General features: G+C 39.7%; 4 protein-coding genes and 1 long non-coding RNA gene across 10 annotated transcripts; 2 read left to right on the top strand and 3 right to left on the bottom strand.

Moving 5' to 3' along the window:
- Positions 1 to 2,840: 2,840 nt before the first annotated feature.
- Positions 2,841 to 68,183, bottom strand: KIAA0319 (KIAA0319 ortholog). 5 transcript variants are annotated; one of them, XM_015234622.3, is made up of 21 exons: positions 68,051 to 68,123; positions 51,441 to 51,588; positions 46,818 to 47,608; positions 42,679 to 42,871; positions 39,962 to 40,060; positions 38,678 to 38,775; positions 37,738 to 37,825; positions 36,588 to 36,680; positions 35,072 to 35,204; positions 29,377 to 29,605; positions 25,672 to 25,795; positions 24,901 to 25,033; positions 23,724 to 23,872; positions 21,345 to 21,496; positions 19,265 to 19,403; positions 17,627 to 17,786; positions 13,743 to 13,885; positions 11,866 to 11,988; positions 10,527 to 10,617; positions 8,613 to 8,704; positions 2,841 to 5,922 (listed from the first exon to the last, which is right to left on the bottom strand). In XM_015234622.3, exons 2-21 carry the CDS (start codon positions 51,493 to 51,495, stop codon positions 5,744 to 5,746), a joined length of 3,264 nt encoding a protein of 1,087 aa, XP_015090108.2. In that variant the 5' UTR covers positions 51,496 to 51,588; positions 68,051 to 68,123; the 3' UTR covers positions 2,841 to 5,743. The 5 variants fall into 5 exon arrangements, 4 of the variants coding, with proteins under 4 accessions (XP_015090108.2, XP_015090110.2, XP_072801685.1 ...); XM_015234624.3 differs by lacking the exon at positions 51,441 to 51,588 and having other exon boundaries at positions 68,051 to 68,183; XM_072945584.1 differs by lacking the exons at positions 51,441 to 51,588; positions 68,051 to 68,123 and adding an exon at positions 49,934 to 49,949.
- A 3,302-nt stretch (positions 68,184 to 71,485) lies between these two features.
- On the bottom strand, positions 71,486 to 80,148 carry TDP2 (tyrosyl-DNA phosphodiesterase 2). Its single transcript, XM_015234618.3, has 7 exons — positions 79,854 to 80,148; positions 79,648 to 79,769; positions 78,035 to 78,208; positions 77,224 to 77,315; positions 75,219 to 75,337; positions 73,719 to 73,889; positions 71,486 to 71,801 (listed from the first exon to the last, which is right to left on the bottom strand). The coding sequence occupies exons 1-7, from the start codon at positions 80,016 to 80,018 to the stop codon at positions 71,520 to 71,522; spliced, it is 1,125 nt and encodes a 374-aa protein (XP_015090104.2). The 5' UTR covers positions 80,019 to 80,148; the 3' UTR covers positions 71,486 to 71,519.
- A 40-nt stretch (positions 80,149 to 80,188) lies between these two features.
- ACOT13 (acyl-CoA thioesterase 13) lies at positions 80,189 to 90,033 on the top strand. Its single transcript, XM_006198676.4, has 3 exons — positions 80,189 to 80,518; positions 87,968 to 88,152; positions 89,785 to 90,033. Exons 1-3 carry the CDS (start codon positions 80,252 to 80,254, stop codon positions 89,939 to 89,941), a joined length of 609 nt encoding a protein of 202 aa, XP_006198738.3. The 5' UTR covers positions 80,189 to 80,251; the 3' UTR covers positions 89,942 to 90,033.
- A 2,309-nt stretch (positions 90,034 to 92,342) lies between these two features.
- Positions 92,343 to 105,787, bottom strand: C20H6orf62 (chromosome 20 C6orf62 homolog). 2 transcript variants are annotated; one of them, XM_015234621.3, is made up of 5 exons: positions 104,742 to 105,787; positions 101,395 to 101,571; positions 100,013 to 100,135; positions 98,292 to 98,426; positions 92,343 to 93,756 (listed from the first exon to the last, which is right to left on the bottom strand). In XM_015234621.3, exons 1-5 carry the CDS (start codon positions 104,781 to 104,783, stop codon positions 93,631 to 93,633), a joined length of 603 nt encoding a protein of 200 aa, XP_015090107.1. In that variant the 5' UTR covers positions 104,784 to 105,787; the 3' UTR covers positions 92,343 to 93,630. The 2 variants fall into 2 exon arrangements, with proteins under 2 accessions (XP_015090107.1, XP_006198664.1); XM_006198602.3 differs by having other exon boundaries at positions 103,402 to 105,783.
- A 324-nt stretch (positions 105,788 to 106,111) lies between these two features.
- Positions 106,112 to 107,030, top strand: LOC140687782 (uncharacterized). The gene is made up of 2 exons (XR_012062310.1): positions 106,112 to 106,270; positions 106,377 to 107,030. It is a non-coding gene; the product is annotated as an uncharacterized lncRNA (long non-coding RNA).
- The last annotated feature ends 8,150 nt before the right edge of the window (positions 107,031 to 115,180 follow it).

Here is a 115,180-nt window from a genome sequence, read left to right as displayed (position 1 = left end):
AATTGCTTTCCTCTGTCTCACCATTTTTCCAGATCTATTACTCTTTTGTTGAAGATGCTATGTAAGCTGGAGTTTTAAGCCATCTCTTTGAGTTACTCATTTTTCCCTGAGTATTTCCTGTGTACACATGAGGTATACATGTTAATAAACTTCTGTTTTTCTCTCGCTAACCTTTATTACAGCGGTCTTAGCCAAGAACTCAGAAAGGTAAAGGGAACATTATTTTTCCTCTCCTGCATGTGGAAATGGTGCTCCCTTCCCTAATAACGGCTAGTTGTGGCTCCCCTGGAGCCTGTGAAGTTTTGGACCCTCGCACCTCCAAACAGAAGGACCTGTCCCCTAGTTCGTGCTCATTACATGTTTGCTGAACTAAACTGAGAATTGACCTGGTTTGCAGGTGTTGCTACCCGAGAAAAGTATACACCAGCATTCTCAAATTCACCAGTCTCTCTTTTCTACGTCTGCCATCGTTATCCATTGTGGACTTTTTTCAAAGTTTGGGGGGTTTTGATACAGAAATATATGAGGGAGGAATTTTCTGAAACCCTGCTATTCAGATATAGTCACTGTTAATTATTTTTTAAAAAACATGTCATACTTTCATCCAGTGTTCATTTATTTTAAGAAATTTCATGTGGCCTCACTGAATCTGAATTGCCTCAGTGGGCCTTGAACAAAGGTAAGATTTTCTTTGGAAGAAAAATAGTGTCACAGGATACACATCTCCCTTTGTCATTCCATTTATTCCATGCATTTCTCTTAACCTGCTTCTGATTTTAAAAATTGTTTGTTACCAGGAGAAATGATCCACTTACCTCTTGTTGACCTGAAATATATAGGCTGCCAGGTGTTTCTCCAGCAAAGATGGGTTTATTCAGGAAGAACAGAGAACTGCAGTTTGGAGTCTGCAACCATGTCAAGCCACATGCAAGTCCCTACACAGCAAGGGAAGAAGAATACTTTAAAGGAAAGAAAAGGAAGTTGGGGGAGCGGGCGGGGTTGGGGGTGCTGTAATCAACAAAGAGTCCATGGCTTTTCCTGGACTGAGTCTTTGCCAGGAAAGAAGAGTCTTCCTCCTTTTGGACTCAGCTATCACCATGGGTATGAGAGCGCCCCCTTCTGGTCTCCCGACACCATTTAATCGAGGTTTCTGTTTATTTTTCACACTCATATTTTGTGGGTTTGTTACACCCTTGGCCTAGGCCTCTGCTTATAAGCAAGTGTATTTTCATCTTCTTACTATTTCTTTCTGTCACTAAATTTTCACCTGTTTCAGATGCTTCGTCTCTGATTTAGCTGGCATCAAATTAAAACGCAAATTAGTGTGGTTTTTTATTTATCCAATGCGGGGAACCTGTCTGGAATAAGAGCAGGTCTGTCTCAGTCTGAGGGCTGAGATGCTATGGGCATATTCCATTTGTGTGCTATTTATAACTGAGTGGAAATGGGTTTGGAAATCGATGCTCTATAAATCTACCCATAATGCATCCATTTTATCAGCTAACCAGGACAGAGCAGCCACAGTTTAGATCACAGACAACACTGCTGTCCCGGTGGTTTAGTGGCCGTGGACGTTTTTTCGGGCGTTCTGTCAGATGATGTAAGGCTGTGTGCTTTCTTCCTGTCGGGCTGACAGCCCTGCAACTCTGGGCTCATCTTCAGGAGCACAGAGGTAATAATACTTACCACGGAGGCTTCAAATAAAACAAATTTGGCCATTTGCTAAACTCATCTCTAAAAGGGAGGCTTCAGTAGGAGGAATGGTGGTTTTCCTTTTTTAAAAAACTTGTTCCTGACTTTAATGGAAATGCTTCTAGGATTTCGCGGTTAGTCATGAACCTTAACATTGTCTGATTTTTTATTTTGAAATACAGCCATCCCTCAGTATCCACAGAACATTGGGTCCACTACCCCCGAGGATGGAAAAAAATGCTCAAGTGCCTGATATAAAATAGTGCAGTTGGCCCTCTGAATCCACGGTTCTGCGTCTGCGGGTACAGCGGGGGAGTGTCGTTACAAGTCCATAGGAAGTTGCAGAAGTAAGAGAGTCCCATGTACCCTTCACCGAGCTTCCTCCAGTGCTTAGCATCTTACATAACTAACACAATATCAAAACCAAGAAGTACATACTGTAAGTAGAGGCTTTAGGCCAATTTCACAAGTTTTTCCATGCAAGAGTTACACAGATGGAAAACATGACGTCAGCTTTATTATTGATAGAAACTAGATTAGGGGATGCAGTTTAAGTACACACTCCCCTTAATTTAATTTGCAACTCTCACAACTGTAGGCATTTTCCAGCAGGAGGTAGACTGCCCATGAACGTCAGAGAGGCCAGGGGAATGTGCCCTTTTGGTAGCTGGCAGGCAGCCAGTCTAAGCAGGGGGGACAGGACAGGCGGAGCTAAGCTCAGTGCCTTCTCAAATCCTCTCCCATTGGAGGAGGAATCCACGGGTGTTACTCTAGACTCCAGCAATTTTTTTCTGTAAAGGGCCAGGTAGTTAATATTTTAGGCTTGGGACACAGTCTCTGTAGAAACTACTCACCTGTTGTTGTAGCACAAACAAGTGTGCGTTTGTTCCAAGAAGGCTTTATTTACGGACACTGACATCTGAATTTCATGTAAGTTTCAGGTGTCACAAATAAGATTTTTTTTCAACCATTTGAAAATGTGAAAACCACTTTTAGCTCATCAGCTGCACAAAAACAGGCGGTGGACCAGTCTGCTGCCTTCTGCTCCAGGGAAGTCCCTCTACACAGAAGCATAAAGAATAAGAGTCCCCCACCCCACCCCATCCCACAACAGCAAGGAGACATTCCAGAAAACACAGACACCTTCATGTAGGTCAGCACATAGGTTTAATAGTGTTATGCTAGAAATGATCCCTTGTCAATACATGGGGGAAAGATAACATTAAAAAAATGAGACCAAGACTCAAGCCAAAATCCATGATGGTTCGGCCTCACACACACAAAGAACAGGACTCACCCTCCTCCCCGCCCACACAGGTGGCAGCAGTGGCAGGACGCCTGGTACGTCTTCTTACCAACTGCGTGTTGGTCAGCAGGTTCTTCAGTCATAAAGGTGCTTGGCCTCTTCGTACCATGGTTTGAATGCTCCTTCGAGTCTTAACCAGCAACTAAGAGTTTTATTAACCTGTAGGTCCTACCAACACCCTCTCCCAGCCCTGCTTTTCTTATCTATCCAAAGCTCCTGGAGAGCTTCCTCTTCCCAAAGCCCTTAATGGAAAATGCACAAGAGAAGAATACTGGTGAGCTGTCCCCGCCTTGGTCCGCAGAAGATCTCTGTTTGGAGCCGGCCATTATTTGTCTTTTCTACCAGCGCCAAATAGTTTCTTCATTCCAAAAAAAAAAAAAAAGAATACTGGCCTCTGGTCGACCTCATGCTCTGGTGGTAAGTAGGGTAACAGGAGAGGCCCCACTTTCTGATCACTGGAATGGTGTTATTTTTGACCACCCTAGGTTCAAGGTCTAGCTGTGGTGGAAGGATTAGATCGGCCGGGCTGGGGGACAAAGGCAGAAGCAACACTTGGCAACCTAGAGGGTGGCCTGGGAGTGACCCAGCAGGGGAGGTGAGGGAGGCTCCTCTGCCTTGGTCTTTTGCCCTCTTCACAAAGGGAATCCTTGATCCTAGGAACAGAACTTCCAAGTGGTCTGAAAAGTCCACCAGAATTTTTCATCCAACAGATGAGGGTGGAGGTTATTTGTGTAGGTAGGGGAGGAGAGTGGAAAGCCTGGACTTTGTAGCTTCAAAAATGTACATTTGATTCCTAAATGCCCTGCTAATTGGCTGTAACTGTGAGCAAGTTACTTATACTCTGGGCCTTCAGATCATCACATGCCACATAAGAATAATAATATCTACTTTTCAAGGTTGACTATATGGATCAATTGAGTATGTAAAATATATATGTACATAGTACTTAACACATGATCACCCCCCCTTCTCCATCACTGTTCTCTGCTGACTTCATATGTGGGCTGCCATCCTTTATGCCAGAAATTTCCAGTTGTACACAAAAATAACAACCCTGGCCACTGGAAAGGGCAAACTGTAAGTCTATGAAGTTAAATATTGGTGAAAAAAGCATCGTATTTTCCTCCCAACACCATCGATAGTATTGCACTCCTAGGCTTTTTACTTCTGCCATTCCCCACAAAGTAGAATTATTAAAAGTAAGACGGTCTCATCAGGATGAATTATTAGCAGCGAGAACAAAAGCACCTAAAAGCTTAATTCTTTTTCAGTGGCCCATGGGAACTATTTTCTCTCTTGTCCTGTCCTGAGGATTTAAACCTGATGGTTCAACCTCCTTGCTTCTCCACCTAATCACAACAAAGCGATCCTAGTCTTCTCCTCGTGTGACAGAAGCTTGTGCAACAGAATATTGCTTAGGTGTGGTCCTGCTTGATGTCACAACACTGGCTCTGTCTGTGATGAGCCCCACCTCTCATTCTAAGCTCCCCACAAAGCATGCCAAGGGCCCCCAGCCTCAGGCTTGTCAGGCTGTAATTAACTCCAGTTCATCGCTGTTGGATGCTGCTTTGCGGTTGGGGATTTTTTCCTGTATATGTAAAATAAGATATTTAGTAGAAAAATGATTTAATAAGCATATTTTTAAACATCTGAAGTGAATGTCTATGTCTATGTCAAGTTATTAGGGAATGTAGGGGCCGAGTATCATAAGCATACCATCCTCATTAAGACTGATGGCATTTCCAAGTTTGGGAATACAGTCTATCTGCCCCTACCTCCCCATCTCTGCATCCACGGGCCCCACATCCCTGCAGGTCCCCCATCTACGGATACGGAGGGCCGACTGTATAGATGACAAAGTTGCTAAGTCCTTATTTTCCTGTTGATGGAGGTCCAAATGCATGGCCTGTAGCACATAATAAATGTCTAAGAATTAAGAATCAGTTTTCTTGTGTTTCATGAAAACTGGGGCTGAGAGAGGCCTCTGTGAAGTCTACTTTTCTTGAAGCAAGAAAAAGTAAAATATGTTAAACTGCTACCTTCAACTTTCCACTTATAAGTCATGACATCCCATCTCCCTTTCTATTGCCTCTGGTCCTCAGAATACAATTCTTATTTAGCTCTTAAACTTACAAGAGCTGCTCTCTGCAGAGAGCACAGATGGTTGGCAGTAGCAAAGTAGTGAGAACAGGACAGCTTGGCTCTGTACAGGTGTCTTTTCAGTACAGAAAAGACTGGATAGAGGACAAATCATACCTCATATAAATGATCTTAATACACACAGCCCTCGGACTCAAAGGGTCCTAGGACAGAAACCACACTTGGCAAGTCGTCTTTAAAGGCAATCACAGCTCCTAAGAGAAATCAGCCCTCTTTACATCCACATCTAACTCCCCTTCCCTGAGGGTCTGCAGATAGAAGCAGGCATTAATTTTTACCCTAACAGAGGAATATAACACTGCACCAGCTGCAAAAACACAGAACTCCTTTACGTGTATACCTAGCGTCTTACCTAACCTTTATTCCTATTAATGAGTATCTCAGTGAAAAGAGCAATGTTTTAGTTTTGTTCTGTGTCTCGAAAACTCCAAGAAGACAGGCGTTTTAAAATACCGCACACACCTCCAGCCCAGTGTGAAGGGACATGAACGCGCTATTCTAACAAGAGTTAGTTTTGGATTTTGAACTCCCGTTGACTGTCCTGAAGGATTCCTGTGGGTGTCCTTCTGTTTCACCACCGCTCCATTATCTGTCCTTTGAGCAATAGCTGAAGGAAGCTCCATTTCTGATGGAGCCATTCATGGAAACCTTTGAATTCCCTCGCTCCATCCTGTCTCGGCTGAAGATTGTGTCCTGATCACTGTCAAACTCAGACTCGGACACCATCAGGCTGGAGTTGTGTTCTGTGCTTCGGTGCTTAATACCTAGGGAGAAGCAGACAGATGTATCTTGTGGGTAATGGCATTTTCCCTCCCAGCTGTCCATCATTCTGGTCCCATGCACAATGTCACGTGCTCTGCACCTGCAAAGGTATCACTCCCAAAGCAGCAGGCGGTTAGAGTTTCCTCAAGAGCATTAACAGGGGCTGTGGAATCACTCCTAAGCTTGAGCCCAAGCTTTGTCACCTACCAGCTGTGTGACCCCGGTGGAGGTACCTAAATTCTCTGGGCTTTCAGTCCCCTCATCTATTAAATTAGGAGATAACAACGCATCTACTCTACAGGTTTATGGTGAGGATTAAGGGAACTCATACACGCAAAGCTCTTGTCCAGCATTTAGCACTCAATAAATGAAAACTGTTATGATTTTATCATTTGGGCCAACTGAACATTTTCAGTAGAATAATTGATTGCTGAGGGTTAAAATAAGAGAAGGGGCATATATAAAATATAATCCCTGCTCTCAAAGAATTTATAGTGTCTAGCTAAGAATGTAAGACAAAGACTCACAAGGAGATGGTTCATGACAGGCAAGAGATTTTTAAAAACAAAGTTTACATGGATCAAGAAGAGATAAGGACACATTTATAAGCTTCCATGATGTTTCACATAGGATAGGATTTGAAGAGTGAGGGATTTGGACGGAGGAGAAGAGGGGCATGAGGTATCAGAGGTATCCAAAAACAGCCTGGAGCAAATGATTCATGGAGGAAATAATAAAGGAAAGGCTGGAGAGAGGGGCTGGGACTTCACAGAAAAGCACATGAATCCAAGGTGAGCCAAGAAGTTCGCATTTTATCCTATCAGCAAAGGAGGGACACAATTAAAATGCTGTTTCAAGATAAACTAAGTTCAGTGTATAGGGCAGAAGGAAGAGAGAGAGAGAGGCGACTGGGGAGCCGGCTGCACACCTGGAGTGGGACAGTGTGGATGGAGCCCAGGCTCGGGGGCAGATGGCCTGTCCCATCGCCTTTGGCACCCAGCAGCTCTGTCACTAACCTTTTGTGTGACTCAGTTTCCCCTTCTTTAAAATGGGGGTGATGCTGTACATCTCTCATAGAGCTGCTGGTAGGATGGGAATTACACGGGTAGAGTACACGTACCTAGTAGATATTAAACATCTGTTAACTATTACTCTGAATGTTACTGTTGGTCCAGAGGTGAGACTGTAAGGATCTGAGCTAGGGCAGTGCTCGTGAGAACAATGAGGAAAGAGGGCAAGAGACTAGGCAGGATGGGTGGTGGAAGTGGGGACAAGGCACCCCGACCAAGCACCAGTGTCTGGGGTTTAGAGCCTGGTAATGGGGAGCACGGGGGTCCAGTGAGTGGGAACAGTACTGTCAGAAGGGCACATATATTTTAGGAGGCAGGTGGGTGAGATAATGCAATGAAAAGCACTTTGAGCTCTTAGGTATGAAGTTGCTTTTTAATACCTCTGCTCTTAACTACAGGCGCCGAGCACTCAGTAAATGTACGCTGTTAGGCGTATCTCCTGAGAAGCTTTCCCTGCCAAGCCCCGGACTACACTCTCCACACACAGCCAGTCACTCTGGCCCCTGGGTTCCTACAGGGCATCATCCCTGCTTCTGTAGGACCCCAAACTCCGGTGTAAGTATCCTCCCCTGGGCTCTGGGCGACTGTAAAGGCAGGTCCTGTGCTTCATTCTTCCCCTGTCCCTAGGGCCTCACCCGGGTCTGTGCAGAGGGGGGACGCTCAACATTGACTATGGACAGTGTTTCGCATCTCACAGCTCTGAAAGTGATTACAGTCCTCCATAACAATTAGTTTATTCCAGCTTTGTTTTTCGGGTTTTTTTGGGGTGGGGGTGGGAGGAGGTAATTAGGTCAGTCGGTCTGTCTGTCTGTCTGTCTGTCTATTTTAATGCAGGCACTGGGGATTGCACCCAGGACCTTGCACATGTATAGCACACCCTCTACTGCTGAGCTATGCCTTCCCCCCTCTGTAAGAGTTTAGTCATAAATCTAGAACTATGACAAATCCAGAGGATCAGTGCTAAGCAGCCTCAGAGGGCGAGAGAGGGTTCAGAGAGTCTCCCAGAGTTAATAAGTGAGAATTCAGAAAGGTAACCGGGTGAGGGGGAGTTCTAAGCATAGGGGTCCATTCACATGGTGAAGCAAGTCAATTTGCTATGAAAGTTTTTGTGTCCATTTCTGTATGTGGCGAATTAGCTAACGCAGCTGCTGGAAAATCTTTGAAGTCCAAATGTTAGTTTGCAGCATTTTGTGTGCGGCAGACCTAAAGGGAACAGCGTTCAGCGGTGAGCTGGGTGACACAGTTTCCCAGGCCCACATCCACCAACCACGGGGAGAGAAAAGCCAGGCACTGGGGACACCTGTTTGAAAAGCAGTCTGATTTCTGGGGTCATTTGGTACGTGTCCGACCGGTAAGATGTATTTCCTAACCCTCCACTCATTCACGCCTCAAAGCCCTTTGCCAAAATTTCATTAAATGCGTAACACCGCTATCGCCTCCTAGTTAGCATATCCCCGGCACTAACGTAAGTTGATTTGCTTCACGGAATCCCAGCCCCACTCTTCTTTCCCAGTTAAAGCACCGCCTCCAGCTCGCTGTTCTCCCATCTCTCAAGGTGACTCTCAGTCACCTGGATCACTTCCTGTAAAGGCACCAGGAAACCATCCTGGAGGCTGCCTTACCATATTTGGGCCTCAGCTCCATTCTTTCCTGATCATCCATGTTATCCAGGATGGTGTACTTTGTTTTTTTCCTTATTTTAGTCCTTTTTCGTCTGAAAAGAACAAAGAAAAAAATCCACTCAGATTCTCAGAAAGGTAACTGGGATCCAAGGTTTAAAACTCAGGGAGGACACTACAGGAAATGTTTTGCCTTCAGGATGTTATTACGTTCTCTTCTTTTATTCACAGTAAGTGTGCACAGCCAGGTCTGAGTTCACTGTGTCCAAGATACATCACGCATCACACGTCAGAGTGAGAACGGCCACACTGTCATCACCCACCTAACTGCAGGCCTTCCGCTAAGCCCCAGGCGAGGTGCCAGAAGCCTCTCCAGCAACTCTCAATTCCTGTGTGTTGGCCCTGCAAGCTCTTCTTCACGAGTAATTCCTTCCTGAGAAAAACCTGGATAAGCAAGTTTTCCCCTGAACTTATCCTACCCTGGGACGTCCAGAGATGCAGTAATGAAGAGATAACATAACTAGCCATCAGAAAGAAAACCAACAGAGATTATAATAAATTCCCCAGATGAATTAGCAACAACCCAGGCTTTCATCTTTTCACAACACAATCCTATGTACCTCATCCTAGGCGTCAGAGGATCATTTGAAAAATACACATCAGAACTATGGTAAGATGTGTGGAGAACAAACAAAGGCATTTTTCTGATAGCTTGGTGATTAAGAGCAGGGGCGTCTAACCTTGGGTTTACTAGCTGGATGACTTGGAGGTCATTTTTTTGTGACCTTGGTGACTCCATGTTCCCAGCTGTAAAATGGGAGTAAGAATAGTCCCTTTCCCATATGGTTGCTAGGAGGACTAAACACAACAAACACAACAATACATGGAAAGCACTTCAAGCCATTCATCACAATGGCAAATACTTAACAGGTGTTCACAGCCAGTAACTCCCCCTCCCGTTATCAACCTGATACATGTGTCCCAAAGCTGCAGAACTTCTGAAGCCAAGCACAGCAGGGTGGCTGTCATCCCAGATGCTTCTGGGAAATCTTAATGGAAGGTGGGCCTCTAAGTGCCTGTGCCGGGACTCTCTTTCCCCAGGCCTACCTTTGTAAAAGTAACCACAAAAAAACCTAAAATCCTTTATGAGTGGTCTCTGAAAAATAACTATTATTATGGTATACTACTATTTTTTTTAATCATGTCTTCTTTGGAGAGCATTCACAGAGTTTCACATATGAAAGTGGGCCCAATGCTGTCTTCTGAAGGCTTGCAGAATCACTGTCCCTACAAATCTCCTCACAGAGGGTCAGGCATGGGGTTCTGGAAGGTTCAAACAATTAGGCAGCTCTGGAGTTTCTCAGAGGTCAGCTCCATGGCGGGGGGCGGGGCAGGGGCAGGGAGGAAAACAAAGGAAAAACTTAAAGCAAAACTTCTCTTTGGTGATGGTATCACTTCACTTAAAGTTTTGCGTTTATAAACTAGAATTCGGGGAGATTAGATTGTTGCTGCACATAAGTAAAATATGCAAACCTACCATTTGTATCAGTATACTTCTAGAACTCCTTTGTCTACGGAAGGCAGGTTAGTCAGGCCCCTTAGGTGGTGTGCTAGTGACCGTATGTGAGACTGACAGAAAAGAACGTTAGATTTGAGACAGAATCACTGAAACTTCTAGAAGCTATGAGAGCTGCAAGGAGAAAAAGCTGCCTCTAGTGTTATTCCATTTCTCCAGGCACATATGTCTTGTGAGGGAGAAGGCATTTTAAAGTGCTTTTAAAGTCAAGTTGGTCTTCATAAAAAGGAGTGTCAAACAGTCTGGCAGGTGAACAACCCTGAGCAAAAGCCGCTAAAATGGTCATATCATATTTAATGCTGCATCTTTATTGCAAACAAATAAATAAGCATGCCAGGTACCTCCTGCAGCAGCGGACGCAAAGCCAGGTTAAACCCCCTGTTAGCACCACGAGAGTGAGCGCCAGGATCGTCACATAGAACACGCTCCACTCTGAAACGCAAGGAAACAGGAGCAGACGGGTTACATACCGCTTGCAAAACAGCTTTATTTCAGTGACTCACAGTGAGTATTTCTGAGTCCTTCCAAGCAAAGGCCATCTGTGGTGTTGCCACCACCTCGCCAGGCTGGTCTCAGAGCCTAAGCAAGGTGAAGTACAAATAAACCCACAAGGACTTAAAACCAGCCTACTTTCCACCCAGCTGGTTCAGGGGCCTCATGGAACACGTACTTCACGCTGATGTGAGAACAGAAAGAATAATCTGAAAAAAAACTAAAAGATTCATCAATTAAGAAGGGAGGCCTCTTAAACAGCCATGTAAGGCCCATCAAAATATTCATTCCAGAATCACAGAACCTGGAAAATAGTTCTGGCCTGGTCTGAACAAAGCAAATGAAGTAATTGTATGGCATTTATGACAGGAAGATACTTCACAGAGCCAGGCAGCCACTCAGAAACGACCTGATCTTCATTCCTTCCACATCCCTGCAGAATTCCAGTGTAATAAGCTTTGCAACAGCAACTCAGAAACAAAACAAAAACAAGGCAGCAAAGACACAAGGCTTAACTCTACTAAATGTCACACATACTCCTTAAAATGATGATCTGAGGGCTGGCTATTTTCAAATTTTTTTATGCAGTAGAGAGTAGGAACATAATTTGGCAGTCAACTCTTCCAAATTTTTTTGCCAATTATGTCCATCTGGAGGCCCAAGACAACAAAATTACTCTTAGAAAAAGACTGGCATTAAAATACAGTTTCCTCCTCAGAAGAGACCCAAGGGCGCCAGCTTGGCCGGCTGAGGCAACAGCTCCAAATTTTGGCACCTGCTTGGGCAGACAGCCTGCAAGAGTGGGCCAGTTCTCTTGCAACCTGATTTCGGCAGGTCCTCACCAGGGGCCACTTCCCCAGAAAGTCACACTCAGCTCCACCAAGGCAGGAGCCATCCGGAAAGGGGGACCATGTAACCCAGAGCAACCTTCTCAGCAAATGCCAGCGATGGTGAGCAAAGCTGCTCCGCCAAAGTGAGCTTCCTCATCAGGAAGTCTCACGGAAGAGCCTTAACCACACCCCCAAGGTGAACTCTGGGAGGATCTTAACCCTGCACCACGTGAGCTGGTTCACTTGCCTTTGGGTGAGAAAAGTTTTGGATTTCTGCATAGCTCGGCAGATCTTTCTGACATTTCAGAAAGAGATGTCTTAAGGCTCCTGCCCAAGGCCACCCCACGCCAGGACTCACCGCAGTTGCTCTCCCCATCTCGGATGTAACGCTGGATGAGGTTCTCCATCCACAACTGAGAGCAAATGCAACGCTTTGTGATGGGGTCACAGTGACCATGCCCGGAACACTTCAAAAGGCACCCTGCAAAGAGGCAAGAGGGGCAGAGGTCACCACAGAGAAAAGGTGGGTCCCTAGCTTCAACCCGTGTCCCTTCATAGCATGAGCCCTGAATAGGGCATCTGGTTGAATCAAGAGTCTCTGTTAACAATCTCATCGGGAAGCAAATGGCAGGAATAAGCCAATACCTGTGCTGTGTAACAAAAGCCCTAGAAACGTAGCACCCTCTGGCTTAAAAAAGATAAATTTTAATATATAAATGTATAACTGAATCACCAGAAACTAACACAACATTGTAAATCAACAATGCTTCAATAAAAAATTAAATAAATAAAAAAAGAAAGATAAATTCTAAAAATTTATCCAATGAAAATGATTGTGGCTATGCACTAAGATTTATCTACACTGTAGCGTTATTTAAATCAATTTGAATGTCTGTGAGTAGAGGGTCAGTTGCATAAATTGCGGAACACATCCAGGATGTACCACTACGTGGCCGTGAATAGCTTATTGAGGGATAAATTTTAAAAGATTTGGGAAAATGACCATAATATGATTTTAAGTTAAAAAGCATACACACACACACACACACACACACACACAATTATCCTGATTGTATTAAATGTTCCTAGAAACGGGGGAAGAAGGAAAAAATCAAAATATTTAAAAAGTTCTCTTTAGGGGGTGGGAAATCTAGATTCTAGAATCAAGAGGATTATTTAAAATGTTTCATCTTTCTGGATATTCCAAATTTCCTACAATAAATAAATATTACTTTTAAAGCTAGAAAAAAATGAATTATTAAAAAATTAGTTTATTCCATATTACAAAGAAAGTCAATTGTGGACAGATGATCTGAAAGAAATTAAATTTTACTACCCAAATATTATCATGTCCCTGGTAACTCTCACAGTCCTCGGAGTCTACTGAAACGACCACTTTAATGTAAGGGATTCATGTTCCTCATAAGGTAGGGACAGAGACCTGGGATAAAGACTACATTTCCATCCACATATGTTTGGTGCCAGGAAGAGGTGACAAGCAAGGGGCTAAGAGGTGCAGCTGGAAGGCACTTGCATGCGCTCTTAAATTTCAACAGTCTACATAACACCATCATCACAGCCTAAGGCATGATGTCCCAGGCCAATAAATTATATAAACCTGGCTTTTCCAGCCAACACTTACTTGTCTTTAACAGTGTTCTGACCATTTAAATATGATATTTCTGACAATGACCAGCATGTGAGACTATAGTTTTAAAAACTGACCATGACTGTTGTTTCTATCCGATTTCCCTCAAAGATAAAGCGTAGTTGGCAAACATGTGTTGCAGGAAACTGACTGGAGAAATAGATGCAAAACAAATCTCTGGCTGCTAAAGGGAAGATGTCCCCATGTCCTCTTTCTGTGCCAGTAAAACTAGCAAATCTGATTCTTTTAGAATGTTCTTGTAGGGGCTGACATGGAGAAATTAGAAAAATAATTAAATATTGAAATTTATTCCCACTTAAATTAAAATGCAAAAACAAAAAACAACCATGAGTCCTGGCCGCTGTCCTGCCACATTGGAACCAAACCATATTTCACCTCCTCCGAGAAATCTTTCACTGTAACCTGGGCAGTTACTTAATGTTTCTATAAGGCTCTTGTTGCATTCAATTGGCTAGGATGTCCAGCTCAGTGGTATCCAGTTCCAAACATAATCAGATATTTACATTACTTGAACTATAAAAAATTAAAATTAAAGTTTAAAAAGAATACTTCTGGAGGGGACATACCAACTGTGTCAATCCTCAAGACTTTGAAAAGCAAAAAATCAGCCTTTTCCTTTGAGAGCCGCCTGTGCAGATTTCGGGTCACTTCGGCAGCTTTGAGGACCTTGAAAGGTGGCCCACTCTGCACATAAAACACGACCACGGTGCTGCAGAGGAGACAGAGAGGACAGCCACACGGTCAGATAGTGACTAACATGATGCGTCCACTCCCGTCAGCTGACCTGTGGAGCTCGAAGACAGACTGTCACAGCTCTGTGACTTGGCAAGGACAGAGGGGCGTATTCTGTGGACCAAGGAACAAATCTGTTCCTACTCCCAAATAAAGGCTCTTTGGCCCCAGAGCTCAGCGATGACAGATCTTCAGACAAAAGGAGCAATGTGTACGTGTGGACCAACAGAAACAACCAGAAACCGAATGAGAACTTTCACACACAATTTTATTTTTACCTTTTTTTATGATATAATTTATTAAATTCACCCTTCTAACATGTACAATTCAGTGGCCTTTTGTATACTCACGAAGTTGTGCCACCATCACCACCATCCAGCTTCAGAACATTTTCACAGAAAGAAACTCCATCCCCATGAGCACCCAGCCCCCATGGTCCACAGCTCCTGAAAACCACTGATCTCCTTTCTGTCTCTATGGGTTTGACTCTTTTGGACTTTTGATATAAATGGAATACACAGGAGGCATTTTGTGTCTGGCTTCATTCTCTTAGCATAATGTTTTCAAAGTTCATCCAAGTTGTAGCATATATCAATACTGCCTTCCTTTTAATTGCCAAATAATATTCCATTGTATAAATATATCTCATTTTATTTATCCACTCATCAATTGATAACATTTGGATGTACCTACTTTTTGGCCGTATGAATAATGCCACTGTGAGCATTCATATGCAAGATTTTATATGGACATATGTTTATCACTTTTCTTGGGTGTATATATATATATATACATACACATATCTAGGAGTGGAATTACTGGGTCATATGGTAACTTTATGTTTAGCATTTTCAGGAAATGACAAACTGTCTTCCACAGTGGCTGCACCATTTACATTCCCACCAGCAATGTAGGAGTGTTCCAATTTTTCCCCACATACTGGCCAACAATTGTGACAGCCTGTCTTTCAGATTATAGCAATCCTAGTGGATGTTAAGTGGGTATCTCAATGTGATTTTGATTCACATTTCCCTAATAGCTAATGATGTTAAGCATCTTTTCATGTGCTTGTTGGCCATTTGTATAACTTCTTTGGATAGATTCCTATTCAAATCTGTATTAGTTTCCAAATGTTGCCATAAAAAAGTACCACAAACTAGGTGGCTTCACACAACAGAAATATATTCTCCCACAGTACTAGAGCCTAGAATTCCAAAATCAAGGTGTTGGCAGGACCATCCTCTCTCTGAAGGCTCTGGGGAGCCCATGCCTTTAGCTTCTGGTGTTGCTGGCAACCGTTCGTGTTCTGTGGCTTGGACATATATCACTCCATCTCTGTCTCCATTATCACATGGTGTTCTCCCCATGTGTCTGTCTCTGTGTCTCTTCTCTTCTTAAAAGGACACAGTCATATCGGATTAAGGGTCTACCCTACCCCAGTATGACCTAATCTTAACTAATTCCATCTGTAACAACTCTATTTCCAAATAAGGTCACATTCACAGGTACTAGGGGTTAGGGCTTGAACATATCTTTTGGGGAGGCACAATTCAACCTACAAGTTTTTACCATGAAAATTTTGTCAAATCTGTTTCTGTGTCTATTAAGATGATCACATTGCTTTTGTCCTTTATTAATGTGATTTACTATATTTATTGATTTTCATGTGTTGACTCACCCTGCCTTTCTGGGATAAATCCCACTTGGCCATGGTGTCTAATCCTTTCAACATGTTGATGGATGGAGCCAGCAAGCCTATGCCTGGGCATATAGCCAAAGGAGATGAGAATAGGATATCAATGAGATATCTGTACTCCCATGTTTACTGCAGCATTATTCATAATAGCCAAGATATGGAGACAACCTAAGTGTCCATCAACAGATGAATGGATAAAGAAAATGTCATATATATACACACACACACACACACACACATACACACAATGGAATGTTATTCAGCCATGATAAAGAAGGAAATCCTGCTATTCGAGACAAAGTGGATGGTCCTTGGGGGCATTTTGCTAAGTGAGATAAGTCACACAGAGAAACACAAATACTGTACAGTATCACTCATATGTGGAATCTTAAAAAGCCAACTCATAAAAACAGAAGGTAGAGTGGTGGTTCTTAGGTGAAATGTTGTTTAAGGGTATAAACTTGCCAGCAGATAAATAAGTCCTGGAGATTTAATGTACAACATACTGATTATAGTCAATAATATTCTATTATAAACTTCAAAGTTACTAAGAGGCGAGATGTTAATTTTTCCCACCACAAAAAAAGAAATAATTATGTGATGTGAGAGAGCTGTTAGCTAACTCTACAGTGGTAATCATATTGTAATATATAAATATACAAAATCAACATGTTGTATGCCTTAAATTTACACAATGTATATCAATTATAGCTCAATAAAATACATACACAAATAAAAATGCAAGTTGTTGAATGCATTTTTTATAGTATTTTGTTGAATATTTTTGCTTCTATATTCATAAGGTATATATATTGGTCTGCAATTTTCTTTTTGTGCTATCTTTGTCTAGTTTTGGTATCAGAGTAAAACTGGACTCATAGAATAAATTGGGAAGTGTTCCTTCCTCTTCTATTTTTTGGAAGAGTTTGTGAAAGTGGTGTTAAATCTTTAAACATTTTGTAGAATTCACCAGTGAAGCCATTTGGTCCTGGGTTTGTGGGAAGTTTTTTGATGACTGACTCAATCTCTTCACTTGTTATAGGCCTATTAAAATTTTTTATTTCTTCTTGAGTCAGTTTTTATAAGTTGTGTCTTTCTAGGATTTTGTCCATTTCAACTAGGTTAACTAATTTGCTGACATATAGTTGTTCATAGTATAATCCTTTTCATTTCTATAAGGTCAGTGGTGATATCCCCTTTCATTCCAGATTTTAGCAATTTGAGTCTTCTCTTTTTCTCTTGGTCAGTCTAACTAAAAGTTTATCAATTTTGTTGATATTTCAAAGAAACAACTTTTGGTTCTATTGAGTTTCAGACATGTGTTTGGTTCAGTGTTAGAGATTTTGTAAGTAAGAGAAATGTATGATTCACTTTAGAAAGACTTCTTTTAAAATAATTATTCTTAATTTAGTATTTTTCTATGTAAATTTCAGTTATCTGAAAAACAACAGAATAGCTGAAATAACTGGCAAATAGATTTACTATGAATAGTAGTTTTTCATTTCCATATGCTTTCTCTCTCTCTCTCTCTTTCCATCCCACTCTACTGTTCAAAGGTTGGATAAGAGTTTATTTTTACTGTTCAAAGGTTGGATAAGAGTTTATTTTAAAAAGTTAATTAAAATTATAAATCTTATAAGAAATCAAGGCAGAGGTTGAACCTCATAGACTCCCAGAATCCATGATCCTCTCACACTGAGAGAAGTCTCAGCCCCGTGAACATGGGACAGGGATGAAGTCTAGCTGTGAGACATGCCCTGTGTATACCCCAGACCATTTGCACACCCTATGATGATACTAGAACTAAAACCCAGCTTCCTCTGATGTTCCCTTAACATCTTCATTCAGAACATTCTCAATCAGCAAACATTAACTGAGACTCGTGGGAAGGACCTGCAATGATGTTGCCCTTACTGCTGCCCTTTGAGGGAAAAAAAGATAGGAATGGGATAAATATGTGGAAAAATACAGAACAAGAGAGGAAACAAATAGCTTCAGGTGACACTGGTGTGCAGCTCATACCTGAGATCTGAGTGGGCCTGGATCTTCTGAACCTTAATGTCCGAGTCCAGCACATTTAGCAGCACTGCCAGCTGCCTCACGAGGGTGTCCTTCTGCTGCTCTGTCAGCTGCCCAACGCTGACCTGCAGGATCAGCTCCACCAGGCCGCTCTTCCTAGGGTCTGGGAGAGAGAGGACATGGCTTTCCACTTGGAAACCACAGGCTTGATTTGAAATATAAGGAGCAAGGCCTATGTAAGAGTTAGTTTAAGTGATCCCTGCTGTGGAGAAAAGGGAACCCTCCTACACTGTTGGTCAGAATGTAGTTTGGCCCAGTACCTATGGAAAACAGTATGGAGATTCCTTGAAAAAATAAAAATAGAGTTACCATATGATCCAGCAATCCCACTCCTGGGCATATATCTGGAGGGAACTTTAATTTGGAAAGATACATGCACCCCAGTGTTCATAGCAGCATAATATACAATAGACAAGACATGGAAGCAACCTAAATGTCCACTGACAAATGACTGGATAAAGATGTGATATATTTATACAATGGAATATTACTCGGCCATTAAAAAAGAATGAAATAATGTCATTTCCAGCAAAATGTCATTTCTAGAGATTATCATACTAAGTGAAGTAAGCCAGAAAAAGAAAGACAAATACCATATGATATCACTTATATGTGGAATCAAAAAAAAAAAAACCCCACACAAATGAACTTACTTAGAAAACAGAAACACTCACAGACATAGAAAACAAACTTATAGTTACTAGTGGAGTAATGGAGGGGATGGAGGGATAAACTGAGAGTTCAGGATTTGCAGATACTAACTATTATATATAGAATAAACAAGGTCCTATTGTAAAGCACAGGGAACTATATATTCAATATCTTATAATGGCTTATAATGAAAAAGAATATGAAAAGGAACATATATATATATTTTATAAAACTGAATCATTATGCTATGTACCAGGAATTAATACAACATTGTAAACCAACTATATTTCAAAAAAAATAAAATAAAATATTTTTTAAATATTTAAAAAAGAGATAATCCATGAGTAACTTCTACATTTGGGTTTTAGGGCTTAGATAAATTTTATAAATGCCACAGAGACCACTGTCTGTGAGTACTTCTTCCTTATTTTATATCAGCTTACTGTCTATTAATTTTTCTCCAGATGATAAACAGATGTGCCTAATCAGCCTCTGGGCTCACTTGAAATTTCGGCCCCTCACACCCTTCCCCAGGCCTGGAAAGAGAATTTAGTCTCCAAGCAGCGTGGGCACTGCCCAGTTTACACTGGGGGTCAGTAGGGCCACCTCCCTGGACCTGCCCTCCCTCTTGCTCCCAGGAATGAAGCCCTTGTGTCCGCTTCTCATTAGGACATTGTCTTCTGGCAGGAAAACCAAACTGACAAGGGATTCTTGCTGCCAGATCCAATTTTCCTTAACGAGTGATGAGGCTGGCTCTGTCTGGGGAGAGAGAACCAAGTGTAGAGAAAGCCTCAAAGTGGGACCCGTGGAACTGAAGCCATGGGGGTCTCCCACACCATTTCCACTGTCAACCCCAAAGAGACCCAAAAGGCTGACACCTGGATCAGAGACCAGCCCCGCAAACCCAGACACAGAAACCCGGGAGCTTACCTGGCCGCACTTCCACCGTGGCGGTGTCCGTGTCCGAGGCCCCCTGACCGTCAGTGACCCGCAGGCGGAAAGTGTAGACCCCCTCCACCAGGTTGGTGAGCTGCAGCGCTGCGCTGCGGTCAGAGCCATCAATGACATCCTGTGAAAGAACCCGGTTCACAACTCAACACTCAGTTCCCAATGTCTGGGCCTTGGGGGATCTCAACTTCAGTGTCCTGTCTTTGTCATACACGCATGCCTCTAAGGGGCAGGCACAAGAGGAAGCAGGGAGGTGGGTTAGCTGAAGATCTGGAGAATCCTCAGCATCTCTTCCACCTCTAAAGCACCAGGAGGCACAGTCCTCAGACACTACTTCCTGAGCTGAGCATCCTAAGGACTCTCTCAGAATTACCAAATTCCATCCCACAGAGGGGGAAACCACTGAAATTAGGGCAAAGATGTGGAGGATGAAGCACCCTCTCTAAAGGGTTTTCTGGGTCTTATTTTCAAACATAGTTTTACAACACTCTCATCTTGGGTGTCCTCAGTGTGTATCATGTTCACCTTCTCAAATGACCCAAGAACCTTTACTAAAAAATTTATAGGAGAGATTTATTTGAAGAAACATTACAACATATACAAACTACATAAAGTTTAATTTCCACTCATACAGTGGTAAATTTGATATTATGCAAAGAAAAAAACTGCTAAAATCCCAGAATACACAAAGTACTGCACAGTTTGATCCCTAAGGCAAATTAGTTGGTAAGCAAACCTCACAGAACAGCTTCATGTCAGCCAAGGCTCCAAACACCGTGGACAACACATCTCTGCTCAGAGAATTTGAGAAGAATCTCCCAGACCCCTGCTCAGAACTTGCTAACAGAAGAGGGTGGTAACCAAAGGTAACAAGTAACAAGCGCTCTGATCAGGGAGTTGTTATAATTACACTTAGAAGCTAATCTATCACCTTGTTGAACAGTATTTATTCTAGAGGTACTTAGAAAGTGTAAAGCATTCTCAGTTTTTTCCCTGTGACCACTCCTTTGGTACATCTCCAGGAGTAAACTTGCGTCTCTCAAGTCCTTAGCAACAGCAGGGATGGAGATGTACCTAAATTTACAGCCTAAGAGGCAGAGTCATCCAATGGGGAAAAATACATGCCAGGAGCTAGAAACCTGGGTCTATTTGGTTTGCATAAGGAGGAGTTAGTTGACCTTTGCCTAGTCACTTTCCATCTCTGCATCTCAATTTCCATACTTATGAAATGGGAATAGCAATCCTTGATCTGTTGGCATTTTTGATACAATGTTGAGGGACAGGAAAGAATCCTTGGACCAAAATAGGAACAATGGGAAAGCTGAGGAGCAGGATGAGTCCCAGGAGAAGACGTGGCCTCTAAGTCCCTCCAGGCTATGGTTTAAGACCCTGTCCAAAGTCTGGGCAGGGAAACAGTCAGGAAGGACTTCAGATGTTTCAGGTGTGTTCAAATCGAACAGCAGGCTCCTGCCTCTAGCCCCCAGAGGAAACCTAGAAGCATAACCTTAGCAGGGAATATGGAAAGGGAGATGGGGTCATAACAGTGACACTGGTATGGACTTAAATGTGTCGCCTCATGCATTAAAGCCCTAACCTCCAATGTTACTCTACTTGAGACAGGGTCTGTTAAGAGGTAGGAAGCGAAATAGCTCAGTGGTAGAGTACATGCTTGGCATGCATGAGGTCCTGGATTCAAATCCTCAGTACCTCCATTAAAAAAGAAAAGAGGTACTTAAGGCTAAATGAGGTCATAAGGGTGGGATCCTGATCCCAAACGATTAGTGTCCTTGTAAGAAGAGATACCAAAGAGCTTTCTCTCTCCCCTTCTCTCTCTCCCATGTGAGGACACAGCAAGAAGGACACAAGCCAGGAAGAGAGAGTCCTCACCAGGAACCAAACAGGCTGGCACCTTGAACTTGGGCTTCCCAGCCTCCAGAACGGGAGAACACAAATGCCTGTGATTTAAGCCACCCAGTCTGGGGTATTTTGCCCTGGCAGCCCTAGCAAACCAACACAGACGTAATGGTAAGTGGCCCAGGAGCAGTTCTCTTCAAGTACTCACTCCAGCGGCTGGACTCTGGCCATCCCGGATCCACAGATAGGACACAACTCCTTGGTCATCAGCAGACCTTGAACCATCCAAAGTAATGGAGTTATTGGGAAGCACAAGAACATGTCTGCCACCAGCCTGGGCTCTGGGAGGACTATTATTTTCTAAGTCAAATACAGCAAAAACGAAAGCAAAGAAATTGATTTAAAACACTGGTGATAGAAGTGCGTCATAAAACACCTATGCCTGTTCTATCGTGCAGACACGTAGGCTTAAAATGTCCAGAAAGCATTATTTTCTGCTGAAATACCCAGAAGATAATATATAGACTTTTTTTAAATTAATATATAGACTTTCTCAAAGCTCTCTTCGCACTTAGCTAGTTGTACTTTTGGGCCATTTTGTATGATCATTACAGTGTTTCTCTTCTTAAAAAAGAGAAATAATGACCTTACTTATGTCCAGGGTCTGGAAAGTGAAAAATACCTTGGTTTAAAATACATCCTGGATCATTTTGTACTGGTCCACACTATCTGGACCCAGAAATATTTTTGTTTCTAGTAGTGCCAAATCTTGCTTGTCTAAGTAAAATAAAGAACTTGTGTCAAAAAATAATTAGATTTCACCACTCTGACTGCATGTCAAATATAATGAACAGTATAAGAGCCATTTCTATGTTACAGCCTCAGGAGAGAGGGGCTGGAGAGAATCTAGCCAGACTGGGGTGTGATGGGGAGACCATAATAAGACATAGTCCCAATTTGGGGATGAGGATGCTACAAGTCAGATGGGGTTCCGATGGAGTTCTGGGACTCAATTTGACCCCTTGCCAATGCCTCCTAAAAATAAGTCAAGCAATAGAAAATGGGTGAGGACAACCAAATATTGACCCAAGGGAGTAATTAACATCCCATAGGTCACCAGCCACTTTCAACCTGAGAAAAGACACCATAGATTGGCGCAGAGACAATTGGTGCCTTTTCTAGTTTGTCCATTTTGTCCATTCCACCCCCTTTTGGGGAAGACTCAGGACAACAGGGGAGCATCTGATGTTGAGAAGGCTTTATTCCATTGCTGTTATGGGGAAAGGCTAGAAAGATTAGAAATAGTCAGGCAATAAATTGAGTAAGCTCCAAAGTCCCTCTGTAAAAAAAAAAACAACAACAACACAATACCTAAACCCCATCTAGCTTCAAAACCAGAAATTAAGACAATCAGTTCCTTTTATGCACACATCCCCAGACTCTTGAGCTCTGGTCACCACGCTCCCCTAGGCAGCTCAGATACTCCACCACCACCGACTCAAAAGATCCAAATCTGAGTGTAACCCTTCCCCTACACCTACCGCTGCTCTCCCATGAACCTTAGTTCAGATAACTGTGCCAGCATCCACCCATATGCTGAAGTCAGAATTTTACCAAGTCCTGAGAATTTAGGCTCTAAAATGTCTTTCCCATTCCTCTTTTTTTCCCCTCTTCTCCCTGTATTTTGGCCTCAAACAGGGCTTGTACCATCCCTCATTTAGACTCTTGCAAGTCCCTGCTATTCTCCTGCTTTGGTCTTTCTTCCTATTAATCATTATCTTTTTAAAAATCCAAATCTTTCAGGTGACATGATCCTAGGGTTTGCTTTAAAATGCTTCAACCAAGATAAAAAGAAAACACAACTTGATAGATGAAATAAGACCGGTAAATGTTGATAACTGCTGAAGCTGGGTGATGAGTTTATGATGGTGCATTAAGGCTGCCCACTGTACTTTTATATATGGCTGAAAACTTCCATAATAAAGTGTTTGAAAAAACTCAAACCAATGTCACTTCGCTGATAAAATTCATAGGTGTATATATTTGCCAAAATTCAAATTGTACATCTAAAATATGTGTAGTTTACAATACAGAAATTATACCACAAGAAAATTGTTTAAAAAAAAATTGCTTCAGCCTCTCGCAAAGGACCAGCAAAGACATCAGTACCTAAACCAAGATGGCAAAAGACTAGACCCTACATTTCACATTAAGAAACAACACAGAACTTGAAAACATCTCTGCTCTGAGATTTCCAAGGAAGAGAGAAAGCAAAGCATCATGGTGTCACTTGGACATGGGGCTTGAGTTGCCAGTGGTCAAAGGAGAATGAAGCCATTAGAAGATACACTCCACAAACAAAAGGAAGCGCTGTTCGCTCACAGAGGGAGACTGGAAACCAGCTAACGGGGCAGAAGAAGAGTAGCCTTTTCTCGGCCAAGCAGGGATGGGCACCTGCCGAGAACCGATAACCTAACACTAACATTTTCAGATAATCACGGCCTGGCTTAGGGTCCATCAGTCTGGAAAGCAGCAGCGACCCGGCTCCCTCCACCGGCAGGTCCACCCGCCCTCTGCCCTGACTCACCCTTCTTCACGGCCACGGTGAGGGTGGTCGTGCTGCTCAGTCCCTGCTGGTCTTTCACTGTTAAACGGAAGTGGTAGGTACCCACCTGAAGACCGCTTACAGTGGCTATAGCTTTGTCCACGTTCTCCATCTCCACCATGCTGGGGCCTCTATGAAACAGGACAGTCATTGACAAAAGGCAGGAGGTGTCGGATTCTGCTGCCGGCAGGTATGTTGTTTGTGTCCTTATAATGCTTCTTTTCACAGCAATGATATATACCATCTAGAGAATTCTAAGATCACTTTTTTTTTAAGATCACTTTTAATTCATTTATATTCTCTAGTTCCGTGTAAGAGTCACAAGCTAAAGCCTATTTCAGACAGAGGCTGCTGGATTCCTGGGAAGAGAATTTGGGGATTTTTTGTTTTTGTTTTTTCAAATTGAGCTGTCAATGAACCAATCTGTTCTTAGAAAATGAAACCTTAGAAACTACTCCTATTTCTTCTTTGAATAAAATCAGCTGAAATCCTCTGCTGTCTTTCGGGAGACCTTGGAAGAGGCGAGAATGAGCCAGGTAACCGGAGAGAGGAATTACAGTGTAGTCATGAAGATCGTGGGCTCTGTAGGCAGAGAGGCCCAGGGTGGAGCCCCAGCCTTGCTCTTACTACCTGGGCAACCGTAGGCCCGGTGATCTCACCCATCTCTGCAAGTCTCAGTCTCTTCACCTTTAAGATGGGAATAATATTATTATTTACCTCTTAAGAACTGATCTAGGATTCTATGAGATTAAGGATGTAAAGCACAGAAAATGTTAGAGGATACAGGCACCCCTTGAACTCTGCACTTCTGTTGTCTACAGTCACCGCAGATGGTTTGAGCGAGTGTAGACGAGTTGCACGAGAACCACAGCAGGTTCTTCTGAACCTCTTCTGTCATGAAGCCTACCTCACACCAAGACTGCCCTGTCCACCTGCCCCAGGCTCCACCTCCCTCCACTGTCAGGAATGCCCAACTTGTGCATCCACACCTGATGTAGTCTTCAATCAACAGTGTCCGGCCAGTTCTAGAAACTTGCTTAAATTCTGACTCCTGAACAATCTCAAGTTGATGGTTTGATTTAGACCCTCCAGGGAAAGGGTAATATTAACACTCAGCCAGGGCGTGAACCAGCACCCAGTGATGAGACGGGCTGACTACCTGACATGCTCCCAGTGGTAGAAAACAATGCCATGGTCATCACTGCTCCTGCTCCCATCCAGGGTTGTGTGCTCCACTGGGAAGACCAGCTCCTTATCCGGGCCAGCCACCGCCACCGGAGGCCTGTTGTCTTCTAGAATACAGAAACGGCATGAAGAAGTATCTCCTTGCATTAAGTCTGCCATCCCCTGATTTCTTGATTTAAGCCAATTACTCATGTTCAGATCAGGTAGCTACTAGAGCGTACCATGTCCTCTGGGAATCCTGGGGTGAAACACTGCAGTCTCCCAGATGACCCAGGAGTTAAATATTCTGAGTTTGAGACTGGGGATACAGACAGCAAGAAATACTGTTCCCTAATACATACATCTTTGGGTTCTTTAAAAGACCTCAAAAGTCAGGGAGTGGAATTGTATCAACTCCCCAGTGTCTGGACACAGGCCATCTGAGTATCAAGCCGCATGTAACCACCAGTCTCTTCAAGAATGCCCTCGAGCTTTGCAGCAGAGCGGAACGCGGCATCGGAGCCCAGAATGACTTGGGATGGCTCTCACTCTGTCCCTTGTGCCATGATTTAGAGACACAGGACATAATTCAGAACCACAAGAGAAAACTGGCTTCATATTAAGATTCAGCTTCTGCAGCCCTGATTTCTTAATAGTTCAAAGACTTAGAGAATTTGCACCAAATCTGGCTTGTCTGAAGCCCAGAAGCCCAGACGTCATTTCTGCTTTAATCTCTGGGGCCAAACCCCTTTCCCATCTCACCTACCAGGCTGGACAGTCACAGTGACCACAGCTGTGGATTGTTGCCTTGAAGAATCTGTCACCATCAGCTGAAATGTATAGTCTCCTGCCTCCAGTGATGACAAATGAAGGTACGGTGTCTCTACTCCCTAAGTAATGGCAAATACAAAAATGAACAAGAAATAATATTACAGCAGCACGAGTAATTAGTATGGCATAATGGAAAACTAATGCTTTTTACTAAGTAGGGAGATCCTGCTTTTAAAAAATGTATATGTCCCAGGAAAATGGGATCTAAAGTCCACTGGATACCCTCAGACACTATTGAAGGAATATAAATTAATATAGCATTTTTAGAAGCCAATATAGCAAGATCCATTCAAATGTTTTTGGGGGTTTTTTCCTTCAATTTTTCCTGATTTTTTAAAATTTACTTTTAATTGACTAGTATAGTCAATTTACAATGTTGTGTTAGTTTCTGGTGTACAGCATAGTGATTCAGTTATACATTTATACATATATTCCTCTTCATGTTCTATTCCACTATAGGTTATTACCAGGTATTGAATATAGTTCCCCGTGCTCTGTGGTAGGAACCTGTTGTTTATCTATTTTATATATAGTAGTTAGTATCTGCAAATCCTGAACTCTCAATTTATCCCTTCCCACCTCATTCCCCACCAACAGCTGTAAGTGTGTTTTCTGTGTCTGTGAGTCTGTTTCTATTTTGTAAATAAGTTCATTTATGTCATTTTTTAAGATTCCACATTTAAGTGATACCATATGGTATCATTCAGGTGTTAAATGAAGGCACTTTTCAACCCAGCATTTCCACTTCTTAGTGTCTACACTAGAGATATGGCTATATGCATAATTACGGAGACTCACCCACAGATGCTAACTGAGGCATTGCCTATAACAGCAAAAAAAAAAAAAAAAAAAAGGAAACAATCTAAGTGATCATCAACAAGGGAATAACCAAACCCAGCATGATACACTATGAAAAAGAAAGACATTTAAAATAATAAAGTAGATTTATAAATAATAAAATGGACAGATGTCAAAGACACATTATGAAGCAAAAAAAAAGAAAGTGAAACAACAAATACAGTATGGTTGATATTGCTACATGCACATATTGCATATATACAAACACAGAAAAGTTCTGGATGTACACACATTAAACGCGTAAAAGTAATTATCTCAAATAATGGAGCTTGAATGAGGTCAAGGTGCATTTTCACTTTATCAGAATTTGAGGCTTTTTTTTTTAACCACAGGAAGTAAATTTGTTTTACTTTTATAATCAAAAATATTTTTTGTTATTTTTCTCCATTTATTGTTATCTTTTGAATTGAATTTTTCATTTTTTGCATGTATTTCTTTTTTTAAATTTTTATTGAAGTATAGTTGACCTGACAATGTTTCAGGTGCACAGCCAAGCGGTTCAGTTGTACATATATATTCTTTTTCAGATTCTTTTCCATTATAGGTTATTACAAGATATTGAATATAGTTCCCTGTGCTATACAGTATGTCCTTGCTGTAGAATAAATTTTTTAAATACCAGGACAATAAAACTTTTCAATAAGGCATTTTTTTAGTTGAGTATATAGCAGTTATCTACTCGTTGCCTTCAGATTAATACCCTTTCATTTTATTGCTGCTGTGTTGTTGGTAATATTGTCAATTATTGCTTATGTTTGCAGTTCATGCCATCATGAAAAGGATTTTTAATTGTAAGCTCTATTATATTTACTTTAACTGATTCCAAGATTCCTAAAGATAAATATATCTGCATGTTCTTTTTTTTAAGTTTTAATGGGAAAATTGATAGAAAATCAGTTGTGTTATCACAAGAGGCACTTCTGAAATATGAAATGCATTCTTTTAAGAATGCATAAAAAAAAGTCCTTTTCCCTACTTTGACTAAATAAGCAAAGTACTTTTTCCCTGAAGTGCTCTATGGAGAAGGTATAATTTCCTAGTACTTGCCTCAAAAATTAATATGGTTACGTGACTGCTTATGCACACAATAAAAAGGAACCTTGTGGCAAATGGGAACTGAGCAGACTAATTCACTGAGCACCCCTCCAAAACAGCCAAATGATTCAGGTAGTGGCACAGGCTTCAATGACCTTCCCTAGTCCAGAGCTTAGCCTCTGCTGCTTGCCTTCACAATTTTTAGACCAATTTAAGAGCTGATCTTGGTGAGCATCCCAGTGAATAAAAAGCATCACCCTTTTTGACATCTGAATCTATCAACCGCAAGGCAGTAACACTGTTACTGTGGATAATCTTTGAGTGTCTGCAGCAGGCAGCAGGTGTGGAGAGTAGGGAGGCTAGCTCTGTGTTCCTGGACCAGTGGCTTCCTCTGGATACATGTTCATCAGGCATGGATGCACTGGGGCATTAACTCTGAGCACATAATTCACAACAATTAAGTGAAAGATAATTTGGAATATTTTTTAACTGAGGAAAGACAAAATATCCTATCTTCTTGTTTTGTAAACAAATCCCTCTAAATCAGAATTCTTTTTTTTTTACACTAAAATATACAGCATTGTTTGGCACGTTTTTTAAACTTCACATGCATAGTGTCATTTACTATGATCTTTTTATAACTTGCTTTTTTATCTAACATTTTGTTTTTGGAGATTTCTCTATGTTGTTTGATTTTTCACTATATTGCCAGAATTCTTAACCCAAGTGAACACCACACCTGCCACAACCCTTAAGTAGAGATGGCCACTATGCCAAGTGCTCTCCAAGGCTATCTGGAGGACTCATGGCTCTTTTAAGTTCCATGAACCCAATCAGTCATTTTTAATTCATCCCAATTGCAAAGCACTTTCCAGAAATATCAAGAGTAAAGTAGGTCAGTTTCCATGAAATGTCTGACTTCATAACAAATACTAGTAAGAAATTGTCTTGGACTGGTGAGATGGAGCTTAAAGGAAATGAGGAAGGTGGCAACATAAGGTACTATCTTTTTTCCGTTAAACTCCTAAATAACAACATGACTTCAAAGATACCAAGCTGGTTAGCGACAAAAACAAATAGTTCTGGCCATCACCAAAACAAGAAGCAGGCAGCTCACACACACTCACGCACGCAAGCACACCCAGCAAAGTTTCAAGGTTATTCTGTCTTTAAACAAATATATTAGAGATTTGAACAAATCAAAAGGTAAACACAAAAAGATCTGAACAAGAGATCACAGAATCCAGAAAAGGTAACATGAAGTTTCTAAACATAGGACCAACAAAATAAAAAGGAATTTTCTGATAATGAGGTTTAGATTAGGTTATTTTTAAGGCTTTTCTTAATACAAAAATAATATTTCTGTAGCAAATGTTGGGTCAGACTTTTCCCAAACTAACCTCAAGGTCAAGTTGTCAACACAGGACCTGCTTAATTGCTATTCTGGGCTTTCCATAGGGTGGGAAGTGATATGAACTTGTGAGTTAGCTATTCTTCTAATGGTTGTAATATATCAGACAATTTTATAAATTTATATTTTCTGAATTTAACTGCCCCTTCACACCAATATTTTAGATAGATAGATAGATAGATAGATAGATAGATAGATAGATAGATAGATCGATCGATCGACTGACCAAAGGATGGATTGATGGATGGATGGATGGATGGGTGAATAAATGGATGCATGGACAGATGGACAGGCAGACAGACAAATAAATGTCTGAAGGCAGGACAGAGAACTTACCTGCATGGTCACCTCTTTACTCTCACTCCCAGGGCCCCGGGACCACTCATAGAGAACAATCTGGTGATCATCACTGCTCTGGTTTCCATTCAAAGTGATGGAGTTTTGAGGTAAAGTTATAGTCTGATTTGGTCCCGCGTTGGCAACTGGTGGATGGTCCACAGCACTGTTGACTACTAGGGTTGCCGTTGTAGAGTTAGTGGCTCCATCTGAGTCTGTAACAGTCAACCTACAACAAGAAGAGGAAGCTATTATGTTGCGAGAATATGCCAAGTCTGGATGGAAACACCCTAAATGTCCATCAACAGATGACTGGATAAAGAAGTTGTGGTATATATACACAACGGACTATTACTCAGCCATAAAAAAAGAATGAAATAATACCATTTGTAGGAACATGGATGGACCTGGAGGTCATCATACTAAGTGAAGTAAGCCAGAAAGAGAAAGAAAAATACCATATGATATAACTTATATGTGGAACCTAAAAAATGAACTTATTTACAAAACAGAAACAGACTCACAGACATAGAAAACAAACTTATGGTTACCAGAGGGGAAAAGGGGGTGGGAAGGGATAAATTGGGACTTTGGGACTTGCAGATACTAACTACTATATATAAAATAGATAGACAACAAGTTCATATTGTATAGCACAGGAAACTATATTCAATATCTTGTAGTAACCTATAATGAAAAAGAATATGAAAAGGAATATATATGTATATGTATGACTAAAACATTATGCTGTACACTAGAAATTGACACAAAATTGTAAACTGACTATATTTCAATTTTTAAAAATGTAAAAAAATAATTTTAAAGAATATGCCAAATCTTAAGGCAAATGGCCGATTTAGTCTGCCCACGATACGTTTCTCATAAAAACTCAGAGCAGGTGCAAATAGAAATCAGAGGATGAAGCAGAGAAAAGCACAGAGACTTGAGGATATATTTTAAATTCTATGTTGCTGTTGATTTACTTCATTTTTCGCTAGTAATATGTTCACATGACAGAGTTTAATTTTGTATGGGTTTCTGATGCCGGATGAAGAAATCATCCTTCAGCCAACACAGAGGCCTCTCTCTACTATCTGAGACCCAGAATGTATCAGCTTTAAGACCTGCCTTCAGGCCTGAGCATGTGGAGACAGCAAATCACTCATGAATCTTCAGCTCCAAAACTTTTGAATTTTCTCATTCTTTTCTAGAGGACTTAATATAATTATGGTTTCAGGACAGTCCTGCAAAGCAATTTTAGGATTAAGCATTTTCAAATACAAACGATACTCAGCCAACACACACAACAAAGAGAGAGCTGCCCTGACCCTCCTGTAGTAAACTCACTGGTGAGGTAGCAACTGGATCGGTAAAATATGGTCACTTCATCCTTCTGGGATAAAAATGTTAGCTCAGAGCAGTGATGAATGTTTAACAGGTGTGAATAGGAGAATGAATCTCTGGAAGGAACACAGGTCTTATTTATAGGTAAGGCACATGTACGGGGACCCATGAATTCTGGGCCACTGTCCCACGTACTCCGTTCCCACAAGTGTACCTAAACAAAGCCCTCAGATAAGAAGCAGACAATCATCTGGCAACATACATCAAATTCCTTAAAAACACACAGGCCTCTGACCCAGACATTTTACTTGCACTCCAAAATTTAACTGTAAGAATGTTCACCCAAACACTGAATAATGGGGTTAAATTAATTATCTACAATGTATCAGCACAGCATCAAATGTGATGCTGCAGAACATTGAACAACAGGAATGTTCATGGGGAATCTAAGAACAGATCCACCCATACATGAAAATGTGATGTAGGAGGGATGTGGTCCTACAGCTTGGGAAAGGACAGACTAGACAATAACTAGTACTGGGGCAACTGGCTATACAGTAACTAGTACTGGACAATGGATATATCATCAATTCTAGATGGATAACATTTAAATGTGAAAGACAACATTTTTAAATATTAGAAGAAAATATAGAACATAGCTTGTAAAACGTCTTACATATTTTGATCCAAGTAAGAAAAAAAGGTATATTTATGTCTGTATAGAAAAAGACCATACACATAAATACTATATTGGCAAGGGTGTTTATTTCTAAGTAGTGGAAGGTATTCAGTTTCCTTCTTTCTGCTTATAGATATATTATATTTTATTTTTATGGAAAATGTGCATTATTCTTATCATAAAAAGATAATACTTGTTTCTTGAAACCTGTATTTCTTCTGTGTCAACCTATGGATGCCAAGGTGGTAAACTAAAAACAAACACATGACACCTCGGTAAAGAAGACAGACAGATAGCAAATAAGCATATGAAAGGATGCTCTACACCATGTCATCAAGGAAACAAAATTAAAACAACACTGAAATGCCACTACACACCTATTAGAATACCCAAAATCTGGCACAGTGACAACACCAAATGCTGGCCAGGATGTGGAGCAACAGAAACTCACATCCATTGCTGGTAGAAATGCAAAATGGTACAGCCACTCGGATGTATTTGTGGGAGAGGGTAAGCTCCACGACCTTCTGGTCTGCCACCTTGAAGCCCCGCCCCTACAGCCACTTTAGAAGACAGCTTGGCAGTTCCTTACAAAACTAAACACACTCTTACCATACGATCAACAATCATGCTCTGTGCTATTTACCCAAAAGGGCTGAAACTTATGTTCACACAAAAATCTGCATACAAATGCTTTTGACAGCAATATTTACAATTGCCAAAATTTGGAAGCAACCAGGATGTCCTTTGGTAGATAAATGGATAAACTGTGGTACATGCAGACAATAGAATATTACTCAGTACTATGAAGAAATGCACTATCAAACCATGAAAAGACATGGGGGGATTTTAAATGCGTATTACTAAGTGAAAGAAGCCAATCTGAGAGGGCTGCTTACTGATTACTTCCAACTATATGAACCAAAACAGAAGTTTTTACAGCATGTGTAAAATCTAAAGCATTCTAGAGCACCTCTGTGGACTTTTCAGTCAAAGATGAATTCAGCAGATGCTTGAGAGTTTATTAACCTAGCCAGATTCAGAGGATTCATAAATATATATGGATGGGCTCCTTCCCCCAAATCATCAGATTCTTAAAACAGTATACAAGATCTTAAAAATATAACATCCAAAGTGTGTGAGATGTAGTTAAGCAGTAATCAGTAGAAAATTACAGCTTTAAAAGCTTCATAAGCTTTTAAGGAAGATCTAAATATGATTCTACTCTAAGAAGTTAGAAGAAGAAGAACAAAGTAAAGCAAAAGTAAACAGAAATAAAGAAATAATAAAGAGAAGAGAAGAAAGAACAAATTAGAAAACAAACAAAATTGACACAGCTCTAGTTCTGGTTCTTTAACAAGACAAAATAAACAAACCCCTTAATTAGACTGACCAAGAGAAAAAGAGAACACAAATCACTAATACTAGAAATCAATGAAGGGTTATCACCACAGATCCTACAGACACGAAAGGATAATATGAATGTATCATGAACAACTTTACAACAACAAATCTGACAATTTAGACAGAATGAACAAATTTCTTGAAAAATACAATTTACCAAAAAAGGACACAGGAAAAAAACAGAAAGTCTAACATCTATTAGACTCACATCTATTTTTAAAAAATGAAAGCCTCACATCTAGGAAAGAAATTGAATTTGTTATCAAAAACTTTTCCAAAAAGAAAATTCTAGGCCCAGATGAGTTTACTGGTGAGTTACATCAAACATTCAAGGAAGAAATATGACCAGCTGTTCACAAATATTTCAGAAAATAAAGAAGGATGGATCACTACACAACTTGTGTTATTAGGCCAATATAATCCTCATACCAAAACTTAATAAAGACATTGAGAAAAAGAGAGGGGAGGGGGATCATAAGCCAAATCTTTTATGATGATAGACGTGAAAATTCTTATAAAAATATTATCAAGTTGTATCCCATTACATATAAAAAGGATATCATGATCACACAGGTTTTATCTCATGAATGCAAGGTTGATTTACCATTCAGAAATCTTAGGGGGTATAGCTCAGGGGTAGAGCATTTGACTGCAGAAATCTTACACAATACATAAAAATAATTCAAAAGAGATCACAGATCTAAATATAAAACCTAGAACTATAAAACATCTGGAAGAAAAACACGATCTGTGCAATCTTGGGATAAACAAAGTTTACTTACATAGAATACAAAAAGCATAAAACATAAAAGAAAATTATTGATAAATTAGACAATCAAAATTTAAAACTTGCTCTTTAAAAGATACCATTAAGAGAACAAAAACAAACTCATATACTGGGGAGGAAAGACTATACACATATAAAATGAAGAACTTGTTTCAGAATGTATAAAAATCTTATAACTAATTAAGACAAAGTAATTCTTAAAACAGGAAAAAGATCTGAACAGAGATGTCACAAAAGTTAAATGAGTGACCAATAGGCATCTGAAAATGTGCTTAATGTCATTACTCAGCAGGGAGATGCACATTAAAACCATAATGAGATACCACCACTCATCAAATTAGATAAAATTTAAACGAATGATTACACCAAGTGTTGGTGAGGATGTGGAGACTGGAACTCTCATCCACTGCAGGTGGGAATGCAAAATAATACACCTTCTTTGGGAAAGAGTTCGGCAATTTCTTAAAATGTTAAACATAAACTCACCATAGAACCTAGCCTTCCCACTCGGGTATTTGCCCCACCAAAATGAAAATCTATGTCCACACGGACTTTTACACAAATGTTCATGGCAGCCTTACTTGTAATAGTTCAAAGCTATAAACAATCCAATGCCCTTACTAGGTGAAAGGCTAAATAAACCGTGGTCCATCCGTGCACTGGAATAGTACTCAGCAACAAAAGGGGACAAACCATTGATACAAACAGAGTGGATGAATCTCAAAATCATTTTCTGAGTGAAAGAAGCCAGCCAAAAAAGGAGCGCTTACTGTACAATTCCATTTATATGAAATTCTAGAAAGTGGAAGGTAATTTAAGGTGGCAGAAAGCAGCTCATGGTTGCCCAAAGACAGGAGTGGAGGGAGGGAAGGATTCCAAAGGGGCTTGAGAAAACTTCGGGGGAGGATGGAAATGTTTATTATCTTGATTGTGACAATGGCCTGACAGGTGTATGCACATCAAAACTCATCAAATGTTATACTTTACATATGTACAGTTTATTACACTTCTGTTATACTTTTCAGAGTTGTAAAAAGTAAAAGATTAAGACAGATCATGAAACTCTGCCTTTGACTCTGAAGATACAAATTTTCTTTCACATAACTCAACACAGCAAAAAGATGCCATCCCAAATTATTCCTGACAACCAAAGCCAAAGGTTTCCAATAAAGAGGCGTTTATATTTATTTTTATATTATTTTATATTTAATATATACTTATTTAATTTATATAAATAGATAAGTTATTAATTGATTAATAATTAATTAATACATTTAAATAATATTGTATTTATTAATTTATATTACTGAAGAGGCTGTCAGAGTCTAAAGTGGCTGCCAACCAAAGCACCCAGGAAAACCAAATTCGCCCTGCCTCTTGATCAAAATGAAAAGAAGCACAGTGTTCCACAGGCATCAGTTTAAGGAAATAGTCAAAACATCAGTGCTAGAAGGCACAGTAAAGGTGGGAAACCCACTTGCCTGAAGGTATAGTTTCCAGGAACAAGATTCGACAAATGTAAGACGGGGGAGTCAGCCGAGGTCTTCTCTTCTAGGAAGGGCCCAGTAATTTCCTCCCAGTGATAACTCACTATTTTAGTATCATCTGTACTTTCTAGAAAGATTAAAAAATAAATGAGCACTAATATGCAAGAATATTAAAACATAAATTTGGTCATTCATATTATTGCATAGTTAAATTTGTTTTTGTACGAAATTCTAATTGCGTAGTTTTCAACGGATATATATTGTGTATTAGAAGGAAGGATTTCTTCTTCTTCCTAAATTATCATCACAATTTTCCTCCTGAATTTCCACCAGGTTTGAGTGAGGGTGTTTCCACTTAGCTGTTGATGTAAAAAGCACAGTGACAGGCACTCTTGCTGTTTAAAAAACTCACCTCAACGACAGCACAAGATACCTTACTGAGGCTTTAAATAGGTACCTGAACTGGCAGATTCATCAAGAATTAAGTGATGCTTATACATATTTACAAAACACCTTTTACTACCCTCATCATTAAGTGTAAATCCAGGGAAAAGCAGTACCATACATGAAAACTTCTCATTTCTACTTTAAAAGAGAGCAAACAAAATGTGCTACGTAGAATCATAGAAATTTAGACCTGGAAGAAAGCCAGTTTCATCTAATTCATTTAAGGAAAGAAAATTTCATGTGACAGATTAATAATCCTGAGCAGTTTCCTGTAACTCAGCCACACTGATTAGAGGAATCACGATGCAATGCATCGTCTCGTGAAACACTGTCATTTAAAATATGCCTTCTGTGATTATGACAATAAATAAATAAAATATGCCTTATTTTCACACTGTTAAGGGAGTGATGTAGACATTTATATTTCAATAGATGCAAATGATCATGTCAATGTGATTTTCAGATATTTGCAGACTTGCAAAAAGAGGCAGCATTATTCACTCTACAGGATTTTGTCTTAGATTCATGATTCAGTGGACATCAATGCAAACACTGGTTACACTGATATTGTCGGACATGCTCTGAGTATGTTGTCAAACATAGCATATGTTTTCGACGTATTCTCACTTGCCTGGACCCAGGTAGTTCCACTGGGGCCCTTTCCACATGCACTCTTATAGAAGGAATGAACTCCGAATTAAATGAACAAAACACCACCCACCCTCATGAAGGCAACCCTTCTAATATCTGTGAAAAGAAATTTCCAACTGCTCATCATATATACTGCATGGAAAGGAGATTCTTTAATAAGTGCTTTAGTTCTAATCAAATAGGCCCTAAAGAACTTTCTCATAGACAAATGAGACATAAATGAAGGGAAATTAGGGCTAAGACAGAGAAGTTGTGCTGAAGGAACTGAAGAACTTTAAGATATGAGACTGAAGAGAGAGGGGTCCATCTATCAATATATTAGCCCCTAGGTCCTCTCAGCCTTGACAGAGAACACCCATTACATCTCACAGGATGCAGGGTAAACACCCCTAAAATACAGCAGGATACCCACGGCTGCCATCAATGAGGGCTGACGTCAAAGGCAGAGTGAGCTCTTGTCTCTTGGGAGAAGCAACGGCCGTGGGTGGCAGGTTGACTCTTGTGGCTGCGTGACAGAAAAGAAGGACACTGACTGAGCCCACGTTGTATATGCCACGTCACCACTCAAATAAACCATCTGATGGGTAAAAATTGGTTATCAATATCCTATCAAGAAGGCCTACAGGCCTCAACTACGGAAAGTCCTATTAATGTTTTGGAACCTTCCTATGACTTTTAGGAGCTTGTCTGCAGGTTTACATTTTTGTACAAAAGCCCAGGTTCAGTGAACAGGGGTAATAATAGTCACAGGGTTAGTCACGGAATCTGAGCACAACTGCAGAAGAGGAGTCATGGAGTATGGTCCTAGCTCCCAAGATTAACTGGATCTTGAACATTTGACTGAAGGCACCCACCACCACCACCACCACCACCACCACCGCCACCGCCACCACCACAGTTAGCCATAAGAACAATCAGGCAGAATGTGCAAAAGGGGGACCTGCCAGCCCCTGAGGCAGAGGCTGGAGGTGGGGCTGGCACCGAGCTGGCCCACCCCCACTGGGCAGGCCGTGCCCACAGCCCAGCAGAGGGGGCGGTAGAGGCAGCCCGGCCCACGTTCCACTTGCTGAGCTGGGACCTGCTCTCCCAGACAAAGTCCACTGTTTCTGATTCACACATGGGCACTGACCTATGGGCTGGGCTGGTGGAGGCCTGACAGGGCCAGTGGGCTTGAAGGCCCATGGCATACATTTCCCTGGACCCCTGAGCTGCTCAGTTGAATGTATCTGAAAAGCTCTTTCGCCTAAGATCAAGCCGAGTCATGGGGGACGGAGGTGGAAGAGTGAATGCAGCAGACGTCAGACACAGGAGGCTAAGGCACAGGTGATGCCAGTACCTAAGGACAGCAAGCCATGACCTTGCAACCTTGCACAGCAGGGTCAAGCGAGTACTAAGAACTATACAGCAAGCAGAAAGGGAAAAAAAATCAAACTAACTAGGGTCTTTGCATGCTTTCTGTACAATGGAGCTTAATATAAAACCAAAAATATCTATCACTGTGTTATTAGGACACCAAAAATGGAGCCTGTACAACAAGAGGCCGTTCTCTTACTCAGCCTTACCTGGCTCAACGCTGACATTTACAAATCCCTCTCCAAAGGCATTTTCACCAGAAACCGCTACTTTGAAGGCATAAAGTCCGACTGACAACTGCAACACCAAGAAAAGTCACAACGGTAAACATGCAAAAGACACGATGGGTCCACTGCCTAGAAAATCCTAAAATATTCCAGGAGCCGTTCTCCTGGAGTCAACACAGAGAAGGGGCTCAGGCCCTGCGGACACACGGCCACGTGTGTGATGCCTGCACTCTGGACACCAAGATCACCCAGGAAGGCCTTCAGCTTAGTTACAGATGCTCACATGCCTCACTGAGGCCTTTGTGAGACAGACCGGCTGAGGGCGGCAGTTCTCAAACTCGCGTGTAGGGGAATCATGCAGTTTTACCAAGTAGCTCTGGTGGGTGGTTCGGGTACCAGACTTTGAGAGGCAGCGCTCAGTGACGCGGGGGTGATGCCAACTCGTGTTGCACCAGTAGCTGTGCAGCCTCAGGACTGATGACAACCCAGTCATCTATGGACTAGGTTTCTTCTTGTGTGGGCTTACATCTTGGAGCAATAATTGGTAGTCAAACCATTTGTGAACTGGAATGCAATTGCTGGCAACCCTAGAAATGTGCCTAAGAATCAGAGATAACCAGAATGTCTCTAACACTGCAAAGGGAGCAAGAGTTGTAAACAGACTTTAACCTCAAACAGAGACCCAGATCAGCCTGGGCAACCAGGCTCTTTTCTCCGGGTTGACACATAAGTAAGTCAAAGAAAAATTACCGAAAGGTCCTGTTTTTAAATCTGCCTGTCTACCTACATGCTTGAGACTCAATTCATTTGGATCCTTCTTTTGATTTTAATCAAAAGAGAGACTTCCGGCTTCAACAGCTAAGAAGGTGTTACCTGAATTCTAAGATATGCTGTCAAATACAACTTGTCCCCAGTTACTCACTTGAGAGAGATTAAGAGTTTGCATGTGTCTTTGTTTTATTTCACCTTGGTAGTCTTCAGGGTGGCTTATTAAACTCCATTCATAGCTGTAGGTTGTTCCTGAGAGCAAAAAAGAAATATAAGTAGTTATAAATTCTGAGAGGTCACTATAATCTGGGTGGAGGGAAGAAAATGACAGCCTTCAATCTACCAGCAGAGCTCAATTAGAAATACTGAACTGAACTTTCAACTATCATCCAGCTGAGGAATAACAAGGTTTCCATAACATTTTAATGTAAAATTTCTTTTTTTATTATAAGAACATAAAACATATAAGACATTTAGAAAATGTAGAAAAATTTTTTTAAATGCCCTAATTTCATTGTTAGTGTTTGATGACTTTCCTTCCAGACTGTGATATCTGACTATACGTATAAATTTTAACAGAGTATGTATAATCCACTGTACTTTTTCTCCTTTTAATAAAAGGCAAGGAGATTTCAATTCATTTAATCTGTTGTAGGGGTTTATGTAAGGACAGAGAAACAGATTAAACCTCTTTGTATCAAGCTGAAGCTGTCTCCCACCTCCCACCTTGGGGTACTAGTGGTTAAAGGACGAGGTACCTCAGCTGGAAGGAGTAAAATATAAATGCCAAACATTATCATCTATGCTTAAATTTTGATTCATGTCAGAGGGAAAAATGAATAAAGGAACTAACCCAAATGAGAAATATTCAAATACCTTAAGAATGAATATACTCTAAGAAAGTATGCATTTGCGAGGTCACAGGAGTAGGCCAAATGTTTGCTCAGTAGCAGAGTGCTGGACAAGCAGAAGGAAGTATTTTAAACAACATTTTTTGAACAGCTGCTGTGAGGATGCTGAGAACCTCAGAGCCATGTTATCACCACCACATCTGCAAACAAACGTTTGTGCACATGCCACGTCCTTCACCTGACACGTGGTATCTTCTCAGGCTCCATGAGTTATAACAAGTCAAAAGCTGGGATGTGGAAACCTCTCCTGTCCTAATATATCACTCTGCTTTGTATCATCAGAGATGTATGACTTTCTATCCTGACCAATTAAAGGAAATACACCATCCTTAATTTCCAATCCTTTTACTCCATTTTAAACTATTTAAATACACTTCAATGCTTATGATCATCAAAGCCTTGTCATCCACTCCAGAATGACACAACGTTGTGAAAATGAATCAATACTGTAAATAACCAGTAAAGACCCATTAAGGACACGCCAGCTATCAGCCCCTCCTGGTGTCAGAGGGAAGTCAAACTCTCACCTGCAGGTGGCGCTGGCACAACAAAGGCCTTCAGTTCAACTTCACTTTCCGGTGAAGTTACTATTAGGTTTTCGCCAGCCGACACCATGAGTTCTTTCACTAAAAGTTAATTAGAAATAGTACATTTCATTATATACTTTAATGATGTTATATTACTGCCTATAATAGATTTGTTTTTAGTATCTATAAAATAATATATTTTTGTAACAGTTCATGTGATTTTATCTAAGACACATTTCCCCTCTAGCTGGTAACGGAACCATGCCCTATATTATGCTGCAGGGTCGATTTTGTACATTTTAAACTGTCTATGTGAGTTGGCACTGTGGAGAAAATAAGGCTTCAGGCTGACTGAGCAAGATGTTGGTGACAAGAGTTGGTGACAAGGTGAGGGTACTATGGATTGGGTCTATTTTCTCTTGCTACCAGCTTAGCTTGACTCCCTGGTAAGTGTTAATTTTATTCATAGAGAGGTCGAGGGTAATCATAAGTGTTTGTGTCTCATTAGTCACACACCACTCAGTTCTTCTGATAGTAGCCCCATGAATTATTGCAATGGCCTCGCTCTTGGAACCTTTCCAAGAGGAAATACAGTCAACCTCAATATAAAAAAGGCTATTTTAACTCAAGCAGCAGGAACATTCACTCTCATCAAAAGCACTTAACTACCAAATCAGCATTCCAGGCAATTCCTTGCTCCATACCCAGCGGTACATTTATACATTTCATTGGCTGGACTCAGCTGGGCATTGGTCTCACTTGTAGAATACAATCGAGATATATGTCGAGATAGTGCATAGAGAAAAGCAAAGATTGGAAAAAAAAAAAAAGCTGAGTGCTCTCTAGAGGTCTAAGCTGCTTGGTGATGTTAGAGGGACATGTGGCTCATTTAAATCCTCTTATCCCCTCTCAGTCTGTACTCAGCCCCTCGAGTGCCTTCCTAGACCAGCTGCAGAGGCCTCACTGCTTTCTCTGGCTTCTCTTCCTGTCACTTGCACTGACTCCTTGCAAGAACACTGAGGACCTGGAAGGGACATTGGTCCAAACCCATCATTTTACAGATGAAGAAATGGAGCCTGAGAAAAGCAATGGAAGTTGCTCGAGGCTATGTGGATCATTAGTAATCCGCCCACCAATTTTAACTAATTTAAATGTATTTATTTCAACAACTAATTTACATACCAGATTAAACTAAGCCAGACACTGTTCCAAGGGCTTTAAAATGATCAGTTCATTTCATCCTCTAACTGCTTTATGTAATAGGTACTATCAGGACCCAAGGATTCTAATTCCCAGGCCAGTTTCCCTTTCAATATACACAGCTTCTCCTCCATCATTATCCTCCTCGCTACTGAAGCTTAGGATCAAAAGTAAACAGCCAAGGAAGAGAGGGTAATCCTCAAAGTCCATCACCCACAGAAAGGCTCAGGAAACATGACAAAAGTCTCTAGTAACTCCTTTAGTAGTAAACCTAATGGGAACTCTTCAGTCCTCACCATGACCTCTGTGACACATGGCCCCTTCATCACTTCTTCCGACATAGAGCTCTCTCCTCTCTCATTCCCTCAGCCCACGCCCTCCTCCTTCTCTCCTACCTCTCTGCCAACAGCACTCTGTCAGCTCTGTAGGCTACTTCTGCTCTCCCAGCCCCTGATATAATGACAGCTTGAAAGGTCCAGCCCTCAGGGCTCTGCCAGGCTTACCCCACCACTCTCCCTGCATGGCTGTCAACTATCACTGCTGCCCTGATGACCCCTTGTCCTTTATCTTCAGCCCAACTCCTCATCTAACTTTCAGTTCCATGTGTTCATACATCTTAGAGTCCTTTCACCTTCATCCTGACCTTCAACTACTTATCAACTTCTAGTGGTTCTACCCTTTCAATCTCTCTTGAATCTGGTTCCTTCTCTCCATCCCTGCAACCACTCACTCTGGTTTTTCTTTAATGGATCCTCTTGCCTCCAGTCAACTCCATATATATAATGTTCTTGACGTCAATTTGATCATTTCACTTTCCTGCTTAAAATTTCTCAGGGACTCACTCTACTCATCCAGTAATGCACAAATCCCTTAGCATAGAACACAGGATCCTTCAAAATCTTGCCCCACTCACCACTCCAGACTCATCTGGCCATTCCCACTCCATTCCTGTAAGTTGCAGCTACACAGAACTCCTTAGAGTTCTTCCCAATATGCCACGTGAGCTCTTGTACCTCTGTTCCTTCTCAGAGGCAATGAATGAAATGATGCGTGGGAAATGCCAAGTGTGGTGCCCGGCACTGGGTGAGTGCTCAATAAATACAATTATCATTATTGTTATTACACATGTAGCGCCTGTGACCTGAACAACGTGCCAGCCCCATTTTAGCTGGTTCATCTATCCTAGCGTCATCGCCTCTGGAAAGGCTTCCATGGCCCTTCTGAGTGGGTCAGGCAGCGTGCCCCTTCTCTGCTCCCGTAGCAGCCTCTCACAGCACTTACCATATTGTATCCAACCAGCTATTTATTGTCAGTCTCATTCCCTAGACTATAGAGTCATGGACGGAAAAGACAGTATCTGTTCATCTTTTTATTCCCAGTGCCTAGCATGTTTCTGGTACATGAATGATGCTCAACAATTTGCCTGGAGGGGATGAGTAAACTTTAAAAGTTGTCACTACTATATTTTACAGTGTTTTCTTCAGTACATTTTTTCCCGTAGTATTTTTTAAAGTTACCTGTCCTGGGAACAGTGGGAGCAGATACAGGTTGCTCAGATGGGGTGGACTCAGTGGGGATGGTGCTAGTGGGAAGGGTTGAAATGCTCTGCTCTGTGTTCCAGGGGGTGACTGTGAGAACTGAGTTTTCCTCCATGGTGGCTGTGCTGAACTCCGGGCTGGCTGGAGGAGGATTATGGGAAGGCATTAGAACCTAGGAGATCAATTACAAGGATAAGTTGTTATGGGGGGGGGGGAAGTTGAACTCTTCAAGCCAACACCATGCCGTTGACCTTTTTCATAAATTAGATCCATTAGCATTTAAAACACTGTGTCTAATATTGCAAATCACTGGACTCTAGACCGTCTCTTTCAAATATTCTCTGCTATCTATTAAAAATGTGTGACAACTCTGGGCTGGATAATTTTTAGAGGCAAACACGCACAAACAGAAAACATTCAAGATAAAGAGAAAATATTTATAGTAGTCCCTAAATTAATCAGTAAGGCAATAATTGAAGACAATCAGATGATTCAACAAAAAGCAGGCTTCTAGAGTAAATGATCTCTATTCATATCATCCATTGTATATAAACTGTAACTTAAAATTACAGAGTTAGCCAACGTAAAGGTTTTAAATTAAATATCAAGTACCAGGGGGAAAGTCTCATAACATGATAATAAAGTGCTCTTCTGAGCTTCAACTGCCAGTGACTATGTGAAGCCAGGCAAATAAAACTCAGGCTAAGAAGACAGGAGACCCAAAGGGGATGTTGGAGTGTGAAATCCACAGAAAGAAAAGCTGTAACTCAAATGTTAAGTGGAGAGGGGGCATTGGTGTTTATTGAAAACACAGCTACTCTCTTCTGCAGCTGACTTAGCCACATAGAAGAAGGTAAATTGTGTTAATGCTTAGTGATATGGGAAAAGAATGTGATTAATCTCTTATATTTAATTTTTTTAATTGAAGACTTCAAAACTTTTAAGACCTTTACAAGTACAGAAAAATATGGAAACTTTGAAAAGGACAGAAAAATACATCAAAGCAGAAAAAAACTTCTGATAATCTCACTACTTAAAAATGTTTTTAGGAATTTTTAGTGGTTGCGATTATAATGTATAGTCATGTCATTCCAGCTTTCTTCATCTACTCTAACCTAAGCACTGATATCTTAAAGAGTATTTTCCTTTTTAAAAAAAATCTTAATTGGTTTAAGCCTCTTTATATTCTGATCTGCCATCTTGTACCTTTGTAACAGAGAAGAAAAAATATGACTCCTTATTAGATCTGTTCCTTTAGCTCTAACTCTATGCTTTCCTGTGCTTAGTCATGCTGGTTCTGTACTTTTTGGAAAAGAATGTTGCCAATAGCCTGAAAAATACAAGACAGCCTGTTCCTTCTCAAGGCTCTGACCTTTCAGGGTATAACACTTTTCTATTTATACAGAGATAAAAAGTTGCAGAATAGAGAACAAGATTTGTCTTGTTAGAGGTTTACAGGAACATCATGACCTGACCTATGTGGACAGCTGCAAGAACAAACGATTCTGACACCAAGAAGTTTGCAACAACCAACCACATCTCCTCCCCTTTTTAGTATAAAAGAAGCCTGAATTCTAACTTGGGTAAGATGCTTCTCTAGGACATTAGTCCCCCATCTTCTTGGTCTACTGGCTTTCCGAAGAACGTTGTTATTCCTTGCCCTAGTACCTCGTCTCCTGATTTACTGGCCTGTTGTGTGGTGAGCAGAATGAGTTTGGATTTGGTAACATCTTAAAATACAATAGTTTCTAAAAACAGACTTGCCATATGATCCAACAATCCCACTCCTGGGCATGTATCTAGAGAAAACTATAATTCAAAAAGATACATGCACCCAATGTTCATAGCTTCACTATTTACAATGGCCAAAACATGGAAGCAACCTAAATGTACATCAACAGATGAATGGATAAAGGAGTTGTGGTATATATACACAATGGAATACTACTCAGCCATAAAAAGAATAAAATAATGCCATTTGCAGCAGCATGGATGGACCTAGAGAATATCATACTAAGTGAAGTCAGAAAGAGAAAGACAAATACCATATGATATCTCTTATACATGGAATCTTAAAAAGTGACACAAATGAACTTATTTACAGAACAAAAGCAGACTTGCAGACATAGAAAACAAAGTTATGGTTACCATAGGGAAAAGGGGGTGGGAGAGGGATAAAGTAGGGTTTGGGATGAGCAGATACAAACTACTATATAAAAAAATAGACAAACAACAAGGTCCTACTGTATAGCACAGATAACTATATTCAATAGCTTGTAATAACCTACAATGAAAAAGAATATATATATGTATAACTGAATCACTTTGCTGTACACCAGAAACTAACACAACATTGTAAACCAACTATATTTCAATTAAAAAAAAAAGAAAAGGAAATACAACAGTTTCTTCTGTGACTGTTCTTTTGTCCCTTCATTGCCCACTGCATTCAGCTTTCCCAGACCCACACGCTCACTACATTCTCATGAAGTCCTGGCATTCCCCAGATGAGCAGCCTCTGAGCTCACCAACTGCTCTCCTCAGCGCAATCTCCTTCTCTTTCTCCCTGACCTTCTGCTGTCAGCACCTGAACCTTCCCTCTGCTTTTGGTATGTCTCCTTTCCCAAAGATTCCCACTCTCTTCACCTGTGTTTTTCATAGAAAGTTCTGTACAGCTTATGTGCTCTCCTTAGTATCTCCCTCCTCCTTCCCAACTGATTCATGTCACTGGTGAGATTCCAGCAACCTGAGATCCTGTTGGGTCTTGAAGAAACTGCAGGGGATCAGAATATGTCACCCTCAAATATGCCACTTTGGCATACTGATTATTTTGAATGAAAGGTACTTGAGAAACAGGTCCTACTGTATAGCACAGATGTGCAAGAAAGACACTCTGACCGTCCTTTGTCCCCCTGAAAGCAAGAGATAATTCACCCATGTGAAAGGTGTCTTTCCTTTCAAGGATTACCTACAACTTAATGCAGCTCAGAAAACTCTAATTGTGACTGTAGGGGAAAATTTGTATTTTGGTGGAAAATAAAACACTGTACCAGGAGGATGGAAGGCGTCCTTACCACCAGAGACAGGAAATTTAGGACTGAGAAGGCTGCATAAACCAACCTTGTGTGAAAACAACAGACCCAAAATAGAGTCACTTATGCTAAGCCCCCAAACCAAGACTTAATTACAGTTTCAGCTCTTCCTGGAATGGAATCTTAAGCCAGTCAATCAGGAATAATTCTAAGGTCATCTGCCTGATAAACCTCCACTCTCCCGTAAAGGAAAGTAACCTTGGAATAACCAACACACTGTCTTGTACAGCTTCCTTGTTCTCACTTCCTTCTGCCTGTAAGTCTTTCACTTTGTACAGCTCCTCAGAGCTCCTTTCTATTGGCTGGATTGGATGCTGGCTGACTTGGATCCATTTTTGCTCCAATAAACTCTTTAAAATATTAATGTGCTTCAGTTTACTTTTTAACAGATCCTTAACTGCAACAGATACTTTGTCACTAATTTACTACCCCAAACCTAAACCCCTTTGGTTTGTCAATTGGTCACAAATGTACTGTTTCTTTATTGAAAAGATATAAAATCCTCTTGTTTGGTTCACTTCTCATATTTTTAATGGAGTCTCCTATATATCTGGAAGTAAATTTGCTTTTCTCCTGTGAATCTATCTATGTCAATTTAATTATTACCCCAGCCAAAGAACCTAGAAGGAAAGAAAAAAATTTTTTTTCTGCTCCTACAAAAAAAGATATGCAAAGCCCCTGGCTCTATGTGCTGTGTACATGGGCTGGCTCCAGGGAACTCTAAAAATCCTCATTCATCTTAGATACTAGTAGAGGCATCTCTAGGGAGAAGCGCTAAATCATCATTAGGTGGCTGACTTGTGAAGGCAGAAGAACTATTTGTTCTTTCAGATAGTCCAGTTACGAGAGCATAACAGAGGAACAAGACATTTTGTTTCCTGGAAGGCTCTGAGAGTCATCTTTCTTGCTGATACCTTAACTGGTGTCCTTAAGATGAACCTTCCTGTGTGTACCATCTAATGAGGACCAGGCTCCAAAAGTAAACAGCCCCTCCCACCGTCTCGTGCACACACCGGCCACACCCACCTCTTTTCCAGAGCTGTTACTGGGTTGCTCCGGGAGCTGAAAAGTCTCTTTCTCCAGTTCCTCTCCTGAAGATGGAGTCGTGACCAAGGGAAGCAACAACCCTCTCTCTGGGGCGTGTTCTGGGGCCGGCGTCCACGCCGACTCATTCAGTTTATGGAGCTCTGGATCCTCCTGCTGCTTCTCCGCCATTGCTGCTGGGCTCTCCCCAGCAGAGGAGTTGAAGCCTCCCCCGCCGCCGCCACCGCCACCGCCACCGCCACCGCCACCACCACCACCACCGGGCAGCAAGCCCCAGTCCGTGTACTCTGCGCTCCCTCGGGGCGCCTGCTTGCTGATGGGCTGGAAGAGGTTCTGCTCCAGCTCCCGGTAGTCCTCCGAGTACTCAGACATCTCCTCTAGGCCCCGCCCGTTGCCTAGAAAGGGCAAGTCCTTTCTGATATCCTCAGGTGAGTCCCCCCAGACTCCCGACGGAGAACCCCTGTTCAGCATCACCTCCCCGTAGTCCAGCAGCTGTGTGGGCCTCTGGGCGGGCCTGAGCACAAAGGTGAGGTAGGACCTGATGGAGCCCATCTTCTTGGGCTCACAGCTCTCCTTGCGGGGGCAGCTCACCAGGTAGCAGCGGCCCTCAAACCACCAGGCCAGGTCACAGCTGGACAGGTCACAGCACGCCGACGTGCAGTCCACCACGGGGGTGGTCTGAGGCACCGGCATGATTTTGTTAGTTTCCAAGTTCGGTGAAATGATTGCATTGGAGTAAGTCTTCCCCTCACTACACTGCATACGGGCACAACCTGCAAACAACACAGTCTCCAGTAAGGAAGAGAGGCATATGGTTCCTGGCCAGCAAATAAACCACCCGCATTTCCTGTAGAAAGTCCACTGTTTTATCTTACAGCCCATCCCTCAACACTCCATCCATCCATAGATCCTTCCACCTGTCCATCTAACCCTCCATCCTCTCTCTTTATATGTTACTCTACTTAGTCAACAGAAGCATTCTTTCCCACTTGTGTATTGCTTTTTTCCCTTACTTTAAAAAATATTCTAATTAAAAAAATTTTACAGTTTGTTTTGTTTTTTGAGGAGGAAATTTGATTTGTTTGTTTGATGGAGGTACTGGGGATGGAACTCAGGACCTCGTGCATGCTAAGTAGGCACTGTGTCACTGAGCTATACCCCACCCCTGGTTTTATACTATTTGTAATATTTTGCTTCTCACCCAAAGTTCAATTATAAAGGTTTATTTCAGGACCAACCGGTTGTTGCTGCTGTTAATGGAATTTTTAAAAATCTCACGGGTTATTCTGATGATTGATCAACTCTGACGATAGGAAAATATCAAAGGAGAGAAAAAATTGTCCAAAATATAGGTCTAGAACAACTAGCTTTAATCAGATTCTAAACAATGACCTATGTTTCCAGTCGGGCACTAGAGTAGCACTACACAAGGGTGATCTGCAGACACAGTGCGGCAGGGCCACTAGTCTGTGACCAGTTCATGACAAAATAACAGAAATGAGGCTTTTAGAAACCCCTGTAGCAGTCTGTCATTCCCTGACATAGAAGGATAGAATCACTCTTCTCCTTTGTTGTTTATTTTGTAAAACAAAGAATGTTGACCACCATCCAGTTCCACAAAGATTAAGTCATTACCTACTGCTAATAGGGCACCCAGAAAGGAATTCAGGATGAAAAACAGGGTAAGTCACTCTGTGCTTTAGAAAAACAGACCCCTTAGATAGATAGATATCTCAGGAAGAATTTTCATCAGCCCAGATTCTTGCATCTTCCCATACATAGGAGAGCTCTAAAATCACTAACTGAGATATCTATTCCTAGCAGTAATGGTTTACCAAGGTGTGCGCTTGACTGCAGGCACTCCCTAGCCCAAAATCATACATATACCAGCTTCCTCTCCTACCTCTTCAAAACAGTTCCCTCAGAGGTAGTGAGAGGCTGTTTTCCCAGGCTATAGTCCTCAGGAAAGTCCCTGAATAAGACTGAAACCCACAACTCTTACACTGTGCATTTTGCTTTCAATAGACAATATGTTTGTTGATATTTTACCAAAGAACTGGTCTGTGATGGCTTGGAAATAAAAATAAATTGGTTCTTCACCACATATAGTTTGAGAAGCAATGTTCTGCTAACCTCAGAAGGGCAAAGGATCTCTTTCCTAGTGAGGGCTCATCACTGATCATTCTCTTAATACCTGTTACTTTTTTCATAGTGACAGTCAGAGATTACTTCTAACTGGAGGTAAGAGAAATGATTAAATACAGAACAATAATCATCTTTATTTTTACCTGTACAGACATCAACATCATTATAAATTTTATTATAAATTTTTAAGAATCATTCATTGCCAAACACTGACTGTATAGGAAAGTCTAATTGGTCCAATTTAATAAAACTTAGCTATAATAGAGATGTATCTTTCCCAGTGAATAAGCTTACAACAAACTAATTCAACTGAAATGAAATTTTATCAAACAAATCTACTTTTTAAAAATTGCCTTAATAATCTGAGCCTTTTATTTTCTAAAGACAAGCTTAATCTCAGAGAGGGAGAGGAAAAATAAAACAAAAGAAAACTCTGAACACAACAAAACAGCATTTTCAATTAAAGTCAAGAGATGATGGGGTATGTAAACTAGGTATCTCTGACTCACAACTCTACTCTCAAAAATATTGTCTTTATTTGTAGTTACCACTAACATCCTGAGTGGCCTTTAAATGAAGATCCAAGCTAGATGGTTCTTCTAAACACAAACGGCAGGATATATTTTATTTCCCTTGAACAACTGTTGGCTCATCTCCTTTTGGACAGTACAATTCATAAAAACTATCATGTTTCATATCTGGCTTTGGCCACCAGAAGCTTAAAAGCCAACTTGTAAAACTGTGTCACAGAAACCATTATTCAGGGAAAAGGCTGTGATCCTGGAACAAATTGTTACACGTGGGTGAGAGACATGGCAAGAGCCTTCCAGACAAAGCTTAAAGCAGTTTTCCATCAGGCTGGAGGTGGAGACCTCCATATATAGCTCTGGGCCAGATCATCCCTTTGTTCTGCAAAAAAAAATCACCTGAATAGGCCGTTTAGATATACATACTTTAAGCAGAGATCTGAATGCTAAATAAAGGAATTTGAGAAGGTGGAATTCGCAACATATAACCATTCTTCCTTTGGGCCAAGTTGCCATAATTACTTTAGAATCTTTTGGACTCACTCAAGAAAATTCTTAAAGAGACCAGAGAACAGAGACCGGAGAACACACACATTTGTCCCCTCTACAAATTCCCAGCCCAATTCATGAACATAGTAGGCACCCCACGATTGTTGACAAATCAAGAATGTCAATGGTTAACATCTTGCCAAAGGTAAAGAGGGTAGACGGAAAAGACAGGCAAACTCTAAATAACATTACTGGGGCTCAGTAATTGAGGAATTTTGAATTGATGAAAAACATCTCACAGGAAAGAAACCAAAAGCAGTGAAAAAGTGGGGATTTAAGAGAGAAAAAAAAGAGTGCTCAAAACATTAAAGATAGTATTTTCCAAAGTACAGAGTACACTAAGCATGGAATAAAGGAACATTTTGTTTTGCATACTGAGCAGTGATGAGTTAATAAGATGGATGGATGGGAGAGTGATCTACAAGGGATGGGGATGTTAGGCCTTTCCCAATGGTAGCATTTGCTGAAGTGGCCCTTTTAGAATCTAAAACTGTGTTTATAAAAATTTAGATGCATATTAAAATCTCTTTCATATAGAGCATGTCTCTCTCACAGTGGAACATGGAAATAAGTTTTCCATAAAACAAGCCAACAAAAAATTTAGATGCTTGCAATCCCTGAGTCACACTCACTAGAAGTTCTGATTCAGGAGGTCTGGACGGGACCTCGGAAACCACAAGGTTTTAACAAGGGTCATTCTCAGGTAAGCCTCATCATGGTTTTACCACACTTGGGCAAACCTTGGATATAAAACCATTTCCCTGGCCATATCTCCGCCTTCAGTCTGCTAAGTTCAAAGGGGCTTAGTTGGCTTGGCTGGCCCAGCTGGGGCATGTCCCCAGAATTGATGCTTACCAATGATTTTATGCCATGGGTGTGTCCACAATAAGCAAACAGACTATATGAAAATAAAGATTTATGATACAAATGGGTCTGTCATTTGCTTTCCAAAAAGATCTACTATATAATTCTAAACAAATGTATAGGGGAGGGTATAGCTCAGTGGTAGAGCGTGTGCTTAGCATGCACAAGGTCCTGGGTTCAATCCCCAGTATCTCTGGTAAAAAATAAACAAATTAAATAAACCTAATTACCACCCCCTAAAAAAACAAAACAAAACAAAAAATAAAGTTTAAATAAGTACATGAAGTTTTCCTAATATATATGAAATAGGATTTATTTTCCCCAAAATAGTCTTGATAAAAAATTTAAATGCCTGTTTCCAGAAACCACTGATGCATGAGGTCTGCCTTTCATACGTGAGATGAGTCTATTAGAAAGCAACACACAGCACCTTCGTCTTCTCGGGTTGATTTGAGTGCCTTACGCCAAAGACAGGAAGCCCAAGTGTAACACTGGCGTCTCCAGGGTGACCGTTTCCTACCTGTAAAGAGCAGCAGCAGCAGCAACAAAGAGAGCACAGCTGCAGGGGGCGCCATTCGGCCTCTCACACGGCTTCTAAGATGGCCCTGAGAGGCCTTTGGTGCAGGCTTCCTTTGATGTTTCTTTGGAGCCAGTTTTGGCCTCAAGAACTTCAAAGGAAAAACAGGAAAGAGACAGGAAGGAAGAAAAGAACAGGTAAATAGAGAAACACACACAGTTATTTCTATCATGCATTCGTGGCAATGGGAAGCCTGCCTTGTTAATACCCTAGGGCCACGTCAGGGCAGGACACTCCAAGATGTGCCAGTATGGCATGTGGATTATTTCAATCTGAAAACAATCAAGGTCCAAAGGACTCAGGAAGAACCTTTAACCTTCACCCTAACTGTCTAAAAGGATTTAGATAAAGGACCTGTTCCAGGAAGGGAGCTATCTCCATAGGTAAATACAGTATAATATGAACTAGCTGTGGTAGACAGGGAGAGATCCAGCAAAGCCTGTTTGTTAAAATTCCTCTCTGTATCCTACTGTCTCTGTATGACACAGCAAACATTTGTTTACCAAATCTTTGCTCTTTTTCATCTTCCTACGAATTGCCTTTCTTCCCTTTGAAGTCCCAGATCCCTACCCCCTCCTCCTTAGTCCAGGATGATATATATACCTCATTATACCTGACTCTCATTTTACCTGGAATCTCTCACATTATATGGATTTTCTGTACATGTATAATTAAATGTGATTTTCTCCTGTTAATTTGCCTTATGCCATTTTAATTATTTGACGAGTCAAAAGGACCAAGAGGGGAAGGGAGAAATTTTCCCCTCCATGACAACGATATCTCAGGCAAACCATCCACTGGAAGTCTGTTCAGAAAGCAAGTGGTAGAGCACATGCTTAGCATGCACGGGGGCCTGGGTTCAATCCCCAGTACCTCCATTTAAAAAAAAAAAAAAGAACTTAAAGAAAATAGCTATTGAATTCTACTATTTAAATGTGTGAATTGTATGATATGTGAACTATTATCTTAAAGCTGCTTTTTTTTTTTTAAAGAAAAGAAACTACAGGAGAATATATTTGTAATCTCTGAATGGGGAAGGCCTAGGCATGGTACGAACTCAGAAATCATAATAGAAAATATGAATAAGTTGTATGCAATAACTAAAAATACGGATAAATAGAAATTTTCATGGAAGCACTGCCATACGTAAAGTCAAAGTGTCAACAAACAACTAAGTGGGGAAAATATTTGCAACTCATATCACAAAGGATAATTTCCCTAATCCATAGGAGTGCCCTCCAGTCAATAACCATCCAATAGAAAAAGTCCATCAGCAGACAAAACATAGAAAAGGAAACATAAGTGCATTTTAAATACCTCAAAGGATGCTCAAATTCACCCATAAAAAGAGGAACACAAGTTAAAACTAAGAGATACCATTTTCTCACCGATGAGATGGTCATACACAATAAAACGTTTAGACTTCCCCGTGTTGGTGAGAGTATGGTTACTCAGGTATTCTCGCTCCTAACTGACACGAGTCTCTACGGAGGACAACATGGTACTAGCGTACATTTCAGCTGTTCCACTTCTAGGAATTTATTCTACTGTATCTGTAAGCATTCATGAAATCACACCCACGCTAGTTTATTCCGGGGTGCAGTATTGGTACTAACAAACAAACTGGGAACAACCAAACTCTCGTCAGCAAGGAAGTGGTTAAATAAGTTAAAGGCTGCCTATACCATAAAGTCCCCTGCATCTGTGAAGAAGACGAAGCTGTTCCTGTGCTGGTATCTACCAAGACCAACTGTTAGGTGACAAAAGCAATATGCAGAATAGTGTAAGTGCTATTCACCATTTGTGGGAAAAGAGACTGGAGCGAGGAAAAACAGAAATATGGATTTGCTTGAAAACGCATTAACGAACTCTAGAAGAATACACAAGATCATACGTTAATAGCTAAGGATCACGGAGACAGCAAGAATAGAGACTTTTTTCAACAAGTAGATTTCTGTGCCTCTTGAATCATGTGAACGTCTTCAATATTTTGCACGTAAATAAATAAACTGAATATTCTTGTCACTGTGCTTGGTCTGGAGGCTTAGATCTACTGAGCATCAAAGGCTCAGGAGATGACACTAGAGGGATGGAGAGCCCACATGAGGTCACAAACAGGAAGGGACTCTGGGCGCATAACACTGAGCAGGACGGGGCATGAGCAGGGCAGCCAGATTTAGCAAAGAAAGAGTCCCAATCAAATGTGAATTTCAGACAAATAACAAATTTTATGATGCAATATTTAGGACATATTTTACTATATTTTGTCAGGCAACCCTAGCTATGAGAAAATACCTGGGCTGCCCTGGGCAGCTAGTTAGAACTGCTACTGGGCTATGTCTCTACTCCAAGGAAGGTCTACACATATACCACCATTGAGAGAAAGAGTCGACATTTATACTTCACCTTAGAAGTAACAGTTCCACCCAAATTCAGTCAATATGCTGAATCCCCACTGAGTTATGAAAGCATGTAGTGTAAGCACAAACAACTTGTTAAGAGAAAGAACACAATTAATTACCATCATTCCAGTGAAAGGACCAAAGTGAGGGAAAGACCTAGCAAACAAGCCACTGGGAAAAAAAAAAAAGGATGTATTCACATTTTAAATTGCAATTTTGAAATTCAGTAATCCCTATCTCAAGGAGAATTACCATGGTTCTCTGCAACAAATTACTTTTCAAAGCTAGCTGACAGCTTTCATCTCAGCTGGAGTTAAGTGCATGGAAAAAAAAGAAAAGAAAAGAAAGAAATCCTGTATGACAGCCAGAATCCAACAGTTCTGATATTTACTTCTTAACGGCCTTGTTTTTTGGTAAGGTTTGTCCAGAACTATCCTGCGGAGAATAGGAGGAAATGTATGACTCATATATTTCCCCTTCCATCTCACTGCAGTTGAGTTCACTTTTGAGCTTAGAATTAGTCGCTGTCATAGCTGGGACCAATAAACTCAGGTCAACCAAGTAGGAACATCCCCCTGGCCCCGTGGCGGGTCTCTTAGGACTGTGGTGAATTACATGCATGTAACAGACTGGTGCAAACGATGACAAGGAACCAATGTTAAAAATTCCTGAAAGTTGCCAGGACAGACACCTCAGGAGAGGGGAGCAAACTCATCACACCACTCTCCACGCTCCCCTCTTCCCTGTCTTCTTTCCAACATCCACTAACCTCCCCATGCGCTCTCCTCTACCCTACCAATAACCAGCTTACAAGCCAGTTCTTCAGAGCCTTCCTTCCCAAACAGAACCTCCAAGCTGAAGTCATTGCTGCCTCCTCTGGACAGGTTCCAAGGCTAGATTACTGTCACAAATACAATACTGGATGAAAAGTACAATTAATATTTGTAAAAATTCCCATTTATTTCATAATGTCCCTGGCACTTTACATGCATTTGTTGTCATCCTCTGAAACAGCTCCAGATGCATATTATTAGCCCCATTTTACAGATGATGAAACTGAGGCTCAGAAAAGCTAAAAAGTCCAAGAATTAGAACCTCATCCAGGCATGTCTGACACTAGAGAATATGTTCTTTCCACTGTTCTGTCCTGCCTTATGTGTCTCTCTCCATTAAAAAAAAAAAAAGCTAATTTGGTTTTATTCTAATTTACAAAAGCAATAATATCCAAAATTAAGGTATACTTAAACATGGTATATCTCATGACTATATAATATTCATGTATTATTATCATGAAGTCTATGATCCAGTACTACACGAAAGATGCAGATTATAAACAGAAAATGGAGTATTATATATGCATGGGAAAAGTCTGGATTTCTCGCAAAATGCCAGCACAATAAAATACTGAGATTGCTGGGGACAATGTAACACCTTTTAAATATATAACGGCACTCACAAGAAAATAAGGGAAGTCCCCCAAGGCTGAAAACAAAGAGAAAGCTAGAAAGCTGATGCCAAGGCAGCAGCTGCCCAAGATGACTGCTGGTTTCCAGAACCCAGAGATGTGAGTCTCATGGATACAACGCAGACAGAAGTCAGAGCCTTGGGCATGTTCAAGTTGAGGGGTTGGAACTGAGGTGCCTCTTAAAACCAGGATCTTTGAGAGACAGATCCTTGTGGGTGAAAAGGATGAACTAAGGGGGGGAAAATCTGGCTGCTGTGCTCTGTGGGAAGAAAAAAATTCTTCCTTGAGAATGGACAACCATAGGTTTGCTCCTCACAGGTCTGGATTCCACTTTCACGGCAAGTTTGGTCTAATTAACCCCGTGGGGAGAAATTACCTCAATTTCTGGTGGCCCTGGGTTGGTAGGACCCAAAGACACCTGGAAGAGACAATGATAAATCCTTTTTTGGAAGAATTCTCCTCAACCCCTAGAGAGAACCCAGACAACCTTGAGCTTAGAATTCCAAATTACTAAACAACCCAGGCACTGTGAAGAAAGGCAACAGAGAAGAAAGACAAGAGAATCAGGCCCCTGAGATTTTTCAAATAATGAAATTCTGGCTTACAAATATGAACTAATTGATGCTTAAAACGTTTAAGGAGAGAAAAAAAAGTAAGGTATAAGATTTGTACCCTCCCCCCAAAAAAAGACCCTGGCAGATGTGAAAAATCACCAGGCAAAAGTGTAACAATAAAAAGATAACACTTTTGCTATCAAAAGCTCAACGGATAGGTTAAACAGCAGATTAAACACAGCTGAAGAATTAATGAGCTTTTAAGACTAAGAGAGATGAGAGGATGAAACACGTGGACGTCTGAAAGAAGAGTTCCCAGCAGAGGGGACAGGAGATGCGAAGGCTTGGCTGGGGGAATGTGCCGTATATTCCAGGAACAGCATGGAGGGCCACAAGGCTAGAAGAGGGGAAGGCCCAGGAAGGCAAGGTTAGGGAGGCAATGGGAGGCCACGTGGCGGTTTATAGGTCAACACAAGGGATCTCTGGCTTTGCCTCTGAGACCGGACGAGTCACAGGATTAGCACCCTTGGCTTCGGGCCTTGTGATGAAGAGAGTATAGGGGCAGAGAGAGAACTCAGAAGCTCGTGCAGTGGTCCAGGTGGGAGGATGGCGTCTTGCACCAGGTGGTAGCAGTGAAGGTCTTGAGGAGTCAGGTTCCTGATATATTTTGCAGGTAGAGAGTGCAGGATTTGCTCCTGGATGGGATGCAGGACATGAGACAAAGACAAGTGTCCAGGATGACTGAGCAACCAAGAGAATGGGATCGCCATGACTTGAAATGGGGGACCCTGGAAGACATCCAAATGGAGCTGCTGGGCGGGCCACCAGATAAATACATCTGGGGTTCAGAGGAGGGAAGAGCTGGAGGTGTCAACTGGGAGCCGGTATTCAAAGCCAGGAGACTGGTTAACAGCACTGAGGGAGGAAGTATAAATGGAAAGGAAAGGGAAGAGAGGGGAGAGTTGCCTGAGTGGTGAACTTGAGTAAGAGAGAGAGGTGTGTCTGTGGAGGGACTGGCCTATCTTCAAATGGTTCTGTAAACAACCGTTCTCACCCAGTCAGACGGACCTGCAGGGAGCCCTGACGGGCAAGGGGAAAATCTTAAAATAAAATAATGCCTTCTGATCTGGAAAGCGCCACACTTGGCTGTCAGCAGGGGTGCAAATCACACTGTAGCAACTGCCTGGCTGCTTCCGAGGGAGCAAACCAAGCAGAGCTCTCACCTGATTAAAACTACCAGCTAACTAAAACCACAATTAAGTGGATTCCAATCACTGTTCATTCTAACACTAGCAGATTAATTGCTTTAAAATTCTGTTCTGTATATCCTTGGTTAATAATATAACACTGGAGGAAAGAAGATAGAAATTTATTTTACTTCAATAAAAATATTGGGATGGTTGGGAAAAAAAGAAATTTATTTTATGTACATAGATATATAGATAATAGTTAATAGACTTTTGCTTTTTGGAGCAGTTTGAATTTCTTTGGGTGGGGGGAGGTAATTAGGTTTGTTTGTTTGTTTGTTTATTTAATGGAGGTACTGGGGATTGAACCCAGGACCTTGTACATGCTAAGCACATGCTCTACCACTGAGCTATACCCTCCCCCTACTTTCAAGATATTTTATCAATGTTGGCAGAGAGTAGGAGAGTAAAGCTTCTTGAACTTGACATTCAGACATGGAAAAACGTGCAATTCTAACTTTAGAAATTGTTTAAAAAGTCATTTTTGTAAGTAAAGCTGCAGCACTTCTGAGCTTGGTTTTAATCTTAGCTAAGACCCTTCCAAATATGAGAGCCTCTTCAGTTTTTACCCTGAAGGGAATGCTGACAATCCATAATTGTGTTTTTGCTTTTTCTATCCTCAACCTGCCCCTAAAGAATCCCTATCCATTATTCCCATGCAGGCAAAGGACTTACCTTCCTGCTGCCAATTCTCTTTAGTATTTAATTTCACAGCAAGAACCAGAAGCGATATGATACCAGCCAGAGTTGGCACACAGAAAAAAACGAGATGCATGGCATTATGCCTGTCTCCCCTTTTGGGGAGTCTTGGTCAGATTCTTCCCTCCCCCTCCATCAATTCCCTCCCTTTCAGGTCTCTAAACCCAAGCTTCCAGGCAAAGCTGTCAGCTGTTATTACTTGTTTAAACCTTAAGGTCTTCTTTATGAGGATGCTAGCATTGTCATACAGATTCCTCATGACCAAAGGCTATTTTAGGTGCCTTTGACAGATGGTGGTAGAGGAGATATTTGGGGGATAGGTGCTTGTCTTTATGGTTCTCTCATCATTGTTGTTTAACACACCTACTTTATCATCAAGGCTTGAGAAGCAGGATGCTGCAGTAATAGACCAAGCCCCCAGGTGTTCCTTAAAGAGGGAAGGTTCCACCCTTGCTGTTCGAAGTGTTTGCGTTCTCTCAAGAGGCAGATCCTGGAAACCAGGGTCATCAGTATTCCAAGGACTGTCCAGAGGCACAGTCCACACAGCAAATACAGTCACATTAATCTTTCTTGGGGGGAATAAGCTTCATTAATAGAATTTTAGCAAGCTAAGAATAAAAAGAAAACTTTCTAGTTCAAGATGGGACTGGACACACATCTATTTCCCCTCTTTCCTATGTTCCCGTTGAAAAATAAAAAAATAAAAACAAAGCAGAAAGGCAGGCAGGGCATATGAATAGACAGAAGAAAATAAATCATAACACTAGAAAAAAAAGAAAAGTATTTTTAAAATGATGTATTGGTACACCAGAGATTGACACATTGTAACTGACTAGATACTTCAATTAAAAAAAAAAAAAGATATTGCAAACCCCAAGAAGACCTGCTTTTTATTGGTTGTTTTCTGTGTCCTCAAGCTCTGGCACACTGCCTGGGTGGAGACTGAGTGAATGAAATAAGTTTCTTTAATTAGCATGACAAAATGTCCACTAAAAGCATTCTGATCAAATCACGCTAATGAATGGCTATCTTCTCCTGCCAGGGTTTCCTTCAGTATACGTATACATACACTAACCAAAGCCATCCTCTCAGAGAAACACAATTCTCATTTTCACTTAATATTCCACCACAAGAAGTATCCTTCATTGCTACTTTCTTTTTCATTATTCTTTTTTGTTGTTGTTATTTTGCAACATCCTACCGAGGTGATGATTATAACTAGACCAGTTGGCTGTTTGTGATGATTGGCTTTTATCAATAATGCTGCAGTGCAATGTTGCTATGGGCTCAGGAAAATGCAAGCTGCAGCTTTCCTTGCAGAGGGAAATGAAAACAGCTCAAAGGGGCCTAATTTCAAAGGTCCAAACAGATCTCCTGGACAGCATTTTCCTGTAGGCTATTTAGAACAGGTTGTGTTGATGAGAAGGAAAATGTTGGGCTGGGCCAAGACTGGGCAGGGCTAACTTATGAATTTTAAGTTAACTCATGAATTTTAAGTTTCACCTTGCTAGACCAGTTTCGGGTTACTGCAAGCAACCCTTTGCTTCTGCTTTTATGATACTGCCTAGCTGTACTCACCCTATTGGCTGATGGACCCCAAGCTTGTAAGCAGCTCTGTAAAACCTCACTCACACTTCCCAGAGGCGCTCAGAGCTCCGGAGCGGTAGCCCCTCTGAGCCCGCTGGCCTAATAAACCTGAGTACGCCAACCCTCTGAGTGGTGTTTGTTTCTTGGCTGACCTGTCATTTCTGTAACATTTATAGTTTGTCCTGTTTGTTGTTTACTGGCTAACAAAACTAGATGGGTGAACTCCTGCTTTTCGGAGCCAGTGAACTCAGACAAGACAAGCTGTATTTTTCCTTTTCCACTTAGCCACTGGGGGTTGCCAGAGATGGTCTCTTCATTCTATGAGCCTTCCTTCCTTGCTTGATCAGCCACTACTTTGACAAAAACTGCCTTTGCTGAGGCAGACTGCAACCACAGAGATGACTGCAGGCCATGGGTGTACCATCTGAGCATCCTGGACTCAAAGAATCAAAGCAGTTCTAGAAAGGGACGTGGCGATGCCCTGTTCATTTCGGAGGTGATGGGATAAAACAGATAAGAGAACAATTTAAAGGATGGATGGAGAGCACTTAGTGAAAGGGTATATGTGAGAAGGAAGAAAAGGTAAGACACATTTTTATTTATACGTATTTATGTACCAATTCCTAGAGTAAATATATTACGTCTTTTCTAAGTTGCTGCAAATGAACACACTATCTCACCGTCTTTGTATTATAAATAACACCAGAGTTTTACAGTCCTGGAACTACTCTTCCTACATTAAGAGAAAATTTTTCAGAAGGTGAAACCTTGAAGGTACATCATGGGGCTTTAAATAGTCTCCCTAATTATGGGAATAGCTTAGCTTTCAATTGACTCAGCACTTTTCTTTCTTCCTAAATTTAACTCTTACTAATGGGGTCAACACTGTTACCTAAATAAATGCTTTGTCCTGTGCTCTAATAATTAAACGATCACCTTTAGAAAATATGCACAAGGAGAGAGAGTCTACAGGTGACTGTGCAGGAAAACCCAATCAGTGCTCGGTAATGTCCAAGTTCAGATGCTAGACGTTTTGTGTGTCAATGACAGTGAATCTGCTTTGTGTCCAATTCTGAAGCCAGCTGGTGATTACCACACTTCTGAATCAAGCAAACTGTTCATCAGTTCTGAGACTGTTTAATCTTTCAATTCCATTTATCGTCAAGCATATGATTCGTTGATCAATGAGCTCTCCCTTAAACAACAAGGATACACTGTATAGCACAGGGAACTATAGTCAATATCATGTAATAAACTATAATGGAAAAAACTGAAAAAAAGAAAAATATATACGCATATCTATCATGTACATACATATATATAACAATCACTTTGCTGTACACCTGAAACTAACCCAATATTGTAAATCAACTATACTTCAATTTAAAAAAAGAGCTGTCCTTTAGAATTTAACCTTCTGGCATTAAGTAAATAATTATTCACTTATTCCCTATGAAGAAAAAGGAACAAAGTAGAAAAAAGGTAGAATATTGTCAGGTAATAATCTACCTTATTAATAACAAGAAAATTTCAAAATGATTTGTAAAATTAATCATCATCGTCATCAATAGCCATTTATAATAGTCCTTTTCTTCTCAAGACAATTTTTACATACTTCATATTATTTGAAACTCCCATTAAGAATCAGAGAGAGGTAAGATATTGTCATCCCCAGTAGGTATAGAGAATATTCTGGTTTCATCAGCTGAAGTTCTGTGGCTCACCAATCAGAAGTCAATTTCTAGTTTCTCCAAAGTAAGTCTCTAAGTTCCAACGGGTAAGGAATAGAAAAGATAAAAGTGAGTCAGGGTTGCTTTTTCCTGATCTTTCTCACTCTTAGCACTTTCTCTTGCCAAAGCAGTCAGTAAACTCTTCATGGGTCCCACTCCATCACCCCAACCTGTGTGAGCCTGGAGAGTGGTCCTGAAGAGAGAAGGGCTCAGGAGGTACCGCAGAAGAGGTTTACACCTGCTGTTCCTGCATCTACAAAGGGCTCTCTAGCCCCCAAATCCTACCAACAAACCAAGGAGGTAAGGCCCAGGAAATCCAGACAATACATTAGTTGGGTGCCAAGCCCAGAAGGTAAAAACTTGGCAGTTTTTCAGCGCTATAGTCCGTGCTCTGACTTCCTCCACTGAAAGCTGAAAAGGTAAAATAAGTTCTGGAAAACCTGTGTCAATCAACACAGAGGATTACCCAGGAGTTTACTGGCAACGGAGATAATGCCTTACAATTACAGTATAAAGTGACTTCCTATTAGGAGATCAAGCAGAATTAAGGGAAACATGATCCAATGTTGGTTTTTAAAGCACAGGAAGGGCATTCGTGGGGAAATGGGGAGTAAACAAACTGTATGAAGCTCCAAGGGCAGACTAGGGAACAAAGAGGAGAAAATTCAGGCTGAAAAAAGAGCGTCAAATCCCTCCTTTAACAATGTTCTAAGAATCAGATATTAAGGAGACAGTGGAGAGAGTAACATAAGATATCTCCTCCTCATCAAATCCATCCAATTAATGAAAGAAACATCAGAATTAGGCTTAATACAACCAGACTGGTGAAGATTAGCAAAGTCCTTTGAAGCAACAGCATCTCTGTATCAAGCAGACAAATAGAGAGACAGAAAGTACACTAATGAGAGAGATCTCATTCCCAGGCATGGCCAGAAGCATTACAAACATGCAAAAAGATTTAAAATGTGACACAGAATCTCTTCAAATACAATAACAAAACTGTCCTGGGAGAGAGAATGGGAGATACGAATAAATGCAGAGAGAAGCTTGTATAACCTGGAAAAACAGTAGATATTAAAGATAACAATATGTTAGGTTAACAAAGAAACAAAGAATGAATTAAAACTTACTAGAACGCTTTAAACTACTTAATAAAATTCATTTGCAAGAAAAATAAACAGGTAAAAATAGGCAAGGATATTTGGGGAATGAGAAGAAAAGGCAATGGTAGACTCTAATATTCATTATAAAGCAAAAATCACATAAAATATATAAACTAAAATGACTTTATTAGGGCTTACTCCATAACAAACTAGGAGGAACAAAACAATGAGATGGGAATTACTATTTAATAAATGCTATCATGATAACTATGTATTACTAAGAGGAAAGTTTACTTGAATGTTCAAAAGACAAACAAAAAAATTAATAGGAATAGTTTAAAAAGAGAAGGAGGGAAAATACAATATTGGTTTCAAATGCAAGGACAAAATTAATTTGGTCAAATAAGGAATTATATATTATCAAAGACAAGGAAGATAAACACAAAAATATTCAAGCTTCACATCATGAAAAATAGCATTCTCCAAAAAGCATTTATTTAACACCTGTGATGAATGAACTTATAAAGAGCCAGAGACAAGAAACAGATTATCTTAATAGAATTAGACTGATGACATGATTTTTATCAGCAACAATAGGTGCCAGAAGATAATAGAAATAAAATCTTCAATACACACTACTGTACATAAAATAGATAAACAACAAGGTCCTCCTGTATAGCATAGGGAACTACATTTAGTATCTTGTAATAACCTATAATGGAAAATAATATGAAAAAGAATATATATGTGTGTATATAACTGAATCACTATGCTGTATAACTGAATCACTATACTGTATACCAGAAAGTAACACAATATTGTAAATCAATAGTACTTCAATAAAAAAAAGAAAAAGAGAGAGAGATAGAAAGAGGAAGAGGAAGAGGCAGAAAGAAAGAAAGAGAATCTTCAAAATCCCAAGGGACATTGTCAACCTAGAACTTTATACTTACTAAAGTGTCATTCAACAGTAACAATAAAATAAGCATTTTTTTAGGTAAACATGGAGTACACCACTCACAGATGCTGACTAAAAGAGCTATGAAATGAAAACTGAACAGAGGGGAGGAAGAAGCCCTGGTAAGCTAGAAACTGACCAACATGTTGGAAATAATAATAAAAAATCATCCATAAGGGGGTGGGAAGGGATAAATCAGAAGTTCGAAATTTGCAGATACTAACTTCTGTATATGAAATGGCTAAGCAACAGGTTTCTGCTGTATAGCACGGGGAACTGTGTTCAGTGTCTTGTGGTCATCTATAATGAAAAAGAACATGAAAACGCATATATGCATGTATATGTGTGACTGAAAGATTGTGCTGGGCACCGGAAATTGACACGACATTGTAAACTGACTATGTGTCAATAAAAAAAGAATGCAAAAAAAAAAGTTATCCATGAAAACTACTAACAATATTAAAGTGAAGCATGAGTGGTTGGGGATGAGGGGAAATGAAGTACACTAAGGCAGTTTTCGAGAAGAATGGAAACATTAACTTTAGGCTTTTTAAAAAAAAATATGCATTAAAAAATTAAATGTCCCATATTTTAAATGCAAATAATATATATATATTGCAAAAAATTAAAAATTAAAAAATTTTAAAATAAATAAAATGTCCCTATTCTATAGAAGCTCATCCTACATGATAATGAGACAGGTGGTGTCATGAGGCACACCCACAGAGCCAGATGGCCATCAGGGAAGGAGGGACTGAGGACTGGAAGGAAGACTTGAGCAATGTGACATTTAAGCTCTGTCCTGTGGGATGAGTGGTTGCTTGTTGAAGAAAGAAAGGCATTCTAGGCTCTCAAGACTGCTGCACAGAGAAAGCATTGAATTTTGCAAGGGATGGAATATTTTGAGTAGTTCCATGTGGCTGGAGTGTAGAATAAGTTCAGGAAATTAAAAGAGGATGAAAACGTAAACCAAGAAGAAACAGCAAACACTGTATAAGTAACACTCAGAGGTGAGCACCTCACTGAGTAGGCAGTGGGGAGACACTGAAGATGTACAAAAATTTTTTGTTGTGTAAAATGCATATAACTTAAAATCTGCCATTTTAAATATTGTCAAGTGTATAGCTCACTGGCATTAAGCACATCTATTCTTGTGCAGCCGCCACCACCACTACCTCCAGAACTTTTCATCATTCCAAACTGAAACTCTGTGCCCATTAAACATTAAATAGCACGACCTACTCCTGGCAGTTCCTGGTAATCACTAGTATACTTTCTAAGAATTTGACTATTCTAGATATTTCCCATAAATGGAATCATACAATAATGTCATTTTGTATTTGGCTTACATCACTCAGCATATCTTCAAGATTCAGCCATGTTGTATCCTGTGTTACAATTTCCTTCTTTTTTTTCAGGCTGGATAACATTCCATTGTGTGTATAGACCACATTTTATTTATCCATTCACCCACATATAGACATGACATTGAAGATTCTGAATCAGAGGTGTGACATGTTCATATATCTGCTTTAGAAAGTAACTCTAGGAGGGGGTTGAAGGATGGTACTTCTGAACCAGAAGACCTTGTTTCAAGAAAGTGAGAATGGTCAACTGGGTGGAAGAAATCTAGGAAAATGAGATCAGAAAAAGTTTCTGCAGATTTAGGAAGAGCAGTTGCTGCACAGGAGTAGTTAGGAAAACCCGATGGAAATGTGTAAAGACTAGTTAGCTAGTAGCATACTCTTAAACACGAATGTGTCTGGGGAGAAGTCCTTCCCAGACTACAATAAAATGTGGAGCATTCGGCACCTAGAACTTGGGTGCTTTGTAGCTTTAAGACAAGGAGGTTGAAGATAGTGAATTAATAAAATATTTCAACCTCCTGATCAGTACAAATATACTGAGAGAGATTCCAAAGATAGTAGTTTTATCGACGGTAAGTCATCTTAAGCGTTACTTGGAAAAAATTTTGAAGAAAGGCAACTATGTTATATTGACCAGGAGACAGCACAGTCAGACATCCTACACTTCATTTTAATGAAGACAGCAAAAAAAAAACTGGTAAGGTATGCAGATAATCACAATTTTAGAATAATAGGATCGTTATCCAAGAAAGGAGCAACCCATACTTCCCCACCACCCTAGGAAAAAACATACTACAAACTGCAGCATTTAAAATCTGTGGGTGGCAACACCAGAGTTAATTTACACTTGATACTTAATCATTCTGGTGCTTTAAATTATAGCCCAGAATAAAGCCAACTTTGAACATTCATTTTGGGGTCGGAGTTATTCTGTTACTCTAGCTACATGCTTAAACAGAATCCCATGCTTTTTCGAACTTAAGGCAAAGGATGCACAGCAGGTTGTGCATACCAACACTTTCCTGTTAACACCACGTAACAGAATTCTGCCAATATAATTTGGAGCTAAAACTCCAACACCATATCTTTATCTACTTGTGTGTCATTTCTTTAAGAAGCCTTACTTTGCAACTCAAACACCTATGGTTAAAAGACTCCACCAAATGATGCAAAAACAGGTTATTTTGGTCCAACCATATTTACTGCTTAATAGAAGTAAACAAGTAAGTTTCTCACTCTGGAATTCAAATGAAGAGTATCTAAAAATACAAATTAAAAAACCAAAAAGAACAATAACCTCCCAATTATTCCAGGCCTACTAAAGCTAAGCTCCCTCTTTAGGGTATCAAATATAATTACCTGGAATTGACATACCTTTAGATTGTGATTATTATATTTATTATTGTTGTTGTAAAGATGCTGCAAGGAAAATGTATGTATTTTATGACAATGTGACATTGTAAATCTGAACAAGTTTTGGGCACATCAAATAATTCTACTTTTAGTGCCAAATTAATTTGAAGACATAGAAAGTGTTTCCTGAAAAGAAAACAACCCAAGAATAGTAGCAACTAAATTTTATTGAAGTGCTATTGCATTCAAGGCAATAAGCAGAGAGCTCTTACACATATTGTTTTATTTAATTCTTATAGGGATTCCATTAAGTCGGTCCTATATTATCCCTATTTTACAGATGAAGAAACTGAGGCTAAGAGGAATTAAGTAATTTGACAAATGTGACACAGCCACCAAGAGCAGAGCCATGACAAAACCCAGGCTATCTGAGCTGGTGATCTATATCCCTGCCCCAAAACAGTCATGCCTGGTTCTACATATTTATTTGAAGAAAATCCTTCTCTATTTGGCTAGGGAAAAAAAAATTAAGTCAAGAAAAGTCAACAGTAAATCCATTCTTTTACATTAATAAATTATTGAAGCTCTCTTTTGACTATGACTAATACATAAAGATTTTAGCTGAATTATTTTTATTATTCTGAGAGGAAATTAAGTCCCTCCCTTGGTATTTTAAGTGGCAAACATTAATCTTTCTATCACCTATGGTTCTAAAAAGTCTTTATATATTTATATTTCTGTTTCAAATTACAGAGGAATTGGTAGGGGGAGCATAGCTCAGTGGTAGAGTGCGTGCTTAGCATGCACAAGGTCCTGAGTTCAACCCCTAGTACCTCCATTAAAAAAAAAAAAATCTAATTACCTCCCCCCAAAATTAAAAACAAAATTTTAAGAGTAAAAAAAAAAATTACAGAGGAATTCAGCTTTCTTTACGCCTCCTAAGTCTAGAGCTGAATTGAGATCTCCAGTTTTCCTTATTTGTATGAAAATTTATGTAAAACAAGCACCAAATAAAATTTTACATTTGAAATAATTTTAGTAGTCTTCCAGATTGTGGTCTTCTTATAATAAACAGTTTGAAGCATTTGGACAGCGAGTATACATTTCAGGAATAAAGAAATAAACAAACACTAAAATTCCCTTCAAAAATTCTTGTTTGTTGGGGGGGCGGTTGTCTAAAATTTACTTTTTCTATTATCATCATCAAAAATATCATCCAATTTTTCTATTTAAGCTCTGGAAAAACAACTAATATTAACCCACAAACCAAAATGTTTAGATGAGAAATCTAGCAATAAAAATGGATATGAGTGTGTATATCATACTTTTTCTCTCTCCATATAATTAAGAAAATAAATGATGACATTCATAATCTTAGGTTTATGCTCTTGATTAAAATATCTTGATTAATGTTCATTCTGTGGAGGAAGTTCAAAGGGAAGGAGAAAAAAGCCATTAAGAGGTTTTAAGCTTCAGATTATGGTAAGGTTCAGAGATAAAATGAATTTAGCAAATGACAGCAAAGATCACATAAATGTTTCTAAACGCAGTTTAAGGAAAACCGATTCTACAGGTCTATGAAATGCAATTAGTGACATTGGGAAAAGATGCAGATTTCCTGACTCCACCCTACTAAAAAACAATCAATTAGTGCAGTAATCAAGAAATGCCCTTTCCTAGATATGCAGAAGAACCTTAAGACGTTCACCTCCTAACTCAGGGCGTCTTGATTTTATTTTTCTTTTGCATAACCTGCCGACTTGCTGCCCTCCCTTCCTATCATTTGGCCATTTGGCCAGCCGGGTTGGGAAGTGGGATACTGTACCTGAGGTCGCTGCTGGCCAGGCTGAAGCTCGCCCTAGTCGGTGCAGCTGGCCGTCCCACCTGATCCTGCTCGTCATCTCCCCGCCACACACACACACACACACACAGTCACTCTTCCACACACTGGCACGCGCATCTTCTGTCAGGGAGGAGGTACCGCCCCATCCAAGCAAAACCCTCGCTTTCTCCTCCCCAGGATACAGCCCCAGAGGAGAGACTCATGCCCAAACCGGAGACAGGTTTAGGCTACTGCTGCGCTCTTACCTCCAGCAGTGACAGTGATTGTGGCCACCGCTCCTCTGCACCGGGCCAGCTAGGCCTGCCAGGGTCAGCGCCGGTCTAGTAAGGATGCAACGGGAGGGCCCCTGCCTGACCCCGGCTGCAGCTTCAGCTTGCGCTGGGAAAGCGCGCGCCTGTGATTCAGCGCCTTTCCGCTGCGTGGTTACCACGGCGACGCGCGCGCACGCGCACACGCGTCCCCCGGGATGGGCAGGCGGCCGTCCTTGCCCAGCTTCCAGCTCGTAGCTCGCGCTCTAAAGATGGGCATCCAGACCATGGACTCCCACTTCTCAGGGGAACAAGCAAAGTCTCTCGAGAAGCAGGGCGGCCTGCATGCCCCACCTCCTTTTCTTACCAACGCCTTCCTGGTCACCGTGATCCTAAACAGCCTGGGGGAGAAGCGTCCCTTTCAAATTCCCTGGCCAGGGTAACTCAAGGGAGCCTTGATCACACTACTAGGGTCAAAGACCCTTTGCATATGTACCCCGAAGCAAAGTCACTCTACACGCACAAGTCCCACTCCTCCAGTGGGAGCCTCTTTAGGCTGTTTTGAGCATGTGTGCTTTCTGAATGAGGATAAAAAACAGGTGCTAGAAGGCACCCAGACCAACTCCACGGTTTCTAGGTTAACCAGGTGCCCAAAGTATTTCGATTACATTTGCATGTATGGGAAGGTGATCATTTGAACAATAGGAAACTCATGTGGAAGGCTTGTCCTTGCATTTGTACTGTTTTCTTATAAGATGCTCAAGCATCTAGGGCTGCTAACATGGTGCACAAAAGGAAGCCAGGGCATTCACTGCGCATTCCCTTACTATGAGGTATAGTGCAGTGCTTAGGACCAAGTCACAGAGACCGTTGAATAGGCCCCTACTAGGCTCCTCACTAGCTATGGATGGGCCTTGGAGGAGTACATAATCCTGCTTAACCTCAGTTTCCTTAATTTTAAAATGGAGATAGTAACAGTATTCTTTTAGGATGATTGTGGGGCTTAAAACAGAATTCACACTGAAGGCATAAAACCCGCCCAGGACTGAAAGAGAGCAAATCAGTTTAGGCTAAAAAGAAAAAGGCAACCCTGCCCATTGATCAGGCTGGGAGGAGATGCAGATAAAGCCAGAAGCAAAATTAACAGGAAATGATATTTCTCCCAAAGTCATTTAGCAGCTGTAAAACAACTTACAAAAGACACTTTTCTCTTTTCTATTCTCACCTGGCATTCCCCGGTGCCTCCAAGGTGTCCTTTCCCACTGCATCAATAGATCTGATTTAGTCAGACAACAGGCCTACTCCCAGGAGTCTAAATAAATAAAGTTATATGGGCTTAAAATATTTAAATATATTATATATGTAAGCATATACATATATAAGCTTAGCCTAGAATGTTAAACCTTGACATTTCAACTTAGAGCCAGAAATGAATATTTTGATATATATAATAAATACCTATTTTGATACATACTGCATGAAAATGTTAATCCGCCTCCCTAGAACACAAATGTAAGGTCACTATATTTCATTTTTCTTCAGCATTTATTGAGCTTCTGCTATATGCCAGATGTAACAAATACTAAAGATAAAATGATGTATCTTTAGTAAAGCTTTTCTGACTTTGTCGGCTCTTGTTTATATGCTGTTGGCTGGAAAATTTGTCCTTACAAAACTGCACAATAAAAGACAAGGAACTGTCCTATTTGGAGGTGGGAGAAACTGAGGTCTAGCAAGGTTCAAGTATATTTCATACCAGTGGCAAAGATGGTGCTTAGCATATTGAAATATAAGATACTGAGATGGAATTTTACCAAAAAGGGAAGACACACAACTCAGAAAACTTGAGATTCGAAGTAAGAAATTCAAGATACTGCATAATACTTTAATTCTTGCATTGTTTGAGAACTACTGCCCATCAAAACAGGCTAAAAACAGTTTTATTGTTCGTAATCACTTCACTTATAACTTGTTAGATTTTGTTACTATAAGCATTAAGTGGGAAGGTATTTCTCTTGGATGCTGAGTCACATAAAGGAAATTATACTCCTTTCCAGTTTTGAAACAATTTGACAATTGTTTAATCTAATACACATTACTACATATTTTTATTTTTAGCTTTTCACTCATCTAGTTTTTTTTTTTTGTAATGTGAAGTGTGGTGTTCTTTTTCCTTCCAAGTGAATAAGCAATTTATGCCAAAAACATCCTTTTCCCACATAAATGAACTACTACCTCCATAATGTATGCTAAAATATTAGCATTAATTCTTATTTTATTTTTAATGATGAAAATTATGATTAACATACAAGACTCTTTCCCATTACCACAAAGGTAATGTCATGTAAAAATTCAGCTTTTTTTTAGGTGTTTTAGTTGTTAATTTTGACATCCCTGATGAAAATAAGATTCTTCTCATTGTAATTACTACAACTAGCTTTCCTTTTTTTATGTACTGAGGAAGTCAGCAGTCTTGGTAACACCTGGCAGGGTAAGCAGCACTGTGGAAAGCTGTTTTCTTCCACACAAAGATGAAGCAGTAGCAGCGGTCAGAAACAGGAAGCAGGTAAAAACTTCAATCCCATCGTAAGCACAAAAATATGAAAACAAACTATAAACAAGCATAATTCTTTATTTAAAGTACAGTCTCTTATAGGAAAAAAAAATGTTTCCTTAAAGCACATGTAGAAGTGCTCCTCATTCACCTTTTGTAAAATAATTCAATTTTACAAGATGCAAAAGTAAAAGGCTGTTTCTCTTTATACATTTATTTTTCTCTTGGAAAAAAAAGTCCAATGCCACTGTAAAACTGACATTAATCATCAAGTCTAACTCTGCCTCTGTTGGTGACATAACTTCAGACATGAATTTTCTGAAATGAAGCAATTTTAAATCATGAGTTCATTCATAGCTTACCAATCATGTACAAAAATAAAGTCTGATGTAGCAGAGCTGCAATCTACTTAAATGCAGATGATCATGGCTTTTTCATCTATCTTGGCTTTCTTAAATATCAAAAGATCCAGTCCCAAGGGCTTAGTAAATTTTTTTTAATTAAAAAAATTTTTTTTTAATTTCTGAAGACTTATTTAAAATATTAAGTATCTGGTTACCTGATTTAAAAAATAAATCAAATATAAAGGCTAGCCCAGAGACAATGTGGCCCTGCTTGAATCTAGTCAGCAGCTCTGAGCACTGTTACAGCTCTCACAGCCTCTGTGACCTTTCACTAAGAGGCCTCATGTTCTGAACACAGGTATGCTTTAAATACACATGTCGGTTTCATTCTGAAATCTGAGGACACAATCTACAAAATAAAATCACAGTAGTTTTTTCTTCTGTTACAATGATCCAGTTTATTAATTCCTCCATATTAAGCTACCTTTCCAGATAGGTAGAAATTACATTTGCAAAAACACAGAACAAAATTGCTCAGAACATTCAAAACTTGTATTTGAAACAGATTTCACAATATAACATCTAAGGTGCACAGAAGACCCCAGTGATCACTCGGAAATCTACCACAGTCCAGTTTTTCTAACCCAAGGAGGTCCAAGCTTCGGGGAATAATGTGGCCACTTTCTGATGCTGCTCTAAAAAATATTCGATCAAAACGAAGCTTACAAGCCGCAGCTATTCCAAGATTAGAGTTCATTTGTGTATCCCATGTATACTGGCAATGCTTAGGTTTGCCCAAAAACTCCCACACATCCAAAATGTTGTTGGGTAAACCACCACATTTGGTAACCTGAAAAGAAAAAGAAAGCTCTTTTCAGAAAGTCTTTCTCCCTCAAATTAAAAAGGTCTTTACTATTACTGTGTCTAAGTACGTTTCAAATCAGAATGCCACAGATTATTAATGCACAAATGTAGAACTACATATGACTAGATAGATTATAAAAATATTTTGCCACATGATAGTAAATAGGTAATATAAAAATATCAAGACAGCCAAAGAGGTCTGAAATTTACCCCTGCTCTTCTGCCATAAACAGATTCCTAACTTTGGGTGTCAGATAAAACTCAGAAGACTGAAAACCCATGGCCTCAGTTACCGAAATTAGTTTTTTTTTTTAATGAACACAAGTGCAAAGGCAGCACAACTGTTATTCTACTTTAATTTATGCATTTAGAAGTATACCATTTATATGATCCGGTAATGTCAACTGCCTTCAGTTTTATTTTAAATTTACTAACATTTTTTCTTCCCACATTCCAAGATTTAAAAAAATTTTTATTATTGTGATAAAATATACATAAAATTTACCACTTTATGTTACATATGGCATTAAGCACATTCACAGTAAGGTGCAACCATCACCACCATCCACCTCCAGAACATTTCCAATTTCCAGACTGAAACTCTGTACCCATTAAACATGAACTCCCCATTCCACCCTCTTCCCATCCCTGGCAACCACCATTCTACCTTCTGTCTCTATGAATCTGACTACTTTAGGATACCTGCGTAAGAGGAATGAAAAAATATCTATCCCTCTATTACTGGCTTATTTCACTCAGCAGTGTCTTCAGGGTTCATTCATGTTACAGCATTCAATATTGCCTTCCTTTTAAAGGCTGAATAATATTCCATTTCAAGTATACACATTTTGTTTATCCAGTCATGTGACAATTGACACTTAGGTTGCTTCCACATTTTATCAATTGTGAATAATGCTATGAATACAGGTATACAACTATCTCTTCAAGACTCTGCTTTTACTTATTTTGGGTATTCACCCAGAAGCAGAATTGCTGGATCATACGTAATAATTTTTGGAGGAATCCCCACACCATGGTCCACAGCAGCTATACCATTTTAAATCCCCAGCAGGAATGCACAAAGGTTCCAATTTCTCCACATCCGTGCCAACAGTTACTTTGTTTTGTTTTGGTAACAGTCATGCTAGTGGATGTGCAGTGGTATCGCAATATGGTTTTGATTCGAATTTCTCTAATGACTAGTGATGTTGAACATCTTTTCATGTACTTATTAGCCATTTCTATATCTTCTTTGGAGAAATGCCTAAATCTTTTTCCCATTTCTAAGTGAGTTTTTTTTTACTGTTTTTTTTTATTTGTAAGAGTTCTTTGTACATTCTGAAAATTAATTGTTCATCAGATGTGATTTGCAAATATTTTCTACCATTCCATAGGTTGCCTTTTTACTCTGACAATATCCTTTGATGCATGAAGGTGTCATATCCAAGAAATTACTGCCAAATCCAATGTCATGAAGGTAAAAAAGGTTGGGGGTAAAAAACAACCTCAAGACGGAAGAGAATTAGGGACAACTATGCTGGTCAAATCTTTCTGTTCTTCTCACCTTGCAACTAGAGAACACAAATTGATGAAGTTTTCTAAACTCTTCTAATCATTATTTTCTCTATAGCCCTCTTGTTAATCAACACATATTGTTTTATGTTGTCTGTTTCATGTGCCATATTTATGTTTTTCATCCAATAATGTAACAGCCCTTCCGCTCCTGCTTTCCCTGTGCTAGGCACACAGCACAGGCCAAATCATTATTTGCTGAACTGCATCTGCAAGGTCACTTCCACATTATGATGAAGGTCTTGGTTTTAACAGCTTTGATCAAAAGAAACCTAAATCAGTTTCCACAGCAGTAACCTGCCCATAAACACCGAGCTGACTCATCACTCACTTCTTGATCCCTTAAATTCGTATCTCCTGCAAATATAACTGTAGCTGACTCTGGAATCTCCTGTATTGTCTTTAAAACAATTTTCAACTGATTCATTCGTTCCTTAGCATGCCCTCTGGTGCTCTCCAAATGAGAAGTCATAAGGCAGAGTTCATTTCCTGACACACTCACCTGCAACAGGATAAATAATTAGAATCGTTAAGATTATTCACTCACCATTAACGCTGAACTTTGATAACAGAATCAACAATTATTCAAGTGACTGATAGATATTCACTAAAAAGAAACTATATAACCAGCACTGTGCTTTTCCTTATATGTCAAAGAAGTATATGGTGCTAAACTTGCTCCCAAACAATACTGAACAAGTACCCACTAATACTTCAAGAGCTACTTCGAATGTCAACTCCACTGTGAGCCCTTCCCCAGTGCCCCAGGCATCAGTGGCTCCCTCCCCTAACCTCCTATAGCACACTGGAAAGGCTCTTTATAAAGTCCTCTAGGCTGAATTCCAGCAGAATTATCCCTCTCCTACAAAGCCATGAGTCCTTTGAAAGCAAAGATGGTTCTCTTAATTACTGCCAAATTATCAAGAGCCTGGAACACAGGTAACTCAAAATAGTGTCAGTTAAATGAATGAAAGAGACTCATTTACCAGTTAAGATACCAACGATGTGGGATCTGTCATTATGTAAGCTAACTGCCTACAGAGTCAAGTCCAAATTCTTTCATATTGGGCATTCATGATCTCCTATAATCTGGATCCAACCTACTTTATCAACTTCTTATCACACTACCCCTCTTTGTGCCCTCCACACTCAACTGAATGGAATGCTGATTTAGACCTATATATGCCCTGTTTCATATATACATACCCTGCTATTTGTAATTTGCAAAATTTTGCTCATGGTGGTTCTGCCACCTGCATGGTTCTTAATATCTACATCTTAAATGTTTCTCAGGGCCCAATTCAAATGCAGCTTCCATCAGGAACCTTCCACTAAACAATGTAGCTAAAAGTCACCTCTTCTTTCTCTAAACTTTCAGGGCACATTATTATACCTCTCCCATGGCATTTACGCCTTTCCTTTATTTTAGTAACCATACATACAATCTCTGCCCTGCTAATCTATGAATTCTGTGAAAGCAAGATCTATTTGACTCATTTTTGTAAGACTCACTGAGTACAATGCAGTACCAAGCACAGTGCATTTAATGAAAAAACTACTATAGGAAGCGAATATAGAATGTTAGCAAACTTATATATTAAGAAAACATCTAATGAATCAAAGAATTTATTTTTACAAATTTGTCTATATTTGAAATGCATGTAAAAATTTAATTTATAAAGTTCTTTAGGACTATTTCGAAGAACCTATAAGTGAGGAACAAATATTTGTCTAAAGACAATAGTTTTTTAGAAAAGAAACCATCATGGAACTATATTTTTTAAAAACCCATTCTTTTTCTTTTTAAAGTCAATTTTAAAAAATTACTTACATTCACACACAAAAGGTTTCTCATCATTTTTGTATCTGGAAAAGGAATAATCTCTTGGCTTTTAAATTTCACTCTTGATTTCTTCAACATTATAGCTGTGAAATATCCTTCTTCATGACCTTCAAATGTTTGTGAAGAAGAATTTAGGCTGAGAGTCAAGGGTATTTGCAGTTTATCACAAGTTCTCCTACTGAAGATTTTATTACAAAAAAAGGCACAGATATTTAAATGGATCTAAATCTTAAAAGTAAACTATTATTTCAAAATAGCTGAAGATAGCCAACCAAGTCCCTATGTTTACTTGCCTCTCCCAAAATGTAAACAGAAGTATGGAAGAAATATAAAAATTAAAATGAATTGACATTAAGTTCCAAAAATAGTTAACAGTGTCAATATCAAACATAAAAATTTGAAAACATTTCTGAAAGGCATAGAGAATAAGACTTAAACTGAGACAACTTGACATCTTACTTCTGAGGCAACCTGGCAGTTACTTTTCATTCTGGAAGCACCAGAAAAATTATAGTAGGTGAGTAAAAAGCTTAGAAAGGCATAACTTGCAAGAAGAAAAGAGAACAGAAGTAGAGGGGCAGTGAATGAAAGCTTCCAACAGTTTTTCAGAAAATAAAGTATTTGGAGAAGTGATAACTGGTTTATCAGAACGGAGGGAAGCCAGGAAAAAAGGAACAGGAAGAGACAGGAGGAGGAAGACCAGGAGATGGAGGGGCAGGGAGGCGGGGAGGCAGACTGGAGAGAGGGTAGGTGGGCAAGCTGGCCCCAGGAAGGGGGGGGGGAGAAGGAGGTGAGAGAGAAGAATTTTCCAAAACCGAAGGTCAAAAACCCCCAGATAAAAAGGTCCTACCAAGTGTTCAGCGTAATAAATGAAAAAAGATCCAAAGCACACTAGGGCTAAAAAGAAGAGCCTCAAAGCTTCCAGGGCCGGGGTGGATAGGGGGAGAGAAAAGAACAAGAATTAGAATGCCACCAGACTTATGATCATCAATAATGGAAACCAGAAAACGCTGAAATCATGCCTTCAAAATTTTGAGGGAAAATGACTCTCTAGAAATTTATGTCCAGCCAAAGTAACACTGAGCTACGAGGACAGAACACAGGCATTTCCAAATACGCTGAGATTCAAAACCTTCCTTCCCCACGTGCTACTTAGAAAGTGACGGGAACTCAATGTGCTCCAATTAAAATGAGAAAGTAAATCAAGAAGGAAAAAACCATGGGATGTAGAAAACAAGATATCCAAGACGGAAGACAGGCAAAAAAGTATCCCCAAGAGAAAGTAGGAAAGTTGTCCCACAAAGAAGGACAGAGACTGAGAGAGAACCCTCTCTTTAGCAATTCTGGACTAAAAAGCAAATCAAAATGAAACTCACGTACTACATAAAAGTGAGAGTCAAAGAAAACATGAGATTTAGCAAAAAATCGTGAAATGTAGCCACAGTAGTACGTTAAATGCCCTTAGTAAAAATAAAACAGATTTAAAAAAATTTTTACCTTTCATGTATAACTGAAAGATTGTGCTCTACACTGGAATTTGACACAAAATTGTAAAATGACTATTACTCAATAAAAAAAAGTTAAAAAAAATTTTTTAACTGAATTATTCAGGGAAAAAGCTGGGGAAAAAACCCAAAATAAATAAAAACGAATTAATAAAGACAGACTTTTTGAAAAAGCATAACCACAAGGCAATCACAGAAAAATTTTTTTAATAATTTCACCAAAAAGCTACTCAGGGTCTCAAATTTTGGCAATTTATATTTTCCTGAAAAATCTCATTTCAACCACTTTTTCACATATATAAGCTGTATAACATATTCTCCTTTTTTTTTTTTTTTTTTTTTAGTATTCTGTGTCTGGCTTGTTTTTCTCAAGCTTATTTTATTTGTGCTTTTTCCTGTCTATGTTCCAATTGTCTAACTTTGATTTATCTCTTTCACTTATTTGTTTTTCAAAGAAAAAGACAAGATAATAACAGCAAAATTGTTACCTGTAATAATCTCATAACTACTTGCTTTCTTCTTTAGGTAGGCATAGTATGGGGGAATAACTTCCTGTAGAAATACCACACATGGGTTGTACCTAATTAAAAACATCAATTTATGATGAACACCGGGTATAGCATTTCATTTGCAGCTACCCAGATTAGGAAAATACCACAGCATAAAAGAAACACAGAACTGTAATCCTCTAGGACACCTAATATTCAACGTTTCTACTGAACTTTGATAACTATAAAATGAGAAAGATCTGTGTTATTTCACAAATAACACTGTAAAGGTCAATTAAAAAAAACATATGTGACATCACTTTAAAGTTAGAAGAACTGGAATCACTGACATCAGATACCAGTAACACTGAAAGCCTACATTGGTCCTACACACTAAAAGGTGCTTTAACTGTTATTGTCTCTTTCAATCCTCTTGAAACAACTGTTATCCACCATGAAGAAAATGGAGCTCCAGAGAACTTAAGTGGCTCACAAGTGGTTACACAAAGTCACAGAGCCAGTGTGTAGCAGATACAGATCATTTTGGTTATTTCCTTTTTATAGCAGTAAGTACACACGAAATTTAATAAGTAAAATAGTACTAGAAGGCTTCTAACAGAAATTAGTGTTCCCACTGCATCCCAAACTGCAATCCTGCTCCCAGAGGGAATCACTCCCAATTCTTTCAGATGTTTCTTCTGAGAGCTGGACTAGGGCTGATTCCAAAGCCCATAAACTTGAACTGTGACCCCTGTTGTAGGTGGTAAGATATGTTATCATCCTACTGTTAAACAGATGTAATAATACTTACAAAGTTAAATAGGAACACACCCCTCGAGCCCGCTCTAGCAGATTGTTTAAGTCCAATCCATCAATATTCCAGGTGATGAAAGAGAACACGCTGCCATCTTCCTGCTGAACACCTTCAGATGTGCTGGTTTTAGAACTAATGGAATCTCTCGTTTCTTCCTTGGTGAGGTCAACACTGGCAAGGTCAGAATGAAATACAACTTTGCAATTGCTCTATAAACTGACTGATTTAAAAATTATTTTGAGTCTTTGCAGCCTTCATTTTACAGATAAATAAATCTTAAAAGAGTCCTAAAAGTATCTGCCAATCAAAGTGCAAAAGTCTGATGACAGGATAAATATATCTTGCCTGTGTTCTCCAAACGTCTGCTCAATTACACGGTGAGAACCAACTCAACAGCCTTCGATGACATGTGTCACCAAAATGATTTTACAAACTATGACCCCAAATTAGACTGAGTAATGTGAGGTTTTCATTTCATTTTAAATCAGATTTGACGTAAGATCTCATTATGCCAGATAAATAATGGCTGCAAATTCTGTTATTCCCCTCACTGAGAGCTGAAGTCTAACACCATTCCCCTTTAATCTGGGCCTGACCGACTTGCCTGACCAATAGAATCCAGTGAAAAGGATATTCTGGGATTTCTGAGGCTTGGCCGTAAGAAGCCTCGCAGCTTTCACTCAAGCCTTTCGGAACACTCTGTCCAGGAACTGTGGGCTGCCGTGGGAGAAGTCTGACTGCTCTGAAACTGCCGTCCTGAGAGACTTCTACGTGCTCCAGTCTACAGTCCTGCCCGACCCCACCGTCCCCACCAAGGATCAGACATGAGTGGAGGGACACAACATTAAAAGGGGACTGCTCAGCATTTATAAAATGTACATAAATTTAAGAAACAGGCTTTTGTATTTATAATTTTAATAAACTTCATGTCAATATCTTGGAGATAAGTCATGTCTAAATTCGGCTTTTAAGATTAGTATTATTCAGCAGGGATGAAAAAAAAGGTTCTAGGTTGAAAGGCAAGAGAAAATGGCCCACTGGAGAAAGGGAAAGTTTGATATGTCCAGAAGTTTTGTGGGATAGGAAAGACAAAACCCGAAAGACAGGTGGTGGTCAAACCGTGGAGGGTCTGGTAAGGCACCTGGAGTTTAACAGAGGTGGTGCAGGAATTGGGGAGTGAAATAACAGGGGAGGATGTGCATTTTACAAAAAACTACTATTCTAGCTGGTAGGCAGAGAGTAAATAAACAACAACAATATGGAAAGTAAGGAGATTGCCAAGTTACCATTCTTCAGGAGAGGATTTTGCCTCATTCATTTGTTTCGAAACTCTCGCTTACATATTTTCGATAATTGGAGTCAAAAATTACATTTCAGATATTTCCTCCCCAGACTCCAAAGTACGTTCGAAGCGACAGCCTGGACCTCGGGAGAGAAGGGTCAGCCCCGCAGCTAGGGCGCATCTCCATCCGACGCGCCAACAACGCTTCGGCTACTCGGCCTCTACTCAGCCCGCCCGCCCAACTTCAAGGCAGGTCCCAGGATGCCCACCGCAACCCGACACCGAACTGCCTCCGCCCCGACGGGCCCCCGCCCCCGCCGGCACGCACCAGGACTCGGGCTCGGAGAGGGGCTCGGAGAGGGGCTCGGAGAGGGGCTCGGAGAGGGGCTCGGGGCGGCTTTCCAAGGCATTCTCCTCCACCGCCGGCTCGAAGTAGGAGTTCAGCGCTCTCTGAAGAACAAAAGACACAAGAATGGGACGTGTGCGCCGCACCGACCGAAGTAAAGGGAGGGAAGAGAAATAGCGAAAGCGTACTTCCATCTCCCAGTCGTTCTCGGCCAGGTAGCACTGAGCCACGGCGGCGTCGCAACTCGCGACCGAGGCAAACTCCATGCACAGAAGTCGTCGCTTCTTCGCCTGGGGTCCTCCCTCCTCCCGCTCCGCCTCGGGCCCAGCCTCCAAACCGCTTTCCCGCTCCATCGGCTCACTGCCGCCTCACCGCCGGCTTACCGCCCCCTGAAGCTGGCCATGGGGCAGCACCCCGCTCTGCGCAGGCGCCCGGCGCCCCGGCGTTCGCACATCAACCGCCCGGCGAGGAAACGCGCTCCGCTCTCGGAGGGCGATACTGCGCCTGCGCAGCAGGAGAGCCGGCCCCGGGGGGCCCGGGCGGGGCGCCGCGTGCGCGCGCGGTCACAAAGGGGCGCGGAACGTCAATGCGCGAGTTGCTGGGGACCGTGGCGGCGGGCGCGCGCGAGGGCGGATCGGAAGTCGCCGCAGGCCCAGAAGGACGTAAACCCTTCGCCCGCAGCGTCCTTGTTTCTCTTTGCGAACTTCTGGGCTTCTCTGCTCTTCCAAGAATCATTCTTGCTTGGGGCCTGGGAGCTGGCGTCCGGTCCACGATGAGCTGTAAGGGAAAGAATATGATGGAGATGATGAAGTTCCTTAGCAGTCATCGCGATTTTGACAGAGTTTTGGACAAGGTATTGGAAGCGAAGTCGCGGTATCTAATGAAGGGAAAGGAAGCACAGTGCTTGGTGCGCGGGGAGCGCTGAATAAATTGTCTCTGGCTAGATCCTGTTGGACTGAGTACCCAAATTCACCTTAGTAATAATGATCACTACTTGAATGGAGCGCCGTTATGTGCTAGATGTGCTTGTGCTGATCTGTCTTCAAAACAAAAAAGGTCAGTGGTTTAGCCAGCGGAGTCTATTGGACAGTAGCGGAGGAATTGCAATTTAGGACATGAAGACTATGGCCAACCACAGGCAAGTCTTAAGCTGTTTTTTTATAGAGGAGAGGGAAAAGTCGAGAGGGGCTATTTTGAACAAATTCGTTGAAGAAGAGAGTTCCCCTTGTGCTGGTTTCTCGTTGGTTGAGTTGCGGAGGTTTTTCACGAGCTTTTTGATGGACTAGGAGAAAATCTTTTTCCTACTGGGGTTTGTAAAGTAAGCTGGGAGGAGTGGTAAATGAGTGAAAGCTCCCTTCTGCAGGGCTTCCCGACTCCATTTTAAATAAGGTATTTCATAATAATTTTATAATAGCAACATTACATAATTATATTATTATAATATTTTAATATTTTAAAAGAAGTAGGTGAAATTAATTTTAGTAAACTATATTAAGTAATTCATAATATCCAAAATATTTTAACATGTAATCAGTATAGAGTACTCCCTTTTTGTACTTAATCTTTGAAATCCAGTGTGAATTTTACACTTACAGCTCATCTCAATTCATATTTGCCATGTGTTAGATGCTCAATACAGGTGGCTAGTGGCTACTTGTTAAACTGCACAGGTCAATATGGTAGGTGCTCTATGCTTGTTAATTTGTTGGAGAACGGGTTTTGTAGTTGTTTATGTTTTGTGTGGGCAGAGTTGCTCAAGCTAAAGTATAGATTTATGCACAGTGATGTGTAAATCTAGTTGTGAACATGGTTCATTTCCTTTTACTATAAATTTTAAGGTAACATGATCTAGACCAGTGGTTCTCAATTAGGGGTGGTTTTACTCCCCGTGGGACATTTGGCAATTCTGGAGACATTTTTGATCATCACAACTGGAATGGGGTGGGAATAGCGCTGCTGGCATCTAGGAGGTAGAAGCCAGGGTGCACAGTTTCCCTCCCTCTGTCCCCACAACAGAGAATCATCCAGTACAAAGGTCAACAGTGCTGAGGTTTGGAAATTTGGACATAAGCCATCCTCTTAATCATTTGCTTTGTTCTCAGTCAAAACTTGATTAAGTTGCTGCCCTCTTGTTCTTTATAAGTATAAACCACACCTTTGTCACATGAAGGAGTCATGTCTTGAAAAATGATTTGCTAATTAACATAGGAGCATGCCATTCAATAACATGTTATATATGGCTTTATAAAATTACAATTTTTATTGATCATTTATATTTTTTAAAGTTTCCCTAGCACTTATTATGTGTTGGGCACTGTGCACTTCATGAACGTGAACTCATCTTTTTATGGCAAAAGATACAATAAAAGTCAAAATACAATAATTAGGAAAAGATTTTCACTCTATGACTAGGTGTTAAAATCTGATATGGTAAGAAGAGCTGTAGAGACAGTCTAATATGTAAGTGGGCACAAAGGATGTATCAGGCTGTTCACAGAAAAAGAAATATAATCAGGAGCACTGATAGTCTGGCTGATGCAAACATAAACCATAAGATACCATCAGATTGTGCCCATCATATTGTAAAAATTGAGTAATAATACACATTACTGATGAGGAATAAGGGAATGAGGCATTTACTCTTTGCTTTCCAGAAGTAATCTGGCAGATTTGTTAAAAATTTACATACTCTTTTACCCAGCTATCTAGTTTTGGCAATTTCTCCTATACAAATAAAAGCACCTTTATTTGTAATGGTAAAGAAAAATATGGAAAGGACCTGTATACCAAGCAATAGTTTAATAAATCTAATATATTCAACACTAGAGAATACCACAAAGCTATTAAAAGAGATCTATATGGGGGTGGGGGGATAGCCCAAGTGGTAGAGCACATGCTTAGTATGTAAAAGGCCCTGGGTTCAATCCCCAGTACCTCCATTAAAATAAATAAGCAAAAAACCTAATTACCTTCCCCCCCAAAATAAAAATAAATAAAATTAAGTTAAAAATAAAAAAATAAGTGATCTATATGAATTGAGCTAGAGGAATGGCTGTGGTATACTGGGAAGAGAACTGAAATTTGCAAATATGCATAATATGATCCCATTTTTGTAATCTTATAAAAAGAAAGGGAAAAACTCTATATTGTACATGTTTGAATAAGCCTAGAGAATCATATTGAATGATATACAGCACTGAAGGGGTAGTAGGTTTTGGAAACTGCATCTTATACTCTTTGATTTATTTATTCATATAAAATGAATGATTTTATTTTTGTAATTGAAAACCCAATAAAGAGAAGGAACATGGCAGTTTTAGATGGATCAGAGATAGGATTTAAAGAATCAAGATATAATTAGTGAAATAATGAACTCAAGTCAAGAATTACTGATATAGAGGGGGAAAGGATGTGGCATCAACTCAGAGCAACTAAATATTTTAGAAAATTAATAGTTTTTGCAGTGGTAAATGAATGACCAATTCAAGGGAAATGATGACAATCCTTTCAAAGGAAATGATTCTTCTGCCGTGGAAGATAGTTAAGGTTTCGTTCTATGTACAGCCTCTGAAATAAATGCCACTGAAATGTTATACCACTTATCTAAGTAGCCTTTTAAGTCCTGAGGTTTGTGAAGACCTCAGGATGTTACTAAGAGCTTTAATAGAAATTGAATGTATGCATTTTAAAGATTAAGAACAGAACACTAAACAAAAGCAGTGTAGGATCCGCAGAAATTTCTGGAATACTGTTTCTCAGTGAACAGATTATTTAAACTTCTTTGTTGCTGTTTGATTTGTGGCTTAATCATAACTGGCTCACCATAGTTACATTCCCGTAGGGCATCATTCCTTCCCGGGAATGACTCTATATTCAGGTACTACATTCCAAACTAGATCAGCTGCAAAAATTCTACACAAGTTTGTGCTTTCCCTTCAGAGAAAGTCTGGAGGAGTGACTAGACATTCCTCAGTCTGTAGGTTGTAAGGAAGGTCCTTCCCTACTCGCCCCTCTTTTCCAGGTTCAAGGCAGAAGAGAAGCTGTAATTGAGAGAAATCTTGCCAATGTGATTAATGTGATAGAGGCCTTCATCCACCTTTATATGCATCCCAGAATGATTCAGTAAAATCTGCCATTTACCAGCCTTCAGGGAAAAATACAGTGATTGCGTATATTCCTTCTTAGCACATCTCTCACCATCACCACCACTCCAATGGACAAGAGTAGAATGCTACTTTAGTTGGCTAAATCTTAAGGGAATATTTAATTAAATTCCTCTTTGCTCTTCCCTAGGCCTTTGTTTTGACTCCCATGGCGCTCGTTTGCTAACATTTGTTATTTTTGGCCTTCTCGTAAAGCTTCTACTGCTTTGTACACTCCCTGTTTTGGGATCCTCTGCTCTTGACCCAGTTGGCCCCCATTTTCACTCTTATCTTTCAGTGTCCTTTTCAAATAGCACCCACTGTCCTTGGAAAGCCTCCCCTGGCATCTCCAAGTGTATTCCTCTGCTCCTTGGCTAGCTTTTGCCATAGAACTTACTATGATGTATCTAGTGAGTTTTCTGCCTTCCCTCTCCACACTGAGAGCTCTCTGAGAGCACGTCCACAGCAGGAGTTTAATAAGCATTTGTCAGTGCCTACTGGACAGTGCCTAGCTGAATGCCTTTCTTTCATAGAAGATACTCCCTATAGTTTGTTCAGTCAGTCGCTGAAGCTACTAACTGTTGGGCATATTGTTAGAGAATGCTCTTAGCTGACCTTCAGATTTGAATGTATTCATTCACTCATTCAACAAACAGTGCCTGCTGGTGCTAGGCATTATTCTAGGCACCATGGATGCCACCCCATCACACTGCCACCTTCTCTCTTACTCTTTACCTCCTTTCCTGTTTACATGCAGGTGTATTTATACACTGTCCTCAGACATAGTTCCTTCTGGTATCTGTATTGTGGCACATATGAAATCAGCCAAATTGCAAACCAGGGCAAATTGCTGTGAAAACAGCCTCCTTCACAAACACAAAATTCTCATCCACTAATATTGTCTGTTCTCTGTGCTCCTGTGCACACGTATGGTCTCTCCTATTCAGCCTCCTTGGTTGACTCACATTTTTATATACACGCAGGTTTTCTCACACCACATGCCACACCCCTTGAGGCCCATTCCAGACAGACACCCTTACTGAATCGTTAGCAGAGGCAGGGTGCTGGCTGCTCAGCAGTCAGCAGGAGCCCCAGTGATGATGGTGACTCTCAAAGGCCAGAAAGATGGGAAACGTCAAGGCCAAAGAGAACTCCGGGTTCTGGACAGAGCTTTCTATTAGGGACCATCTCTTTCTCTGCTGTTGATTACTAGGCCTCCCTTCTCAATTCTCCACTGAAAAGGTAAGTGAAGAAAGGGGGAGAGTGTGTCACCTGAAGTGTCTCTGATGGGATCTGAGCCTGAGTTTGGCAACAGAGGGAATGCTATGGCAGTGTGAACCACATAAATTCATGTGAATGCATGAAGTGCAGGGACGAGACGGCACACTACAGGCCATGTAGAAAAGGGGCAGATGATTGTATGTGTGCGAGTCCATTTAAGAGAATTTTTATGCTAAACTAAGGAGTTTATTGGGTCAGACTGGACTGAGCCATAAAGTAACGTTCTTGCCAATCTACTTCAGTCGCCCAACCTGCAGCATCCTGGGCAATCCTCTGTATTACTGGGGCCATGGCAACAGTATTTCTTATCTCGGCATCATAAAAGGCTACACACCCACCTTCCCAGAAGACACCAATGAATGAGGTCCTAGTTGTCTGCAGCAGTCCAGGTGAGATGGGAGGGGAGGCAGTTTTGCATAGTGGTTAAGCCTGAGACACCTGGGTCCAATGGAGATAAAAACAGTACTTCAGAGATTTGTGAGAATTGAGACAACGTCTCAATTTATGTAAGACTATGCATGTACGTTTCTGAGCTTGGTCTCTAAGCCACAGTTAACGTGATACAGTCTGTATCTTGATTGAGACTGAGATCTTTTTTTTTTTTACAGTGTCCTCTCCCCACCCCTGTTCTTCATCAAAGAGAGGTTAGCTCTCCATTGGCTTTTTGCCCCACAAGACTGATGAGTTCTGGTTGGTCAGGTAGGACACACCTTCATTGTGATTGTCCATTGGCTTATTTAGGGAGACAAGGAGTGACAACACATAAAAGTATTTCTCTGCCATATCAGGCTACCAGAACAAAAGTATCTCTAGTCCAATATACATTTTAAGCCAGTTTTGTATGTTAGTATGTCCTTTGGCTTTTCAAGTTGGAGAAAATAAAAATTAAAATCAGCATTCTGCAGTAGAAGATCCAGTTGACATTTGTTTTATCTTTTGTTGTCCCAGCCAAAGTTAGATAATCAAATGGAACTTTAAGAACTGACCTCTGCTAAACACACCACACCTTAAAATTACACTAACTACCTTGGGTGTCTCTAAGGCTTCCCTGTTTGATTCTGTTTCCTAAACTGCCTGGCTTTTTCCCCATGTTCACCTGGCTAATTCCTGCCCATCCTTTAAGCCTCGAATGCCATTTCGCAGGATGTCTTTCCTAATGTCTCTTCCCTGGAAATACACTTTGATAAGTTAGATCCTTACTTCCAGCAGCCGGTATTTATCCCATCTGCAGTAACTCCCTCCACTGCCGTGTGCACATTTGTCTCCCCCTTTAGACTGGGAACCCCTAAGAGCAGGGACTTAATCTTGTTTATCTTTACATTGCAGTGCTTGATAGACTAGGATAAATGCCCCAACAAGGTGAACTTATACCTTGGGCCTGCTTGGGAGTATTATCAGTTTATGAGGACACCTTGTGGCTAGATCATTTATTGTATAAATAGACTTGATCTTGTTCTAACATTCTTCTTTTGACTTACCTGTTAAGCAAAACAAGACATATTATTTAGGATGGTTCGTATTATACAGTTCTATTTCTAAGTCAGGGTCTTCTAGGGGATAAATAACAGCAAACTATTAATGTTACGGTTTGTGAAATACCAAAACATCTTCCTGGTGGGAGCGTAAAGGCCTCTGTTTACCTAGAGACTTTACAGTTAGCAACCAGGGAGACTTGGAGGTGCACAGACCTAGATCTGAATCTCAGTTCTGTCACATCCAGGGTGACCTTGAGAGTAAAACACTCAGAGTTTAAGTTACCATAAAATGGAAACCATCCCTTCCTTATTATACAGTATGTGGAAAGGCTTTGGGACAGTGCCTAGCACATTGCAAGTGCTCAGTAAATGGTAGTTACCTGGGATCAAACCAACTATTTAATGCTTGCGACATCCCTCCCTCCCCTAAACACAACAGACACGCCAAATATTCATCCATGTTCTGCCTGAACACCTCTAGTGACGGTGAGAATTACTGCTGCTGGGCACAGCACTTTCCATCCACAGCTCAGTTCCAACTTCTAAATATTATCTATGATGTTTTTTCCTAGTACTTTTATATAGGATATAAGAAACACATTTCTATTATTTTTCTGTAAGTTTCCTTTAGAGATGTTTGATTTAAAATTTTAAATTCATTGTTCCACATTTTATCTTTCATATAATTCTTTTTCATTATGATACTATAAATGGGACAGGATCTCAAAAGCAGCAATTTAGTGGGGAGGGAAATAGCTCAGTGGTAGAATACATGCTTAGCATGCACGATGTCCTGGGTTCAATCCCCAGTACCTCCATTAAAAAGTAAAATTAAAAAATTAAAGTGATTTAAAATAAATAAAAGCAGCTATTTAACGTTGATGGATTCTATTAAACTTTTTATTAAAGTGGGTTTGTGGTATAAGCTTATTAATTCTAGCAACTCATTGAATTACTGAATTTCTTCCAGTTTTTTCTTAAAATTGTTTTAAACTGTTCATTATGAGGTCATTTAAAAAATTACACTGTGCAAAAACTAGGAAGCATCCAGATTAAACCTATAGTTGGTTGACAGATCACATGGACCAGCTGACTTTGCTGGTGCAAAATTTCTGAGACATTAAGAGATGCCAGGTTGTTGTACTTAAGGCTGAAAAGCTCAGATGGAATATTTGATTTCTGCAAAGGAGTGCAGATTAACAAAACTACTCCTATTTTTCCCTAAATATTCCCTTTTCTCTAAAAACCATTTACATTAGACTTAATTTCTATCATAAAGAGATTGGTAACTTTTTTAATTTCTCAATCAACTTTTTGAGAGTATAATCCAGTGACAGTTCATGATAGGCTGTTTTGGGCTTTTCTACCACCACGAAATGTTCAAATTCTTTTTTTCACACATAGGTGAATTTAGTCTCTGCTGTCCCTGGGAAAATGATCTGTGAAATGAAAGTGGAAGAGCAGCACACGAATAAAATGGGCACTCTCCATGGTGGCATGACAGCCACCCTAGTGGATTGCATATCGACATTTGCTCTGATATGCTCAGAGAGAGGAGTACCTGGAGTCAGCGTCGATATGAACATAACGTATGTATCCAAGCTGTACCCCAAATAACTTATTTCAAGCAACTGAGACCATGTTATGTTTATAACATAAAGAAAGCATGAGGTACCCTTAGCTAGTCATCCTTAACTACAGCTAGATTTGCCTTAAAATAGTCCATGGCTTTAGAATCTAGAACTAGAGGAATTAATTTCCAAATACAGTATATATCAGTAATAAAGGGGGAATGATCTAAACATTCAAAAAGGCAAACATTCAGCTTCTAATATGCATACTGGTGGGGAAAAAAAATCACATCACATCAAATCATGGCTTACAGCTGTTTCATACACTCCTTAAAAGTGCCACTTATACAAACGTCTTATGAGAGCTGTATTGAGAACATATAGAGAAAAGCTTGAATAAAAATCAAAGAAAAGTTGGGAAAACCTTCATGTATACATTGTCATCACCTTGTAACAAGGTGAACACAATGTCCAGTCCTTCATCTTTTTCTGTAATTGCACAGACATGCTCTCATGATCAGGGAGCAGAACCCCAGATGTCAGGTTTCACTCACTGTTGTGAAAAGGCCTGCAGGGGTCAAACACCTCCAGATGTAAAAGATTCAGTTCCCACATCAACTAGTACTGCTCCCAGCATCCCACTCAGGAGAGTGCAGGGCCCAGGGGTTTAGTTTCAAGACAATTTCTTTTTCCACCTAAGCAACAGAAAAATGACTTGTTAGAGGGGCAGACTGGGGTTAGGGTGGGAAACCAGCATTATGTGACGTGAGGGCAATGGAAATAGTTTTCAGGTTTTTAAACAATCCAGATTTTTTCTTAGGCTAACTTAAGAAACATTCAGTGCCTCTTTATGATGGAAATAAAATTCAGGGTGCAGTAAGCAAATCACAGGACAAGATGCAAATGGTCTTCTGAAATTAAGATCTGCTCACGGCACTGGGGGGCATACTCAGCAGTCCTTGTCTTACTCCATGTGATGACGGTTAAGACCAGTTGATGACTCTGCTTTGCCTTAAGAACCTCTATTTAGGAGCAGAGATCTTCTAACCTAGCACTGCATTTCATGATCTTCTAAGATACTGCTGCTTTTACAACGCTGAAGAATTTTTAATAAGCCAAACAAAATTTTGGCCTTTCCAAGTAAGTGTTGCCAAAGTATTGGCCACTATCAAGAACTGCCTGAGTTTCAAAAGGGCCTCATACTAATATGTTATAGTTCTTCTGTTAAGTCATTTTAGAGTTCAGTAAATTCTGCATTATTGATATGACAAGATATAAACACCAAACATCACTTCTAGGAAGTTAAGCAAATTAAATGAAAGCTAGAGGAAATCATTCACTAGCCCCAAATACATATGAAATGGGAAACGTAAAGAAAAAGGGGGACGGGCAGTTGAAAACCCCTCCCACTATTTATGGGAAAAGAAACTTGTGTGGATAAGAAATGGGTAAGCTGTAATGTGTTCAGGACCAGCCATTCAAATTAGAAAGACAGAAAGCTTACTGATATCAAACTATTTAGGAGTATTAAGGAGTGAAATAAGTAACATAAGAAGGCTGTTATTTAAAAAAAAAAAGGCTGTTATGAGATGCACACACCTTTTTCTTTTAAAAACTATTTGTTAACTAAATTTAAATGTTTCCTTTAAGGTACATGTCACCTGCTAAAATTGGAGATGATATAGTGATTACAGCACATATTCTGAAGCAAGGAAAAACACTTGCCTTTGCCTCTGTGGATCTGACGAACAAGGCCACGGGAAAATTAATAGCACAAGGCAGACACACAAAACACCTGGGAAACTGAGAACAGCAGTGTAACCTACAGAAACCCAAAAATGAATGTCCACTTGGACTTGAACAAATATTCATTCTCAAAATAAATTAGCACAACCAGAAGCAACAGCTGAGAGGTATTTTCTTTGGGGAAAATGCCAGAGATGAAGTGGAATATAGGCTAGGGTTGTCTATATTCTTCCACTTTATGCCGCTTTAGTTTTAGTTTGTAATCAGACACGATACTTAGATGAAAACATTCTTAGCTCGAAGTGTTCTGAAAACAGGTAAAGCAAAGCTAGCAGGGCCTTAAAACAAATCCAGTATTAAGCTAAAGAAGAAATATAAATTAATGTTTACTCCTTAAACGAATTGTAGGTCCTTTTCAGCTCTCAAATGCCATGCTACATTTTTTTTAAACCCAATTTCAGTATTATGGAACTGCAAAACAGATGAACCATGGGCGACATTAGAAAATAAAATTGAGTAGTCCTCAACAAAGTTTGAGGCAAAGCACATTAGTGATAAAGGAAATAGTCCAGTGGTGTGCTGCTTTTCTCTGATAGAGAATTTATTACTGGACTGGCATATTTTATGGTGGGGATGGGCATACTATTAGTCCCGTTTCCAGTACTTAAGGATAAAACCATGCAGATCTTGAATCTCCCAATCTACAGTACTGGAAAGACCAAGTTCAGAGATTGTTCAGTCCGTTTCTCAAAGTCCAGTTGACTATGGCATTCATAACATTTGATTTCTGCATCAGGGGATCTTAGTGAATGTTTCATGACTAAAGAGCAAAATGAAAGGAAGCATCTTTAATAAGCTTGGAAACAATAGTAGTTAAAAATTGCGTATCCTTTGGTTGGATTAGAATACATGCTGATCTGTTGAAAGGACAGAAGCGGACTTCAAAGTAGCAATGAACACACAGGAAACCCAGATCTAGTATCTGCTACTAAGAGTAACCTGGGCTCCTTGAAGTAGCTGATTCCAGAGCTGGGGGCTGGGATAGGAAAGTCCAGGATGAATATATCTTGCGCTTGAAAGTAAGGAATTGCTCAAGATGATGAGACGTGAAAATTATGCAGCATTAAAAAGAAAGGCACTGAGTCCATACTGCTTAGGTAATAATGGCACAAGGGCTCTTCGTTACAACAGAATGCTGATAAATGTGGAGAGGTAGGTACAAAATAGTAACTATAAAATGCAGAAATAGGACATCACCTTGACCAATCAAAATTAACATCAACAAAGAGCATACTGACAGTGTGCTTCTGGATATGAACTTGAGAGGGGCATAAGTTCACTTATATTGGGCATTGGCCAGAATACATAATCCAAACCTAACCATGAAGGAACACTACTCAAATGCAAAATAAGGACACTTTGTGTTTTAAAAGTTGGCCTGCACGCTTCAAAAACGTCAAGGTCATTAAAGGCTGAGGAACTGTTCCAGATTAAAGATGAGAGATAAGACAACTAAATGCGACGATCCTGTACTGACTATAGGGGGTATAAAAACACACTGTTGGGAGGAGGGTATATACAGCTCAGTGGTAAAGCACACGCTTAAGTCCTGGGTTCAATCCTCAGTGCCTCCATTAAAAAAAAAGTTCAATCCCCATGAATAAAAACCTAATTACATCCCCCCTAAAAGTGGGAGGTGGTTGATAACAAGTCATCTCTCCTAAAAAAAACCCCAAAACCAAAACACTGAAAGAAATGACAGCAAAACTGGAATGTGGATGGTAGATTAAAGTATATCAATGTTACATTTGAGTTTGATAATTTTACTGTGGTAATAAGAAAATATCCTTGTACTTGAGACATATGCCAAGGTACCAAGAGGGAAGAGATCAAGATGTATGCACGACTCTCAAATGACTCAGAAAATATATAAACATATGGAGAAAAACAAGAAAACAAATGTGGCAAAATGTCAGTTATTTTGTGGGTAAAAGTTACACAAAAGCTTTCCGTGTTATTCTTACAACTCTCCTAGTTTATTCTAAAATAAAAACTAACTACAGAGCCAGACAGCCAGGTTTTAAATACTCTCCCACTCACAATGAGTTTGAGCAGGTTGCTAAAATCTCTGCGTCTACTTCGAGTTATAAGAGCTTAGAACAATATGTAGCCATGAGAAACAAAATGTTATTTCAAATAGATTCTAATTTTCAACGGATCAGAAAACATGTGAAAAAGCATTCTGAAATTAAGAATATTTTTCTTCTTTCTCATGAAGCCAGACATAAGGCTAGGATGATACCCGTTAAAAGCTGAAAACTGTCCTTCATTCCATTCTTGTTGAAATTACAGACCCAACTGTCGACTTTTCTGAGTTTACTGTTTAGCGACGGACTATAAACCCTCCTAAGATCATCAATAACATGTACCCATGTAATTTACAAAAAAGTTAGCACTTCAAGTTTTGTGTATTCACCTGAATACTCAGGGAACTTTCACCTATTTTATTTAGGTTTTCATTTATTCAAATTCCAACCAGAAGCTAAATACAATCGGAAACCAGTAAGCACTAAGTTTTACTCCAAAGGAGTAGGATCATTCAGATTTACTCCAATAAAAGTATGCAACCCTTAAGCAAAGCTTTTCTTCATTTAAAAGAAAAAAATAAACAACAAAAAAAACTATACAGTAGTCTTTCCTTATGTTCATTGCACAAAATGAGTTCTGCTTTTAGAACTTTGACACTCAATTTTTTTTGTTGTTGTTTTTTACAATTTAAGGTCCCAACTTTAGTAACTTTTCTACTTCAAAAAACCCTCATAAGTTTTCTTTAGGATGGTGTAAAAACCAGTATTTCTGCACAATTCACTGGAATTTTTTCTTTGTAATAAAAATCTCTTCTCTTTAAAGCCAAAAAACAAAACAAAAACCAAAAGGAAAGTCCTCTGCCTATCATGGTTTCTGCAGCTATGGGAGTACTTCTCAGTTTTATAGCTGCTTAGCTACTTCAGACTCCAGATCTGCTTTAATGTGTAACTGTATGCACACTCAGCAGAATACTCTTTTATAACAGCAACTTGGGGAAAGAGATCTGGAAATAAAATACATATATTTATGAGTACCAGGAAACAAACATGGCCCAGTAATATATGGCAAGAATGCCTACAACGAGATGCTTTTTTCATTTAAGACTTCTTCCCCATGGTTGTATTTTCTTTCTTTCCTTTTTTTTTTTTTTTTAAAACAACCACTTCTGGTCGTTAGAATCTGACAGTGCTCTGGAACAACGGTGATTATAGCAAAGCTATTAAGTTTTTTAAATGTTACTTACACCTGTTACATTCATTTCTCACCCTCCAAATACTGATGACAGATGTCATAGAGGCAAAAACCAGCACAAATGGAAAGACCATCAAAAATGAGTATCACCTTGTGCTTGCAGATACATTTAAGCATTTCAGTGTACAATAGTCCTTTCATTTCACATTTTTAGTTAAGATGCTGATGCAGTGCAGCAAATATGCAAAGCATCTTCTTTCACACAGTCCGTGCAGAAGACATCTAATTTTTTTAAGTTCTGAGATACAAATGATTAAAAAAAAAAATCCAGGATCAGCAAGTTTCAAAATGCATAGTGTTCTGTGCATGAGTCCATTTTCTTTAACTCTGAAAGAATAAAGTGGTAAGAAAACAAGGAAAAAAAAATTGCTGCTGCACTCTCTGATCTTCTCCATTTTGCTGGTCAGCACTCTATTCTGGCATATAGGGATGGAGGTGATCCTCTATGGTGCCAACTGCCCAGTGGGTAAGCTGTTCCTGTGGCAGGTAGAGGCAGATGCTGCATAACTTGAAGATTGTAGCTTTGTTTTTTGGAGTCTAGAAGGGGAGAAATTTTAATATCCTTAATAAAAAAGATTTTAACATAACTGACCAATTATCACATGAAGTCAATCTCTCATAATTTATTAAGCACTTATGAACACAGTGATAAAGTATATAGAGTAAGAGAAGACATTATGGTCCCTATCCATAAGGCCCTTAATCTAGTTAGGAAAACAAACCTTGCCTTACAAAACATAGAAAACCAGAGTAAACATGATTATTAACTAAATAACTGTTAACAGAATTTATGCAGAATAAAAATAAAAAGTGAGAAAAGTCAAACAGACTACTTGCTGAAAGAAACCAGGATTAAAAGCATTTCAAGGAGATAGAGTTGAACAGAGGTTCAAAGTCACATCTGTGTGTAGAAAGACAGCAGATGCGGTGAAGAGTAGACGATAAGATTAGAAATAGATTAAAAAAAAAAAAGCTTTAACCATATCATGGGGTAAAGGACTAGAAGACAAGACATTAACAGATAAATCAAGCCCTTTAAGTATTTTTAAAAGGCAGTTACTATTTTAACATCTAACTTATGGTAAGTGCTGAGGTGCTTTCACAAATAACCACTGGTAGTAAGTGGAAGATGGAATCTGAACCCAGAACTGCCTGCAAAGTTCCTCCTTTCACCATAGCACCTCTAAAATATATGCAAAAGAAGATTGCCTTTGCCAATGTCTGAAGCAGTCTACATATATGTAAATGAACCTATACATATGCACATATATTTTTTCATTTTAACTGTTACAACCACCTTATGACTATCATTTACTTAATTTATAAGAACACGTGCACAGAAGTACTTGTCCAAGATCTCACAGCCAGTAAGAGGCTGCGTGTATATGAGAATCCAGACTCTAGGCATGCGCCTCTATACCACCACCCGTTCGAGGTGCTTTTTGGGTCTAGCCTGTATCATACATATGATATTCCAATATAAAGGGCAGAAGATCTCTGCTAGATGATTTTTACCAAATTACATAATTTCCTGATTTCCTTAGCCATAATATGGGAGTAGTAAGATCCACACCTCAGAAGACTGTTGTGAGGATTAAATAAGTGCATATACATAGAACTCTTACTATACAGTCTGGTGCATAATACGTTGAGCCTTGAACATGGGTTTGAACTGCTAGGGTCCACTTACAGGCAAATTTTTTTCAATTAATATACTGGAAAAATTTTTGGAGATTTGCAGTAATTTAAAAAACCTTGCAAACCACACAGTCTAGAAATATCAAAAAAAAAAAAAGGGAAAAAGAAAAAGAAAAAGTTATGTCATGAATGCATAACCCGTGAACAACACAGGGGTTAGGGTGCTGATCCTATACGGATCAAAACCTGCACATAATTTACAGTCTGCCCTCCATATACATGGCTCCAGATCAATGGATTCAAGCAACCATGGATTGCACAGTACTGCATCTGTATTTATTGAGAAAAATCTGCATATAACCGGATCCACACAGTTCAAACCTATGTTGGTCTAAGGTCAACTGCAAATACTAGTCTATCCTTATACAGGCGTTAAGGTGAGTGATATTTAATATAAAACTAGTAATGTCAGTTTTGTTTTACTGCTTTGCTTTTAAAAAATATTGTTACTAATACTGTATTATGAATATGACTGTAATACTGTATGCCATAAGGATTCATTCATTAGTAGATAGGCTAGGCTATCATGAAGCCATCACATCGACTACACTAGCCTGCCATAAAGCAATCGTATTGCACTTCTTTATTATCAATATATGGATCATTGTACTTACAAATATATGTATTTCTTTTTCACATCTTTTTTGATGTCTAGTGTTAGTAATACATACAACACCTATAGTGTTTTGCATCATATAAGACAATACTGTTGTAGGTACTGACAGACAATTCATCTTGTAAATAAACAATACACTTAGGTATCAATAAATACAGTACAGTAACATAAATGTATTTTCTTATGACCTTAACAGTTTGTTCTTTAGCTTAACTGTAATACAATATATAATACATATATGTGTTATAATACAACACATATAATAGTGTTATAATACAACACATATAATACATAATACACAAATATATGTAATATATACACATAATATATGTAATGTGTATAATACATATAATGTTATAATATATAACACAAAATACATGTTAGTCAACTGTTTATGTTACCAGTAAGGCTTCAACAGTAGACTAAGTTTTGGGGGAGTCAAAAGTTATACACAAATGTCCATTGACAGATGAATGGATAAAGATATGGTGTACACAGATACACCGTGGAATATGAGCCATAAGAAAGAATAAAGTAATGCCATCTGCAGCAACATGGATGGACCTAGAGATTATCATACTAAGTGAAGTAAGTCAGATAAAGACAAATATCATATATCATGTGTATGTGGAATCTAAAATGATACAAATGAACTTATTTACAAAACAGAAAGACTCACAGACACAGAAAACAAACTTAGGGTTACCAAAGGGGAAAAGGGGGAGAGATAAAATAAAGAGTTTGGGATAACAGATACAAACTACTATATACAGAATAAATAGATAAGGTCCTACTGTACAGCACAGGGAACTATTTAATAGCTTGTAAGAACTTATAATGGAGATTATATAATATGTATAACTGAATCACACTGCTGTACATCAGAAACACAACACTGTAAATTAACTATATGTCTATTTAAAAAAGTTATACACAGGCTGTCGACTATACAGGTTGTCGGCACCCTTAACCCCTATGTTGTTCAAGTGTCAAATGTATACAACGTGTGGTGGCCACAACTATCATCAGTTCCCTCATGAACCAGTGGAGGTTGATTCTTCCGTATTATGCAAATACAGTAACTTATCACCAGCTTATGAAGATGAAGAACAGAACCTGAGTGGAAGAAGGGGACCAAGAGCACGGAGGACCAAATCCATCTCCAACTAGGGTGGACCAACCATCCCAGTTTGCCTAGGACTGAGGGGTTTCTAGAACTTGGCACTTCCAGTGCTAAAACCAGGACATTCCAGACAAACTGAGACTGTTGGTCACCCTACCTACAACCCAAGTGGAGCTTATGGGCTTATTATTTTCTTTTCATTAAAAGGATTCAAGCTGTTTGCTTCATAAGGCATTAAAGATATCTGACCTTGATACACAAAAGGGATGATATGCTACTTATTCAGCCAAGAAACTCCTTCAAGTCACTAGACATTTCTGTATATTATTAACAATTTCATATATATTCATGTGAAAATGAAGTCTCTACACTAGTATATGTCATTATTAAACAGTTCGTAACTAAAAATCTCTACTGTGGATTCCATGATATAAGTCAATACCAAGTAACTCAAATGAAAGTACATAGCAAGCAATTAAAAAGGAGAAGAGTCAACTAAAAAGGAGCCACCACAGGAGAGCTAAGGTAAAGAAGAAACTGAAAACAAAGCCAAAAACCAAGAAACATGCCACCTAAGTTATATGGTTTTTTTTTAACATGAGTTTCATCAAATGCTTCCAGTGAAATTAATTTTCTTCTGTAATTTCTAATTTGTACCTATGCCATAATTATTTAACTTTTATGACAGAAAATGTACAATCTTCCAAGTATTGTCTATCAGCTCCCTGAAGGTGGCAATATGATTCACATTTGTATTTTGCTAGTACCTTGTACAGGCACGCTCTTAGATAAAAATGTCCTATAATGCAATTAATACTGTACTTTAAAAAAAAACTTTACTTAAACCACCTTCTCAATGAGGCCTTCTCCAGTGACACTAACAATTCATACCCAACAGTTTATGTAACTCCTCCTTTCCTCTTAGCACTTATCACTATCTAACTACATACTTTACTTATCTACTTCTCGGTCTCCCACAATGGAATGTCAACCAGTAAGGACAGGAATTCCTACCTTGTTCATTGCTGTACAATGCCTGGCACTTAGTAGGCACTCATTTGTTGAATGAAATGTTCAGTAAATTAAAATGATGCCATCTTTAAAGGTTAGTAACAAAGTATCTATATCTACTACAAATTCTAAGTGATGATATTTAGGCTTACATTGATAAGAATAAACAATGTTTTACAGAATAAAAATCAGTTTGGAATACCTGGATTGCTACTTAAATTGAAAATACCTATTTAAAACACATGAGGAACTTTTAAATACAGATGTGCCCTACCCTTTAGATATTTCTTTAAAAGGTTCAAGCCAGTGCTTCTCAAAATGTTATCAATCACCTGAGGATTGATTTTGTTCAAAATGCAAATTCTGAGTACTGTACACTGGAATCATGACTTTTAAAAAGCTCCCCAGGTGGTTCTAATACGCAGCAACCTTCGGGAACCGTTGTTTTAGGGTGAGGCTCAGGATACGTTTCTTGGTTTTTAGGTAACTTCAAAAATAATGCAATGTTGAAGGGACAAAATAGAATTAAGTAACTTATACAGAAAACAGTTTACTAACCAACAGCTTTTAAAATGAGTCTTACATGGTTTTAAAAAGAAAACAAACAAAAAAACCCCAGCTTACCTGCAAGTGCTGTCTGTCAATGAAGAGAAACACTGACTGGTTAGGATTGTTGACAACAATTCCAGTCTTGTCCTTTCGGCTCAGTACATGCAAAAACTGTTTTTCATAGTCACCGTGATGAAATTCAAATTTGGCCTAATTAAGAAATATAAACATTTATAATTACAAACATATTACACTACCTGAAATGTCTACTGCACCCATATGCAACTAATTACACTGTCCAATACAATATGGTAACCAACAGTGGCTACTTAAATTTGTATTAACTAAATGCAATTTAAAATTCTTTGACATAGGTGAATTTAAAATTCAGTTCTTCAGTAGCACTAGCTACATTTCAAATGCTCAATAGTCACAAGTGGCAAGTGGTCACCATTCTGAATAGTCTCTTGAGATACAGAACATTTCCTTCATCACAGAAAGTTCTACTGGATGACATTTCATCATATAATTTGACTTTCAAGAAAAACTGCACCAAAGTGACTAAATTCTAATAGTCAAAGAAATCTTTTCCAATCCCAGCTGCATATTTTACTACTTAGTGATCTGTGCAAATCCCTTAACTTTACTAAACTTCAGCTCTCTCACTTATAAAAGGGCTCTAACCCATCAGTTTAGAGGAATAAACAAAATGTAAAGCCCACACCTGAAATACAGGGCTAGTTCTCATTCAGATGGGCTTCTGAGGATATAGGAATCCCTCGAAATTTTTAAGTGTTTATGTCCAATTTTATTATTTAAAAAAATTTTAAGTTATGAAGACATTATCAAGTCAGTCATGATAGTCTTTTAATCTTTTAACATAAGGAAGATTAACTCCATCCTCCCACAAAATGTCTATAAAGAAGCCAAATACCAGGTGAAAAAGACCAGGCTAACAGAGAATTCAAGAAACCAGGAAACCTTAAACAATCTGATATTTAGATACTCAATTGTAAAAATGATTATTAGTCCATTTAGTTCAAACAATCTTTATTCTCCTTCTATGTCAGACAGCAGAAAATACTAACATGGAAAAAAAATTCCAACAGTTCCTGCTATCCAGGGTTTTACTACCCAATAGCTTTTCTTATAAGCCATAACATAAAATATGACATGGTATCCCTAAATAGCATTGGATGTAAAATATAATATTGAATTGTATCTCTTCACAATTCAAATATTTATTGAACTTTTAGTATATGAAAAGCATGTTATTAGATCACGAAAAACATGAATAAGATTATCGCAACCTTAAGGTTGCTTGTCTTGCTGAAGAGGACAAGCACATGCACATATAAAACCTAACTTGTTTCAAATCTTTCCTAGAATAAGATGTGGTTATCTGTAAAACCCTAAAATGAAAAGGGTTTTGTAACTCACTTCTTAGATCAGATTTCTTTGAAAACCAAGATTAGGTATAAAGTATTTCAGGAGTGTGTGTGGTACAGGGGAAGAGATTTTCTGAAGTTCATCTATAAATCAACAAATTTCTACCCTAAAAGATTTTCTGACCATAATTTCAAAGACATACTGGGTAGTTAGAACCACCTATTCTCAAGAGATTCTATACGCCAAATGCTTCCTCCTCTTGCATTACAATAGCCAAAAGGCCAAGAGAGACTCATGAAATAAAACTTACTAGAAAGCATACTGCCAGAGAATTTCTTAAATGAGACCCTATTCTAGGAATTTTCACTTATTTATGTGTTCACCACACTTGTTTTAGAATAGAATACCTGAACAGGCCTAAAAGGCTCATCAGATTCCTTCCACCTAGAAAACAGGAGACAGACAATTTTTTCAATATCATTCCGTGGCCAAAGAATGAAATCCATCTCCTGAGTACAGCCAATTACATCCTATAAAATAACAACAACAAAAAAAATTACTTTCAAAGAAACAAAGCCATAACAAGCAATGCACAAATTACACGGCTTGCCTGCCTGTAGAAACATTTCGTAAGTGCAAAAGGTCCATTATACAGCTGACCCTCAAACAACTTGAGCATTAGAGACACCAACCACACAGTCAAAATTTCTGCATGTAACTTTACAGCCAGCCCCTCGCCCCCATTTGCAGTTCCACATCCGTGGATTAAACCAACTGTAGACTGAGTAGTACTCATCCAAAAAAAAAAAAAAAAAAAAAATCCAAGTATAAGCAGACCCTTGCAGTTGCTGCAAATTCGTGTTGTTCAAGGGTCAACTGTGTATCATTTTATATCTTAAAACGGTAATAGTAATAGGACTGTATACAATCTGAATAGCTCATGACCTAATTCTAACTTTTATCCTGTAGAGTCCATATACAGCCACCAAGTCCAGTGTTCTTCACACCAAGATCTAAACTCATCAGTGCATGGAGAAAATTCCAACTAAAGCTCTAATTTTCTTTTTTTTAAAGTCCCTGTACCATTATTTCCAGTCTTCAAAATCAGAACCTATTTAAGCAAAGATGTCTTGGAACTTCTAATATGAATCACTACTTTTTTATTACAACTAAAATGCTGTTTTTGTTAAATGCAGATTATTGAGACCAATTAACCCCTTCCAGACCAGTACATGGTTATCTTCAGCCTGCCCCTGAGCCCACTAATTATGGAGAACTCTTGTTCAAGTTTGCCCAGACTAACTTTCAATGAGTTGCCAAAGTTTAGAAGGCTGGCATCAATACCTTCAAGTTTCTTATTTATAAGGGGCATGATGCTCTTTCTCCCTTGAAAAAGGAAACCCCACTGAACAGTAATATAAAACATTAATCATAGCAGTAATGTACACCATTACAACATAACACCTAAGACAGTTATCCACATTTTATTTAAATTCAACTTTGAAGGAGATTCATGACTATAGTTAACCACCTATTCTTTGGAGAGAGGGGAAAAAAACTGCAAGCTCAAGTCACAAAAATCTACCAAAATCAAGCCTGAAAAATAAGAGGTGAATAGAGTATGTGGCTAGCATGCATGAGATCCTGGGTTCAATTCCCCAGTACCTCTGTTAAAAAATAAATAAATAAACCTAATTATCCCCCCCTCAAAATAACCCACAAACAAAACAAGTAACTAAACCTAATTACCACCCCCCAAACAAAACAAAGACTTAAAAACAGAATTTACCCTTCTCATAGACTGGTATCGAGGAGCATGGAGCTGTACCACATCCTTCTGTAAAAGCTCTATGGAACTTTCTAAGGAATAGCTGGAATCTCGCACACCTTTCAGGATATTTTCTTCATAATTATTTGTCATGACTGGTATAACCTCAGACACTTCAAAAAGTGCCGATTTTTTCTTCTAAAAAAAAAAAAGTGTATTAACCCACCAGTAGCACACCATCTCTTAACACCCAGAGTTCATATTACAATGTCATGTATCTTTATTCTAACTCAGCATAATCCTTAACTGAAGTAATTTTGGTACTGAAAACAGATTTTTAAATAGGTGGAACCTTCGGTTCTTCCCCCAAACCTCTTACTCCCCAGCCACACACAAACAGGCTATTATCAGAATGTTTAACTGCATGCTTTTACAGCATTATGGTATCCATAGAAAATACTTAGACAGTATTTCCTAAATGCTGTGAGAAACAAAAACAACTCAGTGATTTACTCTCGATGTAATTTCATTCAACTGGTTCTACATACTAAATTAAATTATGTAGCTATAAGCTAAATTAAAATCTCAGTTTAAAAACAAAGCTCTTCAGACAAATTAACTATTTTACTCCTTGAAAGGGTCAATTTCCATTACTTCTTCTGGATACTATATAACTACAAGTGTCAATATTCAACAGGAGAAAAAATGTCTACAAACCTAAAAATTTAGTTAAGACCAAGGGCTTATCATCAATTTAGGTTATAAAATTCAAGAGCTGCTCAGGACAACTGCCTGGATACTGTCCAGTCATAGAAAAGCAGGTTTTCATAGGTGTTAAAATAACTAGATAATATAATTTGGGGCATCTAACAGATTAAACATAAAGATCTAATCTCACTAGTATCTTGTATTTTTTCCTAGTGAACTTAAGTTTAATAGCTTCAACTAAAATCTAACCAATTCTGCAGTCAACTTATTAATAAAAGAAAGAAAAAAAGGAGTAAATCTGTGATAATACCCAATATTGGGACAATCAATTCAAAACAAACCACTTTTGAAACCACTTTACGATGCTATACTCTAGCAGCTAAGAGCATTCTTAATATTAATAACCTTAAGAGTGGGGAAAAAACCTGGGAAACATTCAAATATTATTACATACATATCACACTAAAATGTTTCTGATGTCAAATTAGCTCATAATTTAAGCACAAAATCAAAGCAGTATTTCCTTACTATTTATAATCTAACCTCAGGTTACACAGAGATCAATTATATAAGAAATTACCCATTATTTTAAGTTACAAAAAAACCCCAAAAAACCCCTGCTTTTATCATGTTCTCCTTGACTACTCATAATTCATTATTTGCTACTTAACCGTAGAATTAACACTGATAAAGACCAAAAAAAATTTTTTAACTTTTTGGTCATTCTGAATTTTAATAAATTGCAATTCTAAACACTTATTAATTAATTAATTCTAAATACTAATTTAATTAACCATTAAATTAACCTTTTAAAGTAACCATTAAAAAATTGCTCCTAAAACTTAAAAGTGCATTCTATTTCATTCTATTTATTCTTTCATTAACTGTACCATGAGAAAAAGTATCTACAACATGGAGATGAAGACTGCTTTTTGCACATAAACATTTTGATTCTAATTTACTACTTTCAAACATCCTGTAACACTTTAGACAATCTTTAAATTCAATTATCAAGTTCTCTATGTAACTCTACATAAATGAAATTTGTTGTAAAACATAAATGAAGAGTTTTACAATGCTATCCACTCCCTGTTAACTAAAAGTGGATCCTACTAAGCTTTAGAATTAAGTATTTCGAAACCAATCAGTACTCAAGCCTTCCATTCACTACCCCGCATCTCCATCTATTCAGATAATTAACCGTAAGGGTCAAAGTTATAGTAGACAGATGTAGACTTTTGCCAACGACTCTTTAACCTAACAACTTTATACACTTACAAAAATCACTTGTGCTAATTCATATTAAGAACTTTAAATTACCTTCTCCTTGAATACAAAGGCAATATACATCTTGAAGTCAAACTGGTCAGCTAGAGATTCTTTTTTCTTTCTAAGCTGAGCACGTAGTCTGTTCAGAGCTTGTTTCTTCCGGGAGTTTGGGTCCCCCATTTTTGAAATACAGGTGGTACTAAAGCCTTTGGAAATTGTCACTAAACTATGGGCACTTTTTCTTAAGACTCAAGTACAACAGAAACAAGTCATTTTTTTTCCTGCTAATATGATTGAATAGCTAAAATCACGACTGTAACCCAAAAACTGCACCTTCTGGCAATATTAGCAGACTGTCATATTACAGGGGCAAGAAACAAAAGCTGCTGTCCAGTCATGTCTGGACAATAACGTTTGGGGTTGGATGGGAAAAAGGAAGGGGAGGAAGGAAAGAAAGAGCAGAAAATACTTGAACTAATTTTTTGGAAAACACATTTGGCTTAACTGCCAAAATAAAGGTGGGGGAATGAAAAAACTATTATCAGGATTTAGGTGTGCAATAAAACACAGCTGACACCAGTCCAATCCTTAAAATCCATCCGGATTTTTTTCCCCTTTTTTTAGAGAAAGGATTATGAAAAGGAGTGGGAAGGGGGAAGTGTGATCCTTGCTTTCCAAATACCAAAAAAGAAAAAAAAAGGAAAAAAAAATACCACCAAAATAACCCCCCCAAAACACCAAAAACAGGGTAGGTGAATGAAACTGAAATATCCAATTGGATTTTACCCAGCCAGATCCATGGCTGTAGTACCTAATTCTTAGTTATTTCAGATTTCACTATTGCTATGTATTGTCAGTGCTTGTTATTGATTACACTTGGTGGTGAGCAAAGAGAAAAGTGCAAAATCGGTAGAGAAGGAAGGGGAGAGGTACAGGGTTTCCCTGCAATCAACTACAGTGTATACCGGGGGCGGGCAGCTGTTGCCCAAAGGAGCCATGAGAAAAAACAGCGGAGTCATTACCAACTTCCCCATCACCCACATTTTCACCCGCAGGCGGCTGCTAATGCTGCTGCCAAGGAGAATCATGATGGCAGAGGGAAAGGGGGTATATAATACGATATAATGATTCCGGCTCTGTGGTTAGACCTGATTAATGCCCGGGACCCCAACACCCCCAGTCCTGCAATGAGTCCTACATTCCCCGAGGGAGCCTTCCCTATGAGTTGCCCCCGTGCAAGATCGTGGGGAGCGCGACTTATCTTCTTGTGAGCATGGCTGAGGCAAAGGTGGCGGGTTCTTTTCCCAAATCCCAGGCCGTGCCCGGGGACCACCTGTCTTCCACCCCCCAGGTCCCACCCCCACCCTTTGCCTTCAGCGGCAGCGACTCACTCGCACCACGGGAGACACTGGATCACTCGGGTTTTCACTCATTTCATCGTGGAAACAATCCCCGCCCGGGTAGAGGAGGCGGGAAAGAATAAATGGGAAGGATCAGTGAGAAGAAAAGAAAATAGTTGCGTTAATATTAAATTACTTTTTAAAGTATGCCCACCCCACCCCCCAAGAAAAAAAAACTAAGTTCCCGGATTGCGGATTCAGCTCGCTCTCACGTTGAACAGACCATGTTTCCCGAGTTTGGATTGTTTAGGGCGGGGTCGTTAGTTGGTCTCCCAAAAGGGCAGAGGGTGGACTCGAGGCGGCTGGGGCGGGGTGGGTGACGGGGAAATCCCCTCCCTGTCCCCGCGGAGACCGGGACTCACTGACCGACTCTCGGGCGGGGTTCGGGCCCTCTAGCCGCAGCCTGCGGGCGGAGCGGTGGCGGCGGCGGCGGCGGAAGAGAAGGCGGCGGCGGGGGCGCTGCTCGCAGCACGGGCAGGAGCCATGTCAAGAGAAAACCACCAGCCAACTGAGCCCCTCCATCCCCGCTGCAGTGCGCACTGTGACCGGGCCGCCCGCGCTGCTGCCGCCGCTCAGCCCCCACCTGGGACCCATAGTCTGGCTCGGCGCCCCGGGCGGCGGCGGAGGGGAAGGACGCGGAGACGGCGAGAGAAAAAGAGGAGGAAGGAACGAGGAGGAAGAGGGGGGTCGGATTTGAACTGGCGGCGGAGGGGGAGGGGAGGGAGGGGAAGGGAGCCCTGCGCTAAGGGGGTCTGTCAGCGAAGTAAACCCCCCAGGATAAAGTTATTTCAGTTCAAGCATCTGCTCTGGAGTCTCTCTTCTCCCCACGGGTCGGGCTCCGGCTCTCAGGCAAGAAGGTCGAGGAGACTCGGATGGGGGAAAACCCGAAGCGGAGGGTGAGCGTCCGCGGTGGCACAGCCTCGTTGCCCCCCACCGGTGGCTGCGGAAGCGGCGGCGGCAGCCTTAGGCGCCTCCCGGGTCCGGGGCAGAGTCGCGTTTGGGAAGAGAAGCGAGAACAAACAACTTAAAATGGCAGCGACGGCCGCTGCGTCACCCGCCCCTCACCGGCACCGCCCCGAACTCTCTGCGGCTGCGCATCCCCCGGGCCGCCACCATCTGCGCAGGAACGAAGGGGGAGAAGAGGCTGGAGATGGGAAGGTTTGCAGGGTTATCAAGGAGAGAGGAAAGAAGCGCAGGAGCAGAGGGTGTGAGGAAGCTTTTAAAAGGGTGACTCTATGGATTTAAACTTCTTAGTTAATATTCCAGCTTCATAGGGGAGTTTGAGAATAGAGACTCCCCTATTGCCCAGGATGGGGCGTGGACATGGGCGACCCATTCTCCCTCCACCCCGTCAGGGCTCCCAGTCCCTACAGGCCCCTCGCCCCTCCCCCCGCAGTCGTCATAAAGCCACGCCCTTATGCCGTCCCCGAAAAAGCACCCGGATGGAATCGCTCTTCCGGGTTCCAGTCCGCTTCAGACTCGGGCAGGGCGCTAGACCGGGCGGAGCCGGTGGGCGGAGAGTAAGCGAACGTGGGGCGGAGTGAAGCAGGAAAAGGAAAGTGTATGTTGGAAGGACAGGGGGCGATTCACTTTTCAGTTCATTGTGGTTTTATCCCTAACTCACAGATTGGCAGTCCCTCAAAGGGTCTGTCCCGCCGTATCTTGCCGCGAGAATTCATCTCCATTACCTGGAATTTAAACAGCGAGCAGCAGAAGGTGGTGCACGTTGGTCGCACGTGGCTCTCTGTTCCCCACCTCGCCACGTGCGCATGGGGGAGGGCGGTCCTCTATTTCCGAAGAAGATCTATGCTTTCTTGGAGCGTTGCTACTGTGACTTGGGAGAAAAACGGCTGAAGCTGCTCCGTGGATCATTTTCTCCCTATTTTGAGAACACAGTTCATGTGGGGATCCCTCAGGACCTCAGACCTAGGACCTGTCCCTTACGTGGTTCTGTGTCTTCCTCAAAATATGAGTGGAACGGACGCACATGTCTTTGAATCACACGTCTTTGACAGCGTTGAGTCGCATTGTTCAGAGCTCCGATGCGCCGATTAAAACCCAGTTACATAAATAAGTAAAGTCAACACTCAACAAAAGCAAAGCCTACATAATCCTTTATGAGCTACTACTCTTTGTGATGAAACTTTAGAACTCTATTGGGTCACCAAACTACTGCTCTTCACTGGGTAAAATCAAAATAGATAACTTGCAATGACATTTTTTTCATCCATGACCCAAAAGAATTGGACCCACCCTTCTAAATAAATTATCCACAGCTAACCTGTAAGATAAATCTAGCATTTTTCTAGTGCTTCTCTGATTGATTTTCACAATCACATCATGGTAACTGTGCGTAAAACTCACAAAGGTAAAAATTGACGATTTCAGGTAGTTTATGAAATTGGTTTAAAAAAAAGATACTAGAAAAATACAGCACTGCTTCGTGTCTTCTTGATCTGGCCCCGATTTGAATCTATGGTCATCTGTATGGAAGAATTTGTTTTTTAAAATAACAGCTTTATTGGAAATAAAATTCACACACCACAAAATTTACCTATTTAAAGTGAACAATTCAATGTATATTAGTATAGGCACAGAGTTTTGCAACCGTCACCAGAATTTTAGAATATTTCATCACTCAAACAAGAAACCCCATATCCATTAGCAGTCACTCCTCTTCTCCCCAACCGTAGGCAGCCACTATTCCATGTTCTGTCTCTAGAGATTTGCCTTCTCTGGACATTTCATAGAAATGGAATCATACAATATGTGGTCCTTGTGACCAGCTTCTTTATTTAGCCTCATGTTTTCAAGGTTCTTCTGTGTTGTAGCTTGTTTCACTACTTAACTCTTATATTGCGTAACATTCCATTGTATGGATATTCCATATTTTGTTTATCCATTGATCAGTTGATGGACTTCTGTTTCTGCTCTTTGTTTATTAAGAATAAAATGCTATGAACATTTGTGTAAATGTTTTTGGGTAGACTTACGTTTTCAGTTCTCTTGGGTGGAATTGCCAGGGCAAATGTTAACTCTTATCTTTAACCCTTTGAGAAACTGCCAGACTGTTTTACAAAGTGGCACCAGCCACATTCCAGCCAGCAGTGTATGGGGGCTCTAATTTCTGCACATCCTTGTTATTTTCTGTTTTTTTGACTACAGTCATCCTAGTGGGTGTGAGGTGGGTGTCTCATGGCGGTTTTAATATGCCTTTCCCTAATGATTAATGGTGATGAGCATCTTTTTGTGTGTTTTTGGCCATTCTTCTATCTTCCTTGGAGAAATTTCTCTTCAGAGATTTTTGCCATTTTTTGGAGTTGGGTTACTTGTCTTTTATTACTGAGATTTAGGAGTTCTTTATTCCAGATGTGAGTCCCTTATCAAATATACAATGTGAAAATATTTTCTCCCATTCTGTGGATTGTGGTTTTCACTTTCTTGATGGTGGTCTTTGCAATACAGAAGTTTTTAATTTTGTTGAAGTCCATTTTATTTTTTTTTCTTTTGTTCCTTGTGCTTCTGGTATCTTATCAATGAAACCACTGAAAAAATATTACACTCCTATAATAATCATGAAAAAACAGGATGTTGAAGTAAAAAATGAAGTTTTCAGTTTCAGCTGCTATGAAATAGAATTGGCTATACCTGGTCACAAGCTGAGCAAATCCTATGACGCTGTGAGCTGTGGGTCTGTGTCAGGTCGTAGTGAGATGAGGCAAGAAATAGCAATGTGCCCTAGAGGAAGAAACACTTCTAGCTCAATTTTCTCTGCAACCTGGAAGGGGTAAAAATGGGAAAGATAATCAAAGGAAATTACTTTTTTAAAAGCTGTAACCATAACGTTCCTCGATGAAATTCAGATAAAACTTAGAACTCACTTGAGATTTAGCTTTGTTAACTGTGGAAAAAGTCCACTTAATTATGTTACAAGTAGCTTCTTTGGAGTTAGGCTGCTTCAAACACAATTTGTGGAGTGATGATGGTGGCACCTTGACTAAAAATACCTGCTGATCTTCCCTGTAGACAGTTAGATACATTATGTGGTATTTTCTTGGTTGAAATGCAGATACCACCACAGAGGTTTACATTTTTAATAAAATAACTCGTGCTGAAGGTTCTGGGCCAAACTCCTCCCTGAAGAAATAATCCAGATGGCTCCAAGGTTAACCTCCCAATCTAGGCAAACCAACCCTTCTGCATTTATTCTGAGTTAAGAAATGATTACTCAAGTATATGTTTACATAGCCTAAATATATGACAATAAGATTGCCAGTAAAATATTTGACAATTGTTCTTCACTATTCTAAAAAGAACCAGCCTTCTCTTTCACGTTTGAAATCTATATTGTCTGAACACACATTCTCTTCTCTCACAAAATCTGGTGTTCTCAACATCAACCCCCCACTCCCAGTCATCTTTATGTCCAGCAAGCATACTTGATTTTCCAGGAATTCCCAAATATTTTGTCCCTTCATGAATACAACTGTTCATCAGACATGGGTTTCTAGTTTTGGTTATGTTTATGATTTACGGTTTAATAAGCATGATAAACATCTACACAGAGTAAGTATGCCTAGACTACCCAGGCCTAAAGAACTAGTTCTGATACTGTCCAGTTCGAGCCTAAAAGCAGCAGCATCAGGGGCCTAATTTGCAGATTGCAACTTTATAGGTTTACCATCTAAGATAACTGATAATATGGGGTAATACAATTCCACAGCCCAATAAGGATTATTCACAGCACATGGTCTAGCACATACAGCCCTCCCATCCACAACAGAGTTATGTGGTTTCTAAACAAAAATGATATAAAAAGAGAAACTATATTTGTTCTGAGGCCTTTTCTTACCCTTTTGGAGGGGATCATAAGGAGATAGTTCATTTTTCTTCTAGTCTTACCCTAATTTCGTGTAGATCCAAACTATAGAGGTCAGTACTTATTTGTAAGCTGATAATTAAATATTTACTGAAGGCCTAAAGCAAGTTACAGCCTCAGAAAATAAGATTTGGCCAGGTAACTAGCATTGTCCTGCATCTGGAACACGGGTACGAACCAGAGGAAGAAGCAGAGGAGGACTTACTCCCCACCATGGTTTTTCTTTATTGTTTAACATGTTCTTCTTTCCCTACTTCCTTTCTTTCTCTCTCCTAACTCTCCTTTTTAATTTCCCACTTCTCAGGGTGTGTGTGTATAAAATCCTATGGGCAAATATATCCATAAGCATACAGAGTACCAGTACACTTTTTCATTTGAACACTGCATTCATTATTTCTGCATAACAAATTATGCCAAGACTTAGCAGTTTAAAACAACACACATGTATTATACTATAATTTCTGTGGGTCAGGAATTCAGGAGCAGCTTAACTGGGTGATTTGAACTCAGTTAAGATGTTGACCAAGGCTGCAGTCATCTGAAGGCTTGACTTACATGACTGTTGGCAGAAGGCTCAGTCTCCCAACATGGACTTCTCCACAGGGCATCTTGAATGTCCTCAGAAAATGGTAGGCGGCCTCCTCCAGAGTGATTTCAGAGAGAGGGAGAGGGAAGCTATGGTGTCTTTCATGACCTAGGCTTGGAAGTCATACTCCATCACTTCCACATTGGTTGTTACAAGTCAGCCCTTATTCAGTGTGACAAGAAACTGCACAAGGATGTGAAAACCAAGAGATGGGGATCACCAGCACCATCTTGGACGCTGGCTATCATAAACATTGTCTGTGTTGTGACCAAAACAGGTAGGAGCCACAAAGACATCTAGTTCTATCACAGTCAGGATAGACTAGGCCAAGGTCAACACATTTTCTCTTAAAGAGTGATAGTAGCGGGGAGGGTATAGCTCAAGTAGTAGAGTACATGCTTAGCATACACAAGGTCCTGGGTTCAATCTCCAGTACCTCCTCTAAAAATAAGTAAGTAAACCTAATTACCTCCCACTCAAAAGAAAAAAATTGGCAAGAAAAAGATAGTAAATTTTTTTTTTGAGTAAAGGTAGATTTATTTAGAGAGATACATAGTGTAGGCTGTCTCAGAAGCCAAGAGAAAGGCATGAGGTGTCGGGGTTGGGTGCTTAAGTTAAAGTAAAAGTAGATACACACTCCACAGACAGAGTGCGGGCTGTCTCCAAGGATGAGGGAGTGAGAGCAGCCAAAAGATAGTAAATATTTTTGACTTGAAGGCCACATGGTCTCTGTTGCAATTATTCAACTCAACTGTAGCATGAAAGCAGCCATAGACAATATGTAAACAAACATAAACAAACGTGCATGGCTGTGTTCCAATTAAGATTTTATCAAAATTTTAATAAAACAGCTGGCCTGCAGGCTGTAGTTTGCTGACCCTGGACAGCAGTAATTTATACTCAGTGGCTTAAACAACAGTGGTTTATCTATCACACTATATTTCTATTGCAGGTCTACAGGGAGAATGCTCATCATGGACTTTTGGGAATAGAATTACAGAGCATCACATGCTTCTGTGATCAATGAAGCAGAAAACAGGAATGTGGCAAACCTCTCACTGGCTTTTTTAAAAACAGCTTTATTATGGTATGATTCATGTACAGTAAACTACACATATTTCAGATCTGATGAATTTTGATAGATGTATACACCAATGAAACCACCACCACAATCAAGAAAGCTAACATTTCCATCAATCCCTAGGATGTGCAAATTTCAAATTCCCAATTTATCCCTTCCCACCCTCTTTACCCACTGGTAACCATAAGTTTGTTCTCTGTCTGTGAGTCTGTTTCTGTGTTGTATATAAGTTCTTTGGGTCCTTTTTTTTTAGGTTCTACATATAAGTGATATCTTATGGTATTTTTTTCTCTTTCTGACTTATTTCACTTAGAATGACAATCTCTGTGTCCATCCATATTGCTGCAAATGGCAGTATTTCTTTTTTATGGCTGAGTAGTATTCCATTATTTACACACACACACACACACACACACACACACACACACATCTTCTTTATCCACTCATTTGTCGATGGACATTTGGGTTATTTCCATGTCTTGGCTATTGTAAATAGTGCTGCTGTGAACATAATCCCTTATTGACTTTAAAAGTTTCCACCTGGAAGTGACATCACTCCCACTCTCATTTCTTTGGCCAATAAGTCACATGGCTACCCCTAACTTTCTGGGATTGAGGCAGTACAAACCTACCAGGTGCCCAGAAGAGTGGTGAAGCTTGTTCTGCCACTAGACCTCTTTCCATTTTAATTGAAAATGACACTGTTAGCAATGTAAGAGCCCACTGTTAGCAATAGTGTGGAAATTCTAGACTATAACATCTGTTTTTAAATCACATTTTGTTACTTTGTTTTTTCCCAAACCACTCTTGCCTCTGTTGATTCAACTCTGGTGGATCTGTCTATCACCATTGCTTTCAGCAAACATTTACGCTACATAACTTGTTTTTTTCCTTAGTGTAGAAGAATAAGCATTTCTTCTGCCTGAAATGGAATGTCCCCAATTCAGCTTCCAATTCAAAGAGAGGCCTCCTACTGTTTACAGAAAAAATATATATAAGCTGTTATCTACCTTCTTTGCAAATAGTAGGGGAGTTGATCCATTATAAATACTTATCAAATATCTACTACATATGCATTCTATGCTATGTGTTTTGAAGGATAGAGAAAAATAAATACCTGTCCCCAAAAAGTTTTTAATAGTTAACCAACATGTTAATAAACATCTGAAACAAGAATGAACAATACTAGGCTGCATAATTAAGAGCTGAATTGTGAATGACAGGTACTGAGTTGGAGAATAGTAAAATTAAAGGGAAGTCAAAGAAAGCTGGATTAAACAGATGGAATTCATGGAGGAAGGATGCTCAAGTTAGCTGCAAAAGTTGGAAGAATCTCACTAGGCTTAGGTAGAAGACGAGAGGGAAGAAAAAGAGGAAGCTTCTGGAAAAGAAACACATAACTGAGGGCATGAAGATAGATGCTAGTCTGGTATATTCATGAGACAGTAAAGAAATCAACCTAAATATGGTGGAAGATGCTCATTTAGAAAGAGCATAAAATAATTTTTAAAAAATACAAACTGTGGTTCAAAATAGCAACCTAAGCACAAGCATTTGTCTCCCCTCCCTTACAATACACAATTTTAAAGAAGAGTAAATAAACTTTTTAATGAATAAAGCCATAAAAGCTAAGAGAAATGGGAACAGGACAATAAGCAGACAATAACTTGAACTAAATACTGATGAACTGATGCCACGGTGAGTGGCAGCAGCCCACTTAAAGTCCTCCTCTCTCTGGCTCCCTGTCTAGAAGCCTCCCTATTTAGCAAACTCTGCTTATGAACACAGAACTTCCTGCCAACATCTTCTGTTTTATGGCAATTAACTAGCAGGAAAACAGCCTGATACATAACAGTAGAGGAAACAAATCAAGAAAAAAATCAGCCTATTTCCTCTTTTTCAAATATAAAAAAAGCACACCCACATCACTGGACACACAAGGGAAATCAGCTACATAACAGAAAAAAAACAAAAGAAGCAAAAATAAAACCTGACTGCACAAAAACCAATCTGGGTAACAAAAAACGATTTTTTCAAACCTCAAATTAATATTCTCAGAGATATATGAGAAGACAACAAATACCTAATGTAAAAAAAACAGGGTGCTGTAAATAAGAAACAACTGGAAAACAAGAAAGTCAAGAAAGATCACTTGGAAATTTAAAATATGCTTGCCAAACTTAAATTTTTTTCTAGAAATGTGAAAATATGACATTGGAAAAAAGAGAAAGATAAAAAATAAAGTGAAAATATAAGAGACCTAGAGGTCCAATCCAGGTCCAAGATCTAACCTTTCTTTCCAGAAAGAAAGCTCAAAAAAAGTGCAGCAATAGAAGTTGTTATAGAAATCACTGAAGAAAATATGTCCAAGCTAAGATAGCCATGAATCTTCAGATTGAAAGGGTATACTAAAAGATAAGCAAAATAATATTAGATGTACTAAGGAAAAGAGAAAATCCAGAAATCACTCAGAGAAGGGGGAAAATAGGTCACCTTCAAAGGAAAAAATTTAGACTGACAATAGGCCATCCGCAATTATCAGGTATCAGAAAACAATAGAATCTTTTAAAAAATGTTAACTGCTAAAACAACTGGATGTCTATATGGGGGTAAAAGGAATCTTGGCCCCTCAATCATATCATACACAGAAACTGAGACGAATTCTTGATCTAAATGTAGTAACTAAAATAAAAACATAGAAGAAAACATAGGAGAATATCTTCATGACTTGGGGATAGGAAGGACATTGAAAACAAAAAAAAATCATTTAAGAAAGAACTGATAAATTAAATCCATCAACTTTTAAAACTTCTGCTTATCCAAAGACATTGTTAAGAAAATGAATAGTCAAGCCAAAGACTGGGAAAAAAATATTTCCAAAACACATATTTGACAAAGGTGTAGAATCCAGAGTATAAAGAACCCCTACAATTCGTAAAAAGATAATCCATGTTTTTAAATGAACAAAGATTTGCTTAGACACTACCTAAAAGAAAATACATAAATTGCACATGAAAAAGTGCTCAAAAATCATTAGACATTAGGGAATGAAAACTAAAATCAAAATGAAACGCCACAGCATACTCACCAATATGGCTGAAATTTAAGACTAACAAAAACAAATGTTGGCAAGGATTGTGGAGCAACTGGAACTCTCATATATTGTTGGAAGACTATAAAATGGTATGTATGACTCCTTTGAAAAAAATATCTAGCAGGTCCTTGCAAAACGAAACCTACAGCTAGTCTTTGACTTAGCAACTCCACTCCTAGATATTTGTCCAAGAAAGATGGAAACAATGCCCACAAAAAGATATGTACAAGATTGTGTATAACATCTTTATTTATAATAGCTTAAACAGCCCCCATGTGTCCATCAATAGGAGAATGGAAAAAAAAAACTGTGGTATATTCATTCATACAATGGAATAGATACAGACTACAACATGGATGAATATCAAAAACATTATGTTGAATAAAGGAATCCTTACACAAAAGACTGAATACTGTATGAATCCATCTATATGAAGTCCTAAAATAGGCGTAATTAATCTATGAGGAAAAAAAATCAGATTAATGGTTGTCTCTGTAAGGGGTAGATAGGGACATGAAGGAACATCTAATGTTGGGTTGCTGTGTCAAAACTCATTGAATGGTATCCTTAAAAATTTTGCATTTTGTTGCATAGAAATTTTAGCTCAAATTAAAAAATTATAAACAAATATTGAACTCTAGGTAGTGATATGAAAGGTGTTTGGGAGTAAAGTGTAGTAATGTCTGCAACTATTCTGAAATATGTCAAAAATAAAGTGGATCGATAGATGAATAGAGGTGTGAATAAATGGATAGATATTTGATAATGCAAATATGTTAACTGTAGAATC

Source organism: Vicugna pacos, chromosome 20, assembly GCF_048564905.1.
Source record: "Vicugna pacos chromosome 20, VicPac4, whole genome shotgun sequence".
Lineage (NCBI taxonomy): Eukaryota > Metazoa > Chordata > Mammalia > Artiodactyla > Camelidae > Vicugna > Vicugna pacos.
This window is presented reverse-complemented; position numbering and strand designations above follow the sequence as displayed.

Excerpts from the sequence above, each read along its gene's own strand:
- KIAA0319 (XM_015234622.3), bottom strand. The coding sequence starts at position 51,495 with ATGGCGCCCCCTGCAGCTGTGCTCTCTTTGTTGCTGCTGCTGCTGCTC. Across the intron at positions 36,681-37,737 it reads AAATGTCAGCGTTGAGCCAG|CCACAAGAGTCAACCTGCCA; the intron begins GTAAGGCTGAGT and ends TCTGTCACGCAG. Across the intron at positions 21,497-23,723 it reads CACCGTGGCCGTGAAGAAGG|AAAATAATAGTCCTCCCAGA; the intron begins GTGAGTCAGGGC and ends TATTTGACTTAG.
- ACOT13 (XM_006198676.4), top strand. The coding sequence starts at position 80,252 with ATGCGCGAGTTGCTGGGGACCGTGGCGGCGGGCGCGCGCGAGGGCGGA. Across the intron at positions 80,519-87,967 it reads TTGACAGAGTTTTGGACAAG|GTGAATTTAGTCTCTGCTGT; the intron begins GTATTGGAAGCG and ends TTTCACACATAG. Across the intron at positions 88,153-89,784 it reads AGCGTCGATATGAACATAAC|GTACATGTCACCTGCTAAAA; the intron begins GTATGTATCCAA and ends GTTTCCTTTAAG.
- TDP2 (XM_015234618.3), bottom strand. The coding sequence starts at position 80,018 with ATGGAGCGGGAAAGCGGTTTGGAGGCTGGGCCCGAGGCGGAGCGGGAG. Across the intron at positions 79,770-79,853 it reads AGAACGACTGGGAGATGGAA|AGAGCGCTGAACTCCTACTT; the intron begins GTACGCTTTCGC and ends TTTGTTCTTCAG. Across the intron at positions 75,338-77,223 it reads TAGTTATGAGATTATTACAG|GTCATGAAGAAGGATATTTC; the intron begins GTAACAATTTTG and ends AAACATTTGAAG.
- C20H6orf62 (XM_006198602.3), bottom strand. The coding sequence starts at position 103,530 with ATGGGGGACCCAAACTCCCGGAAGAAACAAGCTCTGAACAGACTACGT. Across the intron at positions 100,136-101,394 it reads GATACCAGTCTATGAGAAGG|GATGTAATTGGCTGTACTCA; the intron begins GTAAATTCTGTT and ends GTTATTTTATAG. Across the intron at positions 98,427-100,012 it reads AGCCTTTTAGGCCTGTTCAG|GCCAAATTTGAATTTCATCA; the intron begins GTATTCTATTCT and ends TTTCTTAATTAG.